Source organism: Petaurus breviceps, unplaced genomic scaffold (genome assembly GCF_028583685.1).
Source record: "Petaurus breviceps papuanus isolate PSGF00001 unplaced genomic scaffold, PetGlider_PUasm1.0 181, whole genome shotgun sequence".
NCBI classification, from domain to species: domain Eukaryota; kingdom Metazoa; phylum Chordata; class Mammalia; order Diprotodontia; family Petauridae; genus Petaurus; species Petaurus breviceps.
The window spans coordinates 22,886,617-23,030,795 of NW_027185784.1; the positions used below are offsets into that span (position 1 = coordinate 22,886,617).

The following is a 144,179-nucleotide window of genomic DNA, read 5'->3' on the forward strand; positions in this document are numbered from 1 at the left end:
AATTCCAGTTTATTTTAGGTGCAAAGACAAACATTCATCTCCGAATCGATATTATTTAGGATTGGAGGCTTTCTCATTGGGCTTTTAAGGAGCAGTAAGGCCTACAAGAAGAATACAATCAAGGCAGCAAAACAGAACAAGGTTTGGTGATAACTTGTCTTTGTCAGCAGGTAAAAGCCAACATTCAATAATAATAACTAACATTTAGATAGCACTTAATATGTGCCAGACACAGTGCTAAGAGCTTTACAATTATTTTTTCATTTAATCCTAAAAACAACCCTGGGGCATAAGTGCTATTATTACCCCCATTTTACAGATGAGAAAGCTGAGGCAAACAGAAATTAAGTGATTTGCCCAGTGTCACCCAACTAGGAACTATCTGAGGCTGCATTTGAACTCAGGTCTTCCTGATTCTATGCCCAACACTCTAACTACTGGCACCACCTAGCTGCCCATATATTGACTAGTACCAGGCCCTCTCTACATCCAATGAATAGCCTACTTTAAGTATAAAATTCTGGACTTGAGACAGGAGGGTAATTTGACCTACACTTCTACCCCATAAATTTTCAATTTTAAGAAGCAGGAGAAGGACATGCATGATATATGATAAAGCCCTTTCCCCCCTTCCTCTATGTCCCATTTGGAGACTTCCATTCCCATTCTCTGTTCTCACAACATCTGGTAATATGCTCTACTTCCCCTTCCTACCTTAGAAAGGACTTTAATTAGGTGTTTATCTGGGGGGGGGGAAGGAGGGAGAATACAATAAACTTAAGGTAGAAGGGCAAGAAAAGCCATTTACTTTGGAGGGGAGGGGGCAAGTCTGAGGGAAATGGAGAAGAGTAATACATGGAGTGGTAAGACAGTTGAATTTAGGTGTTACAGGTACAATGTTTCTCAATTGGGAGGGAGAGCCTCTCCTACAAAAGGAACACAGCATGTTGTCTTTGTCAACTATCCCCATTTCAGGGACCTAAGGAAACGGATCTTTTCCATGTTCTCAATGTCACTGAGAACAGGCATTTCTTCTGACACATACACAATATATCAGTTTCTAAAAATCATCAGCTATGCAAAAGTGAGCAATAAAAACCATATGGCTTATGGGAGAAACGGGGGACTGGGGGTAATGCTTAAATTCTGCCCCAAGGGAAGCTCCAATGGGAAGAACCCTCACTGTGGGAACCAAGTCTCTGACAACACCAGCCAGGACCACAGGTTTGGTGTAGTCTCATGTGAGGTGTCCTGGGGAAAAGCACCCCTACACCCCCTCCACACACACACACACACACACACACACATGTTGGGCCCATTTCCAAGGAGGGAGTGTACAGGGGCCATTTCCCGTCAGTCTTTTCCTAGGGCAGGTGGCCCACTACAGGCCTTTTCCTACTGGGAGCCACAGATCTCTTCTCACACACCTCAATGCATGTTGACAGCACTAACCCTTTAACCAGTCTGTAGAGGTCACCCTCCTGTTGTACTCCCCCCATCAATGGGTGCAAAATTCATGTTAAACTCAAACTGCCCCCTAACAATAGTTTCACATGCACTGGAAAAAAGATTATACCTCTAATCACCAGCCCCACCCCTACCCCTACACACTCCCTTTTCCTTTTGGACAAATTCAGCATTTTTAAAAGTGGGCTTATTTGAAAAAGTAAATGTATCACCTGATAGCAATTCATCTTTCTGAAAATAGGATTCATTAAGAGCATTGAGCAATCAGAGGGAGGAGGGACTAATGACCATGACAGGAATTTGGATGTTAAGTGTCCTGGGTTCCTAGCTCCATCCTTGCCATTTCAGCCCTATTGTACCATTCTCTCTGTACTTCAATCCCATTTCACCCCCCCACCCCGACTCGTGAAATGGAAAAAAGTCATTCTCTTGATTCAAAAATAGAGAGGATTTTGCTAAATGTGAAATGTAGTTGTTATTCTATTGGGTGATATTTGGGAGCAGGAACTCACTGTTGGCAGAAAAAGATATGGAATGGGGGAGACTAGGTGGTGCAGTGAGTACAGCACCAGCCCTGGAGTCAGGAGTTCAAATCTGGCCTCAGATACTTAACACAAAAAACTACCTTGGACCTTGAGCAAGTCACTTAACCCCAATTGCCCCTCCAAAAAGCAAAAAAAAAAAAGGAAGATGGAATGGGGAACAGAAAGGGAGGGAGCAGAGGAGCAAGTAATTGGTAGAAATCCACCCTTTCCTTGTCCATTTCCCCTTAACTCCCATGTTACTGGTTAGGTTTACTTCCTCTTAATGTGTTACACTTTGCATCAATGTGGGCTGGAAAGGTGAGGACAAAGGGGAGGAATTTGGTTTCACAAATTTTTTTTTACACATTCTTAACAAGCAAACAAAAAAACACATCTCACTCTTCTGTACCTTGTAGAAGCTATGGCCTTATAATTATTCCTCCATTACAACTGAGTAACCCTATGTTCATCAAACCCCTGCCTTCATTGGAGGGGAAAGGGCAATCTTCAGTTTATTCATCACCTTTTTGTTTCAGTTTCATTTCCCTTAACCACGTAGAAAAGTGCGAACTAGAAAGTGGCGAAGTGGACATAGACTTTGAGGTTCAGCTTCCATGGAAACTGTTCAAGAGTCTCCTAGGACTTTGGCTGATTTACCAAAATCTTCCCCTTCCACTTAAGACTCGACAGCTCAGAAATCCTGCAGGGCCTGATAGACACATGGCTGGATCTGAGGAGAAACCCTGTTCTAGTTACAGCCTTCCTTCAGTCTGGATTTATGCCCTTGGGGAACTTACTTCCTCATTTCAGTTCAAATCAATTTATTAAGCACCCACTACAAGCAAGACAACTGTACTAGGCGTCAAAACCTGAAGCTAGGGAAACAAAAGATTAAAAAAAAAAAGCAAATAGCCCCTGCCCTAAAGGACGTTACAACCTACAGGAGCTATTTCATCAGCTGTGAAATTAGAACCTTAATTCAGTAATTATTCTTTAAACTTCTAATTCGTAATAGCCTATACTAGGCTAGGCGCCAATGATAAAGACAAAAGAAAAAGAAACAGTCTTTGACCTCAAATAGGGGGATACAACACGGATAGGGATAGGCAAGGAGCTAAGCTTGTGATTTCACTGGTACAGGGAATTTCCCTAAGAGGAAATTCCTTCTACCAATAGAGGCTGGAATCGTCTTGGCAACTTATAGTCTAGGATAGCTTGTGTAGAGAAATAAAGGCGAGATACACAATAAATACAAAATTAATGAAACTGGGGGAGGGCGGCAGTTAACTGCTGCGGTCAAAACATGACATGCGGTCTTTCATCCAGCTCTAACCATCTAAGCCTCTGTGTATCTGGAGGACACCGGAGCACAAAGAGCTTCTGGAAGATGCTAGTCGTGCGTGTCTTCTCTCCCATCCCCTCTGCCATCTTCACCATCACTCCCCCTCTTCTTCCCCCCTCCCCAGCCCGTGATCTCTTCCTCCCGCCCCGCCCCCCTAGCCTCCCCATACTCACCCCTGTTTCTTATACCTGCACCTATCTTGAATGAACAGTTTGCAAATGTGTAGCCGCTCGCAGCCGTCACATTCGTCCCGCAGGTAGTGGCCGCAGAGGCGCAAGGGGCTCACGGCCACGGCCACGGTGGGGTCCTCGTCCTCCACCAGCAGGAAGCGCTCGGGCCCGGCTTCCTGCAGGATTTGGTTCAGCTGTGCCTCGGACCAGCCGATCTTCTGGCTTAACTGCCGGACGTCGGAGGAGCCCGCCTTGTTCTCGCACAAGAGTTTGGTGAGGAAGCAGCTGACCCCGGGATCTGCCATGGTTCGCAGCCGGGCCCAGGAGCCACGGAACCGAGCCGCAGCTGGAGCAGCAGCTGGAGTGGCAGCCGCAGCCGACTCCTCCCCTCCTCCTCACAATTGAAAGGTAGAGCCAAAGCCCTAGGCGGACCAAGGCGAGGGGTGGGCCCTAGCCTGGAAAGGGGAGGGAAAGGGGGATGCAGTCTCTCTGGAAGAGGAAGCCAGGACCAATCGCGAAGCTGGGATAGTCAATCCCTCTGAGGGCCCGCAGGCCAGGGCCGAGCTCTCCTCCCTTCCTTCTTCCCCTTCGAGCATTTCTCTCACCCCTCCCCCCCAATGCACATACACACAGTTGCCCGCATAAAGATGAATTATTATTCGTTGACGAACGAAGGTCCCTTACCCTCTCTGCTGCTCCCATCTCTTAGAAGGCCCAGGCCCCAAGCTTTCACCCCATTCTCAAACATATTTCAACCTAAGCGGTCTCACTGGGTGAGGGAGAGGTTACGTGGTGAATTAGAAAATAAGCAGAACCCCAATGTCTGGAGAATACGGAAGGTTCCGTGGTATTGCTGTGATAGGGAGAGAAAGCTGTGGTCCGGAGCTGACTTCTTTGTTCTCGCTGTAGCTCATTCTCATAGATTTGTGCTTAAAATGTGTTGGAACTGGTTGGCTGCTCAGAGATCAAACCTAACTCTGCACTGATTAAATGGAGGTCTTCCATGATTCCCCCACTTGGTTATGATTTTTTTTCTGCAAGAAATTTTGCATCTCTTCTTGTAAATAATCATTTATAAATAAATTATTTTGTATTATATATAATACTACATATTTTGTTATGTGTATGTGTGTATGAATATGTGTGTGTGTTAAATCTATAACGGTGTCTTTTCACCTCATTAGACTTGAAGCCTAAGAGGTCAAGGATCCTAGAGGCATTAAACTTTCTTTATTTTCCCTCAGATTTAGCAGTGTTCTGCACACAGTAGGCACTTAATAAATATTTGCAGCTGAATCAAATTGCAACCACTTACTGGAGAGATAACAATCCCATAGGTAGTTACTACCCTTGTATTGTAGCTAAGAGGAAGGAAAAAATCAATCAATAAGCATTTATTAAACAATTCCTCTGCTCCAGGCACTATACTAAAGTTTTGCCAAGACAAAAAGTGAAAGTCTGTCTTCTTGGAGCTTCCATTCTAAGGGGGAGCTACATATATACAAATATATTTGTGAACTAAAATCTCAGCACTCAGCATTCATGACACAAGCCTGTCAGAAACAAATTTAATTCAATTCTAAGCATGTCTTCTTAGAGAAATTCAAAGGGATAGAGATTTGACTGCTTTTGAGAACAAAGGACTGGAGGTTAACTTATGGCTCTGTTGCTCATTAGCTCTGTGACAGACATTATACAAATAATTTCATTTCTCTCTGGGCTTCAGTTTCCTCACCTATAAAATGTGGGTATTGTATTAGGTATTCTCTAAGCTCCTTTCCAGAGCCAAATCCTTTTATCTATACGAATCCTAATATTTAGGATTCCCCCAACATTTCAGTCTATTATAGTGTTCAAGATGAATGAAAAAATTTCATAATCAAGATCAAACAGTATGAAATTTAGGTACCAGTTTTGGTTCCTTAAATAGGAGAGTCACCCATCCTGGACATGTGAGGGTTGATGTTAGCTAACATTGGTGATAATTATTGTATTGCTTTGCATGGTTTATGTTTAAGTTTTCTTGGTTACCTGGTGACATGTAGATCTCCCTTCTCAAAACTAGTACATTGTGAACCCTCTAAGCAGTCTGATCTATAATGTGACATTAATGTGACCTGACTTAATTTAATTATGCAGTTGTAGGAATTGTGGAAAAAAAAACTTATTGCATTGTTTGAAACTAGTCCTGTGTAGCTGGGAAACTGAACTATCTCTATGTGCTATTTAGAGATCTTTAACCAGGTATGCTGACCGGAAACTCAGATCTAAAGATTGATGCAGAGAGTTTTCTCACAACTGTACAACTCAAGCTAAGTGCCCATGCCAGGTCCTTCTGACTACTTCATAACTGCCAAATCTGCAGGTGTGGACTCCTGCATCATCTGAAGAAAGCCCCTTCTCCTGACTGGATGGCAGAATCCTCCAGGAACCTCAGGGTTGTCTAGTAAGTATAAACCCAGAAACAGCTGACATCCAGATGAGATGACATCCAGAGGAGGGCTGAATATATTGTCCTGGGTTTTTTTTTCCTTCTTCTTCCCTCTTGTTATGTGCTCAAACACCAAGGTCCTGATTCAAGCATGTGTTGGCATTTTCTCCCTCTACATTTTTCAGCCTCCTTCTCTTTTCTGCTTTCTAGCAAACAGTGGCTAGACAAGACCTATTCAACTCAACATCTTGTCCTGGCCCTTATACTTGCCTCATCTTTATTGGCCAGAAGGGTGGGGATTCTTTCAGACCCCCTCCTTTTGGCCAAAAGGGGCACATGTCCAGATGTTAGGAGACACTTTACTTTTCAGAGCTAAGGCCCATCAAGTAAGTTGTGTCCTGAGCGTGGCATAACAACAATCCTTTGCACTAACCTTCTGAAACTGATGGTCCCTGAGCTCAGGCAAGCATTAGCAGGCCAGGATGTGAAGTCCTGCTATAGACAGATTTTTGACACTAGACAGCCTTGCCTAGCTGTTGCTGTTGTGTCTCATTCCTGTTGCTACTTCACACCATTTGGCTCTTTGTCCAGCCACGCTAAAGTAGATCCCCACCCCTTGCCCCAGGGACAGCCCCCTGGGGCACATGTGTCATCTGCCTCCTTGCCTGCAAACCATTTCCCTCACTTTGAAATTAAACTTCAGATTCCTGATTCTCTCTAGTCTGTTCTGTTCAGTTCTGGCCATCCACAGGCTGGTTCCATCCTATTGACACATGGAAGCATGATGACATTCAAATGAATTGATGCAAAATGAAGTAATGATTATAACAATGAAAATGGAGAAAACAACAATCACAAAACAATAAAAAATTAATATTTTAAAATTATAAAGGACAAACTAGGCCCCAAATGAGAACCAAGAGGAGACTCTTACCTGCCCCAGTGCTTCTTTGCAGATGTGGGAAGTCCACAGGTGTGGAATATATAATTTCATATTATATGCTGTATTAATAATGTTGAAAGTATATTGATTAATTTTGCTGAAATTTTTTCTCTTCCTCATCTTCCTTTTTTTTTAAAGTACTCTCTGGGAAGAAAGAGGGGACACGAGGGAAATCTAGACAATGTAAGAGTAAAAGATAATCAATAAAGTCCTATTTTTTAAAAAAGAAATCAGGGAGGTTAGGTGGTGCAGTGAATAGAGCACTGGCCCTGGAGTCAAGAGGACCTGAGTTCAAATTTAGCCTCAGACATTTAACACAAAAACTAGCCATGTGACCTTGGGCAAGTCACTTAATCCCAATTGCCCACATTCCCCCTTCCCCCCCCAAAAAAAAGGAAAAAAGAAATTAAAAAAACCCAGAAATCTATAGGAAGGCACAAAAGCCATTTCAATACCAGGTACATAAACAATTCAGTCAAGGAAACAGTGGTAGTTTCTCCTCCTCAGAATATTCTGACATACTTTGGTTATATATAATTCCCTAGAAGAAACTAAATGTTATAATGGATTTCTATATCATTTTTATCTAACTGCAACTGGAATCAGGAAGTCCTGAGTTCAAATTTGACCTCAATAATTTATCAGCTATGTGACCCTAGGCAAGTCACTTAATTAGTGTCAGTGTAGATTCCTGCAGACAAAGGAAAACCTCAGCCCTTCCTGTACATAGTTTGTACTTAGAGACATTTGAACACAGCTATATTCAGAATTTATAAAGCATTCCTATGACAACTCAGTATTCCGGAATTCTTAATATGGAAAGTAGTTCTCTGATCACCTAACCTGAAAGAAAAAATATATTCACTCCAAAGGAGAAACCTCTCTGGGTTCTACAGAAGGTTAAGAGGAATCCTCTGGCGTGGAGTGACTTTTAGAAATTCTGTTATGCTCTGATATTTGGATAGACCTACTGCTAACCATTAAGTACTAAATTCATAGTTAGGAAAACCTGGGTTCAAATCCAACCTCTGTCACTAACTGGTTAAATTATTTAAATTCTGACCCTCAGGCAACTCTTTGAGACTTATCTACAAAAAGTAGGGTAAGTGCTAAAAATCAATTTTACTTGGCAACAAATTGGAAATGAGTGGGAGAAAATGAACAATCTTGGAGAACACCTAGGTTGTGAACACTACTGACTAGGTCAGGGGTGGGGAATGGTGGAATGAGGAAATTCGGAGGGCTTATAAGGATGGATAATAAGTGCAATTTTGTACATACTGAATTTAAGGGACGTCCTGTTGAAGATACCGAGTAGGCTGTTGGACATGTAAGGCCAGAGGTCAGGAGAGAAGTTAGGTCTACATAAATAAATCTGTGAAGCATTTGTATGGAAATGTTAGCTGAATCTATGGGAGCTGATTAGATCACCAAATGAAATACAATAGCCTGAGAATTGAAGAGGGCCTAAATCGGGACCCTAGAAAGAAGAAAGAAAAAGTGGGTGATCAACCATGTCAAAGGTTGTATAGAAGTCAAGGATGAGGATTAAGAAAATGTTATTAGATTTAGCAATTAAGAGATTTTTGAGACATAATCAGGAAAACGACATTTTGTTAAAAGGTACCATAGACAATAAAGTAATATTTAAAAAATTATAGCAAATTTCTCTGGTAAAGGCCTCATTTCTCAAATATATAGGAAACTGTGTCAAATTTATAAAAATAAGAGTCATTCCCCAATTAATAAAAGGTCAAAGGATATGAATAGGCAGTTTTCAGAAAAAGTAATCAAACATATCTATTGTCACATAAAAAAAGCTCTAAATCACTATTGACTTTATTCAGTCATTTTTCAGTTGTATCCAACTCTTCATGACTCAATTTAGGGTTTTCTTGGCAAAAATACTAGAATAGTTTGCCATTTCCTGCTCCAGCTCATTTCACAGATGAGGAAACTGAGGCAAATGAGGTTGTGACTTGTTCAGGGTGACAAAACTAATAAGTATCTGAGACCAGATTGAAATAATGAGGAGGGATTAAAATTATCAATTTTAATGTCAATTTTTTTCAAAAAATAGCATTATTTTTGTTTCTGTAATTAATCTTTAAAAGACCAACAGTGGTACATTTTTAACAGCTCCTAGGACTCTAAACACATAGTAGGTGCTCACCATAGATATTTGTTGATTGACTCAGTTTCCTAAACAGAAAAGCATGCCTTTGTGCATGTAGAAACACATGTTTACATAATTATCTATTTGGAAAATGCTCATATTTTGGAAACTACATCCTTAAGAATATACAATAATGGCAAAAGAAGTTGATGGGATGTTTTTATAAAAAACAAAGCATTGCTATAATCACATTATCTATCAGATCAATTAATTCCTTTAATGGATCTTTAGGTAACAATTTGAATACAGTTAGATTTTTATATAATAAAATATAATATAAGAATAAAAAATAAAAAAATATAAGAATTTGTTTTCTCTCCCTTCCACCTTTTTCTCTCCTCTCTATTCCCTTTGTGAAAGAAAAAAAGAAAAAGAAAATGTTTGAAACAAATATACCTAGTCAAGCAAAACAAAGAAGGACACTTTTCCTATGTTCTAGGACCATTTTTGAAAGCAGCCAGAAGTGCTGAAGACAGAGTATTAACTATTATTTTCTGCTATGCCTACCATTGCTGTGCTTTGTTTTCACTATGCTTTTTAGGTATTCACCCTTCTTCCTTCCCAAAAAATTTTTTTTTAATTTTTTAAAATGTCATTGATAGCATACTATAGATGCTTAATCTTAAATAACTTTCAAAGGTGGGGTGGCTTTTATTTTATTTTAGCATTATGATCTCTACTTAGGTGTAATTTATAATCTATTCTGCCTTTATTTTTATCAAGAAGATTATATTCATATCAAAATATAACTAGAAAAACCTGGAAGCATATTGGCAGCTATAGCACTGGTATGTTATGCTGCATTTTGACTGGTTAATTTTCAGTTTCTTTTCTGGTACTCATAGTTCTAGATAGTCATAGTTATGTTTGGTGGTTTCAGAAAAAAACACACACATGCAAAAAAACAAAACAAAACATGGCAAGACCTGTATGAACTTGATGCTGGTGAAGTGAGAAGAACGAAGAGATCATTGTGCACAGTTAACAGCAGTGTTGTAATGATGATCAGCTTGGAAAGACTTGGCTACACTGATCAATACAATTATCCTAGGTAATTCCAAAGGTTTCATGATGAAAAAAGGCTATCCACCTCCAGAGAAAGATTTTGAGTGCGAATTGAAATGTAATATTCTTGCTTTCTTAACATTTTTTTTCGGGCAGTATGGCTAATATGGAAATGTGTTTTTCATGATTTCACATGTATAACTGTAGAGCACCAGCCCTGGAGTCAGGAGCACCTGAGTTCAAATCTGGTCTCAGACACTTAACACTTACTAGCCATGTGACCTTGGGCAAGTCACTTAACCCCAATTGCCCTGCCTTCTCCCCCTCCAAAAAGCATAAATAAATAAATACATACATGCATACATACATACCAATAATCTTTTAAAAAGAGGAATCATTAATAACTTTGTAGAGAGTACAGTGAATGAAAGATTGAGTGTAGAGAAGAGAAGATATAAGTAAAAAAACATTAATTTTTGAATGATGAGGTCAGGAACTAGATTGCAGAGAGTTAAGAAAAGAGTAAGAGGCAAGGAGGTGGAAGCACCTATTATAGACAGCCTTCTTGAGGAATGTAGCCACACAAGTGATAAGAGACTGACTATAGCTACCAGGGATGGATGGATCAAGTGAGGGTTTTTTGAGAATGGAGGAGACATGTCCATATTTGTTGGCAGATTTTTAAAAAATGTACTGATTGATTTCAGTAAATTTCTTTTTCTCCTTCTTCTTCTTAAAAATTTTTTGTCATAAGGAGTGGCTTTCTGGGAGGGAGGAAGGGAAGGAATATGGGGAAAATGTGGTGATATAAAAACAAAGGATATCAATAAAATTTTATTTTAAAAATGAATGTTTCTTCACTTATATCTTCTCTTCTCTACACTCAATCTTTCATTCATTGGACATATCCATTTCCATGCTTTTTTCTCCTCTCAAAGTTTTAGTTACTAAAACAAATATAAGAATTTGTTTTCTCTCCCTTCCACCTTTTTCTCTCCTCTCTATTCCCTTTGAGAAAGAAAAAAAGAAAAAGAAAATGTTTGAAACACATATACCTAGACAAGCAAAACAAATGCCCATATTGGCAATACCTAAAAATATACATTTCATTCTGCAGTTTGAGGCCATCACCTCTCTTTCAGACAGTGGGTACACCTGCTTAATCATCAGCTTTCTAGAATCTCAGCCGGTCATGGTATCAATGACAATTCTTAAGCCTTTCAAAGTTTTTCATTTTTGCAATGTTGTTGTTATTGTGTGTGATAAAAGAGTTCAGAGTCTGAATCTGAGATCAGAAAAGGTCTTTATTATTTCTGATGAGAAAGGGCCCTCTACCCCTGTCACTCAAATGGCATCTGCCAGGGAGAGAACAACAGGTAGAAGCAAGCCCATGGTTATATAACCTTCTAATGCAGAAACCTAACCCCTCAACTGGCCTTCACTCTCATTGGTAGGGAGGCTGGCCCACAACCTAAGCGGGGAAATCTATCTCAGAGACAAAGGACACAGAAACATGTGGGTGTCCAGTGCAAGGCAAGGAAGGCAGTTTTATCCTTATTTGGTATATCTTGTGCTGAGGTGGCACTGGGCAGGGTCTCCATTGCTCTAAGTCCCAGGTAAGGTCAGGTGACTTCTAAACTTAGACCTAGTGGATGCTGAAGCCACTCTAGATTTGAGTTTTCAGAATGGGGAAACTTCACTGCATTATCCCTCACATTATTGTATAAATTGTTCTTCTATTTCTGTTCATTTAAATCTTTATCTGTTCATAGAACTCTTCAAAGGTTTCTCAGAAACTGTTCCTTACATGATTTCTTTTGGCAGAATAGTATTCCATTATATTTATATGCCTTATTTTGTTAAGCCATTCCCCAATTTAGGGGCAATTTTTTAGCTTACAGTTAGCTTCTTTTAGCTTGCAATTCTTTTCTAAACAAGAAGAGCTGCTATGAATATTTTTGTGTATATGGATCCTTTTCCTTTGATCTATTTGTGGTATGGAGATAATACTGGAATGGGTAGTTCAAACGCCATGAATAGTTTTGTGACTTTGGGGGCATAGTTGCAAATTGCTTTATGGCTTCCTCACTTTCAATACCTTTCTTATCACATATAATCAGGTGCCTGTAGGGAAGGAGGATTTTGTTATTCTTTTTAGATAATATTTCCCAGGATCATGACTTGTAAACATCTCCATCATGCTTGCACAGTGAGATATGGGAATGATGTAATGTAATATTTACTACATTTGTGCTGAATCAATTGGAAAGATGCCTTCTTTGTCTGCTGCCCCACAAATCAAGTGGGCACTGATCAGTAAGTGGGGATTTAGGTAATGCATAGAGGAATGCATGTACCTGCCTCAACCAGCTCCCACTGAGGCTTATGGTACCTGTAGGGGTTGTAACTCCTACTATATTCTCACCCACCCCTATGAAAAGAGTTGTAGGCTAGAAAAATGTAAACTAGCTTATTTAACCCTTTATTGTGTCTCTGTTCCTGTCTGCCTGGATCAAGAGTGAACTTATGCTGGAGTACCTGCTAGCAGTCCCCCTGTGTTGCCTATGTGTTTACTTGTGTTACCTGTGGAACAATGTCAAAATATAATTTCCTCATTCTCAGTATCACCTGAATCTAATTCCTCCCTTTCTACATTTCACCAACACATACAGTCTCTGATAGTCCCTTTCTTCCTGGTTCTCCGACTTCCAGTAAAACATTGTACAAATCTGTGTCCTCCAAGACTGTGAATGGTAAGTAGTAGGGTCACAGAGGGAAGGGACTGGAGGTTAGAAACAGGACAGGCAAGTCAGATGCCTAGAATGAAAGGTAGAGGGAGGAGTGTCATAGATCTGAGTTTACCTCCAACCTGATGATCAAGAGTCAGAAAGCATCTGAGAGGATAAAAGTTAGGGAGTAGAGAAGAACAAAGCAGTGAAGAGACTAAGACAAGCAATCAGGATGATGGAAGACATTAAATATTACCAATTATGCCTTCTAACTAATGTGGACTACCTTGGTCAGCATTAGGTTGCCCCTCACCAGAGATGTTCAGAAAATAGCTGGACAACTACTCATCCATTATGTTGTGTGTGTGTGTATGTGTGTGTGTGTGTAGGGAGTGTTTGTACAGCTTTGTACACTACATAGATTCAGGGTTTGTAGTTTGTAGACTACATGGATTCTGGGATCCCTTCCCTCTCTGGATTCGGTGATTTAATATTTCCCATCAAGAGAGCTGATGGAAAACACCTTCAGCAAGTTACTGAACAGTAACTATAATGAGATGGAAGTAATTTAATGAATGGTAGGACGTCTGTCATGAAGAAATGCTATTAGTGGCATACATGTTTTTGGGGACTGATTATGTCAAAAATGAAAAAGTAAAGCAAAAGATTGTTCAGTGTTTATCCAAAACTACTATGGAGAGAATGATTCTAGATGACTAGCTATTTCAACAGAAATATCCCTCTATAAAAGGGTTAACAAATCAACCAGGTCATGTTAGATAGTTCTGGATTTGGGGTATGTCATAAAGGATAGGGCCTTAGATTTGAAGTCAAGACCTGTGTTTAAATAGTGTGTTGGATACTTATTAGTTGTATGACCCTGCACAATGATTTGACCTCTTTGTGCCTCAGTTTCCTCATCTATAAAATGAGCAGGAGAAGTAAATGGCACTACTCCAATATCTTTGCCAAGAAAACCACAAGTGGGGTCACAAAGAGTCAGACAGAACTGAACAACAACAGTGGTTTATCAGTCAGTTTTCGGTGAGTTGTTTGTGATTTGATCACTCCTGATTGATCACAGCTGGGTGAACTGTTTCTGATCCTCCAAAGCTAAAGAACTAAATTCAGGAATATGCAGACCCCTGTAATGGGAATGTAAATTTAAAGATCTTCCCTGCCTCTAGGCTAAAGTGCACCTGGAGCCTGGGGTAGGAGGCTTGTTTTTCAGTAGATACTTTTTGATTGGCCAGTGGGACCAAAAGGTTGTTACATTCTCTGATCCAGGAGAAGGCTATAAAAGCCCTGATGTGTAGCTTTGTTTTGGGGCTCCCTTTGAGAAGTGTTCTGTGATTTGATTTGGATTCTGGGAAGCCGTTGTCCAGAGTCCCCCCTCCTGCCCCCCTCTCCCCCTCCTTTGAAACCCAGATGTTGATTGGGTATGGATGTAATGGTTGGACAGTTTGAAATCTGTCTACTTGATCTGTTTCTGTCTTGATAATTCTGTCTGTATATTCTGAAGTTCCGGGGTGCTGACCTCTTTCCCTTGGGGTGCTTGCTGTTACAACCCCATCAAGGTCTAGTCAATTATATCAGAAAGTACACTCTGGAACCACCAGCTTCCCTTCTAAGCACCCTAATTAGCACACATCTGTCCACTTTGGTGCAACCACACACCACAAATATTCAATGGACCTCTAATCTATCATTTCTTCTTTCTATGGCTAATACTCTTCTGACCCATTTATTTAGTTATGTAATAATAATAATGATAACTATCATTAATATACAGCTTGTGATGTGCCAGACCAGGCACAATGCTAAGTGCTTTACAATTATTATGTCATTTTATCACAACTCTGAGAGATAGGCACTATTATTATCCTCATTTTATAGATGTGCAAACTGTGGTAAACAGAGGTTAAATGACTTGCCCAGGATCACAAAGACAGTGAGTTCCTGAGGCTGGATGTGAACTCAGGTCTTCCTGATTCCAGGTCCAGTGCTCTATCCGCTATCATGCCTAGCTGCCACTAATATAGCAATATAACAATTGTCATTTCTGTGTTTTGGCCTTAAAGGTGATTTTTAATATAATGAGGCAAAGGAACATTTTATTTTTAAAATGTATTTTTATTGATGTTTTTTGTTCTTACATTGCCTTAGTTTTTGAAAATATTCCTCCCCTCCTCCCCAATCTTATATGACCCAACCCTTATATGACAAAGTTTATAAAATAAAGAGAAAAAAAATTAGCTGAGCAAAATTAATCAACATGTTAACTATATATGACAGAATATGCAATATTCCACACCCATAGTTCTACAACCTCTACAAAAAGGGGAGGGAGGTCAATTTTCTTAATTCTTCCCTAGACCCAAGTTTGACTGTTATAATTACAGAGTAGAGCATTCACTTTTTTTTGTTTGTTATTTCTATTTACAGTGTCAGAACCATTGTGTGTGTTTTCCTGGTTCTTCTTAAGTCCTTCTGTATCAGTTGATGTGACTTCCCATGCTTCTCTGAATTCTTCATACTCTTCGTTTATTAAGGGCACGGTAATATTTCATTACATTCATGCATCACAATTTGTCAAGTCACTAGTTGATGGGTACCTGCTTTGTTTTAAGTCCTTGCTACCACAAAAGTGCTGGCCAGTATTTTAGATGATGACCACATACTCCTGGCAAAGACATCATAGCACAGCAGATAGAAAGTTGGACCCAGGAGTCAAGAGAACCTAAGTCCATAGTCTGCCTTTGGCACTTATCAGTAGTGTGACTATGTTCAGTTCATTTAAACTTTTAGCCTCAGTTTCTTTATCGGTAAAATATCTCTGGTACCTACCTTACAGGTTGTTGTGAGGCTCAAAAGAGGTAATACATGTAATTAACTGCAAATTAAAAATCCTATTGTTACTGTTAATTAGTATTATTATGCAGTACAACTGGGAATAATTTTTCTCTAAATCTTATTTTTACTAATGTCTTTTTATTTTATCACCTTAATTTCTAAATATATCCTTCCCTCTTGTAACAAAGATTTCATGAATGAAAGAAGAAAACAAGCATCTCAGCAAAAAACAATTAACACTAACTATATCTGACAGGATATGCAATACTCTACATCCACAAACCCTCACTTTGAGGTAGGAACATTTTATTACTTCTTCTACAGAACTAAGTTTGATCATATAATTACATACTAGTCAGTCTCTTTTCTTCTTCCTCCCACTGACATTATTGTACTCATTGTGTTTCCCTGGTTCTGCTCATGTAAGTCTTCTCATACTTCTCAGAATTCATTTGTCATTTCTTATGAGTGCAGTAGTATTCCACTAATTTTGTCTGGTACATTGTGACCTCAATCACCTCCCTCTCCATTCTGTTTTTTTTTTTTTTTTGACGGGGGAAGGCAAGGCAATTAGGGTTAACTGACTTGCCCAAGGTTACACTGAGTGTCAAGTGTCTGTGGTGGGATTTGAACTCAGTCCTCCTGACTTCAGGGCTGGTGCTTTATTTACTGTGACACCAAGCTGCCCCTCTCCTTCCACATTCTTCAACTTCTTCCTACCTATTGGTACCTTCCCTAAATAGCCTTTAAATTGTCCATCTCCCCCATTCTTAAACCTTTACTAGACCCTAGCATCCCAAGTTCTCATACTATTCTTCTCAGCCAAGCTCCTACACTTTAGCATGCATGTCTTCTCCTCTACTCATTCCTTAATTCTTTACAATCTATCTGCTGATCTCATCACTACAATTGCTTTCTATAAGTTATTAGCAATCTCTTAATTGAAAAAGTCAAACGGTCGTTTCTCATGCCTCATCTGCTTGAGACTATCACATTCTTCCCTCCTGTTTTTTTGTTTGTTATTTATTGGTGACACTGGTTTTCCTCCTAATTATGTGACTACTCTTTCTCAATCTTTTTTGCTGGTTTACCAAGACCCATCTATTGTGTTCCTCATGGCTCTGTCCTGGACCCCCATCTATCTACACATACTCTTTCTCTTGGTTACTTCAGCAGCTTCCATGGTTTTAACTATAATCTCTATGAGATGATGGATGTATATATTCCACACACCAACATCTGCTCTACTCCACCCCCAATGAGTCCTCTATATGTAGCAAGTGCCTATTGGATATTTCAAACAGAATGTTTCAGAGCCATCTCAACTCAACATGTCCAAAACAGAACTCTTATCTTTCCTCCCAAATATTTCCTCTTCCAAATTTCCCTGGCTCTGTCAAAGACACAAACATTTCTCTAGTTTATAACCTTGGAATTTTTCTAAACTCTTCACTCTCCTACATCTCTCTCAAACAACAGTTTCTAAGTCTTGCTGTTTCTACTTCCAAATTTCTCCCATCAGAATCCATTTCTCTACTCACCCAGATACTATCTTAGCTCAGGTCTTCAACACCTCTCACCTAGATTTTTTCAACAACCTCCCCCAATTTTTCCCTGCTTCATCTCTCCTGGGTCCAGTACATCCTCCACAAACTGCTAAAATTATTTTCAAGTACAGATCTAACCATATACCTCCCTTTACTCAAAAAATTCCAATGGCTCTCTAGTGGAAGAAATTTAAATTCTTCCTTTTACTATTTTAAGACTTTTATAACCTGGCCCTAAAATACCTTTTCAGCCTCATTGTACATGACTCCCTTTTGGCACCTTGCAATCCAGACAAAGTAGACTTCTCTCTGTTCATCATACATGACACTCCACCTTCCTTCTCTATTCCTTCATACTGGCTATTCAACAGGCCTGGAATGCACCGCCCTCCTCAAGCCTGTCTCCTTGTGTCTCACTTTTCCTTCAAAACTCAGTATAAGCACCATCTTCTACATGAAGCCTTTCTTGATTTCCACTGTTAGGGCCATCTTCCCTATCTTCTATTTAAGCATTTTGCATCTATTCTCTTTATACTTATTCTAAGGACTATTTGATTCTTTGTATTTCTATTCCTGGTGCCTAGGACAGTGTCTGGAATACAGTAGATGCTTAATAGGTGCTCACTGATTACACTGTATTCAAACATCACAATTTATTTAGTGATTTCCCAACATTTGATTTCAATTATTTCCTATCACAGTGTTGTTAAGGATATTTTAGTGTATACACGGTCTTTCTTTTTAACTTCTTTTGGGAAGTTATCAAACAGCAATTTCTGGGTCAAAGTAATGAATATTTATTGATTTGTTTTTGTTTTTTTTTTAGTGCTATTCCTAATTGTTTTCCAGAATGACTGGTCCAATTCACATTAGCAAACATTATATTAGCGCACCTGGTTTTCCCCAAACCTCCAATACAGGTTATTCCCCTTTTTGTCATCTTTGCCAATTTGCTGTATGTGAGGTGACACCTCAACATTTTTCTTTGTGTATTTCTTTTAATATGAATGATTTGGAGCAAACTTTCCTATGGTTAATCGTTTCCCATTCCTCACTGGCTTTTTGTCTTATTCATCCACAATTCATTATGTATCTTTGGTAGAGGACCCACCTTTTTCAGAGGTATCTGATGGAACTATTTTCCCCTCAGAGAGTACTTTTTATTCTAACTGCATTGATTTTGTTTTCACGCAAAAATTTTTTTCTTTTATGAAATAAAGATCATTTATTTTACCTTTTGGGATGAACTCTACACCTTGGGTTGGTTAAGAATTTCTTCCCCACACCTCCAGCTATAATTTTGCATTTATTGTGGTATATAACATAAGATGTTGACTACATTAATATTTAAAATGGTCTTTCAATACTTATGCTTTTTTGGGGGGGCTTTTTGGAGGGAAAAAAGCAGAGCAGTTGAGGTTGTGACTTGCCCAAGGTCACATGGCTAGTAAGTGTTAAGTGGCTGAATTTGAACTCAGGTCCTCCTGACTCCAGGGCCAGTGCTCTATTCACTGCACCACCTAGCCGCCCCTGTGTTGGTTTTTTGTTTTTAAAGATTAATGAGTATTGTACTTTTTCAAAGTTTTTAAAATAATAATAAAACTAATAGCTAATATTTATATATAGTACCTATTATGCACAAGGCTCTATGCTAAGTACTTTACAAATATCTCGTTTGATCCTCCCAGTACCCCTGGAAGACAGGGGCTACTATTGTCCCCATTTTACAGTTTAGGAAACTAGGGCAGAGATTAAGTGACTTGCCCTGGATAACACAGCAAGTGTCTAAGGCTGGATTTGAATTGCATCTATTGTGATATAGTCTTGTTGTCTGAAGTAGTTTTTAATGAGAATGCTAATTGATTTCCTAATTTTAGACCATCCTTATATTTCTGGTATAAATTCAACTTGATCATAATGATTTTTTTAAAAAATTATTTTAGTCTTTTTCACTAGGACTTTATTTAATAATTTTACATAGAGAAAAATGCTATACACATCCAGAGGAAGAATTGATGGAGTATCAAATACAGATCGAAGCATACTATTTTTTACTTTAGATTTTTTTCTTGGTCTGTTTTTTCTTTTTAAAACATGACTAATATGGAAACATGTTTTTCATGATTGCACATATATAATCTATATCAAATTGCCAACCATCTCAGGAAGGGAGGGAAGAAGAGAATTTAGAATTCAAAATTTTAAAATTGTTAAAAATTATTTTCTTGAAAAATAGTTTATTGATGACTTTTGTTTTTATCTATTTTCCTCCTACTCTTAATTGAACCCTTTCCTTCTGTCTCTTTTTAAATATCATACCAAAGTTCAGGGACTACTCACAAGCCCAAACCCACTATTAATCATCATAGGAACTTCCATTTCTGACCTATTGTTGCCTTGTTAGGCAACCAAGTGGTCCCTGCCCTCCACTCCCAGGGGCTTAACAACTTAATGCCAAATTCAGTGTAAATATCTACTTATGCTCCAGCTTCAGCCTCCCTGGTAGCTAGGATTATGGAAGTGTATCACCATGCTTGGCTCCAATCTCTTCAGTAATGCCCTTTTGCTCTTCTTTTTTTCAAGAAGTTTTCCTTTGTTTTGTCCCCATTATTTATCTCCCTTTCTAATATTTTCTGAATTTTCTTTTCTTATTCACAGGTTTAAGCTTTAAACTTTTGCAGAGGTTGCCAAAGTAGCTGATACTTCCCCCCTAGGGAGGGGGACGCTGGAACAAGTCAAGGGGGTAGTGTTAGCATTAGATGCAATTGAGGAGAACTAAATAAAAACAAGGAGGTGGTGGAAGCATAAGGAAAAAAGAGAAGAAATTTTTGAAAAACTGTTCGTACATGTTCCATCTGTTGTGTAACAGAATTAAAATCGTAGTGATTACATTATTTTCCACATAAACACACAAAATAAAAGTTATAATTGATCAGTGATCAAGTCTACCAACAAGTCTTAACGAGTTAGTGTTGGTAGGCAAACATGTCACAGATTGTCGGCAAGTCCAGTATGTACTGGCAGGAATATGTCCATGTAATGACTTATTTACAATACGATACTATACGGATACATGACGCAATACTGCATTATCAAAATTCCAAAGCAGGAAAAAACTTACAAATTTATAATAAATTATTAAACTTGAGATGCATCACTTTTTTTCTCTTTTAAGTATTCTGCAGACCTTCCATAAGGCCTTGTAACGAAGATCGTTTGATAGGTCAACCCACGATATGGGTCCTGTAGTCATTGGCACAATGCTGGAGTGCCATCCTGCGCTGAGTAGACTTCTTTCCAGAGTGCTCATCTGATATCATCGTGTCAGGGAATACCAAAGGCTTACCAGTGAAAGTGGTTAGGTATAGGGCTTTGCCAGTTTCATTATGATGTAGTGGTCCTACATAGCTTGGAAATTTCGCTGTTGACTCCAGCTTGATAGAGCCTTGGCTTATTGGTCCTGGGGGAGTTGGGGTTGTGGAGAATGCTGTTGTTGGGAGGTATGTAGGTTTTTAGGTTCAGGGGGAACATCAAGTGGCAGAGCACCCCCAGGGTCCTCAATATCCGTAACAGGATCAGTATCTTCCTCACACTCACAATTTGTGAGCTCCATTTGGTCTTCAAGAATACCTGCTAAGTGAGAGGGCTCTTCCCTAAAGTAATCATGAAAGTCAGTAGGGCTCAAAGATATTTCTTCTTCTCCTGCCATTTGGAGGGTGGTATAACTTTTCAGGGCTAGAGGTGTTAATTATTGGAAATTTGTGTATGGTGGCTTGAATGATGTCACCAGGGAAATAGATGTATTGATACCTGCAGGGTTAATCAACTGGAGTTCTGGTTTAGGGCATATTGTGGTTTTCCCTAGTACATCAATGTTTTGTTGAATTCGAGATGGGCTTTTTTCGTGTTCTTCTGTCAATTTGGATCTATCAAGTAGATCCAACTGATTCATTCCAGCAAGATTCAAGAGTCTGTAAATTCCATGTGTAGAGATCTTTTTTTTTCAATTTCTGTATTTTTTAAAAATTAATTTTTTGTTTACAACTTTCAGTTCCACAAGTTTCTGAGTTCCAAATTTTCTCCCCATCCTTCCTCTCCTCCCTCCCCAAGACAGCATGCAATCTGATATAGGCTCTACATATACACTCACATGAAAAATATTTACATATTAGTCATGCTGCAAAGAATTATAACCAATGGAATGAACCACAAGAAAGAAGAAACAAAACAAAACAAAACAAAAGAAAGAACACAAAAAGTATGCTTCTATCTGCATTCAGACTCCATAATTCTCTCTCTGGATGTGGATAGCATTTCTGGATATCTCTTTTACTGCATGTTGGAAGCCATCTAGTTTATTTCGGAGGCCCCTGCCTCGAGCCAAAGGGTATAACTCAACTCTGTCCTTTGTACATAGAAGAATATGGTCCAGAATAGTCTTGACTATTAATAAACTGGCAAAGCGGGCCTAGGCAATTGCTGCAGCAATGATTGAATCTGAGGCATCATGTTCTGCCTGCTGATGGATGATGACAAACTTGAGAGGGAAACTCTGCCACATGAGGGCAAATATTATTTTCACGGTAGCTGTTGAAGTCCAAGTTTGTAAAAACTCTGCAAGGACTTGCTCAGAGTGTACCTGGATTTGGCACATTACCCATGCTCAGAAAGATACTGAGTGAGTCACTGGGCTACCACTGTATTTTTTGATGTCATCCTCATAGTAATTGTTGCCCAATAAAGTTAATAAACAATTGTCTAGACACAGTTCCCAAAGGTGATGGCTCTTGCTATCACATCAATGATTCAACAGTACAGGAGATCTAGGTATTTGGTGGCATAAAAATCAACTTTCTAACCCGAGCATATTTAGTTTGGATGTTCAATCCAACTTCTAGCAAATCATGTAAGGAGACCATAATTACATGTGTAATTATAATGTTGATTTTGATGCCTGTTTATAGCCTTTTACTGAAATCCACTTAAAAGTTATTCTTCTTCTTTACTGTAAATTCATTTGCACACTTTTGAGTTTTAGTCTCTGTCTCTGTTCTATCCTAGAGGAATCTGAGTTAGATCTTAATCTTCCTCTAAATGATGAAAATTTCAAAAAACCATTAAAGGGTTATAAAGATTTCCAGGGGGGTCGCTGAATAATTTTTTTAAAGGGGGCAGTAGGCCAAATAATTTTGGGAACCTCTGCTTTAAAGTATCACGCAAGTAGAAGTTATCAATACTGCTAATCTGTAACAGCACACTTAAACGAAATCATTTTCAGAATTTCAAAGATTAGGGTCTCGCTCTACAGCTGGCATTCTCATCCTTGGACCTAATATCTATGTGTGCATATAAATACACACACACACGCACACACACACACACACACACCTCAATGGCTATTCTAGTATTTTCTGAATCAATTTAAATTTACTTTAACTAGCTCCATATAGTATATTAGGGACATGAGGCTGCAATGGTTGTCACAGAATCAAAGCAATAACACAGGTAGGGTGTTGCTTTTGAAAATGCTGAAAATCATGGTAACCAAAGACTTGGGATCAAATACTTTATACCTGATTATTAATTAGGTTTGGGCATAATGTTTTACCATTATCCTAGGCAACCTGGTTCTACAATACAGAATAGATTCATTATTTTGTGTGCAATCACATTTCTCTTCCTTCCTAACTAATGCTACAGCTTTTATCAATATCTGTATATTCAATGATATACTCAGGGTAAATCTGATGGTTATCAAAGATGACAAAAGTGGAGGGATTAGTTGTATTGTCCACACAGCTGTCAAATCTGGTGACATTGTGAGGATAAGCGTATTCCATTCTTCCTTGAATAAATGTTCCAACCAAGACTTTGGCGACAAACATAATCTTCTTTTTGGCACTGCTTTTATGATTGCTATGGGAAGAGCTGGCATCTTTTGCAAAGTAAATACCTAGAATAATTAGAAGAGAGCAAGGATGAGGATGATACTGGAAAGGAGAGCATTTAATACATAATAACATATCACCACTTTATGGCTTTGACCTACTGTTCCGACAGGACCGGAAATCATATGCACCATTACCACTGGTGTTAAAATGATTTTTTTTCCCCAAATGCTTTATTAACTTCTGATTTACATCATTCATTTCCACCAGATTTTGAGTTACAAATTTTCTCCCTGTTTTTCCCCTACCCACCGCCCCAAAATAGCAGTCCCACAGGATATCCCCTCCTCCAACCTGCTCTCTCCCATATTTTCTACCATACCCCTTTTTTTTCCAGTGGATCTCTATGCCCAAGTGCCTGTATATCTTATTTCCCAATTACATGTAAAATAGTATTAATAATAGTATATATATATATATTTGAATATTTGATTTTAAAACTTTGAATTCCAGATTCATTCCCTTCCTCCCTTGTCACCCACTCTTACTGGGGAGATAAGCAGTTCAGTATAGGTTGTACATGTGTGGCTAATGCAAAACAATATCATAGTAGATATATTGTAAAGGACTGAATATATGTCCCTCCCTCCTATCCCACCTCCCACTTGTTCTATTTTCTGCTTTGATCCGTCCCTTTTCAAAAGTGGGTGCTTCTAACTTCCCTCCCCCCCAGCCTGCCCTCCCTTCCATCATCCCCCCTCTCATCCCCTTCCCCCCCTACTCTCCTGGAGGGTGAAAAACCCTATTTACTGTGTATTTCATTCCCTCCTCAAGCCAAATTCAGTGGGAATAAGGTTGACCCATTCCCTTTTGCCTTCCTATTCTTCCCCTCCATTGTAACCATTTTCCCTTGCCTCTTCTATATGACATAGTTTACCCCATTCTGTCTCTCCCCATCTCCTCTCATATTCCTCTCTCACCTCTTAATTTCACCTTTTAAGTATCATCTCTTTCTGTTAAATTGGTCCTGTGCCCTCTATCTATATATATATGTAAACATATATACACATTCACATATGTATTCATATGCCCATATACCCTTGTATAAAGACATATATATATATATATATATATATATATATATATATATATATATATATATTTCTATTCCCTTCAACTACTGGAGAAAAGTTTCATCAGTTACAATTATTGTTTTTCCATGTAGGAATGTTAATAGTTCAACTTTCATAAGTTCCTTATGATTTCTTTTCCCTGTTTACCTTCTCATGCTTCTCTTGCTCCTTGTATCTGAATATCAAATTTTCTATTCAACTCTGTTTTTTTCAGCAAGAATGCTTGAAAGTCCTCTATTCCACTGAATGACTATATTTTCTCCTGAAACATGATACTCAATTTTGCTGGGTAGGTGACTATTGGTTTTAATCCCAGCTCTTTTGACCTCTGGAATATCATATTCCAAACCCTTCGATCCCTCAGTGTAGAAGCTGCTAGATCCTGGGTTATCCTGATTGTGTTTCCACAATATTCAAATTGTTTCTTCCTGGCTGCTTGTAATATTCTCTCCTTAATCTGGGAATTCTGGAACCTGGCTATAATATTTCTAGGAGTTTTCTTTTTGGGATCTTTTTCAGCAGGTGATCAGTGGATTCTTTCAACCTCTATTTTGCCCTCTGGTTCTAAAACATCAGGGCAGTTTTCTTTGAGAACTTCCTGGAGGATGATTTCTAGGTTCTTACTTTGGTCATGGCTTTCAGGAAGTCCAAGCATTTTTAAATTATCTCTCCTGGATCTATTTTCCAGGTCAGTGGTTTTTCCCATGAGATATTTCACATTGCCTTTTATTCTTTCATTTGTTTGGATCTGTTTAACAGCATCTTGATTTCTTATAAAGTCATTAGCTTCCATTTGCTCCAATCTAATTCTGAAGCAATGATTCTCCTCAGTGAGCTTTTGAGATTCTTTTTCCACCTGGCAAATTTGGCTTTTTAAGGAATTCTTCTCCTCATTGCCTTTTTGAGCCTCCTTTGCCATTTGAGTCAGTCTGTTTTTTAAGGTATTATTTTCTTCAGTCAGGCTGTTGACTCTCATTTCATAATTTTTTTGCATTGTTCTCATTTCTCTTCCCAATTTTTCCTCCACTTCCCTTATCTGCTTCTTAAGGTCCTCTATGGCCAGTAACCAGCTTGTATTTTCCTTTGAAGCTTTTGGTGCAGGAGTTCTGACTTCACTGTTTTCCTCCTGTTCCATGCCTTGTTCCTTCTTGTCCCCAAAATAGGTGTATAATGTTGGAATTTTCTGTCTGCTTTGTTTCCTTTGCCTGCTCATTTTGCCACTCAATTATTTGACTTTTGGGCTTTTTGCCACAGTAGGACTCTGCCACCAGACAGGGGAGTTTTCGTCCCAAATGCTGGGGTTTTCTCAGCTGCTGGAGGTATTAGATGGGTGCTCTGAGGCCTCCACATACTCTGGCAAGCTGGACACACACCCCAGGACCTCCACCCTAGACTGCAATCCAGATCCAAGCAGGTTAAAGCAAGAGCGATTACCTCTCAGACTGGTCACTTGGTCCCCCTACACTCTGCAGGCCAGGAGCTAAAGCTGCCACGTGGCGCTGGCTGGCTGTGCTGGCGTCTCAGCAAAAAGCCACACGCTCCCACTTACTGGGTCCCAAAGCCCAAACTGCACTAACCTCTCACTTTGTCCTTGGCATCTATGTGTTGATAAATTTGGAAATGGCCACAGCTGCTGCTGATCTGGAGTCCCTCCTGCTGGAGGCTGGTCAGGCCCGCCCAGAGGCTAAAGCCTCTGCGTGGGGCTGTGATTGGCTCCCAGAGTGCTGCGCTGGCCTATTCCTGCCGGCCTGCTGGGCTTTCCTCAGCAGGAGGTTAGCTTCTCTGTGTCATTTTGTGGATTCTGCAGCTCCAAAGTTTGTGTAGAGTCCCCTTTTTACATGGATTGGGGAAGGTGGAAGCCAGAGCCTTGGGGAGGTCCTGCTTCTACTCTGCCATCTTGTGTTAAATTGATTTTTAAAGTTAATTTAAATGTTTTTTTAAAAGTCCACTTCCTCATATAAAATCTTATTTGAGTCTCACTATAAAAAATTATAGTTAAAGCAAGGCAAGTTAATAACCATTTATTAAATGTCTACTACATGCCATAGGTACTATATAAGCACTGAGGTAGGTGGGTGGAAGGTGAGGAAATCAAAGAAAGGCAAAAAACAATTCATAGCCTAATGGGAACAGCAATATAAAAAAATAATGTACAAAGAAGATAATGGTAGGAAAAATTTGAGATAATGAACAGAGGGAAGGCACTAATGAGCACTAAGGGAAAGGCTTCCTGCAGAAGGTGGGATTTTAGCTCATGAGAAATAATCAGGAGGTCAATTTTGCTGGATCACAGAGTTCAGAAAGGGGAATAATATTTAATAAGGCTGGAAAGGTAGGTTGTGGCTAGGCTGTGAAGGGGTTTAAAGGTCAAGCAGAGAAGCTTATATTTGATCATAAAAATAATTGAGAGGCTTTGGAGTTTACTGTATAGGGGGATGACACAGTCAGATTTGCAATTTAGGAAAATTGTGTTAGCAGTTGTGTGGTGGATTGATTAGAAAGGAGAGAAATGAGGCAGAGAGCAATTAGAAACATTGCTTTGATGAACTATGTAGCTATATATTGAGGCATTTGTTTTTCAGGATACCACTTATTATTTAAAGGAATGCTCCATTTATTCCTATGGTTGCTATTGTTTTTTAATAGGAATGTGTGCTATATTTTGTAAAAATCTTTTTTAGCATCTATTGAAATAACCATATGATTTCTCTTGGTTTTGTTATTGATGTGGTCAATTATGGCAATAATGTCCCTAATACTGAACCAACCCTATATTCCTGGTATAAATCCCAACTGGTGATAGTAATATAATCCTTGTGGTATATTGTTGTAATCACCTTGCTAGTATTCTTTCACTGTTTTAGCTCTTCCTGGTTTGGCATCAGTACCATATTTGTATTATAAAAGGAGTTTTATAAGGCTCCTTCTTTATCTACTTTTCCAAATAATTTATATAGTATTGGAGTGAATTGTTCTTTAAATGTTTGGTAGATTTCACTTGTGAACCCATCTTGTCCTGGGGATCACTCTCATTTCTTTTCCCAATTTTTCTTCTACCTCTGTTTTTTGATTTTTAAGCTCCTTTTTGAGCTCTTCCCTGAGGTTTTTCTGGATTTGGGATTACTTCCTGTTTTGGGGGGTTTTGCCCATCAGTGTTTTGACACTATTGTCTTCTTTTGAGTTTGTGTCTCGATCTGTCACCATTATAACTTTCTACAGCCAGATTATTTTTTTCATCTTTTTTTGCCTTTTTCTTTTCTTTTAAATTTGAACTCTGCTCCTGGAGAGGAAGGGGCACTATCTCCGGCTGTAGGCTCTGGCTGTTTACCTGGTGCTGCACTGATGCTGCCCTGAGGCCCATGGGGGACCCTAGTGTCTGATGCTGTACTGGGGGAATGGGGTGGTGAGTGGCTGGTGGCTGCTAGAGGCCATAGGGCTCTAACAGCTTACCTGGTGCTGAGCCAGAGTCCCAGTGCTGGTGTCTGGTATGTGTTGAGGTCATGGGGTATTCCTGCACTGGCTTCTGCCTGTTTCCCCAAGTTACACTGAAGCATGTGGCAGTCTGGCCACTAGAGGCTGCCTGTTTGCCCAGAACTAAGCTCAAGTATGTGACAGTTCCCACAGCTGGAAGCTACCCATTCCCCTGGCTATGCTGAGGCATGTGGGGGGACCTGGTGTTGGCATTTGGCTGCTTCACTATGGCGGGACTCAGGACTTCCCACTGGTTTGCTGAGGCGGGGCTTGCTGCTGGCTTCCTAAGACACTTCCTCTCCTGGACTGCACTCCCCTTTCACCTGAGTGAGGTAGACCTTTCCTGCAGACCTTCCAAGTTTCTTGAACTAAGAGATTGTTTAACCTCATCTTTTTGCTGGTTCTGATGTTCCAGGATGTTTTAGAGTGTTATTTTATGGTTGTCTGAAGATAAATATGGGAGAGTTATGGAGATTTACTGTTTTCTCTACCATCTTGGCCCCTGAAGTCCTCCAGTTTGGTTTTTTTTTTTTAATAGTGCAGAGAGGGGTGGCCAGGTGGCACAATGAGTAAGAGTGCCGGCTCCAGTGTTGGGAGACCTGGGATTGGTTCCGGCCTCAGATACTCGGCACCCACACAAAAATAACTGGCTGTGTAACCTTGAGCAAGTTACTTAACCCTGACTGCTTTAAAAAAAAATAGTGCAGAGATTTGGGGTGGCGAGGTGGCACGGTGAATAGAGCACCAGCCCTGGAGTCAGGAGGACCTGAGTTCAAATCTGGCCTCAGACACTTAACACTTACTAGCCATGTGACCTTGGGCAAGTCATTAACCCCAATAGCCCTCCAAAAAAGTAAAAAAAAAAATTTAGTTCAAAGATTTTATTCCAATAGTTTTAATTACAGTGCTTGTTTGTAGAAATGAAAACTGAAAACAAGTATATAAAAAAACTGGAAGCAGTAAGAGTTTCCACAACACCAAACAAACCACTAATGAGTTTTTCTAGATATAAAGTTTAACAGCTCCAGATTCTTCAGTGTTTAGCAAAATAGAGAAGGAAAAAAAAGGAAAGATTTTTTTTTTTTGAGATGGTAAATATAACCTTATAGAATAAGGGGTACTAAAGGACATTTCATACATCTAAAGGTAGGGGTATTGTTCCAAAATAGGATCAAATCCTAGAGGGGAATGACTCTCCAAGTATCCATGCTTTATTTGTTTTCTTCCAAAACTCAGACACTATAGAGAAATGTCTGGTGTTCTAGACTATACCTTTGAAATATCTCCAGCCAAGTGTGGGAGCAAACAGAGGCTGTTTGTTGTGGAGAGGTTTCTGGAGTGGTTTCAAACAGAAGCATTACCCACTTGATCAAAATTAAAAGGCTGATTTTTTGTTTTCCAAATACCTCAAAAAGCTCTTCTCAATGTTTATAACCAGCCATCATTGTGTCCTTCCTAAGAGTTATTCAGCTGTGATGGAGGACTAATATAATTTAGTTTCATAGTTATCCAGAGCACTGAGAGATTCAGAGTTATCTGGCAAGCATGTATCAGAGGCAGGAGGTAAACCCTGGTTGGGGGAGAAATTTGCCTAGGGTGTGGCCATTGAGGGGAGGAAACAATTATTTAGAAGGCTCTTATTTAAAAATATACACATATTTTTGTTCATAACTTTTTTTTGGCCTTTTTTTTTTGGAGGGCAAGTGGGGTTAAGTGACTTGCTCAAGGTCACACAGCTAGTTTTTGTGTAAAATATCGGAGGCCGGATCTGAACTCAGGTCCTCCTGATTCCAGGGCTGGTGCTCTATTCACTGTGCCACCTAGCCACCCCATAACTTTTTTTTTGAGGTAACCTTGTGACTTGCCAAGGGTCACACAGCTACTAAGCGAACGAAGTCATATTTGAACTCTGGTCCTCCTGACTCTAGGGCTGGTGCTCCATCCATTAGTTGCCCTACTTTTTTTTTATCTTTTGTTTTAAAGCATCTCCCATTCTGAATATATCCTTCCTTTCTCTCCTGCCTAAGAAGTTATATCTTATGTAAAAGAATAAAAAAAAGATGTTAGCAAAATCAATTGTCTTCCGGATATTCCATATCCCACACTCATGGCTTGGCCTGCTCCTAAAAGGGTGGGAAATACATCTTTCTCAATTCTCCACAGACAAGCTTTATACAAAGACATGATAGCTTCTAATTTTTTTTTTTTTTGCTGACTTCTAACTCGGATGTTTCTATGCTACAGAAGAGATGAGAGGGCCTGCTGAAAGAACTTCTTTAAATTTATTTTATTTTGCTGACTACGAACCAACTTGGATGTTTCTATGCTACAGAAGAGACTTAAGTGCTCGCTGAGAGAACTCTAAATTCTGGTGCCTTTGGGCGAAGAGTCTGTCACTTCACCCTACTTATACATCCGGATCAGAGTAAGAACACACATTCCACTTGGTCTGTGGGAGAATTCTTGATAAGCAGCTAATTTTTTTTTTCTATACCTAAGCACCAGTGTTCTATGCTGGAAAATGGCTTTTTCCTAGCTGCTAATGATATTCTCCTTTAGCCTACAGTGAAGAAAGAATGATGGAGGGATGGTAACTTGAAATTCTGTAATGTCTGTGGGAAACTGTGAACTAGAAATAGCATAAATTCTTAATATTCAGGGCTGTTCTATTATATATTTGTGACAACTTTGAGTTAAAGAGGGCTCTGGTGGATATACTATCTAATATGAACCTTATGAAGTGAATTTGAAGGAATTAAATTTCAAAGAAGCGTGGGAATTCATATGAATGCAGGATAATATAATTAAGAGGGGATAATGTTTATGGAAATGGGAGGAGCTACCAAAGAAAACGTTTATTAAGGGCATGTTTTCATGGAGTACAATATGAACATCCATCCAGGCTCCAGGGTCTCGGATATTTTCTAGGATATGTTCTAAGCATCATGGAAAGTAAGTCAGTAATCATTACTGTGCTTCTTAATCTGTCTAGCAATAGCAAGGTTATTGATTAGTTGATTAAATGGCTAAAGATTGCCCTGTAGGAACTTTCTAGGGCTACTTAGTCAAATTATGACCAGAATTATGGATTCCCAGCAAACTTCCTTGCTTTGTCAGAGACTAACTACCCCATAAGAACTTTTAGTTATGAATCAGCATGTGTATAAATTCATAGAACAATCAAACAATGCCATGATCCATTGATTATGGGATTTCATGTCTATTGATAGTTTATCCTCTGTGCCTTAGGGGAGACCCAAGCTCTCACATCTGCAAAAATACAAACTGAAATTTGACATGTTTAATGAGGTGCACAGGTGCTGATGACCCTCCATTTCTGAAACAGAAGAAATGAACAAAGTGTGGGTTTCAAACAGCAATTATCACACCCTAGCTAGTGTAGTGGATAGAGTGCAGGGCCTAGAGTGGGGAAGAGTCATCTTCACAAGGTCAAATCTGGCCCCAGACACTTATTAACTGTGTGACCCTGGGCAAGTCACTTAAACCTGTTTGCCTCAGTTTCCTCATCTATAAAATGAGCTCGTGAAGGAAATGCCGAACCATTTCAGTATCTTTGCCAAGAAAATCCCAAGTATCATCACAAAGAGTCAGACATGATTGAACAACAAAAGCCAATATTAGCAAGAGGAAAAATTATCAAAGATAAGCATGTGTTTAATATGAATATAACTTCTACTTAGAGAAGCAGGGTGGTATAGTAGATAGAGAGCTGGCCTCAGAGTGTGAAAGATGTATTTTCAGTTCCTGCCTCTGAAACATACTGGCTGGGTAACCCCAGTCAAGTCATTTGAACCCTCCCTGCTCCAGACAATTCAAAGATTATAAACTGACGAGCAGGGGATGATAGGCACCTAAGTTGAAAAATGGAGAGTGCTGAGCCTGGATTCAAGAAATCCCAAGTTCAAATCCAGTTTCAGACACTCATGGCCTGTGGAACTCTGGTCAAGTCACTTAACCTCTACCTCTGTAAAATGGGAATAATAATGGTACTTACCTCCCAGGGTTATTGTGAGGATAAAATCAGAAAATGTACATAAAACACTTTGTAAAAATTTACGCACAAAACAAAATACCAGCTATTATTTTTCTTACTACAACTTATACATATAGTACAAACCTTTCCCATAGTTTGCTTCATGAAGTGACTGGAAGCTGTAGTCAAAATTGAAATTGCAAATCATATACATGTTGGATGGGTCTGTTGCATGAAATAATCTCTTTTCATTTCCCCCATTCAACATTATGCTCTTCTTCCTGTCGGGAGAAATGTCAGCTTGAATGTATAGCGTAAGACTCTGCCCCTCTGTTAATGAGATCCCAACCGAATTCTAATATTAACAATACTTTATTCTATCAGCTTTTAGTTTCTTTTTAGTCAATCTAACAGCAGACGCAGGTTAGAGCCTCACAAAAGGGGCAGAAACTTATATAAAATGAAGTTTGCACAGTGGGAGAAAAAAAGGCTGCAAGAGACAAATTTCTGGGCGATTAGTGTGGTTAAGCAAATGTGTACCTCAAAAAGAACAGGTCTTACAGGTCTTACAGTACTCAGGTCAGTTTTAGCACTAGGTAAATGTCAGTTTTTACCAGCACAAGCATAACATGGCTACAAACCGCTGAAACTTGTTCCAGAGCGATGGGTTCTGATTCCTCATTATCTTTTGAATATCAAAATTTTTCATGGTAGTTTTAAAGAGAGATATGATATCATAATATTCAGGGGATGTACTTCTGACCTCGAACAACTAAAATAAGAAAATGAAAAATAAAATAAATAAGTAGGTGTAAAAAAGCATCCTGCCAAGATAGTACGATGAGAGTTGTGATCCAGCCAATACAATACACAGGGTTCTTAAATTTTGTTTGCTGTTGGTTTATCTTGATTTAACCAATGTGAATTGTCTATCTGCTTAGGAGACTTGATTATAGTTGAAAGGGAACATGCTTATGAATTGTATACATCTCACTTTAATCTATTTTCCAATTCCTGAGTTCTTTTAAATGTCTGTCACTTTCATACACCAAAAAAAGGGATACTGACATTTTGCAGGTAATAATTATGGATTCATAGCCCTTGTGTATGCTGTATTCCAATTTTTCTAAATATCCACTGTATTCCCTGAAAAGTCTGCTGTGATCTGTACTACCATTTCTTAGCATGTGATTTCTTTATTTCTTCCAGTAGGTTATTTTTTTTTTTAAACATTGTGTGGTTGTTCAGTCCTGTCTGACTCTTTGTGATCCCATGTGGGGTTTTCTTGGCAAAGATATGGAAGTGGTTTGGCATTTCCTTCTTCAGTTTATTTTACAGATGAGGAAACTGAGGCAAATAGGAGGCTTAAGTGACTTGCAAGTAAGTGTTTGAGGCCAGATTTGAACTCACAAAAATGATTCTTCCTAACTCTAGGCTGGGCACAATAATCACTGTACCACCTGGCTGCTGTAATGTATAACTATAGTGAATCTAAGCTTCTTGGGTTCTTCCTTGTCACACTTTTACAAATTCTATTTGCAATGTACTGTTTATTTAATCTAGCACTGAGAAGTCTTTTTAAATGATTAGAATGAACTTCTATTTCTAAAATCTAAAACCATCTAATTTTCCTAATTATCGCTTTATAGTATAATTTGAGGTCTGGCAACATGAATCTCCTTTCTTCTTTTTCATAATACCCTTTGATATGCTTGACCTTTTGTTCTTTCATATGAGCTTTCCCCCCACTAATCCTTTAAAGTATGCCATTAATTTTGGGGAATGAGGCAATTAGGGTTAAGTGACTTGTCCAAGGTGACATGGCTGGTAAGTGTCTGAGGCAGTATTCGAACTCAGGTCTTGATTCCAGGCCCAGCACTCTATCTACTGGGCCACCTAGCTGCCCCAACATGCAACTCATTTTGACTGGCATAGGATTGCTTGTTGTTGTTGTTTGTCCTTTGTTCTTGAAGAGGACCAAGAGGATTATTAGTAGGTTCATTTGCAAAGTATTTTATTTAATTAGCATAAATGAGATTTCATAGGAAGACATAGGAAATCGTAATTAATGAAATTAAATTAATCTCATTAATATAGAAAATAGTCCCCAGTAGCTAATGAAAGCTTTTATTCCATATGAAATTATCATGGCTAAAATTTATGCTAATTAAATAAAATGTTGTTGAAATCTTCATTTCTTAAAAATATGCATAGTTAATGAGATTTCCTATGTGTCCAGACTTTAGGGACACTGTATGTGTACAAGGTAACAGAGAGGGCATTAGGACCTTAACAGGAAGTGTTCAATTCCTATGACCTCTACAGCAGGCAGTAACTTTTTGTAGGTCCTACATTGTTTATTCCTTTATTATAACACTAATTTAATGTGCAACAGGGGAGTCTCAGTACATATATATACAATAGTATGTTTTGTGATGGGGTATAGATGGGGTATAGATGGGGCTTTATAATTAAGGCTATAAACCAGACCATTCCCATGCCCTCTACATTCTGGGGCCAGGGCAGTAGTTTCAATAATAAGTCAGCTTCACCCTATTATAATGAAATTAATGAGATCTATAATTTTCATATTAATTGATATGATATGTGTAATGATTTAGATTTATTATTATTATTAGATATTTAGATTTGTTGGAACTTCCCTACTTTCCAGGGGACCCTGACTTGGAAGCTGAGGTTGCAGCTGAAATGACCAATCAGATTCCCTGACATGCTAACAATCCCTGCTCTTGTAACTGCCAAGTGAACTGAACTAGGTGCCTCACTTCTGTTCCTAGCTATGCTAACCCTGGCTCTGTGCCCTGCTGAACAATCACAAGGCTCAATTTGAAGATTGTTTACTTAAGACTCGAGAATGCTTCTGTTGTGGTCCAGCCATTTGTAGTTTTCATGCTTAAATGCCCTACCCCTGCCATAAGCAAGTGAACCCTGATTCTTAGGAAGATGGACTTTGCTTGCAAGCTGCTTCCCTCCCCGTGAAATTAAACTTCTGTTGGATTCCTGACTCTCCTGTCTCTAGCTTGTTCTGTTCCATTCTGACCATCCAAGGGTTAGAGAGGCTAGTTTGGATGGCCAAGGAGGCAAGGAAAAAGAGGAAGGGTTATCTCCAATCTGATAAAAAAAAAACAAACCCTACACTTTCTTACTTTTCTAATTGCTCCTTCAGTTTTCATCTTCTTCCTGCCCTCTAAATGTGGCTCACCAAGAATCTGTTCCCAGTCTTTTTCACCCTTTACTCTCTCTTTAAAAAAAAAAAAGTTATTTTTAACATTCATTATTTTAAAAATTGAGTTCTGAATATTCTCTCTCCACTCCTCCCCTACCTGTTTTGATGGCAAAAAAATGTGCTATCAATTATACATGTGAAATCATGCAAAATATATTTCCATGTTACAAAACAAAAACAAGAAAAATAAAGTGAAAAGAATATCCTTCAATCTGCATTCAGACTCCATCAGCTGGATCATTGTGTTGATTAGAATAGCTAAGTCATTTATAGCTGGGGCTACTGTATACAATGTTCTGGTTCTGCTCACTTCACTTTGCATGAGTTCATATAAGTCTTCCCAGGTTTTTCTAAAGACATCCTGCTCATCATTTCTTTTTTTAAAATTCTTTTCAATTACACATAAAAACAATTTTAAACTTTTGTTTTGTTAAAATTCTGAGTTCCAAATTCTCTCCCTCCTTCTTCTTCTCACTCATTGAGAAGGCAAGAAATCTGATTTGTTATACATGTGCAATCATGCAAGACATATTTTTATGTAAATCATTCTGTGAAAGAGAAAAAAACCAAGAAAAATAAAGTAAAAAAAAGTATGCTTTGATCTGCATTCAGATTCCATCAGTTTTTTCTTTGGAGGTAGATAGATTTTTCAACATAGGTCTTCTGAAATTGTTTTTGATCATTGTATTTCTGAGAATAGCTAAGTTATTCATAGTTGATCACTGCAACATACTGCTGTTACTTTGTACAATATTCTCCTGGTTCTGTTCAGTTCACTTTGTTCAAGTAAGTCTTTCCAGGTTTTTTTGAAACCATCTTGTTTGTCATTTCTTATAGTTCAATAATATGCCATCACAACCATATACTACCACTTATTCAGCCATTCTGCAATTGATGCTCATGCTCTCAATTTCCAATTCTTTGCCACAACAAAAAGAGCTTCTATAAATATTTTTGTATGTACAGGTCCTCTTCCTTTTTATTATTTTAAAAATCTCTTTGGGATACAGACCTAATAGTGGTATTGTTAGGGCAAAGGGTATGCACAGTCCTATAACCCTTTGGGCATAGTTCCAAATTCCTTTTCAGAATAGTTGGATCAGTTCACAACTCTACCAATGATGCATTAGTGTCCCAATTTTTCTACATTCCCTTCAACACTTGTCATTTTCCTTTTCTTTCACATTAACCAATCTCTTAGACGTGAGGTGGTACCTTAGAATTGTTTTAATTTGGCTTTTTCTAAACAAGACTGATTTAGAACATTTTTTCATAGGACTATATCTTTGATTTCTTCTGAAAACTACCTGTTCATATTCTCTGACCACTTATTAACTGGGAAATAACTCTCATTCTTACAAATCTGACTCAATTCACTATATATTTGAGAAATGATACTTTATCAGAGAATTTTGCTGTAAAAATATTCCAGTTTCTTGTTTTCCTTCTAATTCTGGCTGTATTAGTTGTTTGTGCAAAGCTTTTTAATTTCATGTAATCAAAATCATCTAATTTACTTTCCATAATCTTCTCTATCTCTTGTTTGGTCATATTTTCTTCCCTTATCCATACATCTGATAGGTAAACTATCCTATGTTCCCCTAATTTGCCTATGTCACCCTTTATGTCTAAATTATGTATCTATTTTGACCTTATCTTGGTACAAAGTGTGAGATATTGGTTTATACCTAATTTCTATCAAACTGTTTTCCAGTTTCCCCAGCAATTTTTGTCAAATAGCAAGTTTCTATCCCCAAATCCTGGATCTTTGGGTTTATGAAACACAAGATTATTATGGTCATTTGCTACTGTGTAATCTATTCCACTGATCCACCATTCTTGTTTCTTAGCCAGTACCAGATTGTTCTGATGATTACCACTTTTTGTATCACAGTTTGAGATCTAGTATAGCTAGGCCATGTTCCATCACATTTTTTTTCCATTGATTCCCTTGACATTCTTGACCTTTTGGTCTTGCAGATGAATTTTGTTATTATTTTTTCTAGCCCTAAAAAAACCTTTTCGGTAGTTTGATTGGCATGACACTGAATAAGTTAATTAATTTAGGTAGAATTGTCATTTTTATTATATTGGCTCAGCCTACCCATGAGCAATTCCCTCTCTACTCTCACTCCCTTGGCATTCTCCTTCACTATCTTGTTTTCAATTACAATCTCTATACTAATGACTCACTAATCTTTACCTTCAGTTGTGATCTCTCTTTCAAGCATCAGGCCTACACCTGCAAATACTTATAGACTCTTATCTATCTAGATATCACACCCAGATATCAAATGTCTAAAGTGAGGGAGTTGAATTAAATGGCCTCTGAGTTCACTCCTAGTGTCAAATCTGATTCTATGAATCTCTAAATTTATTTAAAATTTTCAAAATCCAAGTCTCTCCCCTCAAACCTGTTCTTCTCTCTGGAGGACTACCTTTCATCCAGGTTTCCATGGAATTATATTTGACTCATGCCTTTCCCACATCCCTCATAGCCAATAACTTACTATATTCTATCAGTTCCACCTCCACAGCATATTTCACATCTATTTCCTTTTCTCAACTCTCACCACCACCATCACCCTAGCTCGAGTCCTCATTACTTTCAATCTGGCCCATAACAACAGTTTCTCCATATATCTTTCCCTTTCCAATCTGTCTTTCAAACTGTTTCAAGAATACTCTTTCTTGTGCATAGATCTGGTCATATTACTCCTTTGCTCAAAAATCTCTAGTGGCTCCCTATTGCCCATTGAGTAAAACTAAAATTCTTCTGATTTTCAAGATCTTCCAGAATACAGGATCATCCTATGTGTCTGGGCTTATCTCATGTCACAATTCTAGTCATACTGGTCAGCTTTAGATATGACCCTCTATATGCCCCAAGCTAGAATCCTGAACTTTCCAATTTATGTGATTTTGTTAATTCTGTTCCTTATGTTTAAAATATATTCATTCCTTTTTTTCCCTGTTGAAATACTACCCACTTTTTCTTCAGAGGGGTAGTTGGGGTTAAGTGACTTGCCCAAGGTCACTCTTTAAAGCCAAAATTAAATGCTGCCTTCCCTATGAATTCTTCCTTGAACACCCCATTTGCTAACTTCCCTAGGACTTCAAAAAGTAATTTGGTTTTTAACACTCTAATGTGCTTCTCATTTTATACAGCACATTCCAATCACTAATGTTTATATTTTACCCCTGTATAAGACTATGAGCTCCACAAGGATAAGGACCATGTCTCATCCAAACTTTGTATGTTACCTAGCACATAGCCCTGCTCCCAGTGCTCTACATACTTTAAAAATGTTTACACTTTACATGTTCCCCAGCACCTAGTCCAGCTTCCAGTGCTCTTCACCAATTAGATTCATTTAAAATGTTTATGACACAAACAAATAAAACCCCCACAATAATAGAAAGGTATAACAATCATTAGTCTAGATGGAATTTTATAAGCTCACAAAATTAACTCTTTGGAGATTAATGAATATAGAATTTTTGTCATATTAAACAGCACCTTTGAAGGGGGCAAGGTAAGCCCCTCTGTGAGGAATAAGATTATACAAACCAAGGCCCCAACTCAATATGAACTTTCTATTACCCTGAGCTGTTTGGGAACAGAGGATCCTGAGAACTTGAGGGCTGCTCCTCTCCTGGGACCCTGGCCACGTCCTTGAGAAGAGATATGACAGTTGCCCAACTCCTGGAACTAGCCATTCCAAGGAAACATCCCTCTTGAGGCGGCCTTGGAGGGACTGGCCTCCATCCCAGGCCTCATACAAAATCCAATGCTTACTTAAAAAACACCTGGCAGTATGCCTTCTTTGTTCTCAGCACTACTTAAACTGTAGGATTCAGACCCCAAATTGGAATCTCACCCATGGAGGGAGACGTCTTGCCTGGGACCCTCCCATGCGGGACCCTGACAGCTGTACCCAGGATTCCCCAGCTTGTGTGGTCAGGTGTTGGTGCTTCCCTGCAATGGTGATGCTTGTAAATATATATACGTATGTATGCATGCATGGGTGTATATCACGTATAAGTCACGTATCCATTTGTAGCTTATCCTGGTATATGGAAGGATATGTTTGTTTAAAACTAATTTCTGTCACTCTGTTATCCAGTTTTCCCATCCCTGTTTGTCAAATAATGAGTCATTCCCTTAGTAACTAGGATATTCAGTCAACACTATGATACTGTTTGTTTCTGTATGTTGTGTACCTAATCTGTACCACTGAATAGTCTCTCTTTTTATTTAACCACTATAAAATAATTTTAATGATTGCTGCCTTGCAGTACAGTTTGAGATCTGGTACTTTTCCTTCCTACTGTTTTTTACTATTACCCTTTAAATTATCAACCTTTTGTTCTTCCACATGAATTTCATTTTTTTTTTTTTTACCTCTACAAAACATTCCTTTGGTTTTTTTTGATGAGTATAACACTAAATAAGGACATTAATTTAAGTAGTAATGTCATGATCTATACATGAGCAATTAATTTTCCCTCAATTATTTATGTTTAATTTTGCTAGGATTATATAGCTGGATTCACTTAGTTCCTCACATCTTGGTAGAAATGCTCCGAATGTTTGTAATTCCTGAGGGAGCAGCTAGGTATGCAATGGATAAGAGCACTGGGTCTGGAATCAGGAAGATCTCAGTTCAAATCTAGGCTCTGGCCAGGTCACTTGGCCCCTATTTACCTCAGTTCTTTATTTGTAAAATGGGGACACACAAGAGAAGGAAATGGTAAACCACTCCTGTATCTTTTCCAAAAAAACCCCATGGACAATATGGCTGATGAGGTCAGAAAGAGTTGGACATACTGAATGATCAAACAATAGTTATTTTGAATGTAATTTCCCTTTCTAGATATCCTTTATGAGTTCTGTTAATTACACATAGAAATGATAATGAGTATGTGGCTTTATTTTATATACAGGAACTGCTAAATGTGTAAATAAATTCAATGAATTTTTACTTGGTTCTCTAGAGTTTTCTAAATGAATCATGACATCTATAAAAAGTAGTAATTTTGTTTCCTTTTATTATTCTCTTGCTTTCTCCTACTTATATTGCTAGAACTAGTATTTATTAACCCTATATTAAGTGGTGAAAATGGACATCTTTGCTTTATTCCTAATCTTACTGAGAAAACCTCTCACTTTCATCCATTATATATAATATATGCTTTTGAATTTGCATAAACATAATTTACTATATTAATGAAAGGTTCATTTCTAGACTTCTTAATAGTAGAAAAGTGTTGGATTTTGTCAAAAGGCTTTTCAGTGTCTACTAATATTATGTGATTGTCATCTATAACATGATTTATTATATTTATAGTTTTCATCATATTGAACAAACCCTGCATTACGTGTAACAACTCATATACCATAATTTTTCTAATTATGTTGTTAATCACCTTGCTAGTTTATTTTTATTATTATTTTTTAAAGCAAACTTTGCTAGTTTAACTAAGAAGTTCACAACAATGTTGATAATTAATACTGGTTTATAGTTTTCTTTCTCTCTGCCTAAATTGGTATCGAGACCATATCTGTGTAACAGAAAAAGACTGGAAGGGTACCTTCTTCTCTTACTGTTGCAAACAAAAATACATAGTACTGTAATTCATTGTTCCTTAAATATTTGTTCCAGGCACTCTCTCTAGCTACCTACAATTCCACCAAGACTGCCTTATCTGTACTTACACAAAAGAGTTTCCTAGTCTCCCTGAGCAGCATTCCACCATGCTCCAGGCATTCTCTTGGTTCACCTACAACTCCACAGTAGCTGCCTTGCATTTTCCACCACCTACAGCTACATACAGATGACCAACACCTCTAAAATGAACCCCTATCATCAATGATAACCGACCAAACTAATTCCTCAATGGTTAAAATAGTCCCACCATGTCAATCTTATACTAATAATTCTCAACTCCCATTCAGAAGCTGCCATTGTTCAAATGCCATTCTTGTTCCCCAAGCAACTGACTGTTCCTATGTCTTTAACCCAATCCCACCAATGTCTCACTCTATAGCCACCAAACTTTTCACTTTGCTCTCTGGAAAGGCTGTGCTATAGGTAACAAACTAGCTTTCATCTTAAACCTTTTCTTTCTTACTCTATTTTCTTGTATTCAATGAGACCTGGCTCTCTCCAGATGACACAGCTTCCCTGACCACCCTTTCTAGTATTGTTTATTCTTTTGCTCACATCCCTGACTCACTGATTAGGGTGAAGAGTTGGAATATTCCTTCGTCGCATTACCATTTCAAGGCTCTCCCACTACCACCATCATTTGATAAACTCTTCTAGGTTGATTCAATTCATATTTATCATCTAATAGCAAGATTCTAGTAGTGGGTATCCACTAAACTCCAGGACACTCTCTTCTCCTTAGATCTCCCATGGAATCCTTTCTCCACTACCCCTGCCCCATCTTAAGTGAGAATCTTGCCTCATATTTCACTGGGGAAAAAAAAAAGTTCATTCACCAAGAGCTCCCTCTTTTCCCCTTCTCCTCATTTCACATCACGCAGAAGGCTTTCACCACCATCTCCACCACTTTTACCTTGTCTCACATGAATAGGTGCCTCTTCTCATCACCAAGGTGAACGTTTCTACATGTACAAGTGATCTGGGTCTATCCTGTCTTCTCCAGAATACTAATCTATCATCACCACTCAGTAATTTTCCATCTTTCCCTGGCTACTGGCTTCCTTACTGCCTACAAATATGCCTATAACTCCCCAATAAAAAAAAGACCCACCACAGAAAAAACCTCACTTATTCAGCCCGTCCCTGCCAACTATCTTCCCATATCTCTACTCATTTTTGTAAAGAAACTGCTAAGAAGGCTGTCTACAAATAATGCTTCCGATTCTTTTCCTCCCACTTTTTTTGGGGGGGGCCTTTTGGAGGGCAATTGGGGTTAAGTAACTTGGCCAAGGTTACACGGCTAGTATTTTTGTGTGGACGTTAAGTGTCTCAGGCCGGAACCAAACTCGGGTCCTCCCCACTGCAAGGCCGGCCCCTTTACTCAATGCACCACCTAGCCGTCCCTCCTCCCACTCTTAACACTGAAGTTAGGTTTCTGACATTTTCAACTGAGAGTCCTCTCTCCAAAATTATCTTTTAATCATCAAATATAATGGCCTTTCTCAGTCCTTATCCTTCTTGACCTCTCTGCAATAACTGACACTCTCAATCACTCATTTATCCTTGATACTTTCTTCTCTCTAGGTTTTTGTGACATTTCCCCCCAGTTGTTCTACCTGTCTGACTGCCCCTTCTCAGTTTCCTTTGCTGGATAGTCACTCAGATTATACTCAACTCTGTCCTGGGCTTTCTACTCGTCTCTCTTTTTTTCTATTTCACTGAACTCATTAGCCCTCTTGGATTCAACTACTGCGCCTGCAAATGATTCTCAAATCTATTTGTCCTGCCCTAACCTCTCTCCTGACTTCCAATCTTGCATCACCAATTGCATAAAAGATATCTCAAAGTGGATGTGTTGTAGACATCTTAAACTCAACATACCAAAAACTAAACTTAGTATCTTTCTTCCTGAACTTTCTAACTTTCTTATTACCGTTGAGGGTACCACCATCTTCCTAGTCACCTAGGGTCACAACTTAGGATTCGATCTCAGCTCACCATTCTCTCACTCCTCCCTCACCCTCCAATAATCAGCTGCCAATGCCAGTCATTTCTACATTTGCAATATCTCTGACATATGCCTCCACCCTGGTAGAAGGTCCTCATCAACTCTTGCTTGGACTACTGCAACAGCATGTTGGTCTGTTTTCCCACCTCAAGTCTTGACACTCAAATCCATTCTTCAATATCAAACTGATCTTTTTAAAGAAAATTCCACTGGCTCCCTATTGCTTTCAGGATCAAATATAAAATCTTCCATTTGTCCTTCAAAGCCCTTCATAACCTAGCTTCTTACTACCTTCCCAGTGTTCTTACATCTTACTTCCCCTCCATGAATTCTGATTCAGTGACCCTACACAGCTAGATGGTAGAGTGGATAGAGCATTGGGTCTGGAGTGAGAAAGACTTGGCCAAGGCACAAAATCTGCTTCAGTTTCCTCAACTATAAAAATGGGGATAATAAAAGGACCTACTGTATAGTATTGTTGTGCCAATCAAATGAGATATTTGTAAAGTACTTAGCAGAATCTGGCACGTAGTAGGTGCTATATAAATGCTTATTACCTTCTTTTCCCCAGTGACACTGACCTGCTTGCTTTCTTGAACATGACACTCTATCTCCCAAAATCCTAACATTTTTCACTGGCTGTTCCACATGCTTGGAACTTTTCCCTTCCTCATCTCTGGTCCCTGATTTTTTTTTTTTTTTTAAGCAATTGGGGTTAAATAACTTGCTCAAGGTTACATGGCCAGTTATTTCTGGGTGTGGTGCTGAGTATCTGAGCCCGGATTTTGATCCAGGTCATCCTGACACTGGAGCGGTGCTCTTACTTGCTGAGCCAACTGGCCGCCCCTAAGCAATTGGGGTTAAGTAACTTGCTCAAGGTTACACGGCCAGGTGTTTCTGGGTGGCCCTGACTTCCTTTTACTCTCAGCTAAAGTTTCACCATCTCCAAGAATCTTTTCTCAGTCTATCTTTATCTTAGTACCTTGACCAACCTACCCAATATATACCTTATTTGTACCTGTTTCCATATTGGCTCACTCCATTCAGATGTGAGTACTTTGAGAACAGGGGCATATTTTTGCCTTTTCTTTTGTAATATTAGTACTTAGAACAATGCCTGGCACATAGGTGCTTAATAAATTCTCACTAATTTGGTGTTGGAGTTTTAATTTGGGCATTCATCAATGGCTTGTTTTATTTCTTTTCCTAATGTTGGATTAAAGTTTATTTCTCTTTTCTTATTAATGAATTTTATATTCTTGTAAGTTAATGGATATATATTAAGTATTGCCATTAACTCACCACCTCGGTACCTTTATGCCTAATTTAATTTTCCTCTTCCCATCTTATCTATATCTATTGTCTTATGCGTATAAAATCATGATTTCTACCCCTGGATTTTAGTTCAGCTGTACCATAAGAGATTTTGCTTCAGTTCCTGTTTGGGACTCTTTGTGTTTTAAGTATATTTCTTGTAAGCAACATATTGCTAGAGTATGATTTCCAATCCATCCTGCTATACTCTTCTACTTTATGGATGATTTCATCCCATTCACACTCAGGGTTATGAATGATAAATGTGTACTTCCCTCCATCCTGTCCTCTTGCAGTTTTTCTTCTTTACAAATGAAGTAGTAAAAGAGACTGCATTGGATGCTTGTGATATAAATGAAATAGCTGTTTCCTCTCTGTTGCAACTCTTCAAGTTCCCTTGCCCCAACCTTGATTTTTAACTCTTTCTTTTTAATCCCCTTTACATTCCTCTCTAAAATTCAAAAGTTTTGCTAATCATCATTCCCTTAATTATCCTTGCTTCTCAAACTCTTTCTCTACTTTGTCCCTATCTCCTATTCCCCTTTTGAGTTTAATGTATCAATCTTCCTTTATCCAGTTCAGATGAAAGTGAAGTTAATGGGATGCTCATTCCCTCTACCACTCAATTAAACATATATACTCTTCATTTTTTATACATCTTGTATGTTATCATGATTTCCTTCCCCTTCTGCCTCTTCCTATTCCTGTTCCTATTTTTGTTTTCCCTAAGACCATCAAAATAAAACAAAGCTACCTACAGGCCTCCTGCCATTTCCTCCTTTCTCTCCAAACCTTAAAGATACAAGGGTTCTGAGACAACATTTGTTTCTTATTCCCATTATATAGAAATAACTCATCTCCATATATTCCCTTAGAATTTAACAAATACGTGTACTTTTCTGTTTGTCTTGGCACCTGCATTGTCATTTCAAAATATCTACACAATTTTGACCTTTTTATGAAACATGCTTAAAAATTCTCTATTTCATTAAAGATCCATATCCTCTCCATAGTTTACTTAGTTCTGCTAAATAGGTTATCCTTGGTTGTAAGCCTCTATATTTTACTCATTGGAATGTTGTATTTCAAGTTGTCTTCTCCTGAATAGCGGTGGTTACCCAAGTCTTCTGTAATCTTTATTATGGTCCCTTAATACTTGAATTCCTTCTTTTTGATTGGTGCAGTATTTTTTCTTTGACTTGAAGTTCCAGGTTTGAGCTATGATATTCCTATGAGTTGCCACTGTTTCATCTAAGATATCAATTTCTTTATCATTTTTTTCTCCTTAGTTATTCCATTTTGTGACTGTCTTTTCTTCTAGGTACTCTTGTAATCCTGTGGCCAAGAAAAAAACATTTTTTGCTTGCTTTTTGGAGGGGGGAAGGTAGGGCGGTTGGGGTTGGTAGCCCAAGGTCACAAGGCTAGTTAAGTGTTAAATGTCTGAGGCTAGATTTGAACTTGGGTCCTCCTGACTCCTGGGCCGGTACTTTATTTACTACGCCACCCAGCCAACCCCCACCCCAATTTTTTTTTTTGTCTGAGGCTCTCCCTATATTGTGAGATTGCTATTCTCCTGTGGGATTACTCCCTGGGTATCTCTCCATCCAAAGTATTTCCTCTTGGTACTTGGAATTTTCCTTAGTTTGCTCACTTCACCAACCTTAGCATCTAGGTTGGAGGATCAACGTCCACAGCTGAAAGGTATGGACAGGGACTGACTGGTCCTGGTGGTGGTGGCCATTAAGGGACTCTGGAGCTGCCTCCTGCAACTCTACCTGGGGTCCTTTCCCCTTGACTGCTGGGCTCAGGGATAGGCTAGTTCCATGCAATAGGAGGCTGTGGGGATTCCCTGACCTGGCTTCTGCCTTTCACCCACTACTGGAGTCCTGCCAGACTCCAGCTGGAGCTCCTCAGGTTTCTCCCTAGTGCTGGAGAAGTTTCTCCAGCAGTGACAAATTGAAAAGACACTCTGGGAAGCTCCTTGCCCAGAGTTTTTCTCTCACCACTGGTCTCAGGGTTCCTAGTGCTGGACCCAATCCAGAGTACCACCCAGAACTCCTTGGCACTCTTGCTTTTCACCTACCCTGGCTTTTCTATCTCAGGAATTCCACAGAGCAGGATTCTGGGAGTCCTTCTGTGGAGCTCAGTTCTGGGTTCAGGAATCTATAGGTAATTTTTCTTGTTTCCTTTTTGTATTTTAATATTTTAAGTTTTCTTGCAAGGCAATTGAGGCTAAATGACTTACCCAGGGTCACACAGCTAGTGTCAAGTGTCTGAGGTTGGATTTGAACTCAGATCCTCCTGATTCCAGGGCTGGTGCTCTATCTACTGCACCACTGAGAACTGCCCCCCCTTCCATTAATTTATTTTAAACTTAAATGCACAATAAGAAAAGAAAAGAAACATAAATTTAAATACAAAAAAAGTGAAAAAAAAGCGCATTGCTATGTGTACAGCAGAATGTAAGAAAGGATTCAAAATACACAATAAATTTCCATTTCAAGAAAGCTCATGTGATGAATACTACACATTGTTGTTCAAAGCTGTCCATCTTTTCTTCACTTTTTGGTAGATTTTCTTTTGTTCTCTGCTGTGCACTTTTTACTTTGTTCTTTTCTCTCCCCTTCCTACCCCCTCCCCCAAGAAGGCTGCAATTAAGCAGGGCACATATATCTATGTGTGTGTAAGTATGTATGTATGTGTATATATACATACATATCTGCATGTGTATACATACACATATACTTAGATATCTATAATCATATTCATATATAGACATATACATTCATATGCATCTGTAAGACTATACTATACTTGTTTGTCCTATTTCTCTGAGGGTGGATAACATCTTCCTTGATAAGTCCAAGTCTTTCCATATTTTTATAAGCCCACCAACTCATGATTTCCTAAACACCACAGCGATATTCCAACCTTATAATATCTAATTATTTTAGCCTAATCCAAAGGTTCCCAAACTTACGTGACCTAACACCCTCTTTTTAAAAAAAAATTACTCAGCACCCTCCTGAAAATCTACTTTCTTTAACCCTTAAACTGTTTTTTTAAAAAAAAATTATATCATTTAAAAAATATATAAAATCCATTTTTTAAAATGACGCATCTTAAATTTAAAAATTTATTATAAATTTGTGGGGGGTTTTCCCCACAAAAATTTTGGGGGAATTTTCAATTGTGATGACATAACATTGTGTCTTGTAACCATACAATCTCATAAACAAGTCATTACACGCACATATTCCTGCTGATGCATGCTAAACTTCACCTGCCAACACTTGATTGTCAGTGGACTTGACCACTGGTTACAACTTGCATTTTGTGCATTTATTTGGAAAACATAATCATTACAACTTTAGCTTCATTACATAACAGATGGAATATGCATGAATGGTTTTTCAAAATTTTCTTATGCTTCTACAGCTGCCTTATTTTTATTCAACGCCCCACAATTACACCCAAGGCTACCATTGCCCCTCCCTGGATTGTTTCAGTGACCACAGGTGGTGGTATCACTCACTTTGGGAACCTCTGGTCTTATCTCAAACAATATTAATATGACTGACATATAGCATAGTATTCCTGTTTTTCTCTTTTGATAAAATCTATTTTATCTTTAACTGTCTGAGATCATGATTACTGCCCATGCTTTTTTTCCTAATAAATTCTACTCATCTTTATTTTGTTTCTGGGTATCTCTCATTTCCTATCCCTCCTGATTCCTTTATTTCTACCTGCTACCTTACTCTCCTATTAATCTACCCCTTCTCCAAAGATTCCTCCCAAATCTTCTCCTCTGGCTGCCCTTTCCCCTTACCTATTGTTTCTATCTGAATTTAGAAGATATTTATAGCCTTCCAAATACATACTATTCTATCTTTATCCCTTTCCCGTTAATCTAGACACCCTACTACATGCACCCCTTTATCCTATTCCCTCACCCTCTTATTTCTTCATGAATTTAGAAGACTTTTATTCCCTCCCAAGTGTATAAACTGCTCTCTCTTTAAACTAGATTTGATGTGAGTAGGGTTCCCTCTAAAAATCCTTCCCTTATACTCTTGACCCTCCCTATTCCCTTTGCTTTCTTTCTTTCTGAATTTTATGTTATCATTCTCTCTTTAACCCATTCCCAATGAGAGTAGGGATCCAGAACTACCAGTCCTCCTCCCCCATCTAATTCCTCTGTATCAACTCTTCCTCTCATGCCTCATTTGTATATTTACTCTTTTTACCTTTTCCCAGACATTATTACTTTTTAGAATCACATCACACTCAGTTCTACCCAAAGCTTTCTCTTGAACTACCCAATTACTGATTACATTAGAAATACAGTTTAGGGGGTGGAGCCAAAATGGTGGAGTAGAAACAGGACTTCTGCATGGCTCTGGCTCCTACCATCTCTAATACATGTAAAAAAATGACTCTAAACAAATTTTAGGGCTACAGAACCCACAAAGTGACAGAAACAAATCTCCCGCTGAAGGAAGCCCAGCAGGCCAGCAGGCAGGACCCTTGGGAGCAGAGCCCAGCCCCACATGAGCCTGTGGTTTTCGCCCCAGGGCGGCCCTGACCAGCAGCATCTGGAAAGACTTTGGGAGAGCAGGCCACCAGCAGCTGTGGCAGTTGCCAGAATTATCAACCCATAAATGCCAAAGGCAAAGTAAAAGGTCAATGTGGACTTTGGGAACAGGATGATCAAGAATGCAGTCTGGCCTCTGCCCCCAGAGCCAGAAGTGGATGAGGCCCAGCAGCCATGCACCGTAGCATGGCTGCTTCAGAGCTTCTGGCCTGCAGATTGTAGGGGGACCAAGTAACCAGTCTGAGGGGTAATTGCTCTTGCGTAACCTGCTTGAATCTGGATCACTCTCTGGGGTAGAGGTCCTGGGTGTGTGACCAGTGTGCCAGAGTGTGTGGAGGCTTCAGAGAGGGCAGCCAACTAACAGCTCCAGCAGCTGAGAAAACCCCAGCAATTTGGGACAAAGATCTCCTCTCTGGAAGCAGAGTTCTACTTTAGCAAAAAGCAAAAAGTAATTGAGTGGCAACATGAGCAAGCAAAGGAAGCAAAGCAAACAGAGAAATCCAACTTTAAATTCCTTTTTTGGGGACAAAAAGTATCAAAGCATGGAATGGGGGGAAGACAACAAAGTCAGAACTCCTGAACCAAAAGCTTCCAAGAAAAATATGAATTGGTTACAGGTCATGGAAGAACTTAAGAAGGATTTTGAAAACCAAATAAGAGAAGTAGAGGAAAAATTGGGAAAAGAAATTAAAATGATGCAAGAAAATCATGAAAAGAGTCAACAACCTGACTGAAGAAAATAATACCTTAAAAAACAGACTAATTCAAATGGCAAAAGAGGCCCAAAAAGCCAATGAGGAGAAGAATGCCTTAAAAAGCTGAATTTGCCAGATGGAAAGAGAATCTCAAAATCTCACTAAGGAGAATCATTCCTTCGGAATTAGATTGGAACAAATGGAAGCTAATGACCTTATGAGAAATCAAGACACTATTAAACAGATCCAAACAAATGAAAAAATAGAAGGCAATGTGAAATATCTCATTGGGAAAACCACTGACCTGGGAAATAGATTCAGGAGAGATAATTTAAATATTATTGGACTACCTAAAAGCCATGATCAAAAAAAGAACCTGGAAATCATCCTTCAAGAAATTCTCAAGGAAAATTGCCCTGATGTTTTAGAACCAGAGGACAAAATAGAGGTTGAACAAATTCACTGATCACCTCTTGAAAAAGATCCCAAAAAGAAAACTCCTAGGAATATCATAGTCAGGTTCTGAAGTTCCCGTATCAAGGAGAAAATATTACAAGCAGCCAAGAAGAAACAATTTGAATATTGTGGAAACACAATCAGGATAACACGGGATCTTGCAGCTTCTACATTAAGGAATCGAAGGGCTTGGAATATGATATTCTGGAAGTGAAAGGAGCTGGGATTCAAACCAAGAATCACCTACCTAGCAAAACTGAGTATCATGTTTCAGGTGAAATATGGTCATTAAATGAAACAGAGGACTTTCAAGCATTCTTGCTGAAAACACCAGAGTTGAATAGAAAATTTGACATTGACAGATAGAAGCAGCAAGAGAAATATGAGAAGGTAAACAGGGAAAAGAAATCATAAGGAACTTATCAAAGTTGAACTATTTATATCCCTACAAGGAAAAACGATTAATTGTTAACTTATGAAACTTTTCTCAGTATGAGAATAGTTCAAGGGACTAGAAATGTGTGTGTGTATATATATATGTATACATACATATATATGTCTATATAGGAGGGTATATGGCCATATGAATACATATGTGAGTGTATGTATACATATGTACAGGTATACATAGACAGGGCACAGGACCAATTAAATACAAAGGGATGATACTTAAAAGGTGAAATTGATAGGTGAGAGAGGAATATAATGAGAAGAGATGGGGAGAGGCAGAATGGGGTAAATTATCCCATAGAAAAGAGACAAGGGAAAACTGTTACAATGGAGGGGAAGAACAAGAAAGCAAAAGGGAATGGATCAACCTTACTCTCACTGAATTTGGCTTAGGGAGGGAATGACATACACACTAAATAGGGTATCTCACCCTACAGGAGAGTAGGGGGGAAGGGGGTGAGAGGGGGGATGATGGAGGGGAGTGCAGGTTGTTAGAAGTACACACTTTTGAAAAGGGACAGGGTCAAAGCAGAGAACAGAACAAGTGGGGGGTGGGATAGGATGGAGGGAAATATAGTCAGTCTTTCACAATATCTCCACTATGGAAATGTTTTGCATAGCTACACATGTACAACCTTTATTGAATTCCTTATCTTCCCAGTAAGGGTAGGTGATGAGGGAGGAAGGGAAAGAATCTGGAATTCAAAGTTCTAAAATCGAATGTTTTAAAAAATATATTATTATTATTTTTTTTTTACATGCAACTGGGAAATAAGACATACAGGCACTGGGGTATGGAGCTCCATCTTGCCCTACTGGAAAGTTGGAAGGGAATGGAAGGATATAGGAGAGAGCAGATTGGGGGAGTGGGTATATAGTGGGATTACTGTTTTGGGGTAGTGGCTAGGGGAAAGAGAAAATTTCTAACTCAAAATCTCGTGGAAATGAATGATGTAAACTAATAATAAATGTAAAATTTAATTTGAAAAGTTTGTCGATCACTGAATATCCATTCTTTCATTCAGAATTATACTTAGTTGGGTATATTTTTGGTGGCAACCCCAGTTCTTTTGCTCTTCAATATTCCCATTTCCTTTTAGACTAGTAAATTTCTAAGTCTCAGTGGGGTATTTACAGGCGATCTGGGCTCTTGTGTATCCTAGCAGGCAATCAAATTCGCACCCACCTCACTTACTACCTTCCTGCAAAAATCTTAATTTTATCTAGGAACAATCATTAGATTAAAAAAAAAAAAGATGACCAGATATGTTAAAAGGTTAAAAATTACTTTATAAATCACAAATCATTTTGTTATGTAATGTGGTAAACTTATTATGTTGATTAACTTGGATCTATTCTATTGGATCTCATCTATCTAAATCAAGTGTTAACCTGTGGTCTACAAACTTGATTTTTTAAAAATATTTTTTATATTTAAATATAATAAATAGATAAAATATATTTCAATATAATTTTATAATGCATTTTATGCATGTGAAAACATTATTCTGAGACAAGATTCATAGGCTTCACCAGGCTTCCAAGCTGGATGACAGAAAATAGATTAAGAATACCTAAACTATTATTATTTTTCCCTGGTGGTCCTGTTTGGTGACAGTGCAAAAATGGGGTGGGGTTTTAGTTTATCACCCCTTTACTTCACCCCTTATACCAACAACCCTACCAGGAGTCTAGCTTCTAAAAACCAACATTTGCATCTGTCTATAGTTTCTGAAGAGCATGTAGTTGTAGAAATTAACATTTCGGGGCAGCTAGGTGGCACAGTGAGTAAAGTGCCAGCCCCAGAGTCAGGAGGACCCGAGGTCGGTTCTGGCCTCAGACACTTAACACCCACACAAAAAAACTAGCTGTGTAACCTTGGGCAATTTACTTAACCCCAATTGCCCTCCAAAAAGGCAAAAAAAAAAAAATAGAAACATTTCACATGAGATTGGCATGGTACACAGGTCTGGGGTTTCCCTTTGTTCCTCCTTCACTTTTTTATAAGCCATTTAAGGCACCTGCAGCAAAGTACCCCCATGACAGGGTAGAATCTTCCAGACAACCATGTAGTGCTGGCACCTGCTATCACACAGCTACCATGGTCCAAGGCTTTGTCAGTAGTCAGGGCAGTAGGAGGAGGACAAGGAGAAGCTAATCACATAGACACCACTGTTTCCTAAATCCACCCTGCCTAGGGAACCAGATTTTAGAGGTCTACTTCCCCCCCCCACCCCACCCCAACCTCCACTCCCAGCAATCTGGAAAATACAGGTAAATTCCATAAAGTACAGACCCTTCACCTACATTTTCCTTTAGGAATCACATAAGGACTTAACCTTTTCTTATATGATGCCAGAGTCTACCAGAGGCTTTTATTTTTTTAAAAGGAAAATAACAATCCTGCATTTCTGAGTTTCTAAACTTTTTCTGTGTCGTTTGTGTCTTCCACAAAACTGCTTAAAAATTCCCATTTAGGGGCAGCTAGGTGGTGCAGTGAATATGATGAGGGTTGGCTATCAAGTTCAGCAGGAACTCTGATCTTATCTAAGACCAGAGAGTCTGCGATTCAGTCTTGAAAGAATTCAGCTCTGGCTAACTTGGAGTCAGAGTTGAAAAAGTTTATTACATGCCTTACAGCCGGCAAGGATCCTTAAGGGACCTACAACCTTAAAGGGGTAGAATTAAGGTTTATATAGAATCATCCATAGTAGAACCCGTGCCAATTATGCTAACTAGGTGGGTCAAGGGCTGATGGAGAAGTGCCCAGTCTGCCACCTATTAGCGTCATGTTTGACAAGATTGATGTCTGGAAACCAAGGCTAACCTGAAATCGGGATAATAGACCAAGGAGTTAACCCGGAGATAGGGTCCTGAAGGATTCATTGAGGCAGCCAAGGAGTCAACCTAGAGACAGGGCACCAAAGGATTCGTGGGGGCAGTGGGCCACTATACAAGGGGGAGATAATAGCTGCCTAAGCTGGAATGTTTATAGATATTCTAGTGAAGCATCCTTAAGAATAGCTCGTTATTGTTCCAAGCTGAGATAGTTGTTGCTGGTCAGAGTTACTGCTCTGAAGCTAGGGGCAGGGAGAAGGGACAGAGTTAATGCTCTGAGACTGGGAAGGGGGGGTATTGTGATTTTACAAACTGGTTTCACAGACTGATGTTACAAAGTTTTACAAATTGAGTTTACAAATATAGATCCCAAGCACCCCACCATGACTGATGTTAAAAATTGGTATTACAAAGAGATTTTACAAACATAGATCCCAAGCACTCCATCAAATAGAGCACCGGCCCTGGAATCAGGAGGACCTGAGTTCAAATCTGGCCTCAGACACTTAACACAAAAACCAGCTGTGTGACCTTGGGCAAGTCACTTGACCCCAACTGCCTTCCAAAAAAACCCCACACACAAAATTCCCATTTAATTTCTTATGCTCACCTGTGATATATCAAAACCACTACGGGAGAAGTTGTGATGTGAAAGGGATAACTGTAATTGCTTGTGTCCTATGAATATGGAGAATCTTTGGACAGAGAAGAAAAATTCCAGGTGTGAAGTGGGAATTTCCTTTTTTTAAAAAGTATTTTTGACTAATATTTCATATGATTCCTTAGTCTAAATGCTAAACTCGACCAGGGTATATTCGACGATTCTCAGCCAATAAGAACTCTCTGGTGCAGGGTCCAGAGACTACTGGGCTGGTGATCTTGGTAGAGTGCTGCCAAGCAGACAGTTTAGATAGTACCCTCTCTCCCTGGATAATTAATTACAATGACAGAACATCTTCTAGTAAGGTTAAGACAGGCAGCGTATCTGAGTTGATAGAGACTATTTACAATGTAGTGTCCACATGCAGGGCCTCAAATTTTGCAATGTAAACATAAAGTGCCACCCACAAGTCCACATGCCACTGCCTAATTACTTTAGGAAAAAAAAAAAGACATGTTAATAAGCAGATTTCCTCATAAAATGATCATGATTAGGAGATACAACTTAAGTGTTATTTATTCAAACAAGATTAAAAATTAGTAAATTGTTTATTTTTTTTTCCTTTGAATAGAATAACAAGCTACTCAAAAAACATGTATACAAAATCCCACTTCTGGGAGTGGGGGATTGTCAATTAATGGTAAGCAAATAGAAATTTTGGAACAAAGCAAAAATATAGTTATAAATACAAATAAAACCATTAGGTCAGTCAGACCAAACTATGCTCTGAAACAAAAAGCAATGAAATTCAGAAAAGGAGATGAGAAGAAATGAAGGGAAGAAAACCTTTAAAATTAATTTAACTAAAGTTTTGTTGAATAAGCTATTTTAAATCAGTATCATTTTTCTGAGCTGTCACTATCAGTAGTTTCTGCTTCTCCTGATATTTTATGATTTTCTTCTTTATGGACTTCTGCAAACTGAAGGTTTTCCCACATTGAGACCAGCTTCTCTATCTTTCCGCGTGCTTGTTTACTTCTGGATTTCATAGGGGTATTTTCGAAGAGAGAACAATTTCTTTCACATTCTGCGGAAGATGAAGGAATCTAAAGCAGGCAAGAAGTAAAAGGAGTCAGAGACTCGGTGGTGCAAAAGTCTAGCCACCATGTGGCAAGAAGGATGTCCTGGAAATATTTTGTATTGTTCAAACATATACCTTAGCAGGAATAAATTCTAAGCCAGTTTCAAAAGCTTTTAAAATTTAGTTAAATAATGGAAAGAGGTCCAGACAGGGCTTTTGTAGTTGTAAATAGCTAACAGATATACATTATAAAGAAGGCAAGAAAGAGGGACAGGAAGATAAAAGACTATAAATTCTGCCTCCTTTCCCCTAAGTTTTAGTTCTAACTTAGGTTAATCAAATGAGAATCTGCCAATTTCTAGGGACTCAAAAGACAAAGGAAATGGCCAGCTTCAATCTTAGGATATTTTCCTGGCTTCTCATGGAAACCCTTAGTAGTAAGAAGCCTAGAACTACATCTTACCATCCTTAAGGAGACTCACAGCTAGAGATGCCAACTGTTTACAGATGAACATGAAACAGAATTAGAACATGCAGTGTTAAAGGAAATGAAAGAGATGACAGGATGGTTAGGAGAATTAATAGCTTAGAATAGTCAGAGGTAAACCTTATCCAGGAATTGAACTCCCATAAAATAAAGCAGGATGGGTTAAACAGAAAGCATTGATTCTATGTTATAACACTAATTATTAAAACAAATACACTGCAGCCTACTGTAAAGTTAGTGGGATAATGTAATGGCAAACACAGAAGTAGTTCACACCTTGTTTCAGCTATTGAATTAACATCTTGTTTCAGGTTCAAGTTTCTTTTTTGTTTTGTTTTTTTACTTTTTGGAGGGCAATTGGGGTTGTGACTTGCCCAAGGTCACACGGCTAGTTTTGTTTTTTTTTTTTCTGTGAAGTGTCTGAGGTCGGATTTGAACCCAGGTCCTCCTGTCTCCAGGGCCGGTGCTCTATTTACTATGCCACCTAGCCACCCCCAGTTCAAGTTTCTTTTGAGCCCTGTATCAAGTCTGTTAAGAAACAGAACATGTGGGGGCGGCTAGGTGGCACAGTGAGTAAAGCGCCGGCCCGGAGTCAGGAGGACATGAGTTCAATTCTGGCCTGAGACACTTAATACTCACACAAAAAAACTAGCTGTGTAACCTTGGGCAAGTTACTTAACCCCAATTGCCCTCCAAAAGGCAAAAACAAACAAACAAAAAACAACAACAAAAAAACAAAACCAGAATATGTGAACCCCACAATTTGTGAACTCCTGGGAAGGAGCTAATAACTATATAAGGAGAGCCCGAGGGCTAGAGACAGAAAAAACTGAGAAGACTCTTGTGGCGGCAGAGTAAAGGAGAAAACTTGTGGTATGCTTGCACTCTGTCTGTGTTGATGTTTGTTTGTGATACTTTGTACAGAAGCCCTGAAAGAGGATTTTCTGGTTGTATGTTTACAAAAGTCCTAGAGGAGGGTTTTGGAGGTCCTGGGACTTAACTGATGATTTGTGCTAACCTCTTGCACCTTGTTTGTGGGTCTGAGATGATTTCACAGGCAGATAATGAATTGATGATGGTGCTAACAACGTCTATGAATATTATTGTCGCTCTATTAAGCTTTGTCCTCCCAGAAACAAGAACTGTGAAGGACTTGAGGTGGACTGGACACTGTGAGCCTCTATATGGAATGGGAACAGGATAAAGAACTGGACAAGGAGCTGGGAGCTGCCTGCCTTTGAACCCAGGTGACAGTTGGAGCTGGGACCATGGAAGCTGAGAGCCAGCCTTGAGTCAAACTGAAAGCAGACTTTACTTGGTTACTACATACTGACTAAGAAGATTATGATTTACTGTGACCTAGGGGTGGATAACTTTTACTTTTGTACTTTGTGACTGAATTAAGGATTTTGTGATTGACAAAGTGATTGTACTTTGCTGAAAACTATTGTGACCATGGTGAAAACTATATGGCCATTTTAGTAATAAGGCACTGTGAATGCTGTATTTTGATTTTCTGTGAGTGTTTTGCTCTGATTTGTTATTGAATAGAGTTCACTATACTGTGTAATCAGAATCTTAAAAGCTGTTCACAGCAGCAGTCCTCTGGAAAGCTGCTCATGCATGGCTTTACAGATAGTAAAAAAAATTAAAACAAATACAACAGGGGCAGAGAGGTGGCACAGTGTGGATAGAGCACCAGCCCTGGAGTCAAGAGGACCAGAGTTCAAATCTGACTTCAGACACTTGACACTTACAAACTATGTGACCTTGGGCAAGTCACTTAACCCTAACTGCCTCTCCAAAAATAAACAAAAACTCCCAACAAATAAAACAAAAGTGTCAGTTACCTTCTTTTGGGGAACTGATCAGACTGCCTGATACAGTCAGTGACCCCATGTTTAAACCTTTTAGACTTTGGGTACCAGTCAGCCTGCAGGAGATGGTGGTACAGATGGTGTACCAAACAGGACTGCCTTACCCTTATAAGGAAATAGTTTACTACTGTCGATAAAAGCAGTGGGCAGTTTGAATTGGGGGATGGCCACAACCAACTGCTTATTGCCTGGGTGTGCTAATAAAATTCTTTTACTTTTCTTTTTCTGAGTTAGCCTTATTGACCAGGGTAAGGTCTGAACCAAGATTTCTTTTAATAATCTTGGAGATTTGACTGGAACCATGTGCTATCGCTGAGTAAACCTAATCCAACTCCATAGTGGGCATTCTGACTTTAGTCAGGTATGAAATGGCTAGAGAATTAAACTCCCCAAACTTAGGAAGGATAAGGAGAAATGGGTCCTAAGCCCAAAACTGATTCTCTCATTTGAGAATGAAGAAAAGTGAAAACTGCAGCCTTGAAGTAAAAAGCAGTGGTGAGTAGCTGGTCTTGTCTGACCCTAGGTCATAAAGAGACAGAAAAGTTAAGGGGATACTGATACTATTATGGGCTCTGGATAGTGCGAAATCCAGTAGCACAAGGGAAAACTATCAGTTCGAGAGCAAATGTCCAAAAGTTGAGCAGTATAGCTCAGCAGGGACTAGACTTGAAACCTGGATAACTATGGAAAACACATTTGGTCAGAAAGGGGTGGGGAACCTGTGGCCTTCTAGGTCCAAGTTTTAGAGAACAAATTCTTTTATTAAGGGGATTTGTTCTGTGAAGTTTGGATTTAGTCAAAGGGCTGCACTTGAGGACCTAGAAGGCCAAATGTGGCCTTGAGGATACAGGTTCCCCACCCCTGGGCCAGATGAATAAAGGAACTTTGATTATGGTTAGCTGTGCATACTAAGAAAAAGCTCTAGAGCCTAGGCAAATAGAACATGGTAATACTGTTGGGCATAACTTTCAAACCAAGACTGCCCCTCATTACCATGGCCATATGAAAGGAAGGCAAAGTTGGAGGCAATGCAGGAAGGCAGAGAAAGGACCTGAAAGGGAGATTTAGAAAACAAAAGGGAGCCTTGTATGTATTTTACTGTAAAACAGAGGAACACTTTAAGAGTCTGAAGGAAACTACTGTGAACAGGCAGAGGCCTGTGGCAGAGGGTGACATGGTCCAAATTATGAACCAGGGGTTTCCATGAAGAACTAGCTGCCACATGTACAGCCACCCTCAACCTCCACTGTTGCTGCCATCCTTCACACCCACTGCGGACACCAGTCTGTACTTTGGGGGGGATACTAGGGATTACTATTTGTAATGACAGGAGAATGGTTGGAAAGTTAAAGAAAACTGAAGACTGTTTGAGTGTGAATGGAGGGTTTGGAGTTTGGAAAGAAGTTTAAGGGAGATTTTAAGTTTGGTGAGATAAGGATGTGAGAAATAGCATTATGTGGTCTTTCATTATGACATGGAAACTATAGTAATATATTTGCAACATGGAATTATTTGAGGAACACATACCAAGTCTGACCTTGGACAACATTCAGGAGTATAACTGAGTTGTTACGTGAGGAATATAAAATCCTCATGGACCATAAGAGAGGACTGAAAATATGAGACTGCCACTCTAAATCTTTGGAAGTAGACGAACTGAAAGTAGCAGGCCCTATAATGTAATAATAATGATTATTATAATGTGCCAGCAGTCCTTGGGAAAATTGAGATTCTGTATGATACGATTTGCACATTATAGATCCAGACGTGACTGAATCTTTACGCTTCTCATTTAAAGTGAGAGATGTGTTTCCTATTAGAATGATTGTGGTAAATCAGAATTTAATGCAAAAAGCATTTGCTATTTGACATTAAGGTGACATGGTTAAAAAAGTACATCAGGAAAACATGAAATGGTCTCAAGAGATTTATTAGCAGTGTGACTTTAAGCAAGTTAGTTAAGCTATCCGCCTTAGTTTCCTCATCTTAAAATAAAGTGAGTTAGTGATACAACCTACTTCCCAGGGTGTTTGTGAGGATCAAATGACATCATGATTGTAAAGCACATGGTAATCAACATATAAATGTTAGCTATTATTATACTATATAATTACTCTATACTGGTTTTTAAAAATTCAATTGGTATAGAAGACCAAAACTGATAGCTTTATTAAAAAAATTTCAGAAATGCATTGAAATGAACTGATACAATTTGATTGGCATAAAATTTTGTGTTATGCTTTGAAAATCTTTTAATATGGATAGTGTTAGATTATGAATTGAGCTGGCCCACATTTTTGAAAACTGTTATTTATTTAATTGGGTGTATTTTGCTTTTAAAATACATAACTTATTGTTTGAGGGGCCAAGTAGCAAAGACCTCTTAAACTGTCCTTATCTGTGAAGTTTTTAGGACATTCTATTCTGGAAGTCATAAAATCTTATCAGCCCTACTGACAGCACATTATAAAATTCTAAAGTAATGAAGTTTGAGACACTAGGACCCTCCCATTCAAAGTGCGGAAACTTAAGTTTGTTTATAGAAAATTGTGAATTTTATCTGATGGCTTATTTGGCTATCCCCTTATGAAAATTACAAAATTGTACCTGTTAATAATAAATAGCATGCATTGATGTTAACACCTTTCAGTCAACTTAGAGACTTCAGATGCAAAGATTTCATTTTTGCCTTAGGAGTCAATAGGCACTACAGATCCGAGGTACTGTAGTAAGTATTTTTCTGGGGTTGTGAGTCAACTATCATATATTTATTGCATGTGTGAATTTCCACAATGTGATTATTCTTTTTTTTTTTTTAAAGCAATTGGGGTTAAGTAACTTGCTCAAGGTTACACGGCCAGTTATTTCTGGGTGTGGTGCTGAGTATCTGAGCCCGGATTTGATCCAGGTCATCCCGACACTGGAGCCGGTGCTCTTACTCGCTGAGCCACCTGGCCGCCCCGGAAGCTAGGGTTTCTTCTCAACACTGGAGCCGGTACTCGCTGTGCTACCTGGCCACCCCAGTGTGATTATTCTTAATTTCTAAATGAGATGTCTTTTTATGTACTCCTTGTTAACTGTTGTTCCAACATGAGAAAAATAATTATAACCTAGCTGTGAGCTATGATTAGTGAAATCCTGATATTTGAGGTAAAATTTCTTGGGACTATAATTTGATATCGTTAGGAGTTTTGATTTCAGGTAAGACTGTCTGATTTGTCTTTAAGTCAATGGGAATGCCATCTGCTACCCAACAGGCATGTGGTCTGAACAGTTCTGTTGTTTGTCCTTCCTTCTGAAAGAGGACCATGACATCAGGAAGGTGATGAAAGTAGATTGTCTGTGCCTGGGAAAGTTGAGGAGATGACCTTGCATGGACAAAGGTAGGATCCCCTTAATTTCCTCATTATGCTATTTCCTTTCAATAGGAATGTTTCCCACTTGATTAATCTTCAGTCAGGCTATGATACCCTACAAATAATGGAAATTTGCTGTATGTTTGGCTGTTCCAAAAAGTTGACTATGACTCTTGCCTAAAATCAAACAGAACTAAGGATGCTTTACTCTGTAATACCCTGTTAAGTCATTCTATATACTTAGACTCAGGCCTGAAGGAAAATTCCTAATGTCGTTAGAACCATGTGCCTCCTTTTTCCTTTCACAGCAAACAGCTCTAATTATGGCAGGTAAAACCAAGTTTTTCTTATTTTTCTTTTCTTTTTTGCTTTTTTGGAGGGGCAACTGGGATTAAGTGACTTGCCCAAAGTTACATGGCTAGTAAGTGTTAAGTGTCTGACGCCAGATTTGAACTCAGGTCCTCCTGACTCCAGGGCCGGTGCTCTACTCACTGTGCCACCTAGCCACCCCTAAAATTAAGTTTTTCAAAAACAAACAAAAACTAAGTTTTTAATGTAATGAATCTTGTGTTGCAATACCCCAGTACCTCTGAATGACTATGATGGGATACAAAATAAGGCACCTTATTGGGCAGACTATTTTGATGTTCTGATAGCTTTGTTATTCATAAGACTAGATCTATAAGGTCTGAACTGGTTTTCAACACATGAACTAATTACTAGAAGGCCAGTCTGATTAGATTTCCTCAAGTTTTAATAAATTATACTGTCAGCAGAGGTGGGGCACTTGCAGCCTCAAGGTTACATGTGGCCCTCTGATTGAATCCAAAATTTACAGAATAAATCCCCTTAATACAAGGATTTATTCTCTAAAACCTGAACTCAACCAAAAGGCTGCATTCAAGAATCTAGAAGGCTATATATAGGTGGTCTCAAGGCTGCAGGTTTTCCATCTCTGACCTAGAGAATTTCTACCAGCAACCTGGAACCTGGAGATAGTTGAGGAAATACCTATGCAAACCTGCCCTGATCAATGCCAGATATTTGAGAGATGCATAAGATGTGCTTGCCAGATCACAGATGCTGCCAAAAGACTTGAAAACCGTAAAGTTACAGTTATATTGGATTTATTTATTCATCCTAATCTAATTTTGCTTGTTTTATTAGTTCTCTGTGTGTTATAGACTTGTTACCTATTTTGTAAGTTGTTTATCATATCTGCTTAGACTGACATTGATTTATACAGAGGCCCATTATGTGGTCTCTAGTTGTCTTTTCTGCCAACAGTTCAATTCCATGAGGAGTTTGAACCCTTTGAACACCTATAAATTGATTTTATTGAATTACCAAAGTCTATGAGCTACAGATATGTTTTTGTATGCTGAGTCACTGGGTAAAGGCCATTCTAGCAATACATGCCACAGCAAGAACAGTAAGGTGTCTGATCAAGTATATAATACTAAGATTCGGCTTGTCATATATTGCTGTGACCAAGAGCCAAGTGTTTTGGGATAACCCTGAGCCTAGACATCCCTTATCAACCACAATCATCAGGGGGAGTTGAGTGGCTAAAAATCTTAAGTTAAGACCCTTTTGGAAAATCTATGCCAGGAAACACAGTTAAAATGGTCTCAGTTCTCTTTCACAGGTCTGGAACAAGGCAGCCTTGTCACAAACTATGCCTTTCGAACAGTCAGTGAGTCCATTCTGGCCAATGTGTAGATCTCTAACTTCTAAAAGATTTCTAGTCTCTAGTTCTCCTTGGAATGGGTCTTTCCAGATCATGCTGACCAGTCCTACTGCCATCAAGGCTGTTGAGTGGATGACCTGAATATATCACTCTATGTAAAGCCTGCATGCCATGACTGACCTCAGCCCAGAAGAGGATGCAACCCGTCATCAGTCCCTGGACCCAGTTAGACTAAAAAGAGAACCAAATATCAATCAATGGTCTTTGGCTACCTATTTGACCCTAATAATTAGGAATTTATCCCTCACTGGTAACCTATCATGCATTTATTTTCCATGCTTTCTGCCCTGTTTTGCGCACTTGGGATTCAGGAAAGAGGCCAAAATACCAGCCACACCTTTAATTGAATTGTTAGATGTGTACCCTTTAAATTTGGGGGAAGGGATAGGTTTAGAAGTTCAGTCTTCATCTCTGAGTTAAATTTTAGTTGTTTTCTCTAGCAATCACTTCAATCAAAAGAAATCCAATATCTTGATACCTGTCCTTGTATAATCAGAGGAAATCTGATATTGATATCTATATACCATTTAATTATTCTTGCAAGTAGACTAAATGATAATGTATGAACATGTAGTTGTGATAACTGACATGTCATTTTATGTTACTTATAACAGATATTTACAGGCTTACCTCATTTTATTGTTACAGATAATGCATTTTTTTTTTTACCAAGTGAAGATTTGTGGCAACCCTGTGTCTAGTAAGTCTATCAGTGTCATTATTCCAAAAGCATGTGCTCATACTGTGTCTCTGTGTCACACTTCGGTAATTCTCATAATGTTTAAAACTTTTTCATTATTATGATGATCTATGATCAGTGATTTTTCATGTTACTCATGTAATTGTTTTGGGGTACTACAAACCATGCCCAAGTAAAATGGCGAACTTAACTGATAAATTTTGTGTTTGTTCTGACTGTTCCACTAACCAACTGTTTAATCATATCTCTCTCTCCTCAGGCCTCCCTACTCCCTGAGACACAACAATACTGATATCAGGGCCATTTCAAACCTACCTACAATGGTCTGTAAGTATTCAAGTGAAAGGAAGAATCAACTGATGTGGCAAATGCTTCATTGTTGTCTTATTTTAAGAAATTTAAGCCATCACAACCTTCAGCAACCACAACCCTTATCAATCAGCAGTTTTGGGTTTTTTTGCACAGAATACTTAACAGACTACAGTATAATGTGAACAGTATAAAGTAAACATAACTACTGTGTGTACTTGAAAACAAAAAATTCATGCTTTATTGCAATATTTATTTTATTGTGGCAGTCTGGAATTTAATCTGCAATATCTCAGAGGTATGTCTGTACCATGTTCAAGTGTAGGGTCCAATGTTACAACATATAATTTTCCAGGGCTGAAAATTTTTTTCTTGGGAGACTTTAGGGAGACAGTGAGGATTTTTTACTGGTAGAAACACAGGCCCAAAGTCAAGGGCTTTTTGCTTCTTTTGTTTCCGTTTAAATATATACATATAAAGATAGGAAAACAGGCCTGGAAGTTAGAGAAAAAAGATCATGCTTCCTTTAGTTTTTACTCTGGCTCAAATTCATCTGTGAACCAATCTTTGTGATTTTTTTCACCGTAAGTTATCTGGGACAATATAGATAAGACTTACTATCAGCACAGAATACTTCTGCCTCGCTTTTGTCCAACAGTCCTGATGATGACTAAAGAGTTGAAAATCTGCCCTTATCAAGAAGAGGCTTTCTAATCACTAAAAGAAGTAGTATCCTAGGAAATGCAAACTGAGATGAAGAGATGAATTTCAGAAGCTGGTCACAGAAAATAATGATGAGCAGAGTCCTTGAAACCACCAGGACAATGAATCTAGAAAAAACAGTGCAATAACAGCACCAGCAACAATGTCATCAGCCTAGCACAATCAGAGGCGTAAGCTACTCCTGCCACAAACGTTTTCTATGAGGTCCTAAAATGTCTCCTCATACATGTTCACAGAGAAACATGTGTTTCTCTACCTGTATGCATTTCATGTATACTCTCTGATCATATATGTTCTGAGTATAATCCTACCCACTGGTGGTGTAGTAATGGGGAATCCTTGGTCACTTTATTTGGCATGCTGTTTGTTTAAATGTCTCTCTGGGCAAAGGTTCACACATTGAAGGTGAGAGATCATGACTCTGAAGAGTTACAAGCATGCAGAATACCTTGTACCTGAGAGGCCCAAGTATGAGTGGAGGGTAATACCAAGTACAAGTATTTCCAAGGAAGGCAGAGCCAAGATGGTGGGGTTCAAGCTCCTCCCACAATTCCCCTCCAAACAATTTCAAATTAACGCCTAAACTCAATTTTTGGAGCAGGAGAGCCAACAAAAATATCAGGAGACATTTTTGCAGCCTAAGATAACTTAGGAGGTCCATAAGAAAAGTAACACCAGGGTAACACCAGCTGAAGGCCCACAGCACAGCTTTGTGAGTCAGCAGGAACAGAAGGAGCACTTTCAGAAGCTCTTAACCCAGAAATAGTAAGCGTATTGGACAACTAGTCAGAATGAGATTATAGGAAACCCTTTGGTGACACTGGGTGCAGCTGGCACTGACTGGCAACTCCACTGCCCATAAGTAGCTCTGGGTCACAGTTCCAGGGCAGAAAGGAGCACTTGCGATCACTCACAAGGGAGCAGGGGTTCTAAGGGCAAGAAGACCACTACTAGCACTTATGGATGCAAGAGAGCAGAGAACCTAGTCACAGACTGAGGGCCAAGAGAAACACATGTTTATGGCTGCAAGGGAGCATGGATCCTTCCTGGGTAAAGATCAGAGCAAAGTAAGATGGAGAGAAATACACAGTAATCATAACCGTGGCTGTGAATGGGATGAGTTCACCCATAAAATTGAAGCAGCTAACAAAATGGATTAGAAACCAGAACCCAACAATGTTATTTACAGGAGACATACTTGAAATAGAAAGACACACAAAGTTAAAATAAGCAGAATCTAATATTCTCCAGCTGAGGTAAAAAAAAAGGCAGGGGTAGCAATTACGATCTCAGACAAAGCAAAAACAAAAACACTCAAATTAAAAGAGATAATCAGGGACACTACATTTGACTAAAAGCTAGACAATGAGGTAGTATCAAAAATTTTACATCAAGTTTCTCTGATAAAGGCCTTATTGCTGTTCTTCAGGCATCTCAGTTTTATCTGTCTCTTTGTGACCCATTTGGGGTTTTCTTGGCAAGGATAATGGAGTGGTTTGTCATTTCCTTCTTCAGCTCATTTTACAGATGAAGAAATTGAGGCAAACAGGATCAAGTTGCTTGCCCAAGAGAAAACAGTCAGTAAGTGTCTGAGGTCAGATTTTCAACTCACAAAGATGAGTCTTCTTGACTTCAGGCCTGGCACTCTATACACTGTGCCACCTAGCTAAACACCTGAATTCTCATTTTGATTAAGTCAGATTTATAAAAATAAGTTCCATTCCCTAATTGACAAATGGTCAAAGGATATGAACAGTCATTTTTCAGAAGAAATAAAAGTTATCTATAGCCATATAAAAAAAAGCTCTAAATCACTACTGATTAGAGAAAGGCAAATTAAATCAACTGAGGTACCACCTCACACCTAATCAGAAATGACAAATGCTGGAAGGAATGAGGGAAAATAGGTGCCATAATGAATTGTTGGTGAGTTGTGAACAGTCCAACCATTCTGAAGAACAATCTGGAACTAGGCCTAAAAGGCTATAAAACTCTACCATACCCTTTGAGCCAATAATATCACTACTGTGATAAAACTGTGCCTCAAAGAAATAAAAAAAATCACCTCCAGAGAAAAAACTGATGAACTTTAAGTGCAAATAAAAGTATAATTTTCTCACTTTATTTTTTGCTTTTTTAAATGTGTGATATGGCTAATATGGAAATGTTTTTCGTGATTTGACATGTATAATTGATATCTTATTGTTTTTCCTCACTGTGGGGAGTAGGGATGGGAATAAAGAATCTGGAACTCAAAATTTAAAAAGGAAAAAATGTTAAAAAACTAATAATAAACTAACAAAACAAACTAAAAAGCCCTAGTATTCCCAACTAGTACGACTTACAAGTATTCCCTAGTACATCTTTCTTTTGTCTCCATGAGATTTGTAGTAGCACCATTAAAATCATGATAATTTTTTTTCCACAAGAAATTCCTCAGGGAAAAAAAGATAAAACAAAAACAAGAGGAAAAAGTTTCTTGTTTATGATTTTCCCATTTTTTTCTTTCCCTATCACTAGGCAGAAGTAGGTTAAGTCAGACATATTTCATAGTTGCAAACTATATTCAGTAATCCCAAAGCCCTCTCTTTGACTAATTCATGCACTAAAGAAATAACAAAAAAGCGTACCTTAGATGCTGTTTGTGGTTGGTTCAGCTCATCCCAGTGTGAAGGAAAATTGAAGGAAACGTTCCTGTTCTGCTCTCGGTGTTGGCTATGCATAAGTAAAAAGTAAGACTTGATTAGTCCTTGTAGTTTCTACCTTACACTCCAAAATTTTACCTCGCTAATAAGGATTTCCTGAGAGAACAGTGACTTTCATATGTATGTGTGCATACACATGTAACACACATGCATGTATTATATGTACACACGTGTGCACACACATGGCACCTCATTTTGTAACATATATAGTATCTTAATTTTATATACACACATATGTTCTATACACACACATGCACACAAAGTGCCAGATTCTCCCATTTCATTCATTTATCAAACAATTCTGTGATGCCAACAGTCTGTAAGGTATGGTGGAAACATAAAAAGAATAATGTCACAGACCAGAAAGACCTGTTAAATATGGCAAGTCTACAATCAATGCCATAGGGGAGGAATAACCAAGGCACTTTGCAGAAATGAATGAATGAAAAATCATTTATTAGGTTTTTACTATGTGCCAGATACTGTGCTAAGTGCTAGGGATATGAATTTGAAAGCCAGGTAGTCCACACTCCCTATGAGCTGACACGCTATTAAGGGTAAACAAGGTTGATCACAGCATTTCCATCACCCATTTCATCACCCCAGGGGACAGCCTTTTAGAATACTATATTCAAAGATCTCCCCTCTCTCACAGGAGACACTGCCAGCTCTTGTGTGATGTGAACTGTAGTTCCTTGACACTTGAACTGCTTCTTCCTGGAAGCTTGCAGTATTTTGTCTTTGATGTAGGAGCTCTGGATTTTAATTAAGACATTCCTCGAACTTTTTCTTTTGGAGTTCCTTTTAGAAAGGTATTGGTAGATTCAGTCTATCTTTACCCTCAGGTTCTAACAGAAATGTGCAGTTTTAATTGTTGACTTCTGAATATAGTGTCCAGGTTTAAAAAAAATAGTCATCATTTCAGAGAATCCTATGTGCTATTCACAGTCAGTGGGTTTCTATGGTTCTGGAGTAGAAGTAGTTTCTTGTTGCATTTCTTGATCATTATTCAGTTTAGTGTGGACTTTGGGGTTTTCCTAAAGTAGGTATAGAAATGGTGTGATTCCCATCCAGGCAGTCAGATCTGGCTGAAGTCCTTTCCTCCACTTACATCTGTGTATACTCCAGGGCTCTGTGTTTCTCTCTCTGTGTTCTCGTCAACTCCTATGGGGTTTAACTATACTTTCCATGCAGATGATTCTCAAATCTACACATCCAGCTCTAATCTCTCTCCTGAATTCTGGTCCTAAAACATAACCTTGGTCAAGTTCTCTAGACCTCAGTCTGTTTCTTTGTAAAATGAGAGATTTCTAACAGAGAGCCTATAAGGTTTCCTTGGCCACTAAATCTATGATCCTATTATCAGCAACTCCCTATAGGGCATTTCTTACTGCTGTCACTGGGGAATCTCACACTACATATATCTAAAACAGAACTTGTCTTTCCCTTCAGAATTGTCTCTCTTTCTAATTTCCCTATTTTTGTTTTTAGTTGCCCAGGTTTACAACCTCAGAGAAATCCTCACTTACCTCTCATATCCCGTCAACTGCCAAGAGTCAAATACTCCACCTATGCAACATCTTGAATGTCTCATTTTTTTTTTTTTGCACTCACACCACTATTTGAGTTCAGGCTCTCAATACCTCTGTCCAAGCCTACCGCGTGGTCTCCCAATTGGTTTCCTTGATTTTAGTTTCTCCCCTCTCCAATGCTTCCTCCACATGATTACATTAGGAATATTGATAGTCCTAAAGCAAAGGTCTGACTATATCATTCCCCTTTTCAAGAAGCTCCAGTGGTTCCCTCAAACATCTAGGTTAAAATACAGAACCCTTCATAAACTGTCTCCATGCTACCTTTCCAAGGTCATTACTCACTCTCCATTCCAACTCCACAAAGCTATTTGTTGTTCTTTGTATAGGACATTTGAACTCTCATTTCTGTGTCTTTATACAGGCTATCCTCTACACCTGATATGCACTCTCCTCCTTACTTACATTTCAGAGAATCTCTAGATTACTTCAAGCCTCTGTTTAAATACCACCTCCCATAGGAAGCCTGACTTGATTCTTTCAGTTGCTAGTGCCCTCACCATGGTAACCACATTGTATCTATTTTGCAGAGATTTTTAACTGAAGTTTCTATACACATACTGTTTCCACCAATAAGAGATAAATTCCTTGAAGGCAGGTAGTAATTTGTTGTCTTATTTTGTTTTTTTGAGGAGAAAAGGCAAGGCAATTGGGGTTAAGTGACTTGCTCGAAGTCACATAGCTAGTAAGTGTCAAGTGTCTGAGGACAAATTTGAACTCAGGACCTCCTGACTCTGGGGCTGGAGCTCTTTTCACTGGGTCATCTAGCTGCCCCTACTAATTTGTTTTAATTCTGTAATATCAAGGCTTTGAATAGAGCCTGTCACAAACAAAGTAGGCAAATGGAATAAATGCTTGAAGACAACTTGAAAATAAATTACAACCTTTCCTGGATTAGTTATCATGAATTCAACTGAGTTTTTATTGTACATCTTATGAGTTAATTGATGAGGGTCCCTGTAACCTATGCAAGTGCTGAATCAGATACTTACATTTCCTGTTTTTGAGTCCAGTACACAGTCACAGAGGACACAAATTTAGGCCGCCTTCGGACTTCCCTTTTAGTAAGAGAGACTATGTTTGTCTGGATCATTTCTTTAGAGAGAAAAAAAAAAGCTAGTCCAAAGTTAAAGTGGTTATTTCTATCGGAGCCACTATATATATTGCCCCAATAAGGAAGGATGGGGCTACCACATTTCCCTCTGCACAAAAAACTAATTCTCATGGATGGTGCTAAATCAACCAAAGATTGTATTCATCTGGGCTCCACTTCTCTTCATGTCCCTCTTTTTCTCACTCCGTTTCAGACCTTTTCTTTGAGTCATAGTTAAGTTTAGTCTTTGCCTTTTTGACAAATCTGCCTCATCCTAGGGCACCCATTAGAACAGAAGGATGCTACTGACCTGGGACTCAATCTGGCCTTCTCAATATCATAGCTTCTGCTGACTCATAACCTGCCTTGCTTTTGAATTAACTCTTAAATAAAGAGACACTAATTTATAAACCTTGGTCTATACTCCCCTCTTGTGCCACAAATAAATACATATGCTACATCCATAAATAAATCTAGGGATTATATGTTTGCATATATCCCCACCAATAATATTAATGAGTGACCTTTTTAATGTATTTAAATAGCTAATAATGTGCCAATAATATAATATGTGAGAAGGGAGAAATCTTTTGATAGGTAATTGTCACAGATGAAAATTTGTGTTCACCAATAGTATCCGTCTTTTTGAGAACACTGCAAAGAATCAGAGGAGTTAAACTTCTGGTCTAGAGCAAGGCTTCTTCAACCTTCTTGTGGATAAAAAAATCTTTGGCAATCTGGTAAAGTCAATGGACTTCCTCAGAGTAATGCTCTTAAATGCATAAATTAATTGCTTAATCCAAATTGTGTGGGGGAAAAATGTTTTTTAAAAAAAAGTTCAAGCTCTCTAAGTTAAGAAACTCTGGTCTAGAATCAGATGCACAGAGACAACTGTATTGTTCGTGAGAGATAGCCTGATAGGACTAATTCTACAGGCTACTCATCTAGCTACGTGTAGCAGTCTGGGCAACAGGCCTTCATCATTGGGCTAGTTTTTCCCAAATTGCCTGTTATGCCAATTTCTCTTAAGAAATCTTGGATTTCATTACAGGTTTCCTGTGGTAATCTTGGGCATGGTACAATCAGGACAATATAATCCATAAACGGGGTAAGCTGGGGGATTTCCCCAGCTACAGGAAAACTTTCTTCCACTTCGACTCTTGGAATAGAGGTGATGTCCCTGGGACATTATCTACATCACCCAGTTCCATGCGTTAGTTGATAGGAAGGCAGAGGAATGATGAAAGTTATCTCTGTGGTTATGTATATCTAAGAATCTTCTATTATTTTAACATGAATGGAGGGAATAAGCATTAATTAAGGACCTACCAAATACAAGGCACTGGGCTAGGCATTTCACAAATCTTTACTTGATTCTCACAACAACCCTGTGAAGTAAGGTGCTGTTACTATTCCTATTTCATAGCACAGAAAACTGAAGCAAACAGAGGTTAAATGACTTGCCCTGAATCACACAGCTAGGGCAAATCCCTTAACCTTGCTCTGAGGCAGGATTTGAACTCAGGTCTTCCAGATTCATTAAAGTCTTTCTGTTAGAGACTTTAAGAATACATTTCACAAGTCAAAAATGTTTTTAATGTAATCAACAAAAAGTAAACATAGCAATATCTTCTATTCTCTCTCAGTCACCAGTGTGACTATGAAGAGATATGTCATATCAATAATACTTTCAATTCATATTTAGATCAATTTCAAAGATTTCAGAAATTCATTTGAGTTTTCCAATGTTCACTCGAATCCCTCATTTTCATCCTTTCCTACTACCAAATAATATTTCATTATACTCATATGCCACATGACAAATGAGAAATTCAGAAACCCCTGGGAAGTTTTGTACGAACTGATGCAGAAAGTAGTAAACAGAAATAAAAGAACATTAAATTCATTGACAACAAGAACATGAAAAGATACCACAAAAGAAGCCTTACCTTTAAAGTTCAGTGTATATTTATGATGGCCTTCTGAAAATTCCACAAATTCCTCAGGACAGAGAAGAAAGAAGAACTCCAGCTCTACAGAAGTGAATTCTGAATTCCCCTGTTTGACATCATATGATGTGGGAAAAAAAAGAGTAATGAATGGGACTTTCAAAGAAACTATCACTATAATACTTGAGGTCATTTAAGTAAAACAAACAAGTAACTGTGTCTAATAATTTCCTTCAAGATTAGGCATGGGACCAAACTTTTTCTCTAGAAATCCTTCCCTGTGATGTCTTGGCACCTCCAGCAGAGACAGCACAGGCAGTAGCTTCAGTTGGTCAAGTCAGACCAAGCTGTCAAGTGATCAACAAAAGACATCATCGTTCAACTCTCCGAAAATAGATATACGTCTGGATGCTTGAGGAGTGCAAGAGACAAAACCAACAAAACCATGGAGCACAGACACCTAGGCTGTTAGGTAACCTAGTCATTAGAGCACAAAACTTAAAGAGTCAGGAAGACCTGAATTCAAGTCTTGACTCAGAGACCCTTATTGACTGCATAGTCCTGGGCAACTAGCTTATCCCATCTCGGCCTCAGCCAACAAGTATATATTAAGTAATTAAGATGAGTGCTAGGGAGAAAAGGAAAAAACAAAGTCCCTGCTCTCAAGAAACTCATATTCTATTGGAGAAGAAAATATAAACAGCAAGGTCCATACAAAATACATAGGATAAATAAGAGGGAATCTAAGAGGGAAGGCACTAAAGGTGGGGAGAAGGAAGACCAGAGCCTCAGTTTCCTCTTCTGGATAATAGGTATAATAACAGCAACCTTCCAGAGAGGTTGTGAGGGTCAGATGAGATAACATGTTAGATCGTTGGTCAAGTGCTCTATCAAGGCTAGCTCGTATTAGGGGGGAATTGTGCTCCAAGCCACACAAAAGCAGAGGCCCCAGGCACCCCAGAACACCACAACTGTATTGTGACTATGGGTCCCTGTCTGGCTTCCTCCTCTCACATTCTCAGTCCAAAGATCTGGCTAGGGACTGTGTTAAGTGCATTCAGTAATTGACCAATGCATGAATTAATGCTAAAAGCTTCAGGGATGTCTTTTCCAATTCATAATGAAATATTAACACTTTAACATGCAGACCTTTCACATAAAGCTCTATGGGGGCACCTCACTGGAGGGGTTGGTGGAAGACAACAGACAAAGCTACAAAATCCCATTGGAAGTAGTGGTCCTGGAGCCATCATGGCCCCCTTTCCCTACTCCCCTATGATAAGAAAGCAGAACTTAGAATCAGACTGCCAGAGCTATAAGGAATGTTGGGGATCACCCAGTTGAATCTAGGCAGTTAGGTGAGACAGAGGATTTAACACTGGACTTGCAAGTCAGGAAGACCCGAGTTCAAATGCTGCCTCAGAGACAATTACTAGCTGTGTGATCCTGGACAAGTTCCTTAACCTTGCTCAGTCTCAGTTTCCTGATCTGTAAAATGAGGTTGATAAGAGCAATCCTTTGGATTCTAGTCTGGATCTAGAAGAGATTGTGAGCTCAAAGCTATACAGGAAATAGTTTGTTATGCAGCCAGGGGGCACTTAACCTGTGTTTGCCTCAGTTTCCTCAACTGTAAAATGGGGTTAGATAATAACAGAACTTTCCTCTCAGGGTTGCAATGAGGATCAAGGAAGATAACATTTCTAAAATGGTTAGCACAATGCCTGGCACTCAGTAGGGAGTCAAAGGCTTGTTTCCTTTCTTATGTATTATTGCTTCTATTGATTCTATGCTAAGAATAAATTTGTTTCTGTGGAGAGGTGACTTGATTATGTCACGGTCACATGATGAGGATTCAGTAAACTTGAAGAAGTAGGAGTAGGATTCTGCAGGGGTGTTCTGAGCTAATTATAATTAGGTAAATCAACATCTTATATAGTGAGTTGGAAAAGCCACCCCAAGGGAGGTGGAGCCATACTGGTGCAAAGCTCATACAGGAATCCCAGACCAAAGGGGAACCTGCATTCTGTTACTCTGAAGAAACAGAGCTTTCCATCTGGATGATAGGTGCTGAGTACAGCAGCAGAATCTACTGTGGTTCAGACCCAAACCCAGGCCAAGATCTTGCAGAGCTCAGAACAGAGGAATACTAGTTAGACTTTGCCCTGGATCTGATCCCTTTTGGAGAGCACTCAAAGTTTACAGGTCCTTGACCTAAGATGTCCCTGACATCCTGCAATAATAGCACAATACTCAATACCCCAAAGAAAGAATCAGTGTGGGTTTTCCCACCAGAAATGCAGAGATCCTGGTACAAACATAAAGTACAAACTCAAAAAATATATAAGTAAATAAAATTTAAAAATAAAATATTCGATAGGTTTCTTTAAAACCTGTTGAGTTGGGGCGGCCAGGTAGCACAGTGAGTAAGAGCACTGGCCCCAGTGTAGGGATGACCGGGGGGATCAAATCCTGGCTCAGACACTCAGCAGCCCCCCCCGAGAAACACCTGGCTGTGTAACCTTGAGCAAGTTTACTTAACCCCAATTGCTTAGGGGCGGCCAGATGGCTCAGCGAGTAAGAGCACCGGCTCCAGTGTCGGGATGACCTGGGGATCAAATCTAGGCTCAGACACTTAGCACCCACCCAAAAACACCTGGCCATGTAACCTTGAGCAAGTTACTTAACCCTGATTGCTTTAAAAAAAAAAAAAACCTCCTGAGTTTTGAACAAGAACATTATTAGGAAGGAAATGGACGCTCACCTCTTTTCCATATTCAATCCACTGGTCCAATTCATTCTTCCAATACCAAAGCCACTTAGTGGCCAGGACGTGGTCTTGGCTTTGGACAGTTGATAGAGTAGAGATTCGTCGGACAGGATAACAACCAAATAGCATTTTCTGGAAGTCGATACTGTGACTTCTAAAAGTAAATGTTTAGGGAGAAAAAAAAAGTTTAGTTAACCAAATGCTACACTGAGCTTTGTGTCTACATTCCTCTCAACATACCACCATCTCTCAGTCTCTCTCCCTCCTTCCCTCCTCCCCACCCCAAACTTTTCATCTCTCTTTTGAAGCCTCCAAAATCAATCGAAAGTTTTTGTGAGAGCTTAGATCACTTAAACCAACAACCTCAATTTGCAGATGAGAATAGTGACACTTTTGGGAGAAGGGAGATTAATTTGCTTGAGGCTATATATTCTAGGTGTTAACATCACATCACCTCTTTCACTACTGTCTAAAACAAAATAAAATTCTGATCAGAGGATTTTGTGTAGGAAGGCACCTTAAAGGACATTTAGCAAAGGGTGAGGAAGAGCCAGGTTAAATTGGCTTTTCTAGAGCCAAATGTTTTCAGTGTGGGCATTTACACCTTGAAAACAAGTCAACACTTCAAATCATAGTTTGATTTATTGTTTTATTGATTGTGTAGCCTTAAGAAATTGACATGGAAAAGGTTAATAATACAGATTAAATTTTAAAATGTGTCTTCTGTATATCCCCCTCTCTCCACAGATCCATTTGTTAAACATTTACCTGCACACCTCTGCATTTACCCCAAATTCCCTCTCTTTATAGTTCAGGAAGTTGTATACAAGGTAACAAAGGGAGGAAGTAGTAAAGCCAAGATCTAATCTCAGGTCCAAATCCAAAGCTCTTTCCATTACACACTTTACACACATCCTTTTCAGGTATGAGGAAAAGGGCAGAAATTAAAAAAAAAAAGAATCTAAAATCTGCCCCTTTGCATTCTGCTTTTTAAAAAGTGCATGGATGCTTTAACTGTTGCCAAAGTAGATTTTTTTATATTGATTCACATTTTTCACTTTTATGATCAGCAGGGAACCACAACAACTGTGTGTATCTATGTGCATATGGGTGTGTGTTTAGAGAAAAAAGTAGGTTGTCAAATATTAATTTTGGGAACAACTTCATTAAAACAGAACATAAAAGTTGGCTAGGATTTGAAAAGACAAAATCATTTAATTATGAATTTGAGTCTCTCTATCTGCCACAGAAGAGCAGAAAGAATGTTGGCTCTGGAGTCCAAGAACCTTAGTTTAAGTCTGATATTTGCAACCCACATAACCTCAGGCAGGCCACTTCAACATCATGGGACTTAGTCTGTTCATTGAGACTAGATGGTCTCTGTGGTCTCTTCCAGCTCTAAATCTAACTCTTCCATTCAATCAGCTGAAATCTGCCCATTTCATCTGTTTCAAGCTTGAAAGAAGGTAAGCAAAAAGTGTGCTGTGAAGACCCTAATTGGTTCCTTTCCCCAGGGTGTAGACACCAACTTACTTGGAGATGTTTGGGTCACAATAAGCTTTCTCAATCTCCTCCATCTCCGTAAAATCTTTCCAGTAGTCAGAAATGCACACCTGCCATCGGTAGGGTAGATGAAAATGGACAGACTCGCAGTGACCTGGAAAGAAAGCACAGGGCCAAGGTAAGACCTGTTTTGTTCTAGTCAAGCTCATCTATTAATATCACCTTCAATCAAGGCCTCTCTACATAAAGAACAATCTCAAAAAACATGAGTAAATAAAATCTAATAAAATTTAAAAATAAAATATTTAACAGGCTTCTTTAAAACCTCTGAGTTTTGAAAGAGCGTTATCAGGAAGAAAACGGACCCTCACCTCTTTTCCATATTCAATGCACTTTCCTTATTATACTCTTTACAATTATGATGTATCCCCTACTGAGAATGCCCTTTACCACCTCTCTGACAAGCCATCTCCAATATAGTACAGATACCCTCCACTTCACCATAATGCAATCTTAGAAAACAGAACAATTTCTTAAGACTTGTTTTCAGTACATTTTGAGTAAGCATAAGCCTGCAATTTACCATATTTCACCACCATAAGACATACAAAATGTTGATTCTAGCTATGTCCATTTATTAGAATATGGGACCATAAATTTGAAATTAGAGGAAATCTTGGTGTTCATCTAGTTCAACCCTCTTATTCTATTAATGAAAAAAACTGAGTCTATGAAAGGTTAAGGGACTTTCCCTAAGTTCATATAAGTAGTACGCATCAGAGTAAGGGAGAATACAAAGCAATTTTCTTTTTTTTTTTGGCAGGGGGGAAAGACAGGGCAATTGGGGTTAAAGGACTTACTCACAAAGCTAGGAAGTGTTAAGTGTCTGAGGTTGTATTTGAACTCAGGCCTTCCTGACTCCAGGGCTGGTGCTCTATTCACTATACCACCTAGCCACCCCGAAAGCAATTTTCATTGACAATGAAGAATATAATTTTCAGGAAATGAGGAAAAATGCTTTTTGGTTTCCCTTATGAAAGAGTATCAATGATGATATAGTTCAATTCATCCAACAGTATGACAGTATGTTAACTGGCTGGTGATTGGAACAAATCTCACATTCAGAAAACCTACAATTAAGCTAATGTTGATAAAATAGCCTAAGAATCACATGATTCTCTGCCATTCTCTTTTTTAAAAACACAAATTTTTATGATACCAAGAGGTAGTGACAAGTAGTTGGCTCAGATCTCATCTTTGATACTTAATAGTTGAGTGATACTGCTCAACTCTCTTAAGCTCTACGTATTTTAGACATCTGTGAAGGACTTAATTATTAAGTAATGGTATGCCTTCACACTGGACGTTCTCATTGCTTTCCTTTAAAAAAAAATCATTCAGGGGCGGCTAGGTGGCGCAGCAAATAGAGCACCGGCCCTGGAATCAGGACGACCTGAATTCAAATCCAGCCTCAGACACCAAACACAAAAAAAACTAGTCGTGTGACCTTGGGCAAGTCACTTAACCCCAATCGCCCTCCAAAAAGCAAAAAAAAAAATCATTCATGTTTAGCCTTCTTTTTTGAGTCTGAGTTCAAAATTCTCTTTCTCCCTCTCATCTCTGCCCCACCCAGTGAGAAGGCAAGCAATATAACACTTCTACATGTGAAATCATGCAAAACATATTTCCATGTTAGCCATGTTGAAAAAAAAAAGTAAAAAGCAAGAAATAAAGGAAAAAAGATGTTTCCATCTGCATTCAGTTCATCAGTTCTCTCTCTGGAGGTGGACAGCATTTTTCTCCATGAGTCTTTTGGAATTGTCACAGTTGATCATCTTGTAATATTGTCATTCGTGTGTACAATGTTCTACTGGTTCTGCTAACTTAACTTTGCATCAATCCTATGTGTAAGTTTTTTTTTTTAAATCTGCCTGCTAATCATTTCTTATAGCACAACACAATTTCATTACAATCATATACCACACCTGTTCAGCCACTCTCAAGGGGCTCCTCTATTTCCAATTCTTTGCCACTATAAGAGAGCTACTACAAATATTTGGCTACACATATATCCTTTTTCCTTTTTTTTTAATCTATTTGGGATACAGATCTGGTATAGGATAACTTTTTGATGAGGCACAATGTTTGAGAAGCTGAGAAAAAAATATATTCCTTTATATTCCCATTCAATTTTTTCTAGAGGGTTATTATATTTAACTTTTCTAAAATTTTATTCCTCTCAATTTCTTTCTTATTGTATCTTATTTATTTATTTGAGATCTGTCTAGTTCTGAGAGGGGAAAAGTTGGAGTCTTCCACTAGTACAGCTTTACTGTCTATTTCCTCCTCTAACTCATTTAACTTCTCCTTTAAGAATTTGGATGCTTTGCCATTTGGTGCATGTTTGGTACTGATATTACTTCAGGGTCAATTTTATTTTCAGTAAGATGTAGTTTCCCTGATCATCTCTTTTAATTAGACATATTTTTGCTTTTGCTTCATCTGAAATCATGATTACTACTCTGACTTTTTTACTTCAGTTGAAGCCTAATAGATTCTGCTCCATCTCCTTTCTTTTACTCCGTGTGTCACTGTTTCAAGTGTGTTCCTTGGTTTCTAATCCATTCTGCTATCTACTTCCATTTTACAGGTAAAGCCATCCCATTTAAGTTCACAGTTACAATTACTAACTGTGCATTTCCCTGCATCCATTTTCTTCAATTTATCCTTCTCTCTCTCTCTCTTTTTTTTTTAGCAATTGGGGTAAAGTAACTTGCTCAAGGTTACACAACCAGTTATTTCTGGGTGTGGTGCTGAGTGTCTCAGCCCGGGATTCTATCTCCAGGTCATCCCAACCCCGGTGCTCTTACTCACTAAGCCACCCAGCCACCCCTTATCCTTCTCTCTTTTTACTTTGTCCCTCCTCAAAAGGCTGTTTTACTTCTGACCACTGTTTCCCTTAATTTGCTCTCCATTTTATCACCACACCCCTAATTTCTCTTATTCTCTTCCCCTCCTACTTGCCGGTTGGGTGTGATAGATTTTTAAACACAACTGAGTATGTGTGTATTCTTCCCTCTTTGAACCAATTCAGATGAGAATATGGTTCAAGTGTTGCCTGACTCCCCCACCATTTTCCCCTCCTCTGTAGCAGCTTTTCCAAGCTTGCCTCTTTAACGTGAGATAATTTTCCCCATGGCTCTTCTCTTTCTCCCTTTCTCACAAATCTATTTTTTAATTAATCATCCCAATATAATCAACTCATTCTTGTGCCCTTTGTCTATACAGAGTTCTTAGTTAACTGTCATAAAGTTCTTAGGAGTTACCTGTATCATAAACAACAAACCTTATTGAGTCTCTTAAGATTTATCTTTCATGTTTACCTTTTAATCCTTTTCTCTAGTCTTGTATGTTACTAAATCTGGTGGGACTTGTCAGTGGGTTCACAATATTTGAATTATTTCTTTATTGCTGTTAGCAATATTTTCTCCTTGACCTGGGAGTTCTAGAATTTGACTAAAATATTCCTGGGAGTTTTCATTTTGGGATATCTTTCAGGTAATGATTGATAAATTATTTTCATTTCTATTTTACCCTCTGGATCAAGGACATCAGGCAAGTTTCTCCTTGATAATTTCTTAAAATAAGATTTCTAGGCTCTCTGCTCTGATCATGGGTTTCAGGTAGTCCAATAATTTTTAAATTGTCTCTCTTCTATTTTCCAAATGAGTTGTTTTTCTGATGAGATATTCCCCATTTTCTTCTATTTTTCATTCTGACTTTGTTTCTTGATGTCTCATGGAGTCAATAGCCTCCACTTTGCTCATTTCTAATTTTTAAGGAATTATTTTCTTCAGTGACCTTTTGTACTTCTTTTCTATCTGACTGATTCTGCTTTTTTAAGGTGTCATTTTATTCAGTATCTTTTGTGCCTCTTTTACCAAGCTGTTATCTATTCATAATTTTTTTTGTATCATATTCATTTCTTTTCCCCGTTTTTCTTCTACCACTCTTACTTGATTTTCAAAATAATGTTTTAACTCTTTCAGGAATTCTTGTTGAGCTTGTGTTCGTTTCCATTATAGTCACTGCTCCCTTCCAATTGCAGGTGATACGTATGGTCCTCAAAGCCCCTGATTCCTTGGACCAGCAAGCTCCACTCTCTACCCTCGAACTCTCCTATATATAAGTGGATATAGGCAATGGAGTAGCCATCTGCATCCTGTCCCACACCCACTGCTAGCACAAGGGACCCCTATAGTCTCTTTCTGACCAGTTGCCTGATCTTACTGTTTCTAGTTTTAAGATCTCCTGAAGTTGCTGCTGCTGCTATTGCTGCCATCTCCAAGGCCTACCAATGGTGTTGCTACCACGTGAGCTCAAGGCCAACCCCCTTTTGCCCTCTTTCTTTGGCTGGAAAAATGCTTCAGTCTCATCTTGTGTTGGCTGTGCTACTTTAGCATTCAATTTGAGGCATTAAAGTTGTTTGGAGGGAAATGTTGGGAAAGCTCAGCTTTTGAAAAACACACTTGCTCCTGGAATTCTACAGGAACTGGCAAGCCTGAGACAAAGTCAGAGCTATTAAATATAGATTCCTGACAGGAAATGGAGGAGGCAAGGGGGTGACGGATGGGAATGGCTTTGTTGCCAAAGAAATAGGGAGGCAAAAACATCTTAATTGAGAGGAAAGTTCCAAGGTGCTATACCACACTAGACCTGAATGGTTTTCTTTTCATCTTTCCTGTTTTAACTAAAAGGAATGGAAATTCAAAAGGACTGAATGGAAGTTAAAAAAAGTGAATGAGTTCTGTCAGGGACTAAATTAGCGATTTCAGGTAAAGTTTCTAGTAGCAAAACAAGTCAACTTACAATTTCTGAGCTTTGAGGATGTGAGTTGAAAGGTTATATTAAATTGACTACACCCAGAGTGGGTACCCTTCCACAAGATTCCCCAAAATGTTGAGAACTGCAAGGGTATATACATTCTACATTTAACCCTCACAAGGCCTTGAACTCCCCAGACTTTTCTGAACACTGGGACACAGGAAAGACCTTTTAAAATCTAGCCACTGGCTGTATGACCCTAGGCAAATCACTTTATCTCTAGGTGGACTTTAAAGAGACTATAAATTGCAGAGGAGATGCTAATCTATACCATTAAAGGGAGTCCATTCAGCTAAGTTCCATAAGTTAATGGTATTACAGGTCCAGTTCACTGTTCTACCAAACATGCATTTTTCATCCCCACCCGCTCCAAACCAGGTAAAATTCCAGAGCTTCTGTATTTTCCAGATAAATTCTCTCAACATTACTTACTCTGCAGTTTACAATCCCCACTGAGGTAGTCAAGACAAATCTTATTGGAGCCATTTTTCTCTTTTCCTGAAGGTGTGTTAGAAACTCTGGCTTTGAAAACTGAAGAAGAGAAGACACACAAAATGTTGGCTTTCCTGAAGGAAAAATCTCTCATATCAACAGGTCTGGGATCTTCTGGGGGCAAGTAGGGGATGTAACTTATTATCAAAGCAATCTACTTTTGTTACGTAAAGAATGTGATGAGCCTTTCCCAATCCCTCTTCATTCTAGCGCCTTCCCTCTGTTACTATTGCATACTTAGCTTGTTTGTACACATTTGTTTATGTGTTGTCTCCCCCATTAGACGGCAAGCTCCTCAGGAACAGAGGCTGTCTTTTGCCTCTCTCTGAATTCTCAGGGCTTAGCAATCCTGTGCCTGGCATACTTGTAAACCCGTAATAAATGCTTATTAACTGACTTCTAAACCCCCTATTGTTGCTGGGCTAGCAAATGTGAGACTGCTAGAGGTGAACAATGATTTCGTCCTTTATCTCCATGAGCCGTGGCTTTGTGGTGACAGGTACCAAGAGAGGAGTGGCAATGGGGTATAGTGCCTAGAAAGCTGGCTTCAAGTCAGGATAATTTAAGTGTCAGTCCAATACATGAGGCATTTAATAAGTGCTTCCTAAAGGCTACCCATCTTCCTAATAGAGAAGTGATGGATTCCTAGTGAAGATACTTTTTTTTTTTACATAGCCTATTCAGGAACCTATTTCACTTGATCATTTATATTCGTTAATGGGTGATTTTTTTTGTTTCCTCAGTGAAGGAGAAAAGGAAAGGGAAAGACAGATCTTTTAAAAAAAATTTTAGTTTAAAAATTAATAAATGCTGACTGACTGGTTGGCACATCCTGACTACAGGTCCCTGGGCAAACCACTCAACCTCTCACCACCCTAAGATGACAGTTTGTAACCTTTTTTGTGCAGTGGATTCTTTTGGCAGTCTCGTGAAGCCTATGGATCCAACTCAGAATAATGTTTTTAAATAGATAAAATGAAATACATGAAATTATGGAAGAAAACAATTATACTGAAACAGTAATATACATATAAGTATTCATGTATGTGTATATATATACATATATATGTATTCATGAGTATATGCATACACTGCCCCCCCATTTTTAATATAAGTTCCTAGACCCTGGGTTAAGAACCCCAGCCCAAGCTGTAGCACTTGGCTGTAATTAATTCCCTGCTACCAGGGAGGCTGATGGATCACTTGAGCCTGGGAGTTCTGAGCTGCTAAGCAGATCAGGTAGATGTCCATCCACCCTCAGTCTGACACCAATATGGCAGGCCCCATGGAGATGGGAGCTACCAGGCTGCCTAAAGAGGTAAGAAACAGAGCCTAGATAAGAAACAGAGCCAGCTAAAGCTTGTGGGCTGAGCAGCAGTGGAATTGGGATCAGAAGTGGGGACTGCAAAACCAACCAGGGCAAAATGGGAAGACTGATCTAGCTTTGAGGGTACTGATCTATACTGCGAGGGTATTGCAGCACCTGAAAGCTCCCTGTATGGATAAAATCGGAGTTCTGGGCCAATAACAAAAACAACTACCACCCCCAGAATAATAATGAAATATACTCCAGGACAAGAGTGTGTACATCTCTCATATAGTCTTATTCAAAGCCAACGAAGAATAGCCAGCCTAGTCTGACTTCTCTACTTACCTTCTGCATTTGTACTTTTGGAAGGAGACACAGCTCTGCTTTTGTTTGTGGTCAAGGTGCCAAGAGTCTGACCAGAACCAGAGGTAGAAGCAGAACCCGCCTGGCTACCAGATAGCACCGGCTGATGGACAACCTGTTTCCTCAAGAAAGATGTGGCTGTCTTGTGGTCTAAGGCTGGTGTAGAGACAGAAGTAGCTTGCATCACTAGGGGATAATGAAATTGTTAGCTCTGATCATAAGCTCTATTTTTGCTTTATCTTAGATAACCTTTAGTCTTCATTATGCTTACATTTATTGAGGTTTTCACAGCTTTTTTAAAGTGTGTAAATACATCCATCAATAGTCATCTAATGTATATTTATCTCCTTTGATAGTCACAACAACCCTACAAGAAGAGTATAGGAGATATGATTATCCCCATTTCAGAGTTAAGGAAACTGAGGATCCAACTGATAAAATGACAAATCTAATAAGAGATGGTGGAAACCAATCCCACATCTTCTTAATGAACTATGTTGCTTAGATTTCTGCTTCCTATTCCCCCAACATATAACCTCAAAGTTATTCCTTACTGACATTAGGCCTCAATCCTTTTCTTCCTTCCTCTTTTCATGTCATACTTTACTATTTCTATTTCTAATTTTTTTTTTATTTTCAAGGGACTTTGGGGAAATAGTTCTGCTTTCCTTTTTGCATCTCCCCCTCTTTTGTTAAACTATAACCTAAGAAGTGCTGGACCTGGGAGTCAGGACAGACCTGGGTTCAAATCCTAGCTCTCTTACCTAATACTATGTGTGACTTAGAACAAGTCATTGAATCTTCTCAATTTCCTCATCTATAAAACTAAGGGAGTTGGATTAGGAATTCTGTAAGGTCCCTTTCCAGCTATGAAAACCTGACTGACATTTACTATAGCAAGGAGACCATCAGCAAGTCGCCTGAACTCTGATACTCAGTTAATAGAATGATCATAACAACATCTAGTATACCCATCTCATACAGTAATTGTGTGGCTCAAAACAAACCCAATAAACAAAATTTAAGCCATAACAGCTTAAAATCACACTAAGAATTTTGGGACATCAGGTATATGAAATGATTTATAAAATTTAATGTAGAATATGAAGAAAATAATGATGATAATTATAGTAATAGAAGCAAAATGGATAATTGTTAGCTTAGCCTTTCATCAGGTCACTTAACCTGACACTTTTAACATATCCCAGCAGCACGAGCCCAGGCAAGTCACTTAAACCCTCGGTCTCTAAGCAACAATTTAAGATTATAAAATACACAAGTGGGATAGAGTCCCATCTCCATTCCTTACCAGACTGGTCACTTCAGCTCTAAAAGGGGAGCAATTATATCTACCATGCTTGCCTCACAGAGTCACTGTGAAGATTAAGGGAGATAACTACACATTTATGTGTAATCATGTGTGTGCATATGATGTACACTGGTAAGAGAGATTTCTCATCAGAAACTCATTAAACCAATGAAATTGCAAGTTTCTTCCCCAAATCATTATTCTTTACTACTCACTTTAAGTCCCCCAAGTTCCCTGATACTATAGCCAATAACCCCACCAGTGAAAGTGACCTGCCCCCACTGCTTGGATTCCAGGAATAATGGGTTGGTTTCTGTGTTTCATATTTAGATTGATCTTAAGGTCCAGCATTCACCTTACCTAGTGGTGAGAAAGACTGTGCTAAAATGCCCTTTTGAATCCCTCTCTGGGTGACATTACCTGAAGATGATGTTTTTGGTCGTACTTGGGCTGTTGCTGTGTTAGACATGGGAGATGCCTGGATACCTTGAAGCACACAAAAGGGCTCTTCTCTTTCATTTCTAATAATCCTTTCCGAGCTCAGAGTCATAGTATCAACTTTACGTGCTACTGATTCCACTGGCTGCAAGTGCTTATTACACGATGTTCTTGATTTCACGCTACAACTGTCATCAACTACTATGTTATTTGCAGTTGGGGTTTCCAGTTTGCCTATCAATGTTTCTGTCTTTGTCATCTGAGGCTTCACTAGCATGGACTGTTTGTCTGTACTCTTAAATGAGGATTCTTCTTTCTTTAGATTAGTTGTTGGTTTGTATTTTGAAAATACCACAGCATTACTTCCTTTACCCCGTATGTCAAGAGTTTCATTGGGAGCAGGTGAAAAATAGGCCTTCTGGCTTGCAAAATCATTTCCTACATCCGTATATTTGGGGGAGGGCACTAATCCACTTTTGCTAGAGGTTACAGGACCTGGACCAGAGGAGGAGTCAGCTTCACTCCCAAAGAACACATTCACTCTTCTGGAAGTGTGGCTACTTATTGCAGGAGTGGCTCCCTTTTCAGCTGAAGCAGAAGGAGAGAGGGAGGCAGCATGTCGGATATCATCTTGGCTCCCACAGTGACTTCCAATATGGCCAGTTACTGGAAAGCTCGATTTTGGTCCAACTTGACTTACTTCTTGGGTTCTGGCAGTCTTAGGAGTTGCTGATACTGACTGGCTACAATCCTGACTCAAAGTAACGCTATTCTTGGTGGCTCCACTCTCATTCACTCTGCCTTCAGAGTAAGGTAATGGGGCTGGGTCTGTTTCGTCTGGTTCTGGAAGGTGTGCACTTCCAACAGAAGCAGAAGGAGGTGGAGACAATTCTTGCCTCCCAAAAAAATAACGATTTCTACTTTGGCTCCTACTTCCTACATTTTTTTGTTCTGATGGGCCTGAGAGAAAGGAGGTGAGGGGATTGGGAAGGCAGAGGAAGGGAAGAACAAAAAGCAGAACACAGAAAATGAGTACAATTATATGTTTAGCTACAAAGTCCTTTGGAGAACATCTAGCCCAACTTCTTCACTTTACTTTACTTTACAGATGAGGGTAAATACCTTGCCCAAGGTCATAGAATTAGAACTGGCACAGCCAGGATATGAATCAAGGTCCTCTGACCACAAAGTCAGAGCTCCTTCCACCATATATCAAACTCCTGTCTAAATTCTTACCTTTTACCTTTCTTGGGGATGTCCTGTAACTCAAATCCTGTCAAAATTATTGACCCAATGTGACAAACAAAAAGGGGTCAAGTGGATCCCCACCTCCCATCCTAAAATAGCATTAGGCAGAGAGGAAGGAGCCATTAAAGTAGGAGAGAGAAAAGCAGCATGGCATAGTGGAAAGAGTTAGTTAGTCTTGCAGTCAGGAAAACCTGGGTTCAATACTCTCTCAATACATATTAGCTGCGTGACCACAGGCAAGTCATTTAATCTTGAAATGCCTGCAAGACTACAAATTCTAGAGAAACTATTAATTTGCATCACTGGAGGGAATTTCTATATTAGGCATTCCTTAACATCACTGAAATGATGGGTCCAGATCCAAAAAAAAAAAAAGAAGAAGAAGAAGGAAAAAGCAGACAACAGAGAGGATGGCCAACTGAGTAAAAGAAGATGAGAGAGAAATATCTGAGGAAGGGAGAGAAGGTTGGTTTGACTGGATCAAAGACTGCAGGAAGATGAGCAATGTAAAAGGGGGCTGGAAAGATGAGCTGGGTCAGGCTGTGAAGGGCTTAAACAACTAAATGGAGAGGCTGAGACAATATGGAGCCACTTGGAGTTTACTGAGTAAGGGAGTGACATAGCCAGAACTGTACTGAAAGGAAATCCCTTTGGTATGTTTGTGGAGGACAGGTTACTGTGCGGAGAGAGGTGAGGCAGGGAAACCAGTGAAAAAGGCTGTGGAAATAATCCAAGGGGCCTTAACTAAGATGGTGGCTGTGTGAGTAAAGAGAAGACGTCTGATGGGAGAGATGTTGCAGAGACAGAAATGACAAGATGTGGCGGCAGCCTTGGATGCATGGGGTAAAAGAGAGTGAGAAGTCAAGAATAATGCCAAAGCTATGAAAAGACAGCACTGGAACAATGCAGGGTACCTTCAACAGAAATGGGGAAGTTTGGAAGGGAGATGGGTTTGTGGGAAAAGATACTGAGTTTTGGACATGTTGAGATTGGGAGGTTGACTGGACATCCTATATGAAATGTCCAATAAACAATGGGTGATGTGAGACTAATGTTTAAAGGGAGACATTGGGGGTGGATATAGAGATCCATGCATCATGTGCACAGAGAAAAATAATTAAATTTACAGTAGCTAATGAGGCTACCAAGAAAAAGAATCTAGAGAGAGAAAAAGAGAGCCTAGGCCAGAATCTTAGGGTCCAACCATAGTTAAAAGGCATGATGTGAATGATGAACCATAAAGGAGTGTCAGACACACCTCCCTAGGAGGAGAGAATGATGCCATGAAAAAATAGAGACAAGAGGAGAGAACAGTCAACACCCTGATGTCAAATGCACCAGAGAACTCTAGAGGAATGAGGACTGAGAAAAAAACATTAGATAAACACACCACCTCAAAGGGCTGTTGTAAGCAAAGCCCATGTACATATAAGTTGTGGTGGTGGTGATGACTGTATGTAGGACAGATAAGCTGAGGTCCACCTGTACTAGACTGTGAGGATTTATTTCAATTCAATAAACATTTATTAAATGCCCGCCATGTGACAAATACTCTAATAAGCACTAGTCATGCAAAGACAAAACGAAACAGTACCTTCCCTCTAGCAGCTTCTACCTTGGGGGATGAAGGGAGAATAGATGGGGAGGAGATACAACACAGGATTATAATTTGGAGCTTTATAGACCAGCTAGTCCAACGTCCACATTTTACAGATGAGATGACTGCGGCCTAGGAAAGTTAAGTCACTGGCCCAAGGTCACATTATTAAGTGTCAGAGATGGGATGTAAACCCAAGCTCTCTGACTCTGCTTTTTTCTAACGTGACATGACAGATGCAGATGACCATAAAACACATTGGGGAATAATAGAAACAAAGGAGTAATTAGCCAGAGTACACTAAGACCATCAAAGAGAACTTTCATCTGGGGAGATGAGACAAAGAAGGAGGAAGCACCTGACCTGATCTTTAAAAGAAAAGAAGGAAGCTGAAAGACAGAAATGAGACAGGAGTGCATTTCAGGGATGGGGCATGGGCCATGGGCCATGTAAATGTACCAAGGCAAACACTGATAAGATCTAGTAGCAGAGTTCAGCTAATGAAAGAATAAATATCAATATGCCCGGGGGCGGCCAGGTAGCACAGCAAGTAAGAGCACCACCCCAGTGTCAGGATGACCTGGGGGATCGAATCCGAGCTCAGACACTTAGCATCCACCCAGAAACACTTGGCCCTGTAACCTTGAGCAAGTTACTTAACCCCAATTGCTTAAAAAAAAAAAAAAAAATATATATATATATATATATATCAATATGCCCGTATCCTATTAATTAAATTCACCTCTTCTCCTGGGAATCCGCTTATTACTCCTGGAATGCTTCTGATTACAGATGTCCTGGATATTCCTAACTATCGAGACAGTGAGGCCCTCTTCTTTGAGAAGTTCCAAGACCTTTGTATCCATCAAATTGTGGGACCGATTGCAGTGGACATAGCCGCATCTCCCTTCAAGAAAGTGCTCACAGATGTGCAATTTCACACATTCTGTCTTCCTAGAACAAGAGTCTTGCCTGTTTTCTCCCTTGTAGTATTTGCATATCTGGGGAAGAGAGAAAAGATACCAAAGTGGCAGCCACCTTACCTTTATGAAGCAAACTATGGACACACGAAGATTCCTGCATTGGGCAAAGTGAAGCAATGAAGACAAAGTTAAAAAGATATTTTACATCCTTGGCCAGCCTACTGAATTAATGTTACTTACAAAAGCATTCAAAGACTGACGAGGAGATAATGACAAACTATGGTCTTCAGGAGAAATCAATCAATCAATCAATATTTATTAAGCATCTATTATATAAAAGGCATTGTGCTAAGCTCTGGGATACAAAAAGAAACAAAAGAGAAGGTTATAATCTAAGGTAAATATATTTACAAATAAGGTAAAAATATATACAAACAAATATACGCAAAGTAACCAGTACAGGAAAAATAGGAATTAAAAGAGGGAAGGCACTGGAATTAAGTGGGGAAGGCTTTCTGTAGAAGGTGGGATTTTAGTTGGGACTTGAAGGAAGACAGAAAGGGCAGTAGTTGGGTTGAGGAGGGAGAGCATTCCAGGCATGGGGGATGGCCAGAGAGTATACCTAGACCCAAGAGATGGAGTGAGTGTCTTGTTCATGGAACAGCCGGGAGGCCAGTGTCACTGGATCAAAGAACACACAGCAGGGAGTAAGGAGTGAGAAAAACAAAAAGGTAGAAGAGGGCTATGTTATAAAGGGCTCTGAATGTCAAACAGCATTTTGTGTTTGCTTGTGGAGGCAGTAGAAGCCCTAAGGGTGTGTATGTCTGTGCGTGACATGAGATCTATGCTTTAGTAAAATCACTTTAGTGGCTGGAAGACAGATTGGTGGGGGAAGAGTCTTAAGGCATACAGACCCTATTGCAATGGTCCAGACACAAGATGAGGGCCTGAACTAGTGGTGACAGTGTCAGAGGGGACAAGGGAGCACATTTATGAGATGCTAAAAAGATGACATCAATAGGCCTTAGCAACAGCTTGGAGAGGGGGGTGAGAGATAATGAAGAATCCATGATGACTCCTAGGTTGTGAGCCTGAAGGATTGGAAAGATGGTGCTGTGTTGCCCTAGACCAGGGGTGGAGAATCTGTGCCCTGGAGGCCGAATGTGGCCCTCTAGGTCCTCAAGTGCAGTCCTGACCAAATCCAAACTTCACAGAATAAATCTCAACCCTGCAGGTTCCCCACTCCTGCCCTGGACAGTAATAGAGAAGGTAGGAGGAAGGGAGGGTTCTATTTCAGACATAAGGAGTTTAACAAGGTCACTGCACATCTTATTCAAGATGTCTGAAAGACAGTTAGAGACGTGAGATTAGGGGTCTGCAAAGAGATTGGGGCAGATATGAGAATTAGCAGCACAGAGATGGTATTTAAATCCGTAAGGGCTGATATCGTGATCACCAAGTTCAGTAATATAAAAGAAAGGAGGAGGGCCCAGGTCAAAACTGAGAGACACCTAAGGGTATGACCTGGAAGAGGATCCAGCAAAGGAGACAGAGAAGGAGAGCAAAAAGACAGCCGTGTCCTGAAAACCTAGAGAGAACAGTCTCAAGGGGGAGGAAAGTGGTGAGCAGAGTCACAGGCTGCAGAGAGGTCAAAGTGAATGCAGACTGAGAAAAATCCACTGGGTCTGACAACTAAAAGATCATTAGTAATTTTGGAGAGAGCAGTTTCAAAGGAATAAGGTCAGAAACCAGGTTGTAAAGGGTTTTAAAGGGTTTAGAAGAGAGTGAGGGAGAGAAAGTGGAGGGACCTAAGGTAGATGGCCTTTTCTGGGAGTTTAGCTACAAAGGGCAGAAGAAATATATGAGATATGTAGCAGGGATGGAAGGGTCAAATGAGAGTTTTTTTTTCAGGACGGGAGAGACATGGACATGTTCTTAGGCAGCAAGGAAGGAGCCAACAAAGAGGGAAGAGATTGAAAATAAGTGAAAAAGTAGGGATGACAGAGGGGCAATAGGTTGGGGGAGATGGGATAGAATAGGATCACTTGAACAAATAGAAGGTTAGCCTTGTAGGCAGTGAATATAGCACCAGCCTTGGAGTCATGAGGACCTGAGTTCAAATCTGGACTCAGACACTTACTAGTCATGTGACCTTGGGCAAGTCACTTAAACCGAACTGCCCTGTCCCCCCCCCCAAAAAAAGGCAAAAAAAAAAAAGATTATCTTTGATAAGGAGTAAGGTCACTTCATCATGTGAGACAGGGGTGAAGGAAGAGAGAGTGGCAGAAGGCACCAGTATAGGAGGTATGGATAAGGGGAGAAGAAAGAATTCATGGTAAATGGCCTCCGTTTTTTCTTTAAAATACCAGGCAATGGGGAGGCCAGGTAGCACAGTGAGTAACAGAACCGGCCCCAGAGTCAGGATGACCTGGGATTGAATCTGGGCTCAGACACTTAGCACCCACCCTGAAACACCTGGCCATGTAACCTTGAGCAAGTTACTTAACCCCAATTGCTTAAAAAAAAAAAAAATACCAGGCAAAATTCTCAGCTAAGAAAGTAGGGGGGAAGGGGAACCATGGGAAGTTTGAGGAGAGGAGAAAAACATCAGAAGAGATGCTGTGGAGAGTGGGATAGTCAGTTGTTAAGGGAGGCATGGCAGAAGTATTAAATTGCACTGGGGGCTCAAGTGAAGTTGTGTAACATAAACCTGCAGTGGACCCGGTCACAACACTTGCATGATTTTCTCTATCTGCATTCAGCAGCATGTATGTAAGCAAGAAGGCCACAGTGGGAACAGTCCAAGGCTAGAGCATGGTGGGTATAATTGGCAATATGATAAGGGAGCTAAGGATTCAAGAGAGGAGGCCAGTGTAGAGTTGAACTAGTTCACCAGAGAGTCAAGATGGGGGAAGACGAGAGGGCCTGGGAAGGAATAGAAGGGTCAAAGGATGGGAGATCATGGTGCAGATGAAGAGGGGGATTATGTAAGAGAAGGCAGAGAGAGAGAGAGAGAGAGAGAGAGAGACAGAGATAGAGACAGAGAGAGAGAGAGGTAAAAAGCCAAGAGAGTATGGTCAGGTAAGGTAAACTTAATCTTTTATTTTTAACTTTAAATGTAATTTATTAAACAATCTAACAAAACAACAAAAAAGAGACATTGGTTAAGAAAACAAAACCCAATTTGTAGTCTATAAGAAACACATTTTAAAAAGACATACAGCCCCTGAGTCAGGAGACCCGGGATCAGTTCCAGCCTCAGATACTTAACACCCACCCAAAAAAACTGGCCGTGTAACCTTGAGCAAGTTACTTAACCCCAACTGCTTTAAATAAATAAATATAAATAAAAAGACATACAAATAAAACTGGAAGAATGGAAAACATACTATTATCATGTGAAACCCAAAAAGCAGGATTTGGAATCAAGCTATCAAAGTTAAAACAAATGTTTACAAAATTAAAAAGAATAAATAAGGAAACTATATTGCAGTGAAAGGAACCACATATCATTAATAAATTTATATGACTGAAATTAAATTTCTCAGCATCCAAATTAATAAAGGAAAGATTAGCTGAGAAACAAGAAGAAATAAACAGGAACACATTTGTGACACAAGACTTCAACATCCCTTTCTCAATTTTCAACCCATTTCATAGAAAGGAAACAAATGGGACAATTTTGGAAATAAACTGGGGGAGAAACCAGAGTTAAAAGACTTATGGCATCTTCTATATAGGACTTCAAGAGAATATACATATTCCTTAGGAGCACATGAAACCTTTACAAAAGTTAACCATATATTGTTTCTGTTCAGTCGTTTCAATCATACCTGACTTCATGACCATGTTCAGGATTTTCTTTGCAAGAATACTGCAGTGGTTTGCCATTTTTTCTCCAGCTCCTTTTACAGATGAGAAAACTGTGGCAAATGGGGGTAAGTGACTTGCCCAGGGTCACACAGATAGCATAAACTTAATCTTTTAAAGGCTAGACAACACCAATATTAACAAATGGAAAAGCAGCATGGTGTAGTGGCAAGAGTACTAGAGTTGGAGTCAGGAGAGACCTCCAAATTTATGACACAGGTAATGATATTATGCACTGCTATCCTCACAGGGTACTGGGAGGAAAGCACTTATTGAGCTTTAAAGTGTTATATAAATCAATGGGCATTTATTAAGTGCCTACTATGTGCCAGATGCTGTGCTAGGCACTTGGGAGACAAAGATAAAACTGAACATAGTGCTTGGCCTCAGGAAGTTTACAGTCTAGCCAGCACAAACAAGAAGTAAGCTGATATTTATATCCGCCATCTTTTTTGATCCCATAACCATGCAGGTGAGGGATCACTAGACTCATTTGACAGATGAAAGAAAATGAGGCACCAGAAAGATAGTGTGACTTATCGAAAATCACCTCATGAGATGAGAAACCGCAAAGTCAGGCCATCTGTTTCTTAATCCATTGGTCTTTCCTTTACCTATGAGTATCAACTTTCCTGGAGGGGTATGCCAAGTCTTGAGACAATGAGCAGGATAGCAACCAAGTTATCTCAAGTCACTCCCAGAGAAGAGCAAACTTCTGAGATCTTGAAAAAGATGAGGAACCTTAGAATATGAGGTATTTTCTGTACAATTAGGCAAAGTTCCCAACCAACCTGAGTACATGGGCCGGGGTGTAGTTTAGGATACTTTGACACCTGAGTGAATTAAATGGATGGTTGGGAGGAGAGTAGCCAAGAATATTTTAGTTCCATCACACTTACTCAACCACAAACAGTGCTAATGCATACCTCTTTCCACTACCCTGGTTACTCAAATTTTTGCCATCTGTCCCCTTGGGCACATGCGTCAGAGGCTGACAGATAGGAACATCTAGGTTCTAATAGGAGGAAATAAGTATGAATTGTTCTCTTGATGACTCTGTTAGTGTCTTGTCATGAGACGGACTTAAAATGCTTACTACCTTATAAAGAACTCTGAGCAGTACAAAGATCAACCAGTGTCCAAGGACCCAAGACAGAAGGCATGCTACTCACACCTCCTGACAGAGGGATGAAGGCCTAAGGGAAGAGAGTAAGGCATCTGTTTTTAGCACATGGTCAATATTGATCATTTTATTTTGCTCAACTACACATATGTTATGAGGGTTTGTTTTTTTCCCCCAATCACTGTGGTTGTTCGTCATTTATTCACAAAGACTAACGACATGATGGGGTGGTTTCTTGACTTGCACATGCAGTGGATTTGAGTGAAGTGGAGTTGCAAAAAGTCATCAACCTTATTCTCTCTTCTATAGTCATCCAAGTCCAGTGGCAAGAAAAAGCCAAATTTTCCCAATGGGGGAGTAAGGGTAGAAGGGAGAGAAAACAGATTTGTTAACTGAAATTTTTTTTACCTTAAAAATAAAATGCTTTGCAAACTATTAAAAAAATGCTCACTAAACTATAACCCAATTTATGACTATGGCCTTCAAAGTCTTCTATCATTCCCACTCATTTCTGTTTTTCAAGCTGGCCATCTTTCATCAATCTGTCAATTTTCTTTAGCTGCTTTGTTCACCATCTTTGTAACACATTCCCTCCTGGCCTACCTTTATATGGCTCTGCCAGTATTCTTTCCTATGTGAAGTTTTTAAAAGGCACAATCTTCCTTTCTACAAATTTTCCCACATAAAAGGCCAGAGTAAGGGTGTTCTCTTGCAGGAAGCCTTCCCTGCTTACAACAGAGGAAAATCATTCCCATTATATCCTTGAAGTGCTGTGAACTCCTTAACAGGCTTTGGGTATGGAGGGGTTGGGAGTCCCACAGTCATGATCAAGAGAGCCCTTAGAGAATGTTGGAAACTCCTCATCAACCCTGACTTCTCCAAATGAACGAAATCAAAGCCAGGGATCCTTGGCTATCCTGTTTCCTATAACTATAAAGCTCCAGAACCTCTGAGATGAATCTTTTTTCTTTGGAGGGCAGGATGCTTTTTTTTAACTTTTATTTTACATTTACACTTACTTTTTTCCCCTCCTAAACAATGCTTCCCTTGAAACAACCCCTGGTATTTCTACAAAGTAATATCTGCTCAAGCTTGGTGTTGAGGAACTGTGACTTACATCAGGAAGGAAAAAGGGGTCACTCTGGGAAAGGAGAACGGCCAACTCTTCTTTGGAGAGTACAGAAAGATCATGCTTTTTCAGGATTTTGATGTTCTTTTCTGAATGAATTTCATGGGAATATTTACAATAATTTCTGAAAAGAAAAAAAAGATTATTATCATCTCAGTAGTAGTAGTAATAGTAATAGTAGCAGCAGCAACAGCTAGCATTTATATGGCAGATACAGTACTAAGCACTTGGCAAATACTGATCCTCATAATAACCTTAGGGAGTAGGGAATATTATTGTCTTCATTTTGCAGTTGAGGAAACTGAGTCAAACAGAGAAACTTAGTCAAACAGTAAATAACTTGTCCAAAGTTACACAGCTAATTGTAACATATCATAATGCGACCTCTGCCAGATGAAGCCCACAGAAGAGATACATCAGAGACAGTTTAAGAGTTCAGCTTCTTGAGGACTTCTACCAGGCTTCCTTCCTTACTTTAAGGAAATTCTGAAAAAAAATCAAACACACAACATATAGGATCTGGGGATGAAAGGAGAAGGGGAAAGATATATATACTTTTTAGATCACAAAAGAAATCATATTCCATTTACAAAAGAAAGGATTCCTTAAAATAACATCTTCCCTACTGAAGATAAGAAGCCTCTGGAACTTATTAAAGAGGAAGGGGTCACATGCTTGTGAGGAAAAGCATAGTCAGTATGTACAATTAATGGAAGATGGACTTGAACCTATGACTCAGTTGCTCAAGATTAAGGACATGGCTTAAGGCTGTACTCACTGAAAATAAATATTTGATGAATCAAACCTAGGGATTTTCATTCTGAATGCAATTAGCTGTCCAGGGGGATAGAACATATTAACCACTAACTATCAGTATCTTATTTTAAGCAAGTCCTCATAAGCAGAAAGTTTCACATGAAAAGAGACCTTGTTTTTTCTAGCTTTTGTATCTTCTTTGCATCCTGCCAAGTCCCTATTATCAGGATCTCCATGTAGAAGGTGCCTTAGATAAGTGATGAATTAAGTCAAAGTCATAACCTCTCTCAGGGTCTCAACGCCTTCTTTTGTGAAATGAAAGTATTGGACTAGGTACCTCTGAGCAGCATTATGGGACTTCAGGACTCTTGTATTTAATAGCTAATTATTAAATTAGGAACAAGATTTTTCCCCTTTTCTACTGCCCCATTCAGAAATCAAGGATAAAAAAAAAAAGAAATCAAGGCTTATACTGAGAGGGAGAACTCAGATCTATCCAAAAGGTAAAGTTAGTATGCCTAAAGGGCTATAAAGAACTGTACATACCCTTTGACCCAGTCTTCTAGGTCTGTATCCCAAAAAGATCATAAAATGGGAAAAGGATCCACATGTACAAAAATATTTATAGCAACTCTTTTTGCAGTGGCAAAGAATTGGAAATTGAGGGATGTTCATCAATTGGAGAATGGCTGAACAAGTTGTGATATAAGAATGTAATGTAATTCTATTGTGCAAGCAGACTTCAGAAAAGCCCAGAAAGACTTATATGAACTGATGCAGAGTAAAATGAGCAGAACCAGGAGAACACTGTACACAGAGTAACAGCCACATTGTGGAACGACTGACTGAGAGATAGCTCTTCTCAGCAATGCAAGGATCTAAGACAACTCCAAAAGACTCATGATGGAAAATGCCATCTACATCCAGAGAAAGAACTCTGGAGTCTTAGGGTGGATACGTGGCATAGTGAATAGAGCACTGGTCCTGCAGTGAGGAGAACCTGAGTTCAAATCTGGCCTCAGACATTAACACTTCCTAGTCATGTGACCTTGGGCAAATAACATAACCCCAACTGCCCTGCCTTCCCCCCTCCAAAAAAAACAAAAGAACTCTGGAATCTGAATGCAGATGGAAGCATACTATTTGCTATCCTTTCCTTTTGTTGCTTTGTTTCTTCTTTCTTGTGGTTCCTCCCATTACTTCTAATTCTTTACATGATGACTAATGTGAAAATATGTTTAATATAAATGTATAAGTAGAATCTATATCAGACTGCATGCTGTCTTGTGGGGGGTAGAGGGAGAAAGAGAAAATATAAAACTCAAAATCTTATGGAAGTTAATGTTGAAAATTAAAATAATTTTTTAAAAAATATGAAGTTAGGTGAATGATGGATTCCATCCCATTGTGTCTTACTCAAACAGGTCTGGGAAAATGTGGATTCTTCCTTTTGTCAGACAGGTAATATGGATATACTGAGTGATCAGTCATGTCACCCAATCCCTCATTAGAATAAGCCCACCTCTCATTATAATATTCATTCTTCTCATTACTTACTAACCAACTAGAGTTGATTTCCACTCTCAGTCTTTTTCCAAAGGCTTTATAAGTAGCGAAGGTTTCACAGGCTAGGTCTCTGGTAATGGAGAGGTCAAATGAGCCCTTTTTGTTAACCTACTTGCTAGCAGTGGTTAATAAAACTGATTATAATTTACCCAGAGACTCTCTCTTGAAAATTCTTACTCTAGACATTATAAAATACATTAGATTACAAAGGAAATCAATTATACTGAAATGTAGTTATAAAACTACTTTTCCAAAAATTTTTGTTTTTATTTCTTTTTGTGTTTTTTGCAGCATGGCTAATATCAAAATGTTGTACATGACTGCACATGTACAATTTACATCAAAGTGCTTGCCTTCTGATTTTGGAACTCAAAACTTTAAGGAAATAAATAAATTTGTTGTTGTTTTTAAAAAGGGCCTGTTATATGCCACCAGACACTAAAAATCCAAAGACAAATACTAAATGCTCACTGCCTATTCTATCAATCAGTCAAAAAACATTTATTAAATTCCTACTACCTGTCAGGCACTGTGCTAGGCTATTAGGGTAAATAACAAATATACATATAACGCAAAATAATGGGAAATGGGATGGGGAGGCCTCATGTAACAGATGACACATGAAGAAAAATGGAGATTCTACAGGGCAAAGGTGTTTAGGAAGTGCCTTCCAGCATAGGTCAGTTGGCTGGACCACAGAGTGCATGAAGGGGAGTAATATGTAGTGAGTATGAAAAGTAGACTGGAGTCAGATTGGGAAGAGTATTAAATTCTAGAAATAAGAAGTCTGAATTTATCCTGGAGGCAGGATATTGAGTTTATTGAACATGATCAGGCTTTAGAACTATAGGAAAGACTGAAAGTAGGGGAATCAACTGAGGTATATCAGTGATGCCAAGCTCAAATAGAAATGGGGGTCACTAAACCATACATAAAGAACCCTAAAGGTGGAATTGGAGCCCAAGAGAGCAGTGTAACAGCAGGAAAACTCCATGAGTTCTCCCCATAACCACCTCAAATACCTATAAAATATGACACTAAACAAATTCTAGAGCTACAGAACCCACAAAGTGACAGAAACAAATCTCCCACTGAAGGCAGCTGAGCAGTCCAACAGGAAAGGTCCATCTCGGAGTGGTGGGAGCTGAGCCCAGTTGTGTGCCCTTGGCTTTAGCCCCAGGGTGGTCCCGACCAGCAGCAGCTGGAGCAGACTAGGGAGAGTGGAACACCAACAGCGGTTTCCAGAATTATCAACCCATAAACGCCAAAGTAAAAGGTCAGTGTGGAACTCTGTTGGAACAGGGTGGGGGCTGGAGGAGCCTGGTCCAGCCCTGCCCCCTGGGACAAGAAGTGGCAGCAGCACCAACAGACCTACAACTGCCATTGAGCACCTGCTTCAGAGCTCCTGGCCTGCAGATCGTAATCACTCTTGCTTTAACCTGCTTGAATCGGGATTGCAGTCTAGAGTGGAGGTCCTGGGGTGTGTGACCAGGTGCCACAGCTTGTGGGGGCTATAGAGGGCACCCAACTAATAGCTTCAGGAGCTGTGAAAACCCCAGTTATTTGGGACAAAGCTCTCCTCTCTGGAAGCAGAGTTCTAATGTGGCAAAAAGCTCAAAAGTCAAGTAATTGAGTGGCAACATGAGCAAGCAAAGGAAGCAAAGCAAGCACAGCAATCCAACTTTAGATTCCTTTTTTGGGGACAAAAAGGATCAAAACATGGAACGAGAGGAAGACAACGAAGTCCGAAGTCCTGTACCAAAGGCTTCCAAGAAAAATATGGTTACAAGCCATAGAGGAGCTTAAGAAGGACTTTGAAAACCAAATAAGAGAAATGGAGGAAAAACTGGGAAGATAAATGAGAACGATGCAAGAAAATCATGAAAAGCTAGTCAACAAGCTGAAGAAAATAACACCTTAAAAAACAGACTAACTCAAATGGCAAAAGAGGCTCAAAAAGCCAATGAGGAGAAGAATGCCTTAAAAAGTCAAATTTGCCAGATGGAAAAAGAATCTCAAAAGCCCACTGAAGAGAGAATTCCTTCAGAATTAGATTGGAACAAATGGAAGCTAATGACTTTATGAGAAAGCAAGATACTATTAAACAGATTGAAATAAATGAAAAAAAAAAATAGAAGGCAATGTGAAATATCTCACTGGAAAAACCACTGACCTAGAAAATAGATTCAGGAGAGATAAATTACTGGACTACCTGAAAGCCATGATCAAAAAAAGAACCTAGAAATCATCCTTCAAGAAATTCTCAAGGAAAATTGCCCTGATGAACCAGAGGGCAAAATAGAAATTGAAAGAATTCACTGATCACCACTTGGAAAAAATCCCAAAAAGAAAACTCCTAGGAATATTATAGCCAGGTTCTGGAGTTCCCAGATCAAGGAGAAAATATTACAAACAGCCAAGAAGAAACAATTTGAATATTGTGGAAACACAATCAGGATAACACAAGATCTAGCAGCTTCTACATTAAGGGATCTAAGGGCTTGGATTACTATATTCCAGAGATCTAAGGAGCTAGGATAAAAACTAAGAATCACTTACCCAGCAAAACTGAGTGTAATGTTTCAGGTGAAAATATGGTCATTCAATGAAATAGAGGACTTTCAAGCATTCTTGATGAAAAAACCACAGTTGAATAGAAAATCTGACATTCAAATACAAAAAGCAAGAGAAGCATGAGAAGGTAAACAGGGAAAAGAAATCACAAGGAACTTATCAAATTTGAATTATTTATATTCCTTCACAGAAAAACAATAATTGTAACTTAATGAAACTTTTCTCATTATGAGGATAGTTGAAGGGAATATAAATGTATACATATACATATATATACACATACACATACATATATGTCTACATAGGAGGGTATATGTGCATATGAATATATATGTGAATGTGTGTATGGCACAGGATCAACTGAATAGGAAGGGATGATATTTAAAAAATAAAATTAAGAGGTGAAAGAGGAATATGATGAGAGGAGATAGGGAAATAGGGAGAGACAGAATAGGGTAAAATATCTTATATAAAAGAGGCAAGGGAAAACTTACAATGGAGGGGAAGAACAGGAAGGCAAAAGGGAATGGGTCAACCTTACTCTCACTGAATTTGGTTTAAGGAGGGAATAACATACACACTAAATTGGGTATCTTACCCCACAGGAAAGTAGGGGGGAAGGGGATAAGAGTAAGGATGATAGAAGAGTGGGCAGATGAGGGGGGAGGGTGGTTACAAGCACATACTTTTGAAAAGGGACAGGGTCAAAGTAGAAAATAGAACAAGTGGGGGGTGGGACAGGATGGAGTCAGTCTTTCACAATATATGCACTATGGAAATGTTTTGCATAACTACACATGTACAACCTATATTGAATTGCTTATCTTCCCAGTGAGGGTGGGTGACAAGGGATGAAGGGAAAGAATCTGGAATTCAAAGTTTTAAAATAAAATGTTTTAAAAATATATATTATCATTACTATTATTTGTTTACATGCAACTGGGAAATAAGATATACAGGCACTGGGGTATGGATATCCATCTTGCCCTACCGGAAAGTCAGAGGGGTACTGGGGAAGGATATAGGAGAGAGATTGGGGGAGAGGGTATTCAGTGGGATTGCTGTTTTGGGATAGTGGGTAGGAGAAAGACAGGGAGAAAATTTGTAACTCAAAATCATGTGGAAATGAATGTTGTAAACTAAAAATAAACAAAATTTTTAAATAAAAATAAAAAATAAAAAAAACTCTAAAGGCCACATAATTGTTGTAGAAAAACACATGTTTATGTATTTCTCTTTTTATTCGTTTATTAATATTGTTAGACATTTTCCAGTTGCATTTTAATGTGATTCTGGCAGCCCTGGAGGGAAATGTTGTCATCTGTTTATTGAAATGGAGCAAGCTGGAGCTTAGCTTAAGAGAGCCCCTAATTAGGGTGGTGGCTGTGTTAGTAGGCAGAAAGGATGGTTATTGTGGGGGTAAATTTAGCTTTCTTTAAGTCTTCCTCAATTATCCTTAATTCCTGTGCCTTTTCATTGCTAATTGCATCCTATTTATCCCATATTTAGCTTGCTTTGTATATATATTTATCCACACGTTGTCTTTATTAGACTGTAAGTTCCTTGAGAGTAGGAACTGTCTTTTGCCTCGTTTTGTATCCTCAATACTTAGCAAAGGGCCTGGAACATAGTAGGCACTTCATAAATATTGATTGATTTACAGAACTGACAAGACTTGACAATTAACTGGATATGTGGGGAGTAGGGACAGAGGAATCAAAGATGATTTGGAAGCTGTCAACTTATGCAAACAAAAGGTTTTCAAAAGAAAAGAGGAAGGCTGGAAAGGCCATGATTTGCAGGAGGGGAGGAAAACATAAATTCTGTTGTAAACATATGAAGCTTGATGTGTGTATATCCAAGTATTCAGCTTAGAGCTCAAGAAAGAATCTAAAAATTCTTACTATCTCATGGAGTCATCAGTTTCTGTGCTCTTTCCTACAAGAGTCCCTGTCTCCCCTTACTTTATTTTTAAATAAAACTCACTTTCAGGGAGACAGTTGATACTGATCATCAGGTCTACTGACAGCAGTCAACTACATGGGCTTCTAGTCCAATACTGAAGATTGACCACATTTATAAACGGGGCAGTCAAGGTTTTGCATTTTCACTCTGAACAGTCTCATCTCTTCTTGAGGCCCCATGGTATCATGGGATTTAAAATGGGAATTATATAGCCTATCTAGTCCCTATCTGACAAGGGAAGAAAATGAGGTGTACAATGGTAAAGTTGCTTGTCCAACGTCCCAGAGTACAGTAGGAACAGAATTCAAAATTAGGTGCTCTGATTCTAAAATCATCAAACAGAAATTAAATATAATTACTATATTATTACTTAATATACATTAATTGTAATTCATTTAAAATATGTTATATATTTAAACTAGTTTTATCTATTTCATTATATTATATATTTAAGATGTTTTCTAGATTTTTAATCTATCTAAAATATTAAATAAATTCTAAAAGCACTGTGAATGCCAGCAGAAAGTGAGGGTCACTTCTAGAGCAGAGGTTCTCAAAATTAAATCAGGGATCCCTGGGCAATCTTCCTACTAATAGGAAAACCATTTTGAGTTCAAATACAGCAAATACCAAGAGATGAACTATGACCTGTTTTAACTGCTTGCTAGAAATTCTGACCGCCTAAAGTTTTGTTTTAACCTGTGTAAAGGACTTAATACCTTCTTTGTCTCTTCCACCCCACAGACCAGAAGGGAGGCAGGCTCAGGATAACTTCTCTTCTCTGTCTCAGCTAATAAGAGAACACACAAGTTCTTTTTGTACTCTTTCCTCTTCCATTATTGAAAAAGAAAAAATTCCTGTGTAAAGTTCACCATTGATATCTATTTGGAACAAAGTGAAGTCTATGGCTGGGGACAGCTTGAGGAAAGGACTTAGGGGCTGGAAAAAAGAAGCAATATTTATTTTGAGTGTTTATAAAGAACTTAACTTTGCCTTTCTTTGTACTTCTATGTGAAGATTACAGAATGCATTAAATAATGATTTAAGGTAATATTTATTTATATTTAATATTAATTAAATTAATTGTTGTAAACATATGAAGCTTGATATGTGTATAGCCAAGCATTCAGCTTGGAGCTCAAGAAAGAATCTAAAACTTCTTACTATCTCATGGAGTAAATAGCTCATTAATAAAATAATATTTTAAGGTAAATATCACAATTTATCAACACATTTTCCTAGCTACAAACACATACATACACATAACCACACAAAATAAATATATAAACATATATTCTGCTATATTTTGTATATTCATTCATATACATAAACACACATACATATATGTTGAAATTAAATATTTTGCTTCTTAAGTGCATTTCTTTTTGTGTTTGTGTACATACACAAACATATATATATAGTATATATATATACACAGACACCCATACATAGAGACAGAGACTGCCTATTTGACATTTTTCATTCTACATATATAGAACGAAAAAGAAGTGTGATTCAGAAACAGAAAATGAGTCATATAATTTCAATTCAACAAACATTTCTCAAGGGCCAAGTAAGTACAAATCACTGCTAGGAACACAGCATACAAAGATGACAAAAAGCTTCAAAAACAATAAGCAAACCTAAAACCACCATACCAGGTTCCATTCACAAGGTCCTGATTGAAATGAAATCCCAAAATAGAAGATTAGACCTGCAGGAATCCAGCAAAAACAAGACAAAGAATAAAGCAAATATAAACAAAGGCAGGTATTTTAAAAGAGAAGAATAACTCAAAAAGACCCACAAGAATGTCCAAGAGAGAGCTAAATTTATAATGCTATTAAGGGAAACTGAGTCTGTAAAGAACAGAACTCATAACAGCAGAATGCTGTCGTTCAGTCATTTTTCAGTCTTGTCCTACTCTTCATGACCCCAATTGGGGATTTCTTTTTTTTTTTTTTTTTAAGCAATCGGGGTTAAGTAACTTGCTCAAGGTTACAAGGCCAGGTGTTTCTGGGTGGGTGCTAAGTGTCTGAGCCTGGGATTTGAGCTCCAGGCTACCAGGCCGCCCCAATTTGGGGATTTCTTGACAGAGATCCTGGAGTGGCTTGCCATTCCTTCTCCAGTTCATTTTATAGATGAGGAGACCAAGGCAAACAGGGTTAAATGATTTGCCCAGGGTCACACAGCTTTCACAACTTCTGAAGATGAGTCTTCCTGATGACAAGCCCAGCGTTCTATCTACTGTGCCACCTAGCTGCCTACCTAGAGGAATAAAGCAAGAGTGACTCCATTTGGGGTTGTCTTGTTAAGTTTTAGATGTTCAAGGCCCATCCATCAGATATCAGTCAGGTATTTTAACACCTTCTATGTACCAAGAGCTGATATGTCTAATTTGAAATATCTAATAGGCAGTTCAAATATGAAAATTCACTTCACTTGTTGACTCCATCTCAAATCAAACCTCCTTCATCTGGTTTTTTTTTTCATTTCTCATCTTTCTCTTGCTTACAATCATCAACTGTGTGTGTATTTTCAGCTTTTGTGGATACTTTGTTCTGCTGTGGGGAAGCTGGGTGACAGTGGATAGACAGAGTTCTGGGCCTGGCCTCTTCTTCATGACTTCCAATCCAGCCTTCTCATTCTTAGCATAGTACCTGGCACACAGTAAGGGCTTAAAAAATGCTTAATGACTCTATAGCATAGTTAACCTGGCCTTCTTCTGACTATTTTTCATAAATCTCAGAAGTTTCCTTCAAGATTCAAGCCCACCTTCTTCTACATGAAACTTCTGATTTCTCCCAGCTACTAATATCCTCCTCCCAAATCACCTTCTATCGGTTTTGTATATATTTTGTACCGACCTCTAAGTGTACACGTTATCTCCTTCAATCTAATTTAAGATCCTTGAGAGAGGCATGTTTTCACTGTTGGTTTTGTATCTCCAGTTCTCATCCACAGAACTGACACTCAGTAAATGATTGTTGCTAAATGGACTGATTGTTTTTTTTTCAGAGGCACCAAAGTGTAAATAGCTCATTCAACTCAATTTGGCATATTTACTGATTAAGCATCTATTATGTGCTAGTCACAGAGAAAGAGAAGGAGAAACAGCAACAGAAGCAGCATTAGAAGCAGAAGAGGAAAAGGAGGAGAAAGAGCTTACTGGAAAGGAATATTATACACATTCACACAAATTAGAAAGTACCATATACACACACACACAAAGTAACACAAAATTATTTCAAGAGGGAAAGAGTCCCAGCAAGTGGGGGAACTGAAAAAGGTCTTACGATAGGACTTGGCACCTGAGATGGGCTTCAAAGGACTTTTCAAGGTGGAAGTGAAGAGGGAGAGCGTGCTGGATGACATGGGAAACCATCCCTACAAAGGCAAAAACTGAAAACAGCCCCTGTGCTCAAGGAACACACATTCATTAGAAGATATAACAACCAAAAAAAAAAAAGGGAAAATAATAAAACTGTGGTTTTATTTAGTTGGGGAATGCTCTATTTTCTGTGTGCAAATATTTTTTCCTTTATGAAAACAGGAGTCCAGCAAGGGAAGCGGATCTGATTACTCGGTGATTAATCATATACCTATGGGGAAGCAAGTAGGGGCAAGCAGGAGCCCAGATGGGAAGAGGAGTTTCTTGTTCACTGGCCCCAAAATGTGTCTGCTGTCCTAGTTCTCTGGGAGCTGAAGAGTCTCTGACATAGGAACTTGGCAGTAGACTTCCATATCCTGGGTTCAGTGTGGCTCCAGAAAGCAGCCAGAGGGGCTCTAAGCTCAGGGGAAGAGAGCATGGCAGCCTAGACTCCCATGCAACCAGTCATCAGACATCTACAGAAAAGAGGATAGGGCTGAAAAGCTAACTTAGCCATAACAGAAATCACCACTGAATCCTTTACTTCAGACAAAGCAAGCAGTAACAGCAGGACAATGGCAAAAGAGCTTCCAAGGACCAGAGTCATCAATCTCTACCAGAGGCAGCAGTTGACAACAGCCAGGATCAGCACAGAAAAGCCCAAGGGAAGTCATTTTTGAAAGCCTGTAGGAAAGGCTCTTCTTGATTTGGTGATGCATCCAGTAACCAAATTCAGGATGGCTCATGGACAGTAGACCACCCCTTGTCAGAATCAAGCTTTGAGCAGATCTATGGAATGGGCACCTTCTTTGAGACAAGCAATGTCAAATGACTTACAAATATTATCTCATCAGAGGCTGGGTTAGATGACCACAAGGGGTCTTTCCAGGTCTTCAGTTCTAATTTTATTATTCTATGACTTTCCTAAATTCATGGCTATCAACACCTAAGCTGCCTTCTGAAGCCACACTGAGCTATTCGTTGTTCAAACCAAAGATATGAAAGTCTACTATCAAATTCTTATTTCGGAGACTCTCAACTCCCTGAGAACAAAGACAGCAGACACATTCTGGGGTCAGTGAACAAGAGGCACCTCTTCCCATCTGGGCTCCTACTTGCCCCTTCTTGTTTCCCTACAGGTATACACTAATCATTGAGTAATCAGTAAAATGCTTACACACCAGAAGACTAGAAACACCTGGAGGGGGAGGAGCTACCCTTTTCACATACTTAGGGTTCCCATATACAGAACTAGGGAAAAATCAGATTATTTTACAAGGGCTAAGCAATCTAACAATCCTGCCAGACTAAAATCTACACTAAATCTCAAAAGTAAATCTACATTAGCTATAATCCTAGAGTTTATCCAAGGACAAAAATAAAAACAAACAAAAAAAAAAAAAAAAAAAAAAAATCACGATAAAAAAAAAACAAAACCTTTAAAAAAAAAAAAAAAAAAAAAAAAAAAAAAAAACAAGAAAAAGCTGGCATCAAGCAAGACTACAACCTTTTCCAGGCTTTAGGAACAGTTCTTCCTCAACAACTGCAGTCAACAAAATTCAGCATCCAATAGGCAATCCTCTGGTGATAAACCTCTCTAAACTCATGCTTCAACAACAACTTGCATGCACCAAAGTTCTCTCCTGGAAACATTTCCAGCTTTTTAGTATTTGTCAGTTTTTGCTAGGTTTTGCTATGGCCCTCAGAAGGGAACAAAGATTTTAAAACTAAGTCCAACAACAGTCTTAGCTATATGGTAAGAAATCTGGTAACTAAGTGGAGATGAAACCCAAGCTTAAACTGATATAGGAAGACTGGTAAGAAATAGGAAAAAATAACAAATTACTGCCCCAAGCACTTTACCCTGGAGAATTCTTCCAAACTTAAATAAAAGATTTTGCATAAACTGTTACAAAATACAGAAAAGATCTACATGTTACCCAAATTAGTTTTAAAACCCACTACCTAATGCAGGCTCCAAAAAAAAGGAGAAATTCTAATATCTCACTTCATTTTAACATACAGAATACAACACAGAATTATCTGCTTTAACCAACTAGTCAGTTAGTACCTCAAAATGGAAAGCTAATGAAACACAAGGAAAACTACCATAAGAACTCATTACATTCAAAGGAAAACAGATAAGAACAATACAATTATCTCCCAGAAAGATTTCTCAGGGGACATTTAATAAAGTTTACCATCTATTTTATCAAAACTATTGTAATCCATATACAAAGGGATTTATGGGAAAGAGTTGGGCAGGGTGAAAAGGCATGGAAAGCTTGGAGGGAATGTCTGCCCTGCTAAGATCATACATGCACGGCAGTATTGTCCAATAATAAACATTTAAGGGACACTTAACAGACCTGCAAGTCCCAGATATGATCCCAATCTCTTCTGATCCCCCTTAAGGCTAAGGCCTTTCCTCTGTTCATTCTCTCGTCGACCTTGTACTATCTCTTGCTTGTACACAGCTGTTTACATGATGTCTCTGTTCGGTCCCAGCCTCACCAGGATCCTGAAGACAGAGATTTAGAGTTGGGAGTGCCCTTAGCTATGTTCTCATTTTGGAGCTAAGGCCCAGCAGAATTTCAGTGACTTGCTACAATAAGTCAAACAAAGCATCCCAGGCAGAGGCAGCATTTGAATGTGGGCTCACTGAAGCCCAGGGTACTGTTTTCCACCATACTATATACCACAGCTTACTTGTTACTACCCATGTGAACCTGGACAAGGTACCTCTCTCAGACTCAGATTCCTTATCTATAGAATGAAGAAAATTTTACCTGCCTTATTTATCTTCACAAGGCACCTCCCAGACTTAGGGAGAGGTCACAAGCAAGGCACTTAAATTCTCTCATCTTTAAATGATTCATCTATAAAATGAGGGTAATAATACCAGCGTTACATAACCTGTTGTTGTGGATAGAGTGCTGGTCCTGCAGTCCGAAATTCTCATCTTCCTAAGTTCAAATCCAATCTGTGTGACCCTGGGTGTCACATAACCCTGTTTGCCTCAGTTTCCTCATCTGTAAAAATGAGCTGGATAAAGAAATGGCAAACCACTCCAGCATTTTTGCCAAGAAAATCCCAAAAGTCAGACAGGACTGAAACAACAACAAAAATCCATTCACAAAGTTATTATGAGCCTCAAATTAGATCCTGTAGTTAAATACTTTGCAAACCTTGAAGTCAGCAATCTTTTACACTAAGCACTAGTGATACAAACAAAGGCAAAAAGACAGTCTGCCTGTAAGTAGCTCACAGCTTAATGGGAGAAACTTTATGTAAACAACTATGTACAAGGGAGATTTGTGTACAAGACACACTGGAAAGAATCAACAGAGGAAAGGCCTTACTTAGCATGAAGGGCAATCAGGGGAGGTTTCTTGTAGAAGGTGGGATTTTAGCTGGCCCTTGAAGCATAAATACACTTGTAGGGAAGGACTAGGTTATAAAAGGCTTTAAACACCAAACAGAGGATTTCATGTTTGGTCCTGAAGGTGACAGGGAGTCACTGGAGTTTACTGAGTATGGGGGCAACATGGTCAGACCTTAACTCTATTTAGGAAGATTTCTTTGGCAACTGAGTGGACATACTATATAATAATAATAATATGTAAATGTCAGCTATCATTAGTGAAACCATAGCATCCTACATAACACAAGTTCTATCGGTCACATACCTAGAAAATACAATTTTAAAAGATTTTAAAATACAGAAAATTATTGTCAAAAATAGGAACAAAAACAAAGATTGCTCCCAGATATGAGATTTGTTTTTGTAAAAATTATAAAACCCTAAATAAAGAGATAAACAGGGATGGCTAGGTGGCATAGTGAATACAGCACTGGCCCTCGAGTTAGGAGGACCCGAGTTCAAATCCAGCCTCATCACAACCCCAACTGCCCTGCCTTCCCCCCTCCAAAAACAAAAAAAAAAAGGAGAAAGAGATAAACAGAAAAAATGGAGAGCCTTACTTTGGATTCTGTACTTAAAGACAGCAATATTTGCTAAGTTAATACATAAATCTAATAGGATACCATTTAAAATTACCTTAGGATAGCTTATAGAACTTGACGAACTGACAGTGAAATTCATCTGGAAGAATAGGCAAGAATATTAAAGGACAGTTTTTAAAATAATATTAATGATGGTGTAAATTTGTCCTACCAAAACTGCAAAGCAATTAAAAGAGCCAGTTTTTGAAAACCATAAAGTATTGAATTAAACACTGTTATAAAAACCTGAATATTAAGAACTGTCTTTCAGGGCCATTCCTTTGTGGTCACTAGAGGTATTTATGTGTATAGACGCAGTCAGGGAAGAGGGGTTATATGTGTAAAATACAGGATCAGTTCGAATCATCAGACTCCTGTACTTAGAGATTCACCATGTGCCTTAAAGAAGCAGCTTTACATAGTGGTACATGTCTACAATCCCAGGGAACACTGAGACTGAGGCTGGTCCATCTCTGAGCCTGGGAGTAAGGACTAAGACAAATGGGTGTCTGCACCAAGTCTAAACCCCAATATGGCGAGAGCCTAGGAGTAGGGCTCACCAGACAGGCTTCAGAGGGGAGAACCAGTCCAAATCTGAAACAGACACCAATCAATAATAGGTCTGGGCCTATGAGTAGCCTGGGCAAGTTAAGGAGACCCAGTTTCCCCTCCCTTCAAAAAGTTACATATAGGAATGCTACATGCCCCAATGCTGATGTAGACTCACTTGTCCCTCCTGAAAGGAAAGGGCTGCATTTATGTGCATGTATATATGTATATGAATACATATATAATATCATAACAGCATAGATTTAGACCTGGGTATATATATGCATATACATGTATATAAATATACAAACCAAAGGAGAGTTGAATAGGAAAATATTGGCAGCACCCTTATAATATTTCCTGGATCAATTTCATACAAGGAACCTTGGAAGAAATAAGTATTCAAAATAATGAGTTATAGGTTCTGAGAGCAATTCCAAAAGATAAGTATTATATATTATGCAATAATATATTATGTGTAATTATACACATGTATACATGACAGCATATATGTGTGTATACATATATGAAACTTATATAAATAAGCTTCCTGTACTTTGAGATATGACATATGCTTTACTAGGAAAAGTAGGCAAGTCCCTTAATCTCTCACTGTTCAAAGGCAAATCCCTAAAACTATAAATGACAGACAAGTTGCTGACCTGAATCTGGGGACTCAAAAGAGAGCTTCCCACATACTGGTCCAGACAAAAACATACATCCTATTGAATCCGTGCATAATACAATCAATACAAACCCACTGATTTAGGTGGGTAGGATGTTGATAACAGATGGCAAAGCAAAACTGCTCATCATCTGTTTGCTTTCTGGTTTTTCTAACAAGAAAATGATCTTTGGACTTGAAATGACAGCACAAAAATGGTGAACAAGGCTCAGGGATACCCAATGGGCTGGGTCTGTCTCAGGCTAGTTCCCCCGGTAGTTGAGGTTTGATACCGGTAGTGGAACAGAATGAGACACCTTGAGGTCATTCAATAGTGAACAAAAGGAGACTAACTTGGCCATAGCAGAAGGTTGTTCCACAAGGATACTCAAGGAGGACCCTCCCAACTGATTTAAGGGAAGAAAGTTCCTAGCCTGAGCTACCCATACTTTACCAAGGGCCAAGCAAACATCAAATGGCACAAAGGCTGCTTTGTATTCAAATGAGCAGGAAGTAATGTTAACAACCTTTAATCCCCTTAGCCAATCACGTCCTGAGGATGGTTTCAATACCTTTTAAGGAAAAATCAACCTAATTTGCATAGGGGGTGGGAGTTAGAATATTGCTTCTACCCCATCAAAGTAAATAAGGAAAAAAGAAAGCACTTAGTGGTCTTTGATGAGTTCAGGTCACCTGGCACTGATGAACTTTGTATCCTCAGGTATTCAAAGAACTGGCAGATGCCATTGCCCAGCAGTGATCTTTTAAAGACCATGGACAATAGGAGACATCCCTACTGGAGGTCTGGAGAAGGGAAAATGTCTCAGATTTTAAAAAAGAGAAGAAGATGGGAGTCTGCAAACTAGAGGCCAGTGCACTTGACTTTGATTCCTGGTAAAATTCCAGACTGTATCATTAAATGGTTAGTAGTATGTAGAAAAGGAAGCAGTAATCACCAAGAGTCAGCAACAGCTTCATCACTAACTGATTATGCATCAGGAAATCTAAGACAAAATTATCCCTCTCTGCAGATAAGATGGTGTACTTAGAAAACCCTAGAGAATCAGTGAAGAAATTAAGAGAATAGCTTCAGTGAAATATCTAGATACAAAATTAATGCACAAAATCATTAGCAGTTTCATACAGAACAAAAAACAGGAAGAAATAATAAAGAACCTCAATCCCAAATAACTATAAAATGTACAAAATCTCTGGCAGTTAAAAAAACTTATGTCACACACAAAATATGTATCTATACAATTATAGAATACTTTTTAAAGAAATTCTTAATCAAAGATTCACTGAGTTTCTTATGCCAGGCCAATATAATAAAATTAATTTATACATTTTGTACTATGTCAATCAAATTAGCAAGGGGGATATTTTGTAGAACTGGACAAAATACAAATTATCTAAAGCCTCAAGGAAAAAATGAAAAAAAGGGAAAAATTAGAAATACATAACATTACCAGACACCAAACTATTTTATAAAGCAATAATCATCAAATATTAGTTAAAAAACAGAGAAGTAAATTAGTGGGATAGACTAAATAAATAAGAAACAGAAAAAATAGAAAATAGCTTAGTGTTTGATAAATCTGATGGAGTGCTTGGGATCTATGTATGTAATATCAGTTTGTAAAACCAGTCTGTAAAATCACATTTCCCCCCCCTCCCCCCCCCCGCCAAGTCTCAGAGCATTAACTCTGCCCCTTCCCCCTGCCAGCACTCTTCCCAACAACAATTCATGAACTGTTTATTTCTGCTTGGAACAATAACAAGCTACACCTATGAATTCTTCACTAAACCATCTATAAACATTTTAGCTTAGGCAAATGTTATCTCCCTTTAGTATAATAGCCAGCTGCATCTATGAATACTTCAATGCACTATCTGTAGGTTAACTCTTTAGCCAATTATACACATACTGAGTTTCCATTAGCCTTGGTTCCCAACATCCATCTTGTCAAACATGACACTGATGGGTGGCAGACTAGGCACTTCTCAGTCAGCCCTGACTGCTAGCTGATTTAGTGACATTTCAAGCCTAAAACCACACCTCCAGGTAGCCCCCCTCCTTGGGCTATTTCCCGGTCAATTATGGGCAACAAGCCTGTGCAGTTGATATTATCAAAACATGCATGTTCCTTTAAGCACTGGCCAGTCATTAACTCCTCCCTAATCACACCCTCACTCACCTAGTTAGCATAATTGACATCTGATTTACTAACCTGACTCCTTAAAAACTATACCTGTTATTTCTTTAAGTTTGCAGGTTCCCTAAGAACTCTTGCCTGCTGTAAAGCATTAACAATAAACTTTTACAATCCTGACTTCAAAGATTGCTTGGGCCTACTGAATTCCTTCCAGACTGAACTGCAGGGACTCTGGTCTTAGACTGGAGCCCCTGTATAACCTATTGCCATTTCCCCTCGTCAAATCCAGTAACAAATTATTGGGAAAAGAACTCCTTATTGGACAAACACTGCTGGGAGAACTAGTGAACAGTTTGTCAGAAATTAGGTTTACATCAGCAGCTTAGAACACTATTAACCACAATAAACCCTAATAAATAGTACAAGTAGGGTAGTCAGTCTCTGAACAATTGATTCCCTCTCTTGGCCACCCTCCCCCCCCAAGAAACTGATATAGTCACAAAAAGTTAGGGGCTGATAATGAGGTATTAAATTAACCAAAGATGCAACCCCCATTGTCCCTTTATGAAGTACGAACAAGTTTCTACTTAAACTGAAATGGAAGGTCTAATGCCAGGGGAGCAGGGTGTTAACTGGCCATATCCCTAATTATTAATCATCCCTAATATCTAATCTATATGTCCTAAAAAGGTGTCTTTAGTCTCCCAGAGGATTTGTACTTGGCACAAATGTATCTGGTAGAGTTGTGAATTAGTCCAGCATTCTGGAATGGAATATGGAACTGAAATGTGCATACTCTGTGAAACAGCTATATATACTATTACTAAGTCTAGGCCCCAAAATAATCAAAGAAAGAGGGAAAGGAGATATGTATGCATATGTGTGTATATATATAAATATATATGTATGTGTGTATACACACACACACTCACAACACAATTATTTACAGCAGTTGTTTTTGTGGTAGTCAAAAAGTAGAAACTGAAGATGAATCCTCCTATTAGGGAATGGTTAAACAAACTGTGGTATATAAGAATGTAATAGAATATTATTGTGTCCTAAGAAATGACGAAACAGTTTCAGAGGAACTGATAACAGAAAAAAAAAAATCAATGGAATGAATTAGAACCATTTCTACAATGATAATATTATAAAGGAAAACCACTATGAAAGACTTGAGAGCTCTGATCGACAGCAATGATAAACCACAAGTCTTAAAAGATGAGGAATAAACACACTGCTCCTGCTTGACAGAGAGGTGACAACCTTAAAATTCAGGAAAAAAATGTACATTTTTGACATGGCATTTGTTTTACTGGACTATGCAAGTATGTACTGAGGGTTTTATTTTTTTAATTGCTCAATGCAGAAGCAAGAGGGGTAGTAGGAGGGACAAAGATTTTTAAAAATTCAATGACATTTTTATCAATTACTTAGATAAATTAATAAAGGCCAAGCTCATCAAATTTGCAAATTGGGAGGAATATCTAGTACACTAAGTACAGCATTAAAAACAATCTTGAAGGGCTAACAGATACCAGCTAGAATTAGATAAAATTTTATGAGGAAAAAAGTAAAATGTAAATAATACTTACCCCTGGGTTCAAAAAAGTGAACTCCCAAGTATAAGACAGAAGAGGTAGCTTGTCTGAAAAAGATTTAAGTGTGTATGTGTGTGTGTGTATATATATATAGTGTGTGTATGTATATGTACACACATATATACACATATGAGTACATACATGCACACATCAAGATGGGGAAAAACCATGATAAGAGCAGCAAAGAAAGCTAATACAATTTTGAGCGACCCAAAAGAGACATCAGGCAGGAACAGGACGTGATCATCCCCCAATATGGCAGGCTCTCATCTGTTCCCTGTACAGTGTTCAGTTCTGAGGGACATATTTTGGAAAGGATACTGTAAAGCTGGAAGGTTTTTGGAGGAGTGCAATCTCAGGAAGATGGAGGTCCTTCAGATTATGCCATATAAGGATGATTTAAAGGAACTAAGGATGCTGGGCCTAGAGGATATTAGGATGGCTGGGTATTTCGAAAGTTCTCACATGGAAGATGATGATAAAAATACAAAGAATAAAGAGGAAGAAAAGGAAGAAGGGGAGACTATGAGTCCATTAAGGGCAGAGACCATCTTTTTCTTTTTTTTTTGTATCCATAGCGCTTTGCACAGAGTAGACTTAACGTTTGTTGAGTAACTAATAATAATAGCTAGCATTTTAAAAGCACCTACTTCATGAGCAGAACCAGGAAAACACTGAACACAGCAACAATACCAACGTCCAACTGAATAACTTAGCTATTCTCAGCAATTCAAAGGTCCAAGACAATTCTGAAGGACCCAAGGATAAAAAATGCTATCCACCTCCAGAGAAAGTTTCTTTTGATCTATGTGTTCTTTCACAACATGATTAATAAGAAAATATGTTTTGCATGATTGCACATATATAACCTATACCAAATAGCCTACTGTCTCTGAGGGGAGTGAAAATTTGGAACACAAAAATTTTTTTAAATGAATGTTAAAAATTGCCTCTGTGTGTAATTGGGGAAAAATATTACTAAAAAAAGAGAAAAGAAAAAAGAGAGAAAAACTAATATTAGCCTAAAAAAAACCACCTACTTTTTGTCAAACACTATGCAAAACACTTGACAAACGTTATGTCATTTGATCCTCACAACAACCCTGGAAAGTACCATTGTTATCCCCATTTTACAATTGAAGAAACTGAGGCAAACAGAAGTTAAGTGGCTGTATTTGAACTCAGGTTTTCCTCGGTTTGACTCCAAACCCAGCACTCTATCTAGTGGGCTAAGATGGATCAGATGTGTGTTGCTTGGTCCCAGGAAGAACTAGGAGCAATGAGTAAAAATGGTAAAGAGGCAACAAGAAAAACTTAACTGTTAAAGCTATATAAAATGGAATGGCTGGCCTGTCTTAAGATGTAATCAGTTTGCTTTACCATAGGTCTTCAAGCAAAGGGGGGGGCCCACCTATTCAATATAACATAGAACTGAAATGAAATATTAAAAAATATATATTCACATTTATAACAACATAAATCTATTGAAGCATATTTAGACATGTTTATATATATAGTTACGTTGTGGACATATACATCCCATTTAACGGTCTATTCCCTCTACTGCTGGCCCCCTCTAAGTCATTTGGACTTCTGAGAACAGGATCTGGTGGTTTCCTGCACTGTTCTTTGGGACAACAATGCTGGGGCCATGCTATCCTGATTGGTACACCACCCAGTGCAAACACACATAACCACTCCATCTGGATGGCCTTGGACCATGCTTCCTATCCTATGTGATCATACATCCTGAATACTGCCTTGCCATTGGCCCTGCCAACACTTGTTCTAGGAACACTAATCAAATCACTACTGCCCCAATGGCTATACTCATCATCCCTGTGACTTCTCAAACAGAACTGTCCTACCCATAACATTGCAACACCCTGTTTACTCTTCTACAACATAAAACTCCTGAAGGTCGGGCTGTCTTGTTTTGGATTTATAAGCCCAGAATGGAGGGTAGTGCTTGGCAAATGGTTTAAGTGCTTAATAAGTGACTATCATTAATCCATTCATCATGTAAATGCTTTCAATCATACACTGCCTCGAGTATGACATTTTTCTGGAGGTTTCTCAGTTTTCCACGCCTGACCTAAGTGAAAAGACAGCAGAAACCAGAAGAAAGGACAAAGCTTAAAAAAAAAAAAATCTTACTGGCCCCTATAACACTTGCTTCAACCTTGCAGAAACAGGATTGTCAGAACAGCCAACAAAAATGTCTGATCCTTTTCAAACACTGGCCCATTAATTAACAAAGAGATTTTTGTCCGCAGAGAATTTTTGGTCTCACCAAATGAAGGCATTTAGTGGGCAAGAAGAAGGCCAGGTAGGGACAGCCTGAACACTGTTATGATACCCAAGTTATTTTTATTAAGGTTGGGTTTTGTTTTTATTTCCTGATAACTTTGGGGGCTTTAAGGAAGTGGACAGTTATTTACCACCTGATAATTTTTTTATCTGCCCATTCCTGAAGGGCACATTTGAACAAGGGGTGCAATGCAGAATGTGAGAAAGAACAGTGTCTTGGAAGTTTTGCCTCTGACTCGATTTATAACTGAGGATGCTATTTCATCTCTCTAGGCCTCAGTTTCCTCATTTGTAAGAATTACTGAACTAAACAATCTCTAAAGTCTTTGTAATTTCCAATTCTAAAAGTCTGTGATTCATAGTTCTTTATAACTTTCTTATTTTGAATAATTCCCAAGTTTTCTCTCTCCACCCTTCCCCTCTACTGTGTGTATAAACACATACACACACCCATTATCAACAAATAGAACAATAGAAGCAAAAAAAATACACACAATAACAATATTTTTGTCAAAGTTGCGAATTTCCCTATTGATTAGAGAAATACAAATTAAAACAACTCAGAGGTACTGCCTCACACCTATCAGACTGACTAATTTGCCAGAAAAAAAAAAAAAGGAAAATGACAAATGAAAAGATGTGGGAAAATTAGAACACTAATGTATTATTGGTGGAGTTGTGAACTGATCCAACCATTCTAGAGAGCAATTTGGAACTATTCCTAAAGGGCCATAAAACTGCATATACCCTTTGATCCAACAATAGCACTACTAGATCTGTAACCCAAAGAGATCATAAAAAAGGGAAAAGGATCCACATGTACAAAAATATTTATAGCAGTTCTTTTTGTGGTGGCAAAGAATTAGAAATTGAGGGGGATGTCCATCAATTGAGGAATGGCTGATGAGCTGTGGTATATGAATGAAATGGAATACTATTGCTCTATAAGAAATGAAAAGCAAGCAGATTTCACAAAAACCTAGAGAAACTTCATGACATGAACTGATGCTGAGTGAAGTGAGCAGAACCAGGAGAACACTGTACACAGCAACAGCCACATTGTGCAATGACTGACTTTGATAGACTTAGCTCTTCTCAGCAATGCAAGGGTCTATGACAATTCCAAAAGACTCATAATAGAAAATGCTATTCACATCCAGAGAAAGAACTATGGAGTCTAAATGCAGATCAAAGTATATTATTCTCTCTCTCTTTTTTTCCCTCTTTCTCATGATTTTTTCCCTTTTTAATATGACTGTACACGTATAGCCTAAATCAGATTGCATGCCATCTTGGGGAGGGGAAAAAATTGGAACTTAAAATCTTATAAAGGTGTTGAAACTAAAAATAAATAAATTTAAAAAGTAATAAAACAAAGTTGTGGATTTTCTCCCAACAGAAACATGAGGAAACAGCATATTTTTGCAAGGCCTTATTTCTTCTATGACTAAGAGAATGCCGGCAGGTCAAAGGTATGAGTCATCAGAATTAAGTGACATTCACTGAAAATTTTCTAGGCATAAGACACTATACTAGTAGTTGGTGATATAAGCATTATAAAACAGTCACTGCCCTCAAAGAGCTTACAAACTAGGTGAGACAGGACAGGAACAGAAGCATATGAAACACCATAAGAGGACTTATGTTAAATACCAAACAAAACGCAGCAGGAGTTGAGGACGAATATTCCTACAGGAATAGGTTGAGAGGTAGGGAAGGTGAAAAGGGGAGGGGGAAAAGAAGAGGAGGAGGGGAAGGGATTGGGAAGGTTTTATTGGGAAGGTTTCTGGGAGGAGGTGAGACTAGAGTTCATTCTCAAAGGGAAAGTATAAAAAGTGAGATATAAAAAGCAGTGAGAGAGTAAGACATTTCAGGTAGAATGAATAGCACAAACAGAGGCTGGGAGGCAGGGATGCCCAAGGCACATTTGGGGGAAACAATGAATAAAACAGTTTGGCCAGTATAATAGCGGCAGAGGTGTTAAACAAGAGGCCCAAGAGTTCAGAGGCCCACAACATTTCCTATTGCAGGAGAGAACCAGATAAACGTAATTTTATTATTTATTTCAGGAGGGAACCAGATTGAAATATAATGGTCATCTTTCATGTCTTTGGTCAGTAAAATAAAGCTGAAATGAGCTTGATAAAACATTTTAAAAAAATAAATAAAAACAAATAAAACTTAGATATTATTATCATGTGGTCTTCTAAGTCAATATGTAGCTGCAGGGATCGTTAGATACAGCTTAGTGTCCCCCTTTCTCTTTGAGTTTGACACCAGTGGCATAGGAGATGGTCAAGGAACAGGCTGGAGTGTCATCCAGGGTCATATGTAGTGAGCTTTGCTTATCAACCTATGGCTTAGTCTCTGCAATGGGGAGCCATCAGAGATTAGTGAGCAGGGTGGGTGACATGTACAAAGTACTGTTTTAGAAAGATTAACCTGTGGGCAATGAATACGATAAACTATAGTGAGGAGATAACTGAAGACAGGGAGACCCACCAATGATATACTTCAATGGTCCAGACGATGAGTGATGGGAGCCTGAATTAGGAAAGTGGCTTTAGAAATAAATGGGACAAGATGGACACAAGATTAAAATTACAAAGAAAACCTCTACAGCAGGAATTTTTAACCTGAGGTCCCTAAATCCACAAGGCATGGATAGATTTTAGGGGGTCTGTGAATGCTGAGAAAAAAAAATTACATCTTTATTGTTAATAACCTCTCTTTTGTAATCCAAGATATTTAATCTTATCCATTTAAAAACACCATTGTGAGAAGGGGACCACAGGTTTTATCAGAATGTCAAAAGGGGTCACGACACAAAAAAACTTACTTGCTCTACTGGGAGTTGTGACTAAGTCAAAGAAAGAGAAAGAGAATAATAATGATAGCATTTGCATAGCACTTTAAGGTTTGCAAATTATTGTGATTTTTATACACACACATATATATGTTATCTAAGTATGAGGTTTTGGCTCCTGTTAGAAAGATGTATGTGACAAAAGGAAGCTAGTGTAGAGGGAATATAGATTTGAGCTGTTGGTAGGACACTAGGTGTCCCCTTTTCCACTGGGGACAATGGAAATGTTGGAGACAAGGACCTGGGCCTTATCAGAGAAATTTAAGTGTAAATTTGGATGAGAAAGCCACAGAGCTGTTAGTTGAAGCCACAAGGAACAGATGAGATCTCCAAGGGGAAAAAAGCAATATGTAGTAAGAATATCAGACAGAAAAGGCTGCTTCAAGGACTAAGCTTTGGAATACCACCTAATGTAGAGGGTTAGACAGAAAGGAGAGATAGAGAAGTGGCCTGGGGTGTAAGAGGAAAATATTATGATGTCAGTCAAAAGAGAATTCTAGCTCTAGCTGTAAGAAATGATGAGCAAGTTGATTTTAGAAAAACATGGAATGACTTTAATGAATTAATGAAAAGTGAAATGAGCAAATCTAAGAGAACGTCCTATACACTAACAGCAATGTTTGAAGAATAACTGTGAACACATGTAATTGGAAAAAAATAAAACCAAAAAGAAAACCCTTAAAAAAAGGAATAACTGTGAATGACCATGCTATTTTGGGTATCATTAATATTCAAAGCAACTACAAAGGATCTATGAAAATGCTATCCACCTCCAAAGAACTGATCAACAGAATGGCTCTATAGCTAATGTATACATATGTACACATAATTATACACATATATACATATTCGTGTGTCAAATGGTGGCCTTCTCTAGTGGGATAACAAAAATAAGTAAAAATTTCTTAAAAAAAAAAAGGATCCTAGGAGTGGCCGGTGAGTCAGTCCTGATAATCTCAGCACAGTTTCAATAGTGCTGAGAGTTAAAGTTCTAGAAGATGAGAAAATGAAGGGAAAACGAGATGACATGGGTGGGCGGGGCACAATCAGAAAGCAGCCAGCCCAAGTGGCAGCGGGGCCAGGAGGTTGGGCTATTTATCTTTTAAAGAGAGGGCAGAGTTAAGCATAAACAGAATACTGAGCGCATATGTCGGAGCGTGTTTGATGGAGCTGGAGAGGGTGCCCGGGGAGAGCGACGAACCCCGAGGGACTGGGCGGGGGGGCCAGCCTCAGGTGTTTCTTCTCCAGTCTCGGTCTCACAAATAAACCCCGTTTCAGGGCCCATCCAGCCACAATGCAAGGATATATAAGTCAAAAGTTTTCAAAATACTGAAGGCAACTTGCAGCCAAGTTACACGTAAGCAGGAAGTGAAGGGCAGGAGTGTTCAAAGTAGACACTGTTCGGAGGAGAGGGGCAGAGAAACAGCATTCTGGCGGGGGAGGGGGGACCTGAACTCCCCCGACGGGCAGGGAAAGGGAGGGGGAGGAATGGAAGGGGGGCGCCTGGAAGGGATTGGGAGATAGGGGAATGCAAAGGAGGGGGGAGAATGGGAGGGACTGGGGAGTGGAAGGGGGCATGGAAGGGAGGAGGAGATAGGAGGAGGACTGGAAGGAATGGAGAGAATGGAAGAGAGGTGGGGGAATAGAAAGGCGGGAGAAATGGAAGGGAGGGGAATTTGGAGAGAGGTAGGAATGGAAGGGAGGGGGATAGGAAGACGATTGGAAGAGTAGCGTAGCATGGAAGGGAGGTGGGGGAATGGAGGGGAGAGAGGGGACAGGAAGGAGTAAAGGGAAAAAAGGCGGGGAGAGGGGGAAACAGAGGCGGGAGGTGGGGGGGGGCAGAGATGGAGGGAAAGGCTTGGGGGGGTGGAGGGTGGGAGAAGGGAAGGCAAAGGAGCCCTCGGGGTCTGGGTCGCGGCCGCACTCACCTCTCGCGGCGACACCTGTCCAACAGGTTGAGCTTGCAGAGGTGCAGGGCCTCACAGGGGCCCCCGCACATCACGCGACGGCACACTCGCACCCGGGTGGTCGCCAGCACCGTCGGGCCGGTCTCGCTGCGCTCGTCCAGGAGCACGAAGCGATCGGGGCCGGCCTCTCTCAGCACTTCGAGGAGCTGCGCCTCGGGCAGCTCAATGAGGCCGAGCAGCTCGCGGAGCTCCATGCGGCCCCCATGGGTGCACAGGACCCCCGTGAGGAAGCCGCACACTGCCGGGTCCGCCATGGTCCACCCGGATTCCGCGAGCGCAGGAGCCGACCCGGGAGAGCGAGTGCGAAGCGGCCTCAGCGAGTTCGGAGTGGGGACTGGCTAGCGCAGCGCTAGGGAAACGAAACTTAGAGCTCCGGGGGGCGGGCTCAACCGGGGGCCCAGACTTTCCGGAAACGCCCCAGCCCGGGGCTGCCTGCTGTAGATTGATTTCTAATTGCAAAACGGCTAGGCGGGGAGCCCTGGGACTTCGAGTCTGAAGTCACCCAAGGCTTTAACTGCCTTCCAGATCAGCCAGGCGAGAAAGCGAAAGGGAGAACGACCAAGTGCTCGGCCCGGGTCTCCCTAGAATCCCCTCCGACCCCCCTTCTCCCCTGCAAGTTCTCCCTGGGAAACTCCAGGCTGCTTTGTAGGAGTAGCCTGCGGTGATGGTTGTTGGCTCTCGCGCCCCTCCCACCCCGGGCTCCAGGCTCTCCTTCCTCCCCTTCTTTCCTCTGCCCCCTGGGAATGTTTGTAGGTTTCTTAAGAGGAAAGGATTAGATGGGAAGAAAATCTGTAACTCAAAATCTTTGGCAAATGAATTACTGAAAGTAAATTTAATTTTAAAAAAGGATTATTTTCATTCTTTGTATAGCTTCCCACAGTGTCCAACATATAGTAAGCACTTAATAAAAACAGTTTATTGATTGATTTCCATTTTTCCTTCGTATCTTCTACTTAATAGCGATAATGCCCTACCTACCTCGAAGTAGGTGATTTGTGAGTGTCAGGTGACACAACAGTATATAAAGAACATTATGACTGTAAATGGGAGATACTATTATTTGTTAATCCAATAAATTCTATTGCATGCATATTTTTCACTTATGCCAGTTATTCAACGTTTAAAAGAACTTGCCAGGGGTCGCAGTGAATAGAGCAACCGACCCTGGAGCCAGGAGGATCTGAGTTCAAATTCGGCGTCAGACACTTAATACTTACTAGCCTCGTGACCTTGGGCAAGTCACTTAACCCCAATCGCCCTGCCCTCCCCCCTCCGAAAAACCAATAAAAGTTTTTTTTTTTAAATAAAAGAACTTGTATTAATAGTTTTCATTTTTACATTCCTTTCTTTACAAATAAATCCAAGGGTGTGCTGGAGCCAATTCATACTGGAGCTTAAGAGCCCATTGTTAATTTTTCAATGAGATCATTTACACCTCAGAATTGTTGTTAGTTATCTTTGTTGAGGTTTAGGGGTGCTGGGGAACTCCAAAATACCGACAGATCAGGTCCTTCCCGATGCATTTAACTCAAGCCTTCTTTCAGCCAAAGAAAAACAAAGTTTATTAAGGATGCACCATGTTGGGCAGACTCTTAAGAAATCTGAGCATTTGTGACCCTTCAGGCGAGCCAGATTGAATCTGAGTTAGATTGTCTTCATGGAGGCAAGATGGATCTTATATACAAAAAGACTGTGGGCGGGATCTAGGAGTGGTCAATTAGTCTGGAGTGATGGGAGGAAGGGTCCAGGGAGGATCTTGATGGAACTGGGGTGACTAGAGATCAGACTCCAGGTAGCTGCTACCTGGAGATAACGCACAATGAAGGACTAGGCTAGAGTTATGGTTAACAGAGATTTGGGCTTAGCGATAATGGAAGGTTTATGGCCTCAGGCCAACGACAGATCCAGGGAGAAGATTCAACAAGAGTTCAAGGGGGTTCCCAGAGCCTATACCCCATTATTTTGACTTAAGAGAGTGATGGAGAAATGTTAATAAAGCAATTTAAACTTTAAAATATATCCTGCATACATTTCCCCCCAGAAAACCAGTTAAACATTTACCAGTACATTTGCTACATCCCTTCCCACCCCACTTAACAAAAAATAAAAAAGAGGAAAAAAATCATTTCAAAAACACCAGCCAACATATCTACCATACGTGTCAGTACATGCAATTTTCCATAGCTACCTACTTCTGCCAAAATAGGGAAAAGCCCAATTTCTCATTTCTTCACTGAAGCCAAGCTTGATCTCTATAATTAATTACACATTATCCAGTTTCAGGATTTTGTTCTTTCCATTTACATAACTGTTGTCAACTAAAGAACCATTTATTAAGCACTTACTATGTGTCTGGCACTGTGCTAAACCATGGGGATGAAAGAAAGGCAAAAGACAGAAGTTCTTGACTTATTCTTTTAAAAACAATTTTTATTGGTAACTTTTATTTTCCAAAATTACTATCCTACTCAGTGAGCCACTGCTTGTAAAAAGAATTAGAAAAGGGGGGAGGGGAGGGGAAAGCTTTAGAAATTTTTAAAACCATGTCATCTGATTCTGACCCATGCAATATTCCATACCCATATCTCTCCATCTCTGTAAAGAAGGGAAGAAGATAGCCTTGCCTTATGTACTGTTGCTTCCAATTCCTCATATCTCTGGTTAAGAAAAAAAAAAAGCATGGCCCTGAGTGAGCAAGCATTCTAGTACTTTTGACTCTTGTCTAAGTGGGAATCTTACTTCTGGCTATGGCCTTTCCAAATTCCTAATTCAGGAAGTCTAAGCCTGTACCATAGCAGATCCTCAAACATCAGCCTTTAATGGGGCACAAACGGATGTGTGCATAAGTAAAATTGGTCCAACCAGGAGTGTGCTATAGACTGGCAAAGAATCTAAATCCTCTACTGTGGCCTACATTCTCAGTATCCTGATAGAGGATGGCTTGGAAGGATAGAGTGAAATCAATCAATCAACTCATCAACAAAATTAATTTATTTAAAAAATAAAAGATAAAAACAACTTGACAAAGGATCAAATGAAATAATGCATGCATGGTGCTTTGCAAGCAAACCTTAAAGTAAAACATTAATAGTAGATATTATTAACAATAAACATTCATTGTTGTTCTTGAGTCATGTCTGACCCTTTTTTTTTTTTTTTTGCTTTGGAGAGGGAAAGACGGGGCAAATGGGAATAAGTGATTTGCCCAAGGTCACACACCTAGTAAGTGTTAAGTGTCTGAGGTCAGATTTGAACTCAAGTCTTCCTGACTCCAGGGCTCGTGCTCTATTCACTGTGCCACCTAGCTGCCCCATGTCTGACTCTTTGTGACTCCATTTAGGGTTTTCTTGGCAAAGATAGTGGAGTGGATTTGCCGTTTCCTTCTCCAGTTCATTTTACAGATGAGGAAACTGAGGCAAATGAGGTTAATTGACTTGCCCAGGGTCACACAGCTAGTAAATTGACTGTGGCTGTAGACTCAGGCCTTCCTGATTCCTGGCTGGGACTCTATCCACCGCACCACCTAGCTGTCCTATGAATTTATTACATGCTACCTATTATTTTGTTTGCTCCTCTTATTTTTCCAGTACTCCACATCTTTAAATCAACATGTTACTTCGTCTTAGTCATCTTTCTACCATGTAGATACTGCCCCACTCAAATTTTCTGTTCCAGCAATACTAATCAGATCAATGCTACCATTGTTCAAGGATATGCCAAATGAAGTGACTATATTATGACTCCACTTACCATGACTGTCACTTCCTAGACCAAGACAGTCTAACCTAGCCACCACTTTCCTATTTCTGTTATCTCCTTCTATTGGAGTGTAAGCTTCCTTTTGGGAAGAACCATCCTTCTGTATTTCTATTTCCAATGCTTAGCCCAATGCTCAACACATAATAAACATGCAATTAATGCTTGTTAATAAATATTAATAAATACTAAGGCTAAGTATTAATAAATACTAATAAGCTAATAAGTATTAATAGAAATGTTGTCAACAAGCATTTATTACAGTATAATATATTTATATATAGTATATTCTATAATTCTGTTATATACAATCATAATATATAATATATAATCACTATGATACAATAATAATCATATAAATGTGATTGATCTATTAAAATAGCAGAATGTGTATTCAGTCTGTCAGTCATGCAGTCATTTGATTATACCTTTAAACTCTAATCACTCTAGCTTTCATTGGATGGCCAATAAGAGCCCCCTGGCCAAGCCTCAGTGGCTCATTGTTTAGTTTTGATGACTTAAAAAGAGTATAAATGGCAATTGTTTTCTGTTCTGTCCAGAAACTCTAAGGATCTCCCCTTCCAAGACTGATATTTTTGCAATGGTAATTTGCCATCCCCAGGGTTGTTTTTTTTTTTTTTTTGGAGGGGGATCAATTCTTACCTAACCTTTAGTCACTGAATGGGTGTTGCCTCAGACAAATTGAGACTTCTGAAAAGACCTTAATTTAGAAAGGCAAAGCTCACCCACTGCATCCTGGGCCATCAACAATGGTCTTGACTTTGTCTTGCTGCTGAACTCTGATGACCCTGGAGGTGAGAGTGAAGCTGACCACTTTTCCTCACTTAAATCCATTTCACAAGCAAGTCTAGACATCCCCCTTGTTATGTCATGGGTCCTCCTGGAAAGGGAAGGATCAACAAGAGCAACAACCAGGAAAGTTAGTGAAAGGATTGTCTGTCTCTACTTAAAGTTTCAGCACTTTAATTTGTCAGTGTACATTCTATACCAATCCATGCCTTGCTCTAACATGGTAGGAGGATTGATTGTGGGCCAAACTTACTTCTTCCTCATTCAGTCATACCGATGAAGGGCTCAGACATCATTCTTCTCTCCATAATGCCTTCCTGCACCTCCAGGAGTGACTTGATGGAATTGCATGGAAGGATAGAAGTTCCTCTTTCCATTAAGGAGAGGATCCCTGATCCTAGACTAGTTTATTGGTTTTATACAAGCCCCACAAGGCAAGACCAAATCCTTCAACCAGTCAGAAAAACAAACACCAAACCTTGATGCATCCAAATGAAATGCCATTGATTGATTCAGTGGAGTTATCCAGGCCTTGTTCTGTACCTAGTTCACACTTGTAGCTGATTCATTGGAGATGGGTTCTTATGTGATGGTTTTTTGCTCAAGTGGAGTAGGATGATTTTTTTTTTTGCTTTGCCTTTTGGAGGGCAATTGGGTAACTTGCCCAAGGTTACACGGCTGTTTTTTTTGTGTGGGTGTTAAAAATGTCTGAGGCTGGAACCCAACTCAGGTCCTCCTGACTCCGGGGCTGGTGCTTTTTACTCACTGCACCACCTAGCTGCCCCAAGAGTAGGATGATTTATACACTGATTTGATCAATAGACCCTCACCCTTACAGTATATTATAGTAGGGATTCCTTTTGTGTATGAGCAGGAATAAATGGCTGCTGAGGTCTCTCTCTTCCAACTCTCAAATTCTGTGATTCTATGACAAATTGTCATTACTGTCAAATGATGATTTCAACTTCTTTCTGCTACTTTTGGTTTGTCATTTTAAAATGGCCACAACAGAAAGGCAACATGTTATAGTAGATAGAGAGCTAGCTTGGAATCATGGCAACCTGAGTTCAAGGCCTGTCTCTTCAAGAATTATGAGAACTGAGTGATTCACAATGACTGAATTAAAAAGAAACCAATTATATTAAAACATAGTGATCAAAATAGTTTTTAAAGACAGGTTCATAGATCCTTGATTAAGAACTTAAGAGTAGAGGTTTATGACAAGTTTGCCGATCACAAAAATGACTGATGAGGCTTTGCTGATTAAAGGACCACTTTCCTTAAGATCCTACACCAGCAGGTAGCTATTGCCTTTTCCTATGTATGTACATACATTATATAAAGTGCCTAGGATATAATAGGCCCTTCATAAGTGTTGTCAATTGATTGACTAATTCCCTTCCATAAGTGAATCCAAGAAAATCCTATTTCCATCTGCAAGAAGACACTTTTTTTATATCTGAAAACTTGCTGTACATATAACAAATAAGGTAAACACTATTACTTGCCAAAATTTTGTTTTGAAGAAGTCTTTGTTTCTGCAGCTGCAGCTGTGACCTTGAAGAGATTAGAGAAGGAAAATTTCTCCCCTCTACAAAAAATTTACTTCTATCATTAATTAAACCCAAATAGGAATAGGAGACCTTAGTTGATATATAGTTGATATCAGTCAACATGTAGCTATATTTTCTGCTTTTCCCAAGTAGCTTTGTTTATTGTGAGCAGAGATTTATTAGTGAGGAAATTGGTATTTCAAAACTCTTTTTGTTTCAGTCTCTACTCCTTCCACCTCTTCCCCTCCCTTCCTAGCAATGTTTTTCTCAAAAGCACATACCCAGCAGAGCAAGGAAGAGTTTTGCAAGACTTAGCTTACTTTTCAAAAGTAAGAAAAGGAAGATTGATATTATATATAAAACATATGTCTGTGTGTTTACATTAATATATATATATAACAATTTGCTGTTACAGTTAATTTTGTCTTTATTCATTACTATTCTATAAATGAGTAAATCAACAAATATTTATTAAGTGCCTACAGTGTTCCAGGAACTGTGCTGGGTGCTGGAGATAGAAAGAGAAAACTGAAACAGTTCTGCTCACAAGGAGCTCATATTCTATTGGAGAAGCCAACATATGCATGTATCAACATTTATAAAGTCAATGTAAAATTCGAAAACAAGGTAGTGTGTGAGAGAGAGAGAGAGAGAGAGAGAGAGAGAGAGAGAGAGAGAGAGAAGGAGGGAGGGAGGGAAAGAACACTAACAGATGGGGCTTCATTGTAGAAGGTGGAGGTGAGTTAAGTCTTGAAGGAAATATGGGATTAGATAATAGATATCTGGTGGTTACTGAATAAAGATACAAAAGAATGAATTTACTATTCTCAGGTATACATGACACTTTTGCAAAAATTTACTGTGTGTTGAGGCATAAAGACCTCATTAAAAATTAGAAGAGAATAAATATGAAACATCATTTATTGATAACAAAGCAATAAAAATTATATTCAAAAGAATGCTTGAGGAAGGAATTTGGAAAGTAAATGTCATGATTCTAAAAAAACTGGTGAATCAAAGAACAAATCATAGAAAGAATAGAAAATTACATCAAAGAAAATTACAAAAATGAGACAACATACCAAAAATTATATGATGTAATTAAAGCAGTTCTTAGGGGGGAATTTACATCTTTAAAATGTTTTCAAGAGTGAAAGAGAAAAACTTGAATAACATCAAAATCTCCAACTAAGCAATAAAGTAAAATTCTAAAAACTGAGATTAAAAAAAATTGAAAGCAAAAAGTAAATCATTTAACTAATAAATATAGGGTGTGTTTTTGTGGGAGGAGAAAACCAATAAAATAAAGTTAGACCCTGCAAGATCAAATCAGATTTAGTACTCACACTTCACCACTATCTTCTACCCCTTTGACTGGAGGGCTCAGCATAGACATCTCATTTACCACCTGGCTGTGTTCCTTTGGTACTTTTCTTATTTCTCTACCATTCCTCCACCTTGAGTACCTCTCCTTCACCCTTTTCAGCATCCTATTGTATATTGTCTTCCCTTATAAGATTGGATTAAAGCAGAGATGGGGAACCTTTGGCTTCCAGGACACATGTAGCTCTTTAGGTCCTCAAGTGTGGCCCTTTGACTGAATCCAAACTTCACAGAATAAATCCTTTTATTCTAAAATTAAATTTGTTCTGTGAAGTTGGATTCAGTCAAAGGGCTGCACTTGAGGACCTAAAGGGCCATAAGTGGCCTTCAGGTCCCAGGTTCCCCACCCCTGGATTAAAGGCAGCCAGGTGACTCAGTGGATAGAGAGCAATGGGCCCAAAGTCAGAAGACCTGAGTTCAAATACAGGCTGAAATAGCTGTGTGATCCTGGGCAAGTCATTTAGCCTCCATTTGCTTTAATCCACTGATGAAGAAAATAGCAAACCACTCCAGAATGTTTGCCAAGAAAACCCCATGGACAACATGCTATGTATCATCCACAGGGTCATGAAGAGTCTAACACAATTGAAAAACAATAATATTAAATCTCCTTAATGATATAGTTTTTCCTTTTTGGTATTTGTATGCCCAATACTTATCATACAGTGTCTGTTACATAGTAGACACTTAGTGAGGGATTATTGACTATTGGCCTTTTTTTTTTTAAAGAAAAAAATAGTCCATATCAAAAGGGAAAAAAAGGAGAATTTATAACAACTAAAGTAAAATAAAAGGAATAATCAGAATCTATTTTACCCAGTTACATGCTAAAAGTGATATCTTAGAGAAAATTGATGAATATGAATAAAAAGACTAGAAGGGGGGCAGGTAATGAAGGGATTTGAAAACTAAACAGAGTATTTTATATTTGATCCTGGAGGTAACAGGGAGCCACTGGAGTTTATTGAGTTGAGGGAATCTCACAATCCACTCTGAGTTTTAGAAAGATCACTTGGACAGTTGAGTGAAAGAAGTAATGAAGTAGGAAGAGACTTAAGAGAAAATCTGATTATTGGGATAGTCCAGGTGTGAGGGCCTGCAGCAGGGTGGTAGCAATGTCAGAGAGATGGGAATGTATTCAGAAAGAATTACAAAGGGAAAATGATCAGGCTTTCATAACAGATTGAATTCAAGAGTGAGAGAGAATGAGGGGTCAAGGATAATACCCTGTAGCAGCAAGCACCCCAAGCGCGTCCTCAGGGTTTGCAGCTACCACAGGTTCTTGGATCTGCTTTGTTAAAGGAAAGCAACTCAAAATGGGTTAACAAGCTTACTTTAATCAGTCAGACATATATCGTTTACCTTTTTCAGGAGAAAAGGTCAGCACCCTGAACCTCAAAATATACAGGCATAATTATCAAGACAGAAACATCAAGTAGACAGATTTCCAAACTGTCCAACCATTACATCCATACCCAGTCAACATCTGGGTTTCCACATTCTGGGTTTTTCAAAGCCGGGGGACTCTCAACAACGGCTCTTCAGAATTCAGATCAAATCACAGAACACTTCTCAAAGTGAGTCCCGAAAACAAAGCTACACATCAGGGCTTATATAGCCTTCTCCTGGCTCAGAGAATGTAACAACCTTATTGACTCACTGGCCAATCAAGAAGTATCTACTGAAAAACAAGCCTCCCCCACCCCAGGCTTCAGGTGCACATTAGCCTAGGGGCAGGGAAGATCTTTAAAATTTACATTCTTATTACATACCCCAGTTGTCAGCCTGGACAACTGAGAGGATAATGGTACCTTGAACAGAGATAAGGCAATTTGTAAGGAGAAGAAGGTTCCAGAGAAAAGATAATGGGTTTAGTGTTAGATATGTTGAGTTTAAGTTTGGTACTTTTCTTATTTCTCTAAAAATAGATTCTGAGAGTAAGCCATCAGAATCTGGAAGTCTGAGACCAGGTGCAGTTTTATCCCAATATCATTGCCTCAAAAAAGCAGTAAGTGATTATCAAGAAGACCCTTGAGTTTCCTGGCCCACAGACTCATCTGACAGGGATGTTAGGACCAATGCTAGATAGGAGCTGAGTGAAGTTGAGGTTACTTTTCCACATATAATACGGTGGTAAGAGGGGTAAATATGCTCTGAGGTGTTGAGAGAAATGTTGGTGTATTGAACTGGGCAATGGTCTTGTAAAAACTGATATTACATAGTTAAATGGAACTGGGGTGCTAGTCACTGGACCCCTTACAATGTGCCTATTGGGAGCTTGAGACAGTGACAGTAAAGAAAAAACTACCCTCAGGGTACCCTGGAATCCTAAGGGAGATGTAACCCACATAGCCTTCAGAGAATGAGTCAGAGTTTCCTTCCCTAGAAAGGAAAGTGAAACAGAAACATACAATAAGAAAAACAGCAACTTGTTAATAGCCTGAGCTACAAGACATTTTAAAGCAGAAAACTGAATGGGTGGGTCTAAGTTAGGAGCTATAGAAAATAAATAGCAGGAAGTTTGAATTATCAAAGTAAAAATTGAATTTTCAATTAGAAGACAATAAGAATTGTCTGTATAGAGATACATTGACAGAAATATGAGAGTTTCATCATGAACAAGTCATGGCAAATGAATATTTCCTTTTTTATTAGGATTACTAAACTAGTTGATAAAGGGAATGCTAGCAGTGAATATATTTTAGCTAGATTTTAGCACAGCTTTTGATAAAAGATCTCTTACTATTCTTGTGAATAAGATTAATCAGTCAATAAGCATTGATTAAGTACCCTTTCTATGTGCTAGGCACTGTGTTAACCACAAGATATTCAGAAAAAAGGCAACAATTGTCCTTGTCCTCAAGCTGACAGCCTAATCAAGGAGACACCATGTAAATAAGCATATATACAAGATACATATAGAACAGCTGGAATGTAATTCTAGAGAGGATCAGGAAAGGCCTCTTACAGAAGGCCTCTTTAACCTGAGTCTTGAAGGAAGTCAATGATCTTTATGGAAGAATAGTATTCCAAGCACAATGTCAGCAGGATCAACAGCAAGGAGATGAGAAATGGACAGCAATAACTTTTTAGATATTATGATATAAAATTATAGGCAGCCTAGATAACTCTGATAAATTAATTCTAAATTAATCTAAAACAAATTAATTCTAAAACTAATACCTGTTCCTGGTGACTATCTGCATAGACTCTGCAATTGATGACTGTTCCTAAAATGTGATGATTTGCATAAGTATCTATTCTCAGCAAGATACTACTGGAACAGCCTGCAGCTATGTGCAACCTTTTGAGAAATCACCCTCTTACAGCTGGCCCTAATGTCTGGGTCTTAAGCAGGCATAAGAACCTTTGCTGGTCAAGCTTGCTCTTAGAGGGAGATAGCTTGGATGCCACTTATGACTACTACACCCTTCCCCTTGTGAGTTGTTGTTGTTGAGTCATTTTTCAGTCATGTCCAACTCTTCGTGACTCCATTTGAGGGGTTTTTGGCAAAGATATTAGAGTGATTTGCCATTTTCTTCTCCAGCTCATTTTACAAATGAAGAAACTGAGGCAATGGTAAGTGACTTGCCCAAGGTCACACAGCTAGTCAGTTTCTGAGACCAGATTTTAACTCAGGAAGATGAATCTTCCTGACTTCAGACCTGGAATTCTATTGTGCTACCCATCTGCCCTCTCTGTGAGTATGACTGAGAAACTTGGCTATTTCTATTTTTGTCTTTTATTTCCAATGAAACATTTCATATTTTTTTTATTTTTAAAATTCTTTTGAATTTGTTTTTTTGTTTCTTGAAGTCTCATGTAGTCATTCGCTTCCACTCAACACTCAAGAGCACTTTGTCCCAAATCACTGGGGCTTTCGCAACTGTTGTCAGAGCTATGAGGAGGACTCCCTCTCTACAGACACCCCAAGCTCTGACACACTGGCCACACACCCCCAGGACTACCATGCAAGACTGCAATCCAGATCCAAGCAGGTCAAAGCAAGAGCAATTACCCTCTGAATGGTCGCTTGGTCCCCCTACTATCTACAAGCCAGGAGCTCCAGGAGCTCCAGAGGCAGCTGTAGCTGCTGCAGAACTGCCACGACGCTCCAGGGGCAGGGGCCAGACAAAACTCTTCTATCACCCAGTTCCAACAGAGTTCCCACTGACATTTTACTTTCTCTTTGGTGTTTATGGGTTGAGAAGTTGGAAACCGACACTGCTGCTGGTAATTCACTCTCCTGTAGTCTACTCTGGCCAGTCTGTGTCAGAGGGACATCCCAGATCTGGGACCATGCACTGCATGCTCTCCGCCCCGGTGCAATAGACCCTTCCTGTTGGCCTGCCAGGCTGCCTTCAGCGGAAGATTTGTTTCTGTCACTTTTTGGGTTCTGTAGCTCTAAAATTTGTTTAAAGTCATATTTTACAGGTATTGGACATGGTTGGAGTGGGGGCTCAGACAATTTCCTGCTTTTACTCCACCATCTTGGCTCCACCCTCATGTAAATTTTTTGAAAGTATTATTGTCTCTATTTAGGTCTTTATTTTGGAGGGGGAAAGACAATTGGGGTTAAGTGACTTGCTCAAGGTCACACAGCTAGTGAGTGTTAAGTGTCTGAGGTTGGATTTGAACTCAGGTCCTCCTGACTCCAGGGCTAGTTCTCTATTTACTTCGCCACCTAGCCACCCCATTTTTCTTTACGATGATGAGTAGGCAGTGCCAGTGCAGTTCAATTGAGTTAGGAATATTTGAATATGGTCAAAACTGAAATAAGTAAATGAAGATTCTAGTGCTTTGTTCCCTGAAAATGTGCCCTACTGAGGGAATTCTAATGTTTGTTATATATTAAACAATAGGATAAATAAAACCTAATGACCTACAGTTATAGATGTTATCTAAAAGGAAATTGTGCTTTGCTTTGATTGAAATCATTAGAATATGCTTTTTGAGGTAATTTCTTAGGACTATAAATTTGACTTATCTTTCAGCTAAAAAATTTGCAAATTTCACTTTTTGTGACTGTTCTTTCCATTTTCTTTGCCATAATTATTATGTGTATTGTTTTCTTGGCTCCTACTTATTTCTCTCTGTATCAGTTCACATATATCTTTCCAGGTTTCTCTGTGATCATCATATTAATTTCTTAGAACAGTAATATTCCATTACATTAATACTGTAGTGGACATCCAAGAAATAACAGGACAGCAAAGCCAATTATAATTTAGGAGTGTTTATTAACCACGGTGACTGCCTCCCCAGAAGGTGTAGTGGCAAGCACCCCAATCTCATCCTCAGGGTTTGCCGCCCATACAGGTTCTTGGATCTGCTTTGTTAAAGGAAAGCAACTCAAAATGGGTTAACAAGCTTACTTTAATCAGTCAGACCATATATCGTTTACCTTGTTCAGGGGAAATGGTCAGCACCCCGAACTTCAAAGCATACAGGCAGAATTATCAAGGCAGAAACAGATCAAGTAGACAGCTTTCCAAACTGTCCAGCCATTACATCCATACCCAGTCAACAACTGGGTTTTTTAAAGCCGGGGGACTCTCAACAACGGCTTCCCAGAATTCAGATCAAATCACAGAACACATCTCAAAGTGAGTCCCAAAACAAAGCTACACATCAGGGCTTATATAGCCTTCTGGCAAAGAAAATGTAACAACTTTATTGACTTACTGGCCAGTCAAGAAGTATCTACTGAAAAACAAGCCTCCCACCCCAGGCTTCAGGTGCACTTTAGCCTAGGGGCAGGGAAGATCTTCCAAATTTCCATTCCCATTACAGAAGGTAAGATAGCATTGAATCTTCTGAAAGGTATACTTTTATAGAGCTAGGTGTTGCTAATCAACAAAATGTTGTTCCAAGGGGGAGGGGTACCGTTTCTAATAAAGTCTTGGGTACCTAACAAGAACAGACTTGTAGGGGCAGCCAGGTGACTCAGCGAGTAAGAGCACTGGCCCCCAGTGTCGGGATGACCTGGGGATCGAATCTGGGCTCAGATATCTGAATCAGATATCAAAATCCGGGCAGCACACCCAGAAATAACTGGCCATGTAACCTTGAGCAAGTTGTTTAACCCCAATTGCTTTTAAAAAAAAAAAAAGAACAGATGTATCTGGGGTATGTTTCTAGCAACACAGGTGAAATGTTCCTTCACTATTATGGCATATCAGGTGGTTTCCAGGGACCCTGGTAGGGGCCCCTTCTGGCAGGTTTTAGGGGGCTTTGGTGTATAATTTCTGATGGTCAATTCACTCCCCCCTTTTTCTTGTTCATAGTTGAAAGTGGGCTCAACTGAGTCCAGGGGACTGTTCTCTTGCACTAGGACTGTGGTACCCACTGCTGCCAATCCTGCCATACCAAGGCCAACTAGGATAGGGACTAAAATGGGGGTTGCCATCAAAAAGGTCTTCCTGCATACAAGCAGTCAGCTACCCGAGTCTGCAGGGGTGACAGTAATGGGTGAAACAGGGGGGCCATCCGGGGTTCGATTGCCACCAGGAGATGAGTTGAGGACTGGGCTGGGACCAGTGGGAGTAAGATCCCTTGGCACCGGAGTGAGTTGAACAAGACCCCGGGGTCCCTTCCTGTGTCATAAAACCTGATTCCCCAAGGTGTCCCAGTTTTCCAATCCTGTTTGGTACAATCCAAAACCCTGATGACAACTGGGTTACATGACTTAAGGGTATTACAATGAAATGAAATGTGGTGGTCACGGCTGCCACCGGAGACCCAGTCAGCAATGGTTACACAATCCCAATTGACACAGTGATATTTCCCTGTCCCCCACAATCGGGAGACCCATCCTCAGGGTTGACATACGACTGGATTGACCAAAGGCTGCTTTTCTGCTCCACAAGCAGCAACATTGGTCCTCACAGAATACATGTCAGTATAGGGAAACAACATGAATCTGGGGCACAGTGATAAAAGAAAAAAGGGTGGACTGGCCATGAGTCACATTTTTGAAATTAGAGTCCCATCAATTGTCTTAGTAAAATTCCAAGAGTACAAGGTGGGAGCATAGGAGTTGGAACCGGCCAAAGGCAGGAATGCCAGGAACATTCTCTTATCTTCAGTTGTAAGTCACCAGTTGGCTCTATTACCCACAGGTCTGGTGGGTTGGGAGGAGCCATAACATTGATGTATGAGGGGTGGATCCAGGCTTTTCTTCTGGCCACCTTAACAGCAGAGTGGTCTGATACACCACTCGGACTGTATCCTGGATGTCTTGGAGAGCTTGGAGGGACTTGAGAAGTAAATCATTAACAATCATACATAACAGCATTTGCCACCCAAAGTACAATAGGAGGTGGGGTGCCAAACAGAATTTCCAAAAGGGGAATGAATTTTTACACATATGCATTCAGTTACAAATGTTAACACTTGCTTAAAAGATGGAATAACTACAAATTCAGGTTAAAACAGCAAGCTCTTTTCTGCTTTACAATTTGTCACATCAATTCAGCAAGAAACATGTCTTGCAAATGGAGGTTTTAGTGGGTCTCTTAGAATCACACTAGAAATTTTAAAAATTTCTTCTAAAGGTATTTTCCTTCAAAACAGTTTCAAGATTTATAAATCATCACTAAACTTTTGTGAAGGAAGTTAATTGAAAACTTTAAAATGATCTTAAGTAGTTTTCATAACTTTCTGTACATGTTTTAATTCTAGATGAAAAATAATATTAGATTTTCCAATAAGCTAACATGAAAGAGCTCATATCTTTTACTGATTACTTGCTCTGGGCATAGGGACCTGTTGTAGAAGGAAAAAGCAGGGACATGTGACATTCCAAATATGCCAGGAGAAACCTCCTTGGCTCTGTGAAAATTCAGGTACAGTTATAGATATCCAACCAGGCAGCATCTGTTCCATCTCATAGCTAAACTCAGGAATAGGTGGGAAACATTCCTTTTCAAAGGAACCTCATGGGTAAACTGAGCCAGGAGGGATCCCATCCCAGACAGAGGCTAAGAATGTAATGGGAATGCAAATTTGGAAGATCTTCCCTGCCCCTAGGCTAAAGTGCACCTGAAGCCTGGGGAGGGAGGCTTGTTTTTCAGTAAATACTTTTTGATTGGCCAGTGGGTCAATAAGGTTGTTACATTCTCTGAGCCAGGAGAAGGCTATATAAGCCCTAATGTGTAGCTTTGTTTTGGGGGCTCACTTTGAGAAGTGTTCTGTGATTTGATCTGTATTCTGGGAAGCCGTTGTCCAGGGCCCCTCCCGCTTTGAAAAACCCAGATGCTGATTTGGCATGGATGTAATGGTTGGACAGTTTGGAAAGCTGTCTACTTGATCTGTTTCTGTCTTGATAATTCTGTCTGTATATTTTGAAGTTTGGGGTGCTGACCTTTCTCCCCTGAACAAGGTAAACGATATATGTCTGACTGATTAAAGTAAGCTTGTTAACCCATTTTGAGTTGCTTTCCTTTATCAAAGCAGATCCAAGAACCTGTGCTAGCAGCCACCCTGGGAACGCTGGGGTGCTTGCCGCTACAGGATCCCATCCCAGACAGAGGCTAAGATTGTCCCTTTGTCCTTTACCAAATGTAGACTTCCACCTGTTGACAGCACAGGATCACATTCCTCTGAGTAGCTAGTGGCATTTCCTCTCAGACACTGATTTAATGCAGACAACTATACCCAAATTCAGACTCAAAAAATAAAATTTAGTTATGGTCCCAAGAGCTTTTTACCTTAAACAAAAAGTTTCACCAATCACAGCTCAGAGCCAGTTATAATTATTTCTATTCTCATAGGGCTAGAATAAGCAATAAAAATATATTAGATCTTATAATGTAAGGAATTCCTTTTACTATCCTTCTAAAATATAAAAGCCAATTTATAGAAATCCTTTTTAATCTTTGCAACTTCTTAGCAAGTTAGATTCATTTACTAAAACTAGTTCCTTTCTCAGGCTGAGTGACTTTACCTGAAATAGTTACTAGGGGATTTGACAGTTTTGTAACATAAGGAAAATTTATATGAATTTTAAGCAGGAGAGACTGCTCTGAATGGGCAGAACTAGTCAGACAAGTTTTCATCCAGTTAGTTTCCTCTTTTCCACATACAATAATCAATTAACAGTTTTAACATTAAAACATTAGCCCAAAATAGCTTAACGTAGTTAATAGTTTTACAAGTTTTTCTAAATAGCGGATATACATATTACAAGTCAAGGTTAAAATAACACTACTGGTCTTACACAATTTTTTTCCTCACTCACGTTTTACAATATACAGTGTAGAAATACAACAATAGTATAAACTGTGAGATGACATTAATTGCATTTCCATATTACATATAAGAATGATTGATCTTACCAAGTGAAGAGGCTAGTTGACTTCTCTTTTTCTCCTCTCCCCACTTTACAGATGAATTGAGACTCAGGGTTAAATGATTTATACTAGGTCACACAACCAGTCAGTGCAGAGTTCGGAACATACTGCTTCTCACTGACAAGCTTTTTCTCACTTTTCTGATTTTCTCTCTTTCATCTTTCTCTTAGCTGTACCTCTATGGTTTTTCTCTTTTTGCTCTATATTCTGGGGTGTTTTCTCCCTGCTCCATTGTTTTCCAGGAGTCCTTAGCAACATTCTTTAATTCCGTGGCACTGGAACAAGCAAAGTGATTATTTGCAGCAAGGGAGAAACCTCTTAGATGGTACTGAAGTTGGGGCTTCATGGTACAGAGTGAACTCTATATTTCAGGGGAAAACCCTCCATTTTTCCAAACTCATTATCAGCCTATGCTCTACCAAATAAACCTCTATACCCTGGTTATGGGGTGGTAGAGAGGGGTGGGCTTCAGGGTACCTGGGGATCTAAGGTTGTTGCTAGTGGGAGCTAGACCAAGTACCCTTTTACTAAACTATTTAGGCTGTGGAAAGAAGATAATTTTAGGCTAAATAGCTCAGATCTATCACACACTTTAGTAGCTCAGATGTATACCAGGCTTAGTATATGGGATAATGATTAACTTTTATTTGTACCTTTGTTTCACAAGCTTCTTTTCCCTTGTCTAACTGTTCCCATGTCATTCAGAAAAATATTCTATTCCAGGGATTTAACCTTTCAGGTAGGCAGATGACAAGCTCATGTAGCTCTGATGTAGCTACTATACCTTCCCCCCTTTTTCTTTTTGGAGGAAGTTAACTCAAATTAACTTCACTGTAGCCCTAGCTCAGTTATAGCCAGGACAACAGGGAGGAAAAATCTTAGTGGTTCAAACCTGTTATTGTCTCCTCAGCTCCATCAGAGCTGGATGACAGGGGAGTACTCTGTAACCCTAGCTAAGAAGCAGAGGTAGGACTACAGGGAGGAGGATTTTAGTGAATTTCTTTTTGACTTTTTGCTCAAGTAAACTTTTCTTAGGTGTTCATTCCTTTAAAATTTCAGACCTACTTCAAGACTTTAAGAGAAACTGTTTCTCATACAACACAGATAATACAACTATTTACCAGTAACAATCATGGTCTTAATTTTGAACTTTGAAATAAAAACAATTGAATAACTAATCTGGTGACCTTAAACTTCAGTTTTTGTAGATAAACTATAATTTTTCTTGATGCCAAATACTAGCCAGAATGAATTCAGTTACCTGGATCTATATATTCCCAATGATGTTGCACAGTTCTCTTTCTGTGACCCAGGAAAAGGTTAAGTGTTAGTCCTATTTCAAAGTGCCGCTTGGAAACCTACTTCTCTTTGATCACTGAGGTGACCCCTTTTCCCTTAGATAGATTTTAGGGGAGAAATTTCCCATTTTCTCTCTGTCCATTTGTCTACTTCAAGAACTTTGGCTGGAATTCAAGAAGTAGAAGGAGAAATGGTTTTCTGCCAACAGCCATTCCTTAAGAGATTATTAATCTCTCTAGCACAGGTACAGCGTTCTTTTGGCTGCTTTTTTTGAATCTTACAGAATGATAGATTTGGAAATTTCTTTACACATACAGACAGAACATACAGAAGACACAGAAGGGCAAAAGGAAGAAGGCTTCATCCTTTCTACCTGCCTGGAGCTCCAGGGCCAGTAGGTGCGATAAAGGCATCACTGGTATCCCAGAGACAGGATATACACAAAAAAACACACAAAATACACGCTTTGTCTCTCCAATGGTTCCTTGCACTGAAAGTTTGGATTTCAAAAGGGGGTCCAGGGGAACCTCTGGAGAAATGGAGAAAGTGCACTCCCTCGCCCCAGGGACTCCAGGTGGGGCAACCGAGATTCCTCAGGAAGAGAGCAGGTCAGAATCAGCTGTGGATAGGATGTGGGGAGCCGGGGCCCCCCTATTTGGTGTTGCTGATGGGATGATTTACGACCGCCCTCCTCCCTCCCACAGGGGATGTAATTCTTCGGACGGCAGGGTCCTTTGTTCTGGGAGGTGAAAGTGCCTATTTCAGTCAAAACTGCCACCACTGCTGACCATGCATTCATTCTGCATTTGGACTTCGGCAGTGACTCCCTGGGCTGAGACTTGGGGCCAAATAGTACTGGAGCCCTCTTTGGCTAAGGGAGTTTCACCCCCCTGGGGCACAGATATTTGTTGGCCCATAAATGCAAGTAGAGACAAAATGAGACAAAAAATTAAGATTACAAAGACAATTAAGATCACAGATGATGGTTGATCCATAAATATAATCAGAAATAGGATGAGACAAGAGTTAAAGTCACAGAAACACAGGTAGACAGCACAATTAAAATTACAGCAACACCTAGTGACAAAAAAAACATAGCAACATCTAGTGAAAGATACAAAGAAAAACATGAACTGAATAAAAGTAAAGGTTACAGAGACAATTAAGAAACAATTATGATTACCGGATAGAAATATAGAGAAACAGAAAACATGGTACTCCGACAGTGTCCCATGGGGACCAGTAAGGGCATCTATGCTGCATCCAGCTCAGCCTCTTACCACTACAGGAGCGCTCAATGGAAACAGATCACAGAACACTCTGAACAGACTGAATTGAAAGAATTTGGGAAGGACTCAGGTTTCTGGTTCTCTCAGGCAAACATTATGAGCCAGGGGCTGAGGAATTTCACTCAGTGGCCACCTCCCCTAAGCCGGTCTGCCCTCCCGGCCTTCCAGGGAGCCTGGTCTAGCTGTCAATACAGAGCCAAAGGCTATCTTGGTGGAACCTCCAAAATGTAGTGGACATCCAAGAAATAACAGGACAGCAAAGCCAATTATAATTTAGGAGTGTTTATTAACCCTGGTGATTGCCTCCCCAGTAGGAAAGACAGCATTGGATCTTCTGAAAGGTATATTTTTATAGAGCTAGGTGTTGCTAATCAACAAAATGTGGTTCCAAGTGGGGTGTGGGGTATCATTTCTAATAAAGTCTTGGGTACCTAACAAGAACAGACTTGTATCTGGGCTATGTTTCTAGCAACACAGGTGAAACGTTCCTTCACTATTATGGCCTATCAGGTGGTTTCCAGGGACCCTGGTAGGGGCCCCTTCTGGCAGGTTTTAGGGGGCTTTGGTGTATAATTTCTGATGGGCACTTCAATACTACCATTTGCATAGCCATTCCCAGCTGATGTGTACCTACTTCGTTTCCAGTTTTTTGCTAAGACAAAAAGTACTATTATAAATACTTTGGTATATATGGGGACTTTCTTCTTATCAATAATCTCCTTTGGGTTATATGACTAGTAACCAAATCTATGGGTCAAAGGGTATGAATATTTTAGTCATTTAATTTACATAACACCAAATTACTTTTCAGAATAGTTATATTGGTTCACAGCTCCACCAACAATGCACTAATGAGCCCCCTATTATTTTTTGCTTATTCCCTTTAAAAGAAAAGTTTCTCACCTGTCAGACCACAAGTCTGGCTATTATACCCCTTAAATAATATGAAGTTATGATGTGTAAACCAGCTGCTTCAGAAAGATCATTGATGGAGACAGTGGTAGGTGGCTGGGGCCTGCAGGGGATGAGGGGGAGGATGGCCCTGGGAGCAGGGGCTGTGGCAGTGAATGGGGACCAAGCTGCGGCTGCTGCAGAACTAACAAAAAGGTATTTTGTTAAATTTCCTGTGGAAAGAAAATATAATTTCATAAGGAGATAATGGATGAAGAAGAGAAAACATATGGTGGGTGTGAGGGCCCAAATGCTATGCATATGAAATTTATATTTTCAGATGGTCATGAATTTATTGTAAATAGGGAGCATGAAAGACATCAGGAACAATAAAAGCCATGTTAAAAGGCCCAGGTCAGTTTGCTGAAAATGAAACCAATGAGGTTAATTTTAGAGAAATTCCATCATATGTGCTATCAAAAGTATGCATGTATTTTACCTACAAGGTTTGCTACACTAACAGCACTACAGAGATTACTAAATTCCTAGTTGCACCTGAAATTACACTGGAATTGCTGATGGCTGCGAACTTCCTAGATTGTTAAAAAAAATAAATTATAATAAACTGTTAAGTTTTTCAGTTTTTAATACCTGTAGATCAGTTAGTAACTTTTTTCACATAGCATGTTCTGTGTTGGGGGGGGGGAGGTTGAGAACTGTAAAGTTCACTACAAAGCATATACCTTCAATCCTTTCTTTTGCATATCAATCAGAGTTAAAATTTGTATTTGCAACTTAAAATAAGAACATTTTCACTAAATGAGAAATAAACAAATATACCAATTTAGTAGATGGCTATGCCTTATCCTTTAGATGTGGTTTTAAATATTAGAACAATGATTATACTTACTGAGTACTGAAATTTAGGCAAATATTACAGATTTATACTTGCTAAGTATTTTAGGGGTTTTATATTTTTGTTATTTTTGGACAGGTGGGGTTAACATGAGCCTACCATATCATAGCTATCTAGCATTATTAGTTATGCAACTATTTTGCATTGTCGACTTGTGTTTATAAATATGGCTTGGCCAAAACATTAATTTTTTAATAACTCTTGAATACATAAGAATTAATCTTGTATGTCTTTTGATAAATTGCAGTTGTGTTACCATATCAGTGTATCTGCATATCTGTTTTTGTCACACAACTTAAGTGGTACTTTTTTTTTCTTTTTGGAGGACAATTGGGGTTAAGCAATTTGCCTATGGTCACACAGCTAGTTTTTGTGTTAAGTGTCTGAGGCTGGATTTGAACTCAGGTCCTCCTAACTCCAGGGCCGGTGCTCTATTCACTGTGCCACCTAGCCACTTTTTTTAACAACCATTTTTAAATTTTTTTTCTTTTAAACCATTATGGAAGATTTTTAGGTATAGTTTTTGCAGGAGTGAATTTTTAAAAACTTTAACCAAGCTGTCAATAAGTAACCACAGTACTAGATAGCTTTGGCTCTGAAAACTTAGGGATAATCATACAATATCCTTTTTGAACAATCCAAACTTAATCATCTAGCTAAGAAAGCTTCCTTTGCAATTTACTTTTTACTTACTACATTAATAAAATCATTATTTAAATGTATTAAAGTAAGATCATGGCAAAATTTATCAGCCCCCCTACTCCCACACCCCCACTACCCCCCCCAAAAAAAAACTAGAATTGAACAAGCAATCAAAATCTTTTTTTTTAGAATTTTTTTTGTTTTTATTAATTTGTTTATTTTTAGTTTACAAGATTCAGTTCCACATTCCCTTGAGTTTCAAATTTTCTCCCCTTCCCTCTCCTCTCCTCCCTCTACCCCTCCCCCCATGGCAGCATGCAATCAAGTATAGGATCTGCAAATACTTTCACATTAGACATTAGTCATGTTGTGAAGAAGGATTGTAACCAATGGGATGAACGATGGGAAAGAAGGAAAACCAAGCAAGAAAAATAAAGGGAGCAGGTGGTTTGTTTCAGTCTGCATTCAAACTCTATTCTCTCTAGTTCTTTCTCTGAATGTAGACATCTATTTCCATTATGAGTCTTCTAGAGTTGTCTTATAGCCTTGCATAAGCAATCAAGATCTTTATGGGATTTAATATATGGAATTCATGGTAAGAGCCTGGCATAAAGCACCTTAATAGTTTGTAGGTTCAGTTTTATTGATGGTCAGATCATGTCTTCTTTATCTGTAGTGGCTATACAGAAAATTAAGAAACAAAGCCTATGTATAACAGGGGTAATGACTACACCAGTGCAATAAGGCTTTTAGTTAGTGAAAATGAACATTACTTTAACCTTTTAGAATTATGAAGAACAAAAAAAAACTTCAGTCAGGGTATCCCTTTCCTAGGTATGGAGTCAAGAACATGAAGGTTGCGTTTCAGCTTCCTACTTTTCAAATAGCAGAGAATACAAATTATACAAGTTATACAAATGTAAATGTACTGGTGACTAGATATTTTTTGTTCACTTCACAAATTACCAAGAAAAAAATTCATCAGTGAACCTAATCACTTTGCTCTTAATCTTGATTGAAAACAGTTGTTACATCTGTTTCTGAAATTAATTAGCTTATTTTTGGAATTCCATTTAAAACCCTACCCTAATCTTTTTTTCTACATTGTAGTATTTGCAGCACATAGGATTCTATAATCCTTTATAGCAAAAAAAAAATTTAAAAAAGAAAGATCACTGATGTTTACCCAGAAACAAAAAAAGTTGAGGGGATTTTGCATCAATATTCCTACAAAAAGTCAATTTTGTAACTTTAAGACCCAGTGGACATAATAGTTTAATATTATAACCATCTCCTTCCTTCCCCCATTACAGCAAAATACTCTCATCACTGAAGAAAATATTCAAATACGTTATGAGAAATTCACTGTCACAATACATCCATAAGTCTACAATGATGGGGACACTAACCTTCTTGTAACCATCTTTGGGGTGGTCCAGGTCAACCCCACTATAACTTGCATCAGGGGACAAATATCCTGTAGGGTGTGGAATATACCTTTTCAAAGCCTCAGGAAACCTTTATTTGTTTCCATCCCTAAAAAACAATTTCCTCTGGAAACTTTTAAGAATGTTGCTATCCTCTAAGTGATATCAGGTCCTAGAAACTGTGAAAGATGGTTGGAGATTGTCAAGGTATCTTTTATACTCCAACAATCTATGGAATTCTAATGGTCTTATTGCTATACCTTGTTTTTGTGTGCCAATGGAGGACAATTGAAACAGGTTTGCTCCAAATCTATCCCCTATTCTACTCATAATAACTACATAGATTAATCTATTCAAATGCCAAAATATCATCCTTTGACTGT

The 144,179-nt window shown here is 39.0% G+C and overlaps 2 protein-coding genes and 1 pseudogene across 7 annotated transcripts in view; 1 reads left to right on the forward strand and 2 right to left on the reverse strand.

Moving 5' to 3' along the window:
- The window catches only part of ZC3HAV1L (zinc finger CCCH-type containing, antiviral 1 like), an 80,772-nt gene extending 76,733 nt beyond the window's left edge, over positions 1 to 4,039 (reverse strand). Inside the window, exon 1 of one of the 3 annotated variants that reach the window (XM_069087319.1) lies at positions 3,522 to 4,039. In XM_069087319.1, coding sequence (XP_068943420.1) covers positions 3,522 to 3,808 — 287 coding nt within the window. In that variant the 5' untranslated portion in view covers positions 3,809 to 4,039. Of the gene's footprint in view, positions 1 to 3,506 lie in introns of all 3 variants that reach the window. The other 2 variants (XM_069087318.1, XM_069087320.1) reach the window with 2 other exon arrangements.
- A 10,860-nt stretch (positions 4,040 to 14,899) lies between these two features.
- Positions 14,900 to 121,290, reverse strand: ZC3HAV1 (zinc finger CCCH-type containing, antiviral 1). Of its 4 annotated transcripts, none has more exons than XM_069087323.1 (14): positions 120,439 to 121,290; positions 94,117 to 94,252; positions 87,826 to 88,084; positions 84,221 to 85,198; positions 82,474 to 82,647; positions 80,760 to 80,858; positions 75,474 to 75,597; positions 73,935 to 74,094; positions 71,174 to 71,282; positions 69,124 to 69,247; positions 66,465 to 66,549; positions 32,315 to 32,445; positions 31,818 to 31,954; positions 14,900 to 23,140 (listed from the first exon to the last, which is right to left on the reverse strand). In XM_069087323.1, the coding sequence occupies exons 1-14, from the start codon at positions 120,729 to 120,731 to the stop codon at positions 22,872 to 22,874; spliced, it is 3,078 nt and encodes a 1,025-aa protein (XP_068943424.1). In that variant the 5' UTR covers positions 120,732 to 121,290; the 3' UTR covers positions 14,900 to 22,871. The 4 variants fall into 4 exon arrangements, with proteins under 4 accessions (XP_068943424.1, XP_068943423.1, XP_068943422.1 ...); XM_069087322.1 differs by having other exon boundaries at positions 69,124 to 69,226; positions 82,474 to 82,677; XM_069087321.1 differs by having other exon boundaries at positions 82,474 to 82,677.
- Positions 121,291 to 140,970: 19,680 nt separating this feature from the next.
- On the forward strand, positions 140,971 to 141,433 carry LOC138160472 (elongin-C pseudogene; annotated as a pseudogene).
- The last annotated feature ends 2,746 nt before the right edge of the window (positions 141,434 to 144,179 follow it).

What these genes read in the sequence shown, in the direction of transcription:
- ZC3HAV1 (XM_069087321.1), bottom strand. Translation starts at nt 120,731, where the DNA reads ATGGCGGACCCGGCAGTGTGCGGCTTCCTCACGGGGGTCCTGTGCACC. An exon ending in GCGGATTCCCAGGAGAAGAG is followed by an intron (nt 85,199 to 87,825) that starts GTGAATTTAATT and finishes CCTTTCTCTCAG; the next exon opens with GCCCATCAGAACAAAAAAAT. An exon ending in ACCAAAAACATCATCTTCAG is followed by an intron (nt 82,678 to 84,220) that starts GTAATGTCACCC and finishes ATTATCCCCTAG; the next exon opens with TGATGCAAGCTACTTCTGTC.